Source organism: Haliotis asinina, chromosome 9 (assembly GCF_037392515.1).
Source record: "Haliotis asinina isolate JCU_RB_2024 chromosome 9, JCU_Hal_asi_v2, whole genome shotgun sequence".
NCBI classification, from domain to species: Eukaryota; Metazoa; Mollusca; class Gastropoda; order Lepetellida; family Haliotidae; genus Haliotis; species Haliotis asinina.
Genome location: NC_090288.1, coordinates 14,942,854 through 15,087,032, shown reverse-complemented (window position 1 = coordinate 15,087,032; position 144,179 = coordinate 14,942,854). Strand labels below are relative to the sequence as shown.

The window sequence follows — 144,179 nt, the reverse complement described above, 5'->3', positions numbered from 1 at the left end:
TATTCTCGTATCTGCTGAAAACTGGTATCGATTGATGTATCAATGGTCTCTGTATGTGTGACGACCTCTTGTTGACCTCGGAAGTAAGGCTGAACATATTCAGTGGTACTCCCAACCTGCTTATCGAGCGACATTTTCACTGTGATCTGAAACTTGATACTTCCTAGGTTATTTAGTTCCTGGTTGACCTTATCAGCTACCAGAGGCTTGATATCTGTAATGTCTATGTTTCTATCAACGTGCATGCGCCAACCTCTCAAATAGTTGCCTACAGCGCGCTCAGTGCGCACGAACTGCAGGTCAATAGCTCTATTCTGTCGTAATAATTCTAAAAGTTGTGGTTTTCTCATACGGGAATACCCGCCTAAACCCAAATCGTGTGCCTCGGCTTTCAGTTGTTTTACAGTGGGACGTGCTACGGGGGCATGTGATAACAATGCTGTTAACCCAGCTCTCCCCAGGTTTGAATAACCCGTGTATCCAAGCTGTTTTGCTTGAGCTTTTAATTGTTTTACTGAAGGAGGGGCTTCTAAACCTAGTAATCTCAACAATGCTGACTTCCGCATTCGAGAATACCCGATCACACCTCTCTGTTTTGCGACCCTCTTCAGCTCGCGTACAGTAGCCATAGTGTTTACACCTAAGAGAACCAATGTCTAATTGGTTCACAGTAAAGGGAGGTAACCCTTAAGTGGCTGTTTCACTCACTGGAGTCTATCTTGAGCAGTCGCTTACGTTCTTTTATGTAGCCCTTTTTATTCTCGTAGATGAGTTGATGTCTGACTACGTTCGCTCCGTGAGCTTTACATAGACAGTAGTGTCCTTTAACCCCGATACCACACACAGAACACGTGTAGTTAGGACTTCCCATATGGAAACAACAGAACCCCTGATTCCTGCATTTCCTACCACAGGCCTCGGTCTTCCCCATAAGTATGTATTCGCATCGGTATGGAGCGGGTCTCATGTTTACTTATATAGGTATTTTAATTTAATTGCTTCGCAACCAACGCAGTAGCTGCTATACCCAACACTATGAAGCCCAGTTCACGATTCATTTGTCCCTTGGATGGTGTGTAGTACTGAGCGAGTGTGGGTTTATTGAGCGGTTCCAATTGTTTACCAGTTAGTAGGTAGTATTCTTTCATTGCTTCATCGACATCGTTGAATGTTTGAACGGCATGGTTTTCACGCTGGAGTTGTTCATTAATGAAATCGATCCTCTGGAGGTGTTTTTTAGCGTACTCAGCCTGTGCTCTTTGTAATTTCTCAGTAGCGAGATCGTGCCGCTTCCTTTCTTCCTGTATTTCAGCCGCGTGATCATCTCGTAGTTTCGAGAAGAGGAAATTACTCCCGGAAAATGCCAGGGCATTCACTAACGCCCCACCGACCATCATAGCTATCGTGGCCATCCCTATATTTATTTCATTATATTATCAGGTATTATTCCTTGTTTTACTAGGATGTCTTTTGTGGCCATCGCCATACCAAGGTTCATTATGAGCATACCCATATCCTGCAGGTTGAAATCTAGCTTGATAGTTGGTTGTTTAAGCACCATTTTAGTCAACCGAGCGTACCCTACGGCTAGACTGGCGACCACTGTGGCGTGGTATGCGTCGTTGACGAACGTTTTCCCCTCAGACATTATGTATATGATATAAAATATTTAAATTATAACATGATATGCGGGTCTACCGTGGGGGTGGGGGGCTCACTGTTGGGTGGGGGCTCACTGTGGGAGGGTACCCCCACGTATAACCACGAGATAGCCAAGGCAGCAGTTACACCTACAGCCAACAACAGTCGGGGGTTGGTCACTTTATGTTGGTTACACCACCGTTTTTTACCGGCAGCTACTCTCTTAGGATTCTTCTGTCTGGTTACTGTTTGTGAAGGGGTCACTTCCCTCACTGTTGGGGGTGTGGGGGGTATCACCTCGGGAGGGGTTTCCCTCACTGGTTCCTGTGTCACTTCCGTCACCTCGGGAGCAGCATCCATCTATACTATTATTATTATTCTTTCTCTCAAATTGACAATGTTTTGCTGTGATAATCGCCGCCGTCACTGGAGCCAACAACATACCATATTTGTGGTACAGCCCGCAGCTGATAGAGCTCATGGCGTGTTCGATAAAAGGGTCTTTCTCGAGGTCCTCCCACAGGTAAAGTCGGCGGTCTGGTGGAATGGGAAGGAAGTGTGATACAATACCGGTGTATATCTGGGTCATAGCCGATCCTATTGTCTTTGTCATTTCTGCTCCGAGCCGGGACTCGTATCTAGCGTACAGCTTATCGATTTCTTCGGCTGACATTTTGTGAATTTTATCCGGAGTGTAGTCTCCAAAGTAATGTTTGGCTTTGCCGCCAACAGCCAACGCCACCAGTTTCTCTCGCTTGGGGGAATCCCCCACACCCCCAGTGGGGGTACCCCCAGACAATTGTTCGAGCAATTCCTCACACTCCATCTTATAATATAACAAGTAAGATTTACTTTTAACTATATAATACCCGATGCAGACAAAACACAGAGAAATGAAGGTTAAGTTGCACACGCCAAACACTTCAAATATCATAGCTATATGCTTAGCTTTGCTTAGCTTTAGCTTAGCTTTGCTTAGCATACTATATATGCTACTGGTTGGTCGGTCTTGAGCACGAGCTTAGCGTGTTTAGTTTCAGCGAGCTGTTTCTTCACCCGTTCCCGTTCTAATTTGCTCATCACATCGTTCTCTCTCAAACACTCCTCGAACGAATCCCTGTCCTTGCAGTGAAATAAGGCCAACCATCGCGTCTGCTCCCTGAGGTCTTTCAACACCGAGTTGAACTTCTGCGTTAGCACCCAGACGCTGTGATTTGCATGCCGGCCGGAGAAGGCCAGGTACGATAGCATGTCTCTCTTTTTTGTTATCTCGCGATTAGCGCTGCAGTCGTCCAGTATGAACAGCGTCGGTTCCCCTTTAAATTTCTCGTGAAGAGCTTTCAACCAGTCCTGCAGGCGTGTTCCAGGGTCGATTTTGTGTACGTCCGGGTCCGTCATCACCCAAGGTCGCGCGTACGTTTTATTCATGCTCAGAGTAGGGCACATGATAACGATGTTATCGAACACATCCTTGTAGTAACCCTCCAACATATCCAAGACGAAAACGGTCTTCCCACAGCCAGTCTGCCCGCACACTATGGCGCAGTGTGGGTCAGTGGGGAGTTGGGGGTACCCCCGGGGGGTGTGAGGGTCTCCCCCACTAGTAGATGGCTTGCACGAATCTCCCATTGTCTATATTAAGTTGCGCGTCCATAATAACGTACAGATATAATTTCAACTTACCAGCGGGTTGAGCTTTCTTAGTAATCTGGATGGTTATCCCTTCGCTGCCGTTATCTATACGGCGCCCGCTACCGTGCAGTTTATCATCATCCGTGGATCGCATGTCCAACCATAGGGCGTACTTGGTGGTCAGGTATTCACCGATCTGCACGGAGCCGAGGTCCAGGTCCTTTGTTATATAATCCCCCACTGGTAGCTTTTTTATCTCATCCCACTGCTGGTGTGGCCTCATACCATGACTGAACAGCTGGTTGGGCACGCCCTCGATGGTCACTTCCACCTTTTCAATCTCGGGGTTGAAAAACTTCTCGCTGTCCCTCCGGAATGGATCGTAATACTCCACGGGGACGACCAGGATACCTTTCATCGATCGCGCCGGCACGTTCAGGTTGATATTCCACACAGTGTCGCTCTTATCTCGCACGACTGATCTATGCCTCAGTACGTGATCGTACAGGATAGCCATCTTCCCAGAGTACTGGCTTCGAACCTGCCTGGCCAGCTCCGGGCTAGTGACCATGTCGAACTCCAGAGAGATGTTGTCTATGGTATAACTGGCCTCATCACCGTTCGGCGTACGCACTACTTTGCTATAGTCGTTAAACGTGAGCTCGTATTCAAGCCTATCACCCAGCGCGGCCTGGTAAAACGGCGCGTGTCCCGTGAGCAACTCGAAGTCGAGCGGCACGCAGAATCGATTCCCGTATGCTCGAGCGATGGCCTTTTCACCGTCCGATAGCTTGTCTTGCTGGTCTTGCGTGAAGACATACCCTATGAGCGCCCGGGTTGATTTGCTGATACCCTGGTACACATCATTGACTCGTTCTCCCTCGCTTTTCCAGAGATCCCTGTAGCAGTGAAACACGTCGCTGTCGTCGATGCTCAGCACCTCGTTACCGCTGATCTTGACGGTCGTTTTCTTGATGATAGCTCGACCCACGTTACGCACTAGCTCGCGTTTGTCGTTGTCGGAGGTCAACGTGATATTGAACGCCAGGCGAACAGTGCCTGGTACAATGAGGTCATTCTCACCAAGGTTTGGAAATCTAACCAGCAGAGTTTGATTCTGGTCTATCTTGCTGGGATTGTTGGTGATGGTCACCGACTGGCGCACGGCTCTGGCGCCTAATGGCTCTCTCAATCTTCTGAAAGGATCTAATTTTCTGCCGTACATTGTTATATAAATGAAATATATTTTTAATACTAATGGATGAAGACATAGATATGACGGAGATGTCGGGCGATAGTGCCCAGGCATTCGATGATGACCAGGAGACCTCATTCAGTACGGGCCTACAACCGGCTGTCGACGCAGTTGAGACCTCATTATCGAAGCAAAGGGCCGAACTCATTAAGGGTGCCGTCGACGATTATTACAACAAAGTTGAAAAGAAAGACAACATCAAGGCGCCGGGAAGGTACTATTCCGATTTTACCATCATCGATGGCGCGCTGCGTTTGAAGGCTCACCCGGGGAGCGAGCTCATGCAAAAAAACTCGAGAGAACCGCTTGCCTTATCAACACTGAAAAATCGATATGGGATTGACTTTATCCGCGATAAACTAGGCTTCAGAGATTACGGTGGCGCGCGACCTAAGATTCCTCCGAAGTTAGTTCAAGGTCTGGAAGGTATCAGGGACGCCATATCAGATCAAAACATGACTTATGATATTAAAAAAGTGTTGGCCGACTACGAGAACAAACCCTTCCCGGGGCTCGAATTTACCGTTCGGGAACTGCGGGGGTTGGATCTGACGATGCAAACCATTCGCGGACATCTCGCGAAAAGCACGGCCAAAATGAGTGAGATAGACGACACCATCGCCTATGAAAAGAAAAAACTCGGTGAAACTGATGACGAGGCTCTGAAAGCCCACATCGAGAAACAAATACGTAATTTGGAAGAGGAAAGGCAGACCTGGCTGGAGACAGCATCCTCCTTCAAAGAAAAGCTTCGATCCCAGGTCAACCGTATACGGGAAACCATCAATCAAGTCCTCTACCGAGACACCACGTTAGCAGACAGGATTCGGATATTGTTCCGGGAGCAAGGGATCACCATCGCCAGCATTCTGACTGCATTGGGTTTCATCATATCAACCCTGGTGGTGTCACTGGTGGGAGGAACCCCCACACCCCCCACACCTGGCGGCGGGGGAACTCCCACAGGCGGTGGTGTTAAAGACTGGATAAAAAAACTCGGGGAAGGCCTAGCTAAACTGGCTGGTAAAGCCGCCGAAGCCCTTCCCGGCATCCTGGGTAGCATCGTCTCGTGGTTGTTGGGCGCTCTGGCTAAAACTGCCATGTGGCTCAGTCAAAACATGTGGGCAGCCATCGTCGCCGTGGCGGGTCTGGTGTACATAGCGGCTAAGAAATCTTTAACCAAATAAGCCCCAAAGTTACCCCACCAACCACCAGGGCCGTTTTATTATCAATATGCTGCTGATAGGGGGGTACCCCCACATGCATATGGGGGTGTGTGGGGGGCACATGAACTTTAGGCTCCGGGGGTGGCGCCACTATACCCATTTCACGTGGTGGGATGTGTGGGATATAGGGGGTGTTAATATCGGGGTTGATACCCAACTTTTGATCTGCCGTGGCTATGACTATTTTGTTGTTATAACCCACCACTTTTTTTACTCTCAGTTGCATATCACTCGGAGCCATGTACAGCCCCACGCCAAACACGTAATTGACTTTCGATCTGGCGTATTCTAACACGTTTTGGTAACGGTCGATGGCCCGCGGGAGATCAACTGGAGAATTGATAGCATCCTCAACGTTGGAAACGAACTGTTTCTGAGCGTCGTAAGCAGTTCCCTTACCGAGGATGTTGGAACGCGTCATCGACTGCGCACCGAACAGCGCCCACACGTACGTTCGAATCGAGTCGTTCAAGCGTATTGTACCAGCACGAGTGAATTCTTTCGATGTTTTTGAGATCATTTTAGTCCAGGCTGTGGCTGCATCAGGATTGGTTTGCTTTATACAGCTGACATGGATCTTTTCATTCGTTGTGGGGCCTGTAAATGTATGACGGTTTGGGTTGTATGAACCATCTTTAGAACCGGCATAATATGTTCCGGACCTGTAGAAGTACACGAGAACTATACCGAGACCATGGTTCACACCAGGAAGGCGAAAGTCTTTATTCGTTGGAATCTCAAACTCCCCACAAACACGTTCATAAGCGCGTTTATCATAGGGGTTATTCGTCATACTCCACGCTTTATCTTGGGGAAGAGGAGCACTTATTTCCTTCAATATTCGTCTCGTTTGATAATAAATATGAAACAAAATGACTGCCTTACTCAGTTCGTCTATACCTAGTCTGGTGTCACACCCGACCCTGTCGTCGCACACCACACAGCAAAGTTGAGTTGGTTCTGCCAAAACTGCATTGGGGTTTGATTCCAGTTTACCACCGCCTGCGCGTTATTAACGGACACGATATAGTTTTCAAAAATATTAATAAAGGTTGTTTTAAACCCCGTACTACCTTCCACCACGATTTTCAAGTGTGCTAAATCCATATTATAATATATAATTTATATATTATAATATGTACATAACACTTCCAGGAATAACGAGCGGTGAGGCCGTTCAGCTGACGCACGCTATCGATAACACGTCAGGCCAACTCGAAGTCGCACTCTGCGATATCACCTACCTACCGCAATGGACTAACATTAACGCCAGCAACAATAAGCTGTTCGTCAGTGGGGCTCGCAGTCAGATAACTGACGGCTACTACAGTGTGTGCTCTCTAAACGACGAGGTCTTCAAACCCCTGGGAGCCGAACTCAAGATGAACGACTCAAACGGCACAGTGGTGTTAATCAACAACGGAAGAACCTCCTTGAGGCTCGGCCGACCATTAGCGAGGATACTCGGTATGTCTCCTGACGAGATAAAACCAACAACAACCGTCACAGGCACGAAGTTACCCGACCTAGTACCGTACCGAGAGCTGTACATTCATCTCGGTCAGGTGAGCACAACGTACAACATTCAAGGAGGTCACCCTTCCACTATACTGAGAGCAGTGCCGGTGAAAACTGAGAAATACAACGACGGTAGAACCGAGTCGTTTTCACCACGGCAGTATAAGAGATTAATCCAGGGCAACATACCTGAGCTGACAATATCGGTGTTAGATATAAATCATAATCCTGTAAATATAGGATACCTCAGCTTAACACTTCATGTAAAATGACCAGCGCACAAGGCCCCGGAGTGAAAAAATGCGTCAATATCGGGATCTCCGACCTTGGAGACACACGCGGTTTCGACGCTCCCGGAGTAGATGGTAAATCGTATGCCTTGCAACTGAAAAACAACATTTACAAACGCGTTGAAATCCCCTCCGGTGGAACCCTAAGTGATATAGTAGATACCACAAGAGCAACAGTCAACACTAAGTACGCCCTTGTCAACACCAGTGATAATAATTGGGTAATATACCCATCGTTCGGGGGTAAACTGTTCGACTTAGACGATGTTGAGAGCACTACCGTCGCCCGAAACAAGCCATATATGCTCGTCTTCACCGAAGATGACAAGTGGGTGTTGTTACCCGATAACGACTGGTTCATCAATATTAGACTCGTCTCTCCCTACGTGTTCACGGATAACAAAGACAACCACCTAAACAAAGTCGTGAACAATGGAACCATGCTCGTGGCTTACGTCCCAACTCAGAGACGTAGCGTAGTCGTCAGCCCAGTCAACACTGTGGCAGCCCACATGCTATCGAGTAAACCGGCCATACAAAACGTGAAATTGCAGTTGGTGTCTGAATTCGAAGGCATGGCCACTCTACTAGAGAGTCTACCGGCAAACTCAACACTGATCATCAAAGTCTACCTAGGGGAACCATCGGGGAATGATGTCGAGATCGTGAAGGGGATCAAACTCGGGTGGGGCAAACAACATCAGTATCAAGTTTGCAATGTTTACGTGCGGGTGGGTGTCGACTCCAAGACCAGTCTGCAGGGGGTCAACGTGATCGTGGAAAACAAGATATCACTAATCAATATCTTCCTGCCTAACAACATACACTTCATGGGTATGAAGTTAACCTCTGAATTATTATCAGAAAACCAGTTGGAAATTATATCATAATAGTATAATAATGACCAGTCATCGTCCCAACACTACGCTTAACGACCTAGGAGATACGGAGGGATTCGATCAGCCTGGTGAGGAAGATGAATTATATATCCTGCACTTCAAAGACAACGTGTACAGACGGGTGTCGTTATCAGATTTTAAAGAGCCCAAATGGCTGATCAACTTAACACTCACCTCACCTTATATCACAATAGACGAAAATGAGTGGATCTCTAAGATTAGGAACAACGGTATCTGGCCCGGGGATTTCATTCCGGAGAGGGGATTAGTACCCATGATATCTCCTGATATCGAAAAAAATGGGTTAAGGACTATAGTAAAAAATAAATTAACATTTAGCAATAATCCTTATATCAAAGATCTTGTTAATAGAAGATTCTCCCCTTTCACACTCATCATAGAAGTCTTCTTTTGGGTTTTAGGTAATGAAAACCCCCCAAGAGTATGCCAAATTTTACCCGGGGTGTCAATCCACTGGTATGACGAACACATAAACCAATATTGTCGTATTGTTATACAACAGGATACCCCCACGGGTCCTATAACCAGCTTAATAAGCCTCCGTGGGGTTTTTATTACAACAGGAAAGTCTATTAGATTCTCACCTATTACCCTGACTAGTTGTCTAGAACTTGTAGACTTCAAATTCATTGATAGAATATTAACTGAACCCCAATTAAAATATCTTCCAAAATATATATTATAGGATGGGTCTGTACCCAGTCGTAGAGGAAGTAGCGAAGACGCTGGAAACCGTAGATGGGTTCCGCTTGAGGCAGTTATGTGATGTGAAACGCCAACTAGAACAAGACCGTGACACGCGGAAAGCTCTATGTAAAAAGTACAATAGAGCTTTCAATATCGTGGACGGGGCTGACACTACCCTTATGGCAACCAGCATGGGACTAGGGGCGGCAGGCGTTGGGTTGTTGGCTACCATCGTGGCTGCACCTATAGTGCTAGGTTTTGAAATAACAGCTGGGGTGGCAGGGGTGTTAGGGTTGGCGCTTAAGTTAGTATCACGCAGACTTCATCGTAAGGCATTGAAACACGACGAGATCAAGGTTCTGGCCGAAGCAAAGCTGAACACAGTGAGTGAGCGTATTTCCACGGCACTCTCTGATAGTAAGATCTCAGAAGAGGAGTTTCGTTCAATCCTCTCTGAACTCAAAAAATATAACGGAATGAAACAAGATATTCGATCCAAGTCTCGTAAGTCTGCTATCAGCGAGGACGAGAAAAAAAAGTACATAGAACAGGGGATACAAAAAGCCCACCAAGCCTTTATTATGAACACCAAAGAGATCGTAGGCGGTTCACGTTAAACTGTTTCATCGATATAAACGTGACATAGGCACAGACGTTAAGTAGTAGGGGTAATGTATCTATACCAGCCGGGGGAACACGAGGGTGATAGCCGTAAGCGGGCCACCGATCCTATATGGTCAGTCAAAACTTACAACATAGATAAAGTGGATATGAAAGCCGACGAACCTAACTTATACTACTTGAGGGATGGGCCGGGTAGGGGGTTTGTAAGAGAAGAATTATTGATCGTACCGTACGGCACAGTGTTACCTCCAACACACGTTAAGTAGTAGGGGTAATAGTAGCAAGAGCTAATAGCCCAACCAAAGCCTTATTTAGTAAATAAGGCTTTGTAGAGACTTTTCTTGAAAGTGGTCCAGAACTGTCATTGTATATACTACTCAAATTTTACCGTCCATTCTCGGACGAAGTAAGGACATATACCTGGAAGTAAACAAGTCTTAGGCTACAAACCAGCAGCAAATAGTAGAGCGAGTCTCTGATTGGATTGCGTTTTCTATTCCACCTCTTTCAACGTGCATCTATAATATCTAATCAGACTCGCTCTACTATTTGGTGCGGGTCTCTGGAGATCTCTACGCGAGTATAACTTCTAGCCTGGACATCTGGATGGAGAAAGGTTTTCCAGCAGGTGTCCGTTGGAGCAATCCGCATAGTCAATAAAATGGCAACCGATGTGTTCTCGTACTTCTTCAGCTTCGAAATTGGAAACCACCTTGTTGTGGACTTTTATTTCGTATGGTAAAGCCATTCCAGGTTCCAACCAAAGTACAGACTTGGTTGCCTACACTCCTTGCATTGTCCAGGATGGTGGGTCCCTCACAATCTAGGGAGATATCCCTCGTGTAGCCGATGGAATGCAATCCAATAGAAATCGTTCGACTTTGGGAAAATATTGTCTTGCATTTGCTCCATGGGTATTTCCGAGACATCCACTTTTGCTACGAATATTTCGAATGTCGGGTCATCTACATGTAGAGATTTCCATTGTGTCTTTGCCGCAGAATTGGTTTCTTTTTCGATTCTTGGTACAGTGCTCCGTATTGCAGATGGGGCATGTAGGCACATATACTGAGTCAAAAAAGAAACTTCAAATGAATTTTTTAAAAATAATAAATATGTTTTTATTTGAATGCCACGATTGACAAATGTGCAACGTGAACGTGTCGTTGGCATGTTGCAAGCGGGAAGATCAGTCATTGTACGGCACATATTTCGAGTAGTCCTCCTCTTGCTTGAAAGATTCGAGTGCTGCACTCGCTTTGTTGGAAACAACAACGGATGCCATTCCTCTCTCTACGATGCTGCAATACATGGTTTCTTTTCTATAGACACAGCCTTTTCGTCAAAGATAGCCGAATGCGCAGATATTGTCGACGAATGTAGGTAGACCTTCCAGGGGTTGGAGATTCGTTTAGCCGAGACTGTCATCGAGATAGTCAACACGGGCAATGTCTGGTAGGAGATTGCTTCCCACGGTATTTGCCAGCAGGAGGTGGTATGCAATTGATGGATTTAATTATTATATGTCCACAAGTGATTGGAGCAATAGGAATGACAAGTACTTATGAATGATCAACTTCCTCAATGTACCATGGCAACGTTTCGGTATAAATGTTTATACCGATTTCAAGCATTTGGATCGAGCATGAATATTCTGAACAATGAGGCATGTCCTACTATACTGACAGCCATATATAACATTTCCGTCCATTGCAGCTTACAGTTTATATCTCTGAAGTTTGAAAATACGGTAATTTTAGAATTTGAATGGATAGCCTCTTGTGGTGTGCATGATCTCACTGCAGGCGAAAACACACGGGTCTATAACAGATCAAAGGATCAGAAAAAGAACACGTGTCGTCATGTAGAACATCGTGTTCAGTCTCAGAATGTGTAGAAGCGTCTCTTGGTCAACATCAGGATATACAAATTTAAAATGAGGCTCTCAAGAATTGACGTCCTGTTTAAATTCTGGCAGTTTACTTTTGTCCGTCACGGTACTCTAATTGTTATCCACAAATGTAGTATCCATCCGTAGCGGTATCAAGTAATCAAGGCTTTGTTTCATGTCATGTCCATGAAGTTTGATTATTGCACCAGTAGAGAAGCTTTTGTTGTTATCTGTGGTATTACAGCAAGTTCTGGTGTGCCTCAGTTTACAACACACAGTTGATCTCGTTGTGTGTACGTCTTCCCAGACATAAAGATACGTGTAAACAGTGTGTACTTTAGGAGGGGAGTGTAACAGAAAACAGGAATTTGAAATACATGATGGGTGGATTTAATGAACGTCTTGAGACATTAATACGAAAAGGACATTGAATAAAACACTGTATTTTAATATTGTTCACTCACAGTGGTGAGTATCTACAGGTACACATGTAGGGCATTCCTTTCACCCAGCCTTTCAGACTTCCTTTCTGGTACTAGTGCATTTAAAGAACAGGTATAAGTCTGGACATTGTTCTCTGTCTACACCACGCCGTCACACATCTCTCTTGCTATACACATGAAAAGAGAATGAAGATTTTTATGGATATCATCTTCTTTATTATAAGAACACAATGTTTCGGAGTTAATGCTTACTCCTTCATCAGGTGAATGAGAATGGGGTACAGAGCTATATTTTATATTTACAGGTAAACAATAACAAAGTAACAAGTGGAATGAGTTAACAAAAGCTATTTGTTCAGTGTCCTTTTCGTATTACTGTCTCCACTAATTCTAAATGGAGCTCTGTTTCCTTATGATTCGCTCTGTAAAACTTTGAGTTGCGTTATGTATAGTTGCGTTATAAACAGTATAGACTTTCAGAAGATATAAAACATGAGAGAAGTGCAAGGTGCAACAACAGACGTTTCCTTGTAGTCCCCTGAAGAGATTCACAGATTATCACTTCAATGAGTGTTTATGACGCTACTAGCTGTGACTGTTGACCACTATCGTCCGCTTGGACACTTCGCTTGGTAACGTCGTGGCCGACTGAGGTTGCCTCCCGCAGACTGGTAACGTTGTTTGGCGGCTCGGGTGGTGCATCCAATACAGCAGGGAGGGGCAGGTCATATTCCCTCACTCCTTTCTGTACGCTGTATCGGCAGAGCACGGGATGCCATCTGTAATTGGCAGACAGACACACATTTTATATACGGCTTGCCGCAGTCAACATTAAAAGTCTAATTAATTTAGGCAAACCCTCTGATCTCTGTTCATCTGCGGTGCTAATCTTTTGATGCTGAGAGACTCTGAAATATTGCGTCGTCGCCAATCATGGATGTTCGATCCTATGATGGTTGGTATTGGAGTATGATGGATTGTTAGCAACGTGTTCAGAATCTCGGTGACAAGCTGTGAAGAGGCAGTCCTGGATACATCCCCTGTCCTAACACTCTAGATCTGTTGGTACAGGAAGGTGGAAGACACCTTCACCATACCAGATCCTGACCATGAGCCTGCCATCTGCTCGATCATCTCAACAGGCAGCACATGCGCATCCAGTTCATGATGGAAATAGAAGGCCAACAGAAACTGCCGTTCCTTCATATGTCCGTGCAGAACTCCCGGAACAACATTCTGTATTTCCGTCTACAGAAAACCCACCCACTGACCAGTATATCAATTACCTCTCCAACCACCAACCCCAGATCAGACACGCCATTGTATCAACCCCAACCAGAAAAGCTAAAGTCATTTGCGACCCTCACCATATCCATGCCGAAACAGACCACGTAAGAACCACATTCATCAGCCTCAACGGCGGGATGTCTCTCATCCTATATATAATCTGCACCTGTTTATTGTATATACATGCTTAAAATCATTACTCTGGCTTCATGTACACTACTAGTTACCCGTCCTTGGATGATCAAGACGTGGTTTGTTTACGCAGAGATGTCAGTGTTTTAAATCAAGAAAAATAGCAACCATCCGCTTTCTAGGGTATATATTTCTGGCTCAAGAACGTTATATAAAGTGTGACTAACTGGTTTTGAAACTTATTTCTGTCAAAAATAAGAATTCTGAGAGACAAGCGGTCAAACACTTCGACTTTGAAAATGTGTGAATCTCTCATGGACTCATCAAGTTGTGTCGATGTTGTTATGTCTCCTCAGCGTTTAGGAGCTAAAAAAGTGCCGCTAAAAAAGCAAGATTAAAAGAAAATGACGTTGTGACTCGTGAATGCGTGTCAGCTAATAATGACGAATTACTAGCTGCAATAAAGGACATGCACTCGACTTTCACACAGTTACTCCACGATATGGAATCGAAGAAAAGTGCAGTGAAAACGTGAAAAAGTACGAAGATATCACGACTACAGTCCAGCGGCGACTACAGAAAATGGGGAAATCGGCGAAGGTTGCAGTGAACCGTGAGTCAGACTGTCAAATTGCTGTGAGAAATTTGCCTATCACCAAACGAGAGTCTGAGGACAGTAGTGTACTGTGTAACAGTTGTTAATCAAATTATACGTGATGGCCCGAAAATGTCTGATGTCCGGGCAGCGAAAGCTGAACGTAAGAAGAGGAGTGATGACAAACCAGGACTGGTGATGGTCAAAGAGTGAGCAGCAGGAAACCAAGCTCCTACAGAACAAGAAACACCTGTGGAACAGCAAGAACTAGAGCAAGATCTACATCGACAGTGCCCTTACACAGGATGAACTCATTGCCAGGTCTAATCTACAGGCCCTTATTAAGGAAGTTGGTAAAAATAACATGTTCAGATTCCATGGAAAGCGATTAGTTGTGCCAAAGAAAAAGGATTAGGACTCGTTGCAGTTAGGGTTTTGGTACGTTGGGGGATGGGCACAAAAAGATTCAGCAAATAGGCAATTCAGGGGAAATACTGTGAGTGATATGAATAGAGATGTGTTTGGTGTATGTGAAACCTTTCTAATGACGGATTCTACCTTGAAACTGGAGGGATATTCGTAGTTTGGAAATAACAGTGCAGCATAAGCGGGGTAAACGTGGATCTGGAGGAGTGGGAATTTTCATCAAAAACACTATGTACAGTAAGTATTCTGTTGCCATTTTAGACAGCGAGGATGAGGATATAATTTGGATTAAATTAACATCTTTGAATGACAGTAATTGTAGCATTGTAATATGTGTTTGCTACTTGCCTCCATCCTGTTCCTCACGACCTAATGATGCTGAACGATTTTTTGAAAATTTACTCGAGAAACTATATTGCTATCAGAATGAGGGGCTTGTCTGTGTTTGCGGGGATTTCAATTCAAGGGTTGGTCATTGTAATGATTTCATTCAGGGTGTTGATCATGTTCCTGAAGGAGACGTTATTGATCATAAAGAAAATAATCATGGAAACCTCTTAACATGTGCTTGCTCATATCTCAAGATCGACAGAGCAAAATCTTAAACAAGATGGAGCTGTTATAGTCTGGTTCATAATTATTGAGAATTTTTCTTCTTACTTTGAGCTATCCTAACACCTCAACTGATTCACTGATACTTAAAACTAAGTAATGGTATAAGGGAGGTAACTCATCTTGGCCTACTGAGTATAGTACAATTAGAGTTACCTCCCCTGAATTTGTAGCAGACGTCATTTTCCTCAGCACTGTCAACAATGTCTGCTGAAGATAAAACAAGGTTCATTTTTGAGTTGTGTAATCAAGGAATTGATGATGTAAATACATTGGCAGAGAGAACAGGAACTCCTCTTTCTACTGTGTATAGGATTAGGAAGAATTTTAAAGAGGGAAAGGATTTTGGGCACCAGAAAGGAGCAGGGAGACCCAGAAAATTGGACTTCTCAGATTGCGTCCGGCTGGGAATTGTAGCGTCTAAAAAGCAAAGGGCAAGCATCTCCAACATCAGGTATGAAATGATAGAAAGGGGATCAACAGTTGTATCAAAATCTACAGTTAGAAGAAATTTGATTGATCTTGGATGGGAGGAAAAGACTGGAATTCCTTCTCCTCTCATGAAACAAGAACATAAAGACAGGCGTGTTGAGTGGTGTTTGGCACATGAAAACTTTGACTGGGAAAATGTGATTTTTACTGATGAAAGCTCAATATGGGTATATCCCAATAATGTGAAAATATGGACAAAGTCTGCGTCAGCACCGTTGTATCGTCGACCTAAATACAGCCCAAAGTTCCATGTATCGGGAGGGATATCCTTATTAGGAACGACCCCGCTGTGTGTGTTTGAGGGAAATCTGACAAGTCAACGCTACACTAACATATTAGATAATTTTCTGCTTCCAAGTGCACATGTGTTTTATGGAAATGACTGGATTTTGCAGCAAGATAATGATCCTAAACACACCGCAAAACATGCCAAGCAGTGGTTTCAGGAGAAAAATGTGACTGCATTACCATTTCCTGCATATAGTCCTGACTTAAATCCCATTGAGAACATTTTGGGGATGATGAAGGAATGTGTGAATCAAAAGGGGTTGACAAAAATTGAAGACATGAAGAGAGAAGTGGTCCGATACTGGGACAGCATAACTCACGAGACACTAATCTCTCTGATAGGAAGTATGCCTACCCGTCTTAGACTGTGCCGTGAAGCTCAAGGAGACTTGATAAAATATTAAATTGTTACCTACACAACATGAAAAGGTCAGTTCACTTTTACAATACATTCAATTTTATCTGATTTGTTCTCGTTTAATAATATGAAATGCTTTAGCTATTCTCAATAATTTTGAACCATACTGTATAACTGATCACAACACTGTCCTATCCGTTAGCAACAGGATTAATCTTCACTCTTCGACGACAGTGTATCACCTTGTTTCGATGCAGGTCACCTTGACTGGGTCACAGATCAACTAAACAATACTACTGACCCAGATTCACCCACCACGCTCAAAGAGGTCGAGTGTGCTATTGCACGTGCAAAATGCGGGAATGCAAAATGTGTTTTTGTCACCCACTCTCTTCTCTGTTTATATTAAGGACTTAGTAGTGGAAATCAATGACTTGAACTGTGGTATAGAAATAGATAACTCTCAGCTCAGCATTTTACTATATGCTACTGTCATCGGACTAATTGCTCCAAATGAGTCTAGCCTGCAACAAATGTTAAACTGTGTTAATAAGTGATGTTCAAGGTGGAGACTTACGGTAAATCAGAAGAAAACTCAAGTGGTACATTTCCGACTTGGAGGACATAATAGGTCAGAGGCCACACCTAAATTTTGCAAAGGCGGAACTGTAACTCCGGGCCATAAAAGTCCCCACATAATTTTCACCACAAGTAAAATCTTTCAAAGACTTTTTAGTGCGGGAATTACCATTATATTATACTATGTTTTATTACTAGTATTATACTATTAATTTCATTGTCTTTCCATAACCGTCCTTGGATTTTTTTACCATTCTTGTTCATTACGGAATCCTGCATATCTCTACAGATATATTTAGTATAGCACTATAAAGCACTATTGTGGATCAAAGGAGGGATCCACCCTGTGTCCCCATTAACAGCAATATTCGGTGCTTGTTTACCCACCCCGAAGAAAATGATAAGAGCTCTGTGCTGAGCTGCCTTAATTGTAGATACATCACGATTACACCATACAGATGCTCCGTAGCTGATCACAGACCATACCATAGTACAGTGGAAGCTGTCACAACCGGCACTCATAGGGACTGAAGAAATAATCCAGTTTAGACAACGTGCCGGATTGTAGAGCTGATTATAAATGTTCAAGCCACAGGCGGGACTGAGATTTTATGCTGTTGTTGACACCTTGCCGAATTGGACCGATGCCGGTTTTGACAGCTTCCACTGTATAAGAATAAGCGTTAACATACCGCGCACCTCATATTGTCTTAAACTTACATATAACGAGTTCAAAAACCCTGATAGCACGTATCAGGTCATTAAGCTTCATGAATCCTTATCACAAAACGGTTTGATAAAATATGACACATTATCCACAAGAGCTAGTCGTAAAAGACACCAACAATTGACACTGATGCTGGAACTGCAACACAATTAGACGATATCAGTGCTTATTATCAGGATGTTTAATCAAATCTGAATATTATGGTATAGACAAAACCCTTGTTGTTTTATATGTCGGGTAATCTGTCTCTCCACAAGCCCACTTAAATTCGGTGTCTACACAAGCACATGCACACGACAGTCCATCCTTCCATCTATACTTTCAACCCTCCGTCAGTTTAACAGAATGCTTGTATACCACATCTGTAGTTTAATAAAAGGTTTGTCAAATTACCTAAAATCCTTGGCTAACATTCTGTTATGTAATTTAACAGTATACAGAAACAAAGTATGCAAATAGAATTACCTTAAACCGATGGAAGTTTCTTCAAATACATATATATGCAGAAATCTCATAGCATCAGTTAAGAGCGATGATTTATCCCGGAACACTTGTCTCCCTGACGGCAATGACGTCCTTGTTCTAACCATGAGCCACTGTCTAATGCACCTGTGCTAACGTTCCGACATGGCGGCATCCACCGCAGGGATACGCGCCACACATTTGCTATAGAAATATCCGAGGACGGTGGGGTAGGAGTTTTTCATAGTATTTTCATCGATACTGTGGCAAAGTGTACGTCACCACAAGAACTGCCGCCATGCGACAGTGGTTGCCTGGGTCAGTGTCGGAGCGTTAGCGCAGGCGTATCAGACCCAGGGAACCAGGCTGTGGGGGCATGTTAAAAACGTGTACACTACCCTAGTACCGCAAAAAAGATAAGGGTTGTAACCACCCCCGCCTCAGTCAAAGTTAGATTTCACTACTACAATATTTTAAGCCTGCAGATCGAAAGCTGGATGATTTTCCTACACAATGGGCTATAAATGGTCACAATCGGACCATTATTTCAAAAGTTATAAACGCCACGACTCACCGAAAACAGCTAGCTCCGAAATTCTACGCCAAATTCATGAGATATCGCCCAAGACCGCGAAAACTCACTTTTTAAATTCGTTTATTAATTACTCGTACAGCAACGTTGACAGCACCCAAGCTTTGTCACAAACTTTAGGAGAGAAAAGGTGGACACGGCACAGTGGCGGTGATCGAGATACAAGAGCTCCGCTCATCTTTTGATGTTTTTTATTAGAAACTCCCTGTGCAGCCCTGACAACGTAGGTATTCAATGGCCTGATAATATGCACTCTCCAAACCATGCAGTTGTCCGTAGGTTTTGGCCAAATCTTAAACATTTACGGCGACGCCATATTTGTTACTCTATCTATGGACCTATGCAAAGACGAACGTTTTTCTTACCTACAAGACGTGTTTGTGTACTTATTTAGATTGTTTTGTATTTGTTTTGTTTTTTTATAACAGAAACCTGAGCTATCACAGGATTGAAAATAATGCTTGTAATCACACTGAAAAAGAAATTTTATTTAATTCCAGAGAAGTGATCTCCTTTTACATGCTCTCAGAAGATGTGAAAAAATCTGAATGAAAATATTGATAGGCATATATTGAAATGTAAAAGTTACTGAACAAACCGTGTTCATTTTGTTTTGGTTTTCCGTGTGAAGTTCCACGAGTGTAAAGTTACGTTGAAATAAATGTGTGATAAAGATTTGGAGTTGGATTTACCCAAACAGATATCGATTGTAGTTGGTGTGGGTGGCTGAAAAGTGGGTTATATGCTCTACTATAAATACATTTCAAAGAACACTGTCATAGTGTTTGAATGGAAAGGCGGTCACGAAAAAACGAGAGCAGGTTTATATCTATCTCAAAGTCCAATAATTTGCAGATGAAGCTCTCTCTTCTGTCTCAGTTGTCTCAGTTCTCTTTTTCTATCTCAAACGTCTTGAAAAAAGCTAAGCGTTAATATCAATTTTTAGCTGACAGACGTCTCGCTTGCGGTCTGGTTATAGACTCAAAGTGCGCTGCGACAACTTCAGACAAGCAAAGGCAGAACCAAGTTGAACTGTAACTGTAACTAGTACTAATAATGTCAAAGTTCACGTATTAGTCAATCAAATCATTCGAAGGTTACTTTGTTATGAAATCCCTTTACAAAGTACTACATGGGTAATAAACACATGTATGTCTTTCTAACATTAACACTGTTCCTAAGCGAGACACGCAGTTGTGCCCCTAGCCTCATTTGGTTTTGTATGTTGTTCAATGCCGCACTCAGCAGTATTCCAGCTATATCGCGGCGGTCTGTAAATAGTCGAGTCTGGACCAGACAGTCCAGTGATCAGCAACATGAGTATCAATATACGCCAATGGGATACGGTGTCATGTGTCAACCAAATCAGCGAGCCTGCGCAGCCGATCGCGTTCGTTGCCTCTTACAAGCATGAGTTGGCGAAGACACGGATCTATACAGATCCATACCTTCTGCGTGAGTGAGTGAGTGAGTGAGTTTGGTTTTAAGCTGCTTTTATCAACATTCCAGTAATATTCCGACAATGTGTGGGCTTCATACATTGTACCCATGTGGGGAATCAAAGCCAGATCTTCAGAGTGACGAGCGAACACCTTAACCACCAGGCTACCCCACTGCCATTCTTAGTTCGGACCCAGGGAACGACGTGATCTTCTAAATTAACATGAGCAGAAAATGTGCGACAAGAGGAACAACCACATTACGTTTCATTCACCCATCTCGCAAAGATTCTTTGACCTCTCTGACAACTCAGATTGTTTGGGTCACCCCATACTCAATGAAAAAACATGGTCTCCTCTGAAACAAAACATTAAAAAAGAAAGCTGATGTCTAATCAAAATCATCGAGATATATATAAACCCATAGGCACCTGTATGTCACCTGGAAGCAAATCTGAGGATTTACTTTCATTCAAAACCTGAATTCTTTACATTTGGGTCCGCTTTTCATAGAGGCTACACACTCCGCCAAGCACAGCAGTAAATGTCGTCTGCTTGAATGGGTGAGTTTAGTTTTACGCTGCTTTAAGCAATATTTCAGCAATATCACGACGGGGAACACCAGAAATGAACTCCACACATGTGGGTAATCGAACCCTCGTCTTTGGCTTGAGTAGCGAACGCCTTAACCACTTAACCGACCTTTGCAGTAAACTGTTGTGTAGTTTTATGCGGACAATCCTCTACCCGAGACAGTAGGAATCATGCATTTGTGGTGGTGTGTGATCTTGTGCAGGAAGCAACTGGACGGATGACCGTCTTTGACAACTTGACTCTTGTGAGTTTCTAGGACTTCTGTCCTTCCTATGCACAGCAAAGCATGGATGAGACATTGTTCGCCCAGCAGTAAAGGGGTACCCGGAAGAAGCAGCGTCCGAAATACCAGCCTGTCCGGCCGCCGGGACGGGTTGTTTTCAGCCAGATTCTCAAATTCACCTGTCCCCGACGGTTAAAATCTAGACATGTTGTATGTGAAGGTATTTTATGGGCAGGTAAATTAGGGATGGCAGGTTTTACACCTAACCTGCCTTGCTGTCTTCCTGAATTTATGTGAGTTTCATACCATGGTAAAAGTACATATAAATATATTAACCCCTCACAGGCAACTTGGGTTAACTGGGTATCTGTGTCCGTGACGTGTGCGTTTGGAGCATGAACGGCCTTATTCGTGACCTTATTATTTGCTTGTGAAGACAGAGAACTTATGCTGGTGTTACCAGAAATGGGATTTATTATTAACACCTATGCAGAGAATTAAACCCGATTTGTTAACATAATGGGCGAATGCTGCTGAATCAGTGGGTCGTCCCACCAACAATCTTCTTCAAACACAATTCTTGAAATATTTCTATACAAGCAAGCAATCGTATCATTGTTTGATTGTTGCCAATATTACACCGAATATAAACAATACCCTCACCAATAAAAATATTTTATTTCAATATGGAATATAGATTATATTTACAACACAAAGTGTTCAATTGCAGTCGAACAAATACCCCATTGTGGAGCACAGACTTACCGATATAAAGCGCGAGTTTCCAAATTCCAACTACCGGTGTATATTTCCACGGTGTTATGACAGGTGCGTTTACACTAGTACCACAGGCTATGTGGTATGACAAGACATCATTGAACATACCACATGTGACATAAGCATCAATGACCTACAGACCTACTTGTTACCGTATTTCTTCTAATTATTCTTACCACGAAGTTCCATATAGCAGAACTATGTAAATATTGTCTTGACCAGACGATCCAGTGATCAACAACATGAGCATTGATCAGTGCAATTGTGTTATGATACATGTGTCAACCAAGTCAGTGAGCCTGACCATCCGATCCTGTTAGTTGACTGTTAAGACAACCACGGGTTGCTGAAGATCAGTTGTAACACAAGTCCTTACTACCGTATAACCCAGACAAAGCGTGGGTACGGGTGTCAGTGTTAGGGTGTGAAATCAATGAGTGAGTGAGCGATTATGATTTTATGCCGCTTTCAGAAGTATTCCAGCAATACTAGGACGGGTGGAGCCAGAAATGGGTTTCATACATTATGTCCATGCATGGAAAGGAACTCCAGTCGTTGACATGAAAAACAAATACTTTAACCACTAATCTACCCCATGTTCGTGAAGTCAGATATAGACAATGATCACAATAACACATTTCAATAACAATACAAACAATTTTGCATAAATTGTTAAAATATATAACAGTTTGTTTTTTTATTGAGCATAAGCATACATTAAGCTAAATAAACTAAAAAGGTCTTGTTAATGTACACCTTATGTTAATGTTTATGTTGTTTATAAGAAAAATGAAAACTTTAGATCATCTTCCGGAAATACAAAATGGACAAATGTGCTAGAACATAAAACAACAAAACATTATGAAATATATTATGTTTGAGCAAATTTTTCTGAACAATAAAACAATATCTTAAAAATCACATTCAGCATTTCAAAACATGTTGATAGTGGATCAAAATACGTATACATATATAGATGATGATGAACTTTGTTGTCAGACACCACACTTAGCAATATTCCAGCTATACTGCAGCAGTCTGTAGACAATGAAGTCTGAACAAGACAATCCAGTGATCAATAACATGAGCACCAAATGGGGTACAAGTCAGCCAAGTCAGTGAGCCTGACCACCGGATCCAGTCAGTCGCCTCTTACTACAAGCATAGATTAACAAAGGCCAAGTCTAACCCAGATTTTCACAATATAAGGCAAAACCATACATAAAGCCACAGGGTTAAAAAAATACGAAATAATTCACATTCAAGTGTTTAATTCTCAACTGACAAGGTCACAAGAATCAATACACAGCCTGACAACTTTAAAAGAATCTGTATTGTTGCATTCAAGAGTAATAGAAGTTGTCATCCCATAAGTTTGTTCTATATTGTAATGAACCATACTGTTTTCTCTGATACCCAACACTATTATAATAACTCTACTCTTTTCACACAGATGACATGTACAGTGAGTGAGTGAGTTTAGTTTTATGATGCTTCTAGCAATATTTCAGCAAATATCATGGCAAGGGACACCAAAAATGGGCTTCACACATTGTACTTATGTGGGGAATCAAACTTATAACGCATGATGATATACTTAAACCACTAGGCTAGACCATCCCCACTCACATGGACAGAATTTAGATCATACAGTAAACAGTGAAACAAATGAAAACCATGGCAATATCATGCAGAGAGTAGAGGCATCATACTAAGTGTTTTCTTTCTGTATACAGCAAGTACCCGATACTAAGCTCACTTTTGTACACTTTCTAAAAAAAAAAGTTTTAGAGCTGTCACAGCACTTACTAATGACTGGAAATCAGCAAAAACTCTGTGGCAGTATGGGTTGGCTGTTCCCCAGGAAGTTGAGATTTTTAATAAGATGTGCCACTGAGATTGACATCCAATGATTGAGAGAAAACATATCAGTGCCTTGAGCATGTACTAGTGCATGGATATGTGGTGCTATATAAATTTCAAATAATGTTAAAAATAAATAATAATTCAGCCATCACATTACTTTAGTTAGATGGTCCATCAGACTTTATAAACCATGGATCAATGCACTCATTAAGATCGGACGTACGACCATATGTCTCTCTCTGAAAAGGGAATATTCACATTTTTTTTCAAAACATAGCATTCAGTTTTAAAAATAATACATTGCTTCATTGCTAAATTATTTCATTTAGGTCTGTGCATGTATACATAGATAGGTCTACAGTCATGTTAAGGTAAATGTGAGCTAATTATACTCCATTAGATACTTGTATGTAATGTGTTGATCTTCACCCATTGCTTATCTGTATAGCATTTTTTCAATAGCATGGGTTCGGGGCCACAGACTCCAATGATAGTGGTGGTATATAGAGGACTCACTGTATAACGGTATTGTCATGAATGGCACCCAATTTTTTAGATTCAGCCCTGACCGCAGAAAGTCAGTGATTCAAACCTCAGGTGTAGTATACCATAATGTGCTGGCACTTGTTGTCACCTAGCCTGGTACTCAGACTGAGTGAGTTTAGTTTTATGTCGCTTTTGGGAAGTTTCATTGCAGCGCACTAGAAAAATGTTTCACACACTGTACTCATGTTTAGAATCCAACCCAGATATTCCGCATGACAAGCGAACACTTTAACCACTAGGCTACCCCACCATCCAATGGTATTCAGGATTACGAAGAAAATACAAGGTTTGGTCAAGTAGGAATATACATACTGTGGCTGTGTTTGGTATTCATGCTAAACAGACATATGATATTTCAGCCAGCTAGTGCCAAGAAAACTTTCAGTGCAGACTAATATAAGCTCCCAAACACAAATGTACATGCTTTGTTTGTTGTTTAACGACACATTCAACAATATTCCAGCTATATGGTCAACAGAATGAGCATTGTTATAAGTACAGTGATCTTGAACATTTAATTACAATATCAATATTAATTTTTACATTATAAATTAAAACAGTAAATATCCTGTAGCACCCAAAGCTTTAACAGATCAAAGCAAATGAACACAAATTTTAATGACCAGTATGTTAATCTGTTTTAGAGAGTATGCATTGGACGCTTAACAAAATCATCATTGTACACCAACACTTATGGTCAGGGATAAGACATTCTAAAGGCCAACATTTAAAATGATTATCTTAAGTGTCATTTTTGAACAGAGTTTAACCTTAGGATATCAACTATTCCTCTTTCGCTGAAGCAGTAAAGGTTTCATCCGTCGACTTCCTCCCCATCATCCGGTTTTACCCACGCAAGTATGTTCTTTTTGACATTTCTCTATACATATAGTTCTTGATTCTATATCCGCATCCTTCTCAGCTTGTCATCACTTAAAGTGACCAGCTTCTGTATCTGTATCATCACAATGAAAGACTGACAAAACTTCAGTTCTGCTTTTATTAAAAGTATCATTCCAAACCCATTCATTTTCACAAAAATAAACAAACAATGGTTCAGTTTATCTACAGGTAAATTCAGCTGTTTTGCAGTTAACTATTCACAATTAATCAGTATTAGCAGGGATCATCTGTGGAGTACCTCGGCAGCTGACTTACAAATATCGATCATGATAGATAGACATTTCATTACACTCTCAGAAAAATTTCAACTTTCTGGAAAGAAATCAATTTGTCATTTTATTAACTCCACCTTGATAACAGTGTAAAAATCAACATCAACCTGAGAAAAGCCAGATTTGTGGATGTTACTTTTTTATTCACCTGATGAAGGAGCAAGCATATGCTCCAAAACATTTATCCACAATAAAGAAGTTGTCCTCCATCAATCTGGCTTTTGTTATGCCATCCACTTCTAAATGGCCTTCAAAGATTTACATCAAACTGGCCAAAAATACAGAACCTGTTCTTCACAGAGTTGCATGTAATCATGACTACTCACCAACTTCTTGAATGCTAATCCAAGATATAATCATGTAGATTGCCAGGTAGATCAGTTATTAATGTTTCATACACTTCCATTGTATCCATGAAAAGCTAAGACTGAGTGAGGGAGTGTGGTATTTGCAATACTCCAGCAATAACTGGAGTAACCAAGAGAGGAACTGAACCAGAGTCTTCAGGTTGACGAGAAGACGCTTTAAAAGTACACATTCTAGTACTGTTTTACATCCATGACTGTGATGAATTGAACCCACACTCTCAGAGAACCGTATTTCCTCTAATAAGTGCCCAGGCACTGAGCATCTGTTTGTTCAACACCAAACATCACCCTCCACTGTACAGTGTCTTTGATAATCACGTTGCTTTGGTCATGCCTATAGCAACGATGTGAAAACATGAACCTATATCAGTGTATACTGTCTATGACGTCCGACCTTCATTAATCAGAAAGGCTCCAAATTTCATGTAGTTTCTCCAGCCGAGCAGATCCTGTAGTTGCGCCTGTGGAGAGCAGACATTGATTTAGTGGGTGAGTGGGTGAGTGAGTGAGTGAGTGAGTGAGTGACACAAGAAATGGGCTTCACACATTGTACCCATGTGGGGAATCAAACCCAGGTCTTCGGAATGACAAGCGGATGCTATATCCACTGGGCTACACTGCCGCCATAAGTGGTTTAGATCTTTAAAAGTAACTTGTAGAGGATGTCATGAGAAATGAGTTGTTGTTATGAATGATTAATGCAAAGGCCTTTGTGGCTGTTTAATCTGTTTAATGGAAGAAGTCAGCAAATCTTTAGATATATCAACATGGAATTCATCTAAGAAGAGCACATAGCGCAGGAGTAGAAATTAGAAATCTGAAGATAGAAAATGTGAAAAAAACAACAACATGAAGTTACAAGCGTTTGAGGAGCAATATTCTTATACATGTATTTAAACATGACATGATGAGTTACTATGGCAACCACTCCATCTTACCTGGAGCAGACGTTCATCCTTCACTATTTCCACCAGCTGCTGGGCCCGTTTAAACATGTCGTCACCAAGGTCTGACTTGCACAATCTGAAACATTAATACACAGAATACTGAGCTGAAATATACTCAACAACAAAAGAAACACAACTGGGTTATGTATAGAATTACCATTAATATGAAAAACATGTTATCAAAAATGAGCAGGCCGCTGTAACTTGATAATGCCGTTTTACTTAACAACGAGCTATTATCATGCCTGTTATAGGCGACGTCATAAGGACTTCAGCTCTTGATTTTCGATCACCAACGACTCACTTAAAGTATGGTTCAACATTAACGATATGTCTAAATTTCCTTCCAGTACCAACCTTAACCAGCTGTAACACAAATTACAAAATGCAGCAATGAAAACATTGACTGGAATTCCAATGTTGTTGAGCACTGAAAAATATGGTGGCTGGTTGTATGGGCAAATGTTAGTGTTGGCACTCTCAACAGTGACATCACCTGTTTTGTTCAATGAAAGACCTTGTGCTTCTGCAAATGAAAATGTCCTGAAAACTAGCTTTACCCTTATAGCAACCATCATATACCTAAAATATTACTGAAATAATACAGTTAAAGAACAAACCACTAAATATGATAACATAGACAATGTTACATGAATTACCTCCCTTGGACTGTATGGTCAACAGTTTGTGAGTTCTGTCGACTGACACTCAGTATCCGTGTCCCCACCCAGACTCTTAGACAGCTCTATCTCCAAGGGGTAACTCACCTCCCGATATTCACCATATCCGTGTCCCCACCCAGACTCTTAGACAACTCTATCTCCAAGGGGTAACTCACCTCCCGATATTCACCATATCCGTGTCCCCACTCAGACTCTTAGACAGCTTTATCACCAAGAGGTAACTCACCTCTCGATATTCACCATATCCGTGTCCCCACCCAGACTCTTAGACAGCTCTATCACCAAGAGGTAACTCACCTCCCGATATTCACCATATCCGTGTCCCCACCCAGACTCTTAGACAACTCTATCTCCAAGGGGTAACTCACCTCCCAATATTCACCATATCCGTGTCCCCACCCAGACTCTTAGACAGCTCTATCACCAAGGGGTAACTCACCTCCCGATGTTCACCATATCCGTGTCCCCACCCAGACTCTTAGACAGCTTTATCACCAAGAGGTAACTCACCTCCCGATATTCACCATATCCGTGTCCCCACTCAGACTCTTAGACAGCTCTATCACCAAGAGGTAACTCACCTCCCGATATTCACCATATCCGTGTCCCCACCCAGACTCTTAGACAACTCTATCTCCAAGGGGTAACTCACCTCCCGATATTCACCATATCTGTGTCCCCACCCAGACTCTTAGACAGCTTTATCACCAAGAGGTAACTCACCTCTCGATATTCACCATATCCGTGTCCCCACCCAGACTCTTAGACAGCTCTATCACCAAGAGGTAACTCACCTCCCGATATTCACCATATCCGTGTCCCCACCCAGACTCTTAGACAGCTCTATCTCCAAGGGGTAACTCACCTCCCGATATTCACCATATCCATGTCCCCACCCAGACTCTTAGACAGCTCTCTCTCCATGGGATCAGCATCCCCTGCCAGGAACTCTTCCTTCCTGAAGACCACTTTCTGACTCCGAGTGAAGAGAGTGACAGTCTTTGAACTGTCAGTGGGCAATGTCTTCAGTGTTGACTTCTTCAACAAAATGTTCAATGGGTGACAGTGGACAGTTGATGAGGAAGAGTTTATGAAGGACATAGAATGATGATGTTCAGAGGATGAAGAACAAGGCGGGCCATTAATAGGGATGTACAAGATAGAATATACAGAGAAGCAATTCTAGCACTACAAATATAACAAAACAGATTGTGAAGGTCAGGGCAGTTTTGTGTATGTTACCAATGGCCCTACATGGAAGCATGTCATCTAACAGCAACAGTTTGAAGACACCAAGCTCTTATAGACCCTAAAAATGCATTACATGGACTAAGACTCCGTTACAATTAGTAACATCGGTCCTGATTTGTAAATTCACCATGACATTCATGTTCTGAAAACACATACTAAATTTGGCTTCCCTATCTATAACAGTTACTGAGAATATCTGTTCCCATTGGTGATAGCGTGCACTAAGTCAAGAAACACATGACAAGGGCCATAACTCTGTAAAGAATCATAAGATGGTTTCTGTTTTCAAACTCTATCAAAGCATTCATGTCCTGAAAACACATGTGAAAATTGGACTTCTGAGTATATTCATAACACAATATTTCTGAAAATATATATTCATCAGATGTATGAATCAGGGAGAAATGAGAATATTCTCCAAAATGTTGTGTTCCCCATCATGCAGACTCTGATGTCCTTAAATGTTCCCTGTTTATGTTTATCTGTCAAGTGCCATTCAAAGATTTGAGTTGAGTAGATGTATTCACCTGACTCTGGGCAGACTGGTCCTTGTCTGGACTTGATGTTTTCTTTTTCTCAGAGGCAGCTGAAATAACAGGAGATATATGTGACATGTTCCAAGGAATACAGTTTAGTTAGTTTATTTGTTTGTTGTTTAACACCACACTAAGCAATATTCAAGCTACATGGCAGCCGTTCGTAAATTATCGAGTCAGAACCACACTCCTGTGATTAACATCATGACCACAGATCTGCGCAAATGGGATACGACAGATGTCTGACCAAGTCTGCAAGCCTAACCACCCGACCCTGACAGTTACTTTTAACAACAAGCTTGGGGTGCTGATGACAAATTCTAACACAAATCTTCATGAGTTCGAGCTCCAAGCAGTATAGTCTCTTGTCACAAGGAAAATTCACAGACATGCCCTCATATGAGTGGAATGGCCTCATACAACTGAAATACTGCACGAATATATAGTTCAAATACGGCCGCACTGAACTTATTTCACTCACTCACTGTGCAATCTCACATCATCTGATATTGTTCATTCATACGATCGTTCTAAAGAGGTGAGATGAGACGAGTGGGTTTATTGCACCACTTTTTGGTAGTGGGAGAAGTGTGTTTGTGGGTTTTTTTCACATAAATCAAATAAAAAGAATAATGGGCCCAAGTGAATTCCTAATCAGCACATCTCAGTAAATAACACAGACAAACCTTTCAAGAAATTTTTCTTCTTCCTTGTCTTCAGTTTTGCATCTGGTGGTTGTCTTGACTTGGCCTAAAGGAAAGAACAAGAGTCAGATTATTGCATAAATATCACTAAGATCTTCCTGTATTGCAATCATCCCTGACATCTACTGGTTCTACTGGTTCTACTGGTTTGCAGAATCTTATGAGATGTTTTCTGGAAATGTACAAAATCTCAAATAAGACGATCTATTATTTTTTACCAGTTAATGCACATTTTTAGTCTCATTTTTTTACAGCTTTGTTTCTCCACCAATTATTTTAGAAATTTAAGAAACACAAGAAACTCACACAAAACACATATATTCACACTGTGCTCAGTGAATGTCTCAGGTGCTCAAGTTTGGAAACCTCTCTGGTTGACATGTTTTTTATATCAATAATCTTTTACCTTTTGAACTTATTCAACGACAAGTCATTGATTTTTTTAGTCAGACAAAATTTGGGCCCGTTTGATTATTGGTTTTGGTTTCTGAAACTGGTTTCTCCTGTTATAAACAAGTGTCTAGGTTTGGATACATGATTTCAAAGTGATACAAGTTTCCAGTTTTATAAACGAGTGGATTCACCATCCAGTTTTAAAATGGACCCTCAGAAAATGTATCTAAGCTACTACATATGTGGAATGAACGGGACAGAACTTTTTGTCATTTTTATCAGAAAATTAAGAAATATTAAAGAGACAAGATGCTTCCTCAGAACAATGAATGTTTGCTTACATGTCCTTTCCTTTCATTTCCACCATGTTTCTTTGAGAGGATGCAAAACCAAAGCTGTGAAACCTGCCACAGAGCTGATTCCAAAGTTTCAGAACTTCATTTTAGGTTTCAACATAGTCATGTGCATGCTTTACCAGAAAACACACCTGGTTTAGGATAATCAAGCAGGCCCTTTTCAGTTTTACGTACTCGTAAGTTTGTGCTTCTATTTACCTCAGCTGCGGATTCTTTGGAAGGAAGTTCCGCTGATGCTTTACAAGATGCCAGATTCTGTCTCGCCCACTGAATGACCTCATCAGGGTCAGGCTGAATGTCATTAAAATTATCATCATACATTTCAATAGCTTCGTAATAGTCTCTGAGCATTGAACTCTGTGATGCTGTCTTATCACATTTCCTAGGGCTCTTTTTCACAGTGTGATGAATGCCAGACGTCTCTCCGTACCCAATATTGTCTACAATATCATCACTGTAGGTGTCATCCCCATTCTGCAACCCTGTCCCGAATTTTCTCACAAACTGAGTTGTCTCCTCCTGACTAGGATTGCGTGTCCATATTGTTTTAACTGTCCTAGACAGCGCAGATTTTGTGGATGACAGAACACCGATCTCGAAACCATTCCCTAAGCCTGTTGCCGTGTTCTGCCTGAAGAACGTCATGAGAGAGTCGACAATGGCATGTCGATCAGACCGTAGTGACGGTGTAAGATCAGGCATGTCTACCCGACTGTCACTACGAGATGCTGACAGGCGGCGTCTGCTCCGGGGTGAGATCTTCATGTCTCCTGAGCTGGGTCTCTCTTGGTTTGACTGGGGACAGATCATTGAATACATTCTAAAATAAAATAAGATTTCAAAATACAAAACGATTTTGTCAGAGTAAGATCCTAAATGGTCAAATGGTCAAATCACATCTCCTCTGTGACATCAATGTAAAATTTCCCTCTCTTTCTTTGTATCTATAGTTTCTGAAAGTAAATGTGGAAGAACATAAAAGCATGTTGTGTTTGACACAATAATTAAAACTTTATGGAAGTATTTGGGAACATTCAATGCCATATAAGTATAACGCCTAACAAAACTCCAGTCTGTAATTTATGGCTCAGGAATTGATGATGAATTTTACAGAGAATCACATACAATGTGGCTGACCCCTTAAAATGTATGTACAAAGTAATTATAAGTGAATATTTTTATGCACAAAATTGATGACACCCTAGCAGTACATGTGTACAAAACTGACGACCGACTCTCCCTACATTCCCTGAACAAAATAGGTGACCTTAAAATCATCATTACAGCCCACAGCCAAAAATTATGAATGATTCCTAAAACTCAAAGGTCACCAGAAATGGTTTTATCTATCAGAATTAACAATAAAGTGGTAGTCTTATGGGGAACAGTGTATTAATTCCCACCTGTAGTTCTTTGACGATGTCTGCGGCATGAGGTCTGAGCTGTGGGTCCTTGTTCAACATGTCATTAGCCAGCCTCCCTAGGTTCTCGCTGTACATGGCCGGAACACTCGGGGCCTGCACAAGATGGATGAGATGTGTCCAATACACCAGAACCATTCAGCATTCACTCATTAAAGGAGACGTTGTTTTGTCTTGTAAAACTGTTACAAAAAGACTAAATGATACAGATGTAAACCCATTTGCCATCACCATGCCCTGACTCAGTCACCTTTTCAGCAGTATTCCACTTCTATCATGAGCTATCACCTTTGTGTAGGAGGAAAGATCAAAATGACAACCATCATTGTCATCATCATTATCATCATCATCATCATCATCATCATCATCATCATCATCATCATCATCAAGCATGATATAAATGTGATTAAAACTGATCCAGTCGGAGAGTGTGATACATTTACAAAATGAACTCATGAAATTCACTATTCAGTCAGGCCAGTGACTGTTGAGATTCACTGCCCCAACTGGATTTTTACTAGTCATGGGTTAGTGGGCCAGTAGCTATTTCACACACTCATCATCATCATCATCAAAGACAACTCCAAAGTTCACCAACAGATTTCCATAACAAATGATTTTGTTTGAATGAAACAGGAAATGGAAAGCTGACCACTGGATGGAAGATTGCAGATAAGCAAGATGTCTGACCTTGCCCTTGATGATCCTCTGTACCATCTTCTGCTGTGATGGTGACTCAAAGGCGAAGCGTAATGTCATCATCTCGTAGACACAGCAGCCCATGCTCCAGATGTCTGCCTACAAACACAACAACTTTCTAGCACTTCTTGCACAGAATCCTGATTTTGTTTACTCATCATAGGTGTACTTTCATTACAGGCTCAGAATAAAGGAATTTCTGGTGATTTCAGTATAACCTTACTTTCCAGGGCCGTAGTGAGCTGTTTTAAGTAAGGGAGGCACCATCCACGTGAAAACATGGGTATACCAATAGTTTGATGCCCAAACTTAATCAGCAAAAAATCAGCTGCACCCCCTGCTCCCCTGTTCTCCCTACGGCCTTGCTTTCTATTTTTGATTACATTTCATTATCTCAATGTATTTGGGAAAAATCCTGAGTGAGTGAGTGAGTGAGTTTAGCATAATGCCACATTCAGTAATATTCCAGCTATATCGCGGTGATTTGTAAATGAAAACCAGAAAGGACAAGGATGATACATACCACTTTCATAAAACCAACAAGAACTTGTTCAGTTCTGAGAAGCTTAGTTCATGATTTATGGCTTGGGGGTGATGATGATTTTTTTGGAGAAGCATGTACCAAAGGAAAGACCTCTCCCTCTCCAACCTTCTCCACCAAAAAAAAAATACATTTACGTACAAAGTCATTGACACCCCCTCCCACTCACACACATCCCATACCCATGTAATTTACAAAATCAATGACACACATACACACTCCTCCCACCCTCCCCTACATGTCTGCAAAATTGATGACCCTCCTTTTGAACAAAATCATCATCACCTCCAAGCCATAAATTAACAAACCTCACCTTATAACTGTAGGGCTGGAACTGGAATATCTCAGGACTCATGTATAGAGGTGTTCCCAGGAATGTATCGGCCTGGGCCAGTGTAAAGTCCAGCTGTCTGCAAACAAACATTAGTTCGATACTGTGTAAAGGTGTGGTAGTTGAAGTGGCTGAGTGGGTTAGATTGCTGAGTTTGTGTGCCGATAATTAGGTAAAGGGGTGGATACAGTTTTCTGACAATAGCAGGAGGGGAGGTGCAGAACTCAGTTCCACCTTTTCATGAGAGTTTCAATGTTCGTATAATATACTTTTAGGATAGATGAATCGGGTGCACACACGCTTGTACACATACACATTCAGGGAGTACCTAATAAATAGTGTTTGTTCAAATCCCGGATGGAACCAAACAAAAGTACTAGAATCAATATTTAACTGTGTACAGTTCAATCCCTAAGATAACATGTTAAATCACATCAAAGGTATTGTGCATTTACATACACCAGTAATGGTATTAATGGTAACCGGCAGAAATCCTGCAAACATATCAAGTAGGATATATTCACTTTAATCCAATTCAATGTATATAAGACTCTAAACAAGTGACTGTTTCTAGGACATGAGTGGGTTTAGCTTTACGCTGACTCAGCAATATTCCCACTACATGGCAGCAGTCTATAAATAATCAAGTCCGGACAGACAATCCAGTGATTAACAGCATTAGCTAAAATATGCACAGTTGAATAAAAATAACTTCTTCAAAGAAATTTGATGCAGTTAAAATTCAACCAGCTAGCTAATCAAAATAAAATATGTCACATAAATATTTGTTGTTCATTCCATAATCATGCAAATGGAACAGTTCCTTGGATGACTTAATATGTTTCAATCTCATTTTTTTACATATGTCCGCTTGCTTCCTCACTTTGCTATTCCAAGGTCTCCTATTTTCACAGTCAAGTCTTCCATCAGAAAGATGTTTTTTGTCTTCAAGTCTCGATGCAGAATTTTCCTCTCATGCAGATACTACAACAAAACATATTCTTCATGAAATGCGGGAATTTTAGTTTCATTGTCTCTCTAATGCACCACTAAAATTTTCCGGCTATTTGGAGGTGTTCTGTAAATCATCTGGTGTGGACCAGATAATCCAGTGACTGACACTGGGATGTAATGACCTGTATCAACCAGCAGGATGTTTACCGTGTCAGCACAACAACTACTCAATGAAGGAAGCTCAAACCACAGCCAGACCAGGCAATTCAAAGAAAATAAACTTGATTTTAGTTACAATGAATAATTTAATGAACCTTACAGATGTTTTTACTGTGTAACAGTCATTTTGAGAGAACACATTTCCATTTATGATGAATTTTCTCAGATGTATGTAACATGTTATCTAAAACTTTTACCAGGCCATCAGGCTGATGCCCTGTAAATTTAGACAGCCCGACAGAAATGTAACCTGTCTTGGGCGGTTGGACACACTATATTTCATACACCACTTGAGCACTATGCAGCCTTGGATGTGCCGTCTGTTGACCTGGGGAGGTAGCAGGGTGTGGAGTCAACACATTGATGACATCCTTAGCACGTCACATTTCTCCCTCTTTGGTAATGTGGACAAGGCCTAAGACTTGAGATCACAAGGTTTGTAGTCTGAAGCCCAGCCTGATACTCAGAAATGTTGTGACCACTACACACAAGTTAATTGAGACCTTATGCCATTCATTAGTGGCTGGTCATGACCAGAATGGACTGATGAGAACCAGTTCTAATCCAGATCTTCATGGCAGTCAGCATGAGAGAGTAAAGCATTCAGACGCTCATATCTAGAAACAGGCAGTTCCAAATGCTAAGTAAGTAACTTTAATCTTGTTGTGAGAGAAAGTCTCACCTTTAGCTCAGCTAGGGTTAGGCAAGGTGCTTCAAGACAATAAGCACTATCAGTGCTATCACTATGAGTGAACCAAGCACATTGTGCTTCTTGTAAATCTGTACAGCAAAAGCCTGAATATACTACAAGGTATCAACTTGCCAGGTGTTACTTCTTATAAGAATCATACACTAATGCCTTACATACAGGGCCTATATTTTCAAAGCTCTCTTAGCGCTAAGATAGTCGTAAGTTAATGTTAATGTATGGCACTTACGACTATCGTAGCGCTAAGAGAGCTTTGAAAATATAGGCCCTGGTACATGGAGCTATTCATTACAACAGTGGCAGTATGTTTAACACATTAACGTCCTTATTGGAGGTGCCAAATGTTTTTGAGCCAAAGTTTTAATGCTATGTGCAAATATCAACTTTCATGATTTGGTAAGTTATGTTCTGATTGGTCAGTTGAAAAGGCTAGCTGACGTGACTTCCTACTATGGTTTGTTAGTATACGCAGTGTAATGAATAATACTGAGACTAAGTTCACTTAGTCTGAACACGTCACCAAACAGAAAGAGCATCATAATATCTGTTTGGTTAGAAAAATTTGGCTTTGATATTATTAGCATTTGATATTCTTGTCAGGTGCAAAATCCCTTGTGATATTGGTCCCTTTTCAGGATTCAATTCCCAAATAAACAATGCTTACTCGCTCAGTAAGATAACTCACCTGCAAAGCCTTAGCAATCTGCAGTACCCACATAGAAATCCTGTTCTCAGACACAGGTTGTTGAGGTTTGGCATCTCTGCAGTCACCAAGGTAACAGTACATGTCGCCCCGTGGACAGTATTCTGTCACTAGGACCAAGTGGTTCTCATACTCAAAGGCATCAAAACAGGCGACAACATTCTCATGTCTCATCTTCCTCATCAGCTTGGCTTCCTGCACACACTTGTCTCGTTCATCATGGGAGAAGCGATCTTTGTCGATCACTTTCAGGGCATACTGTAAAACAATGGATGGTACATATGAGTCAGATTGGATTTCACCATCAATCATTGGTCATATAACTGATCTTCAGCAGCCCATGCTTGTTGTATGAGGAGACAAACAGGACAGGGTAATCAGGCTTGCTGACTTGGTTGACTCTTGTCAATGCATCCAAATTGCATAGGTTGATGCTCATGCTGTTAATCGCTGGCTTGATTATTTACTGACAGCAGCCATATAGTGTGAATATTGCAGGGTGCAGCGTAAAGCTAAAGTCACACACTGTCCCAACAGCATAGATTGATGCTCATTAAGTTGATCACTGGATTATTACAGACTGATGCCTTATAGCAATCATATTGCCGAGTGTGGTGTTCCCCAATAATAAGTAATTGCTCAGAGAAGTCCTGATTTCTGTTGAATGTTGCACCCACCAATATAACACATGTAAGTTGGTGGGGCCTGGTTCTGGTGGTGAAGAGTGTGGGGGGTTGTGGACATATTCATGGAGAGGCAGGTGCAATGTGGATGACACACTTAAAATTTAAGTACAAAGTAAGTGACCCTGATCTTCCTCAGTAAACAAGGTTAGTTGTGTTGGGATTTGGGATAAATATTTGTCGACAGATTTTATATACTATAGTGGCTCCAAATGGTCACTTACATCTTGACCTTCATCTTGGTCCATTGAACTCAGTTGGAACACTTTAGCAAAACTCCCCTCTCCGAGTTTGCAAGTGACACTGTACGAAGCCATCACTATTGAAAGCACTGTTGCTCATTGGCCACAGAAAAAGCTCTCAAAACTCAATCATCAATGAACTACATCAGCTGACAGTTTGGTTTAGCAGGTGACAGTTTGGTCTAACAAACAAATCCAAACGGTGTTCATTAAATGTGTTCATCGGGCGTCCATGACATATCACATAGGTGATTTGTTTTCCTCAGATACCGAGTTGTTTTTCACTGAGTATGGTCCTGACAGATATATTCTTAAAGCCATGGTTCTTGCAGATGCACTGGGAATATCGTGGCACTAGTATCATGTCAGCTGGACGTTGCTCCTTACAGTGGTCATTGACGAGTCCATAATCGACGTGATCGAACGTGTTTTCTCAACAGCATTTTAAGACGCAAAAACACTGCCAGCAAAATTCCCCATGTTATGAAAATAGAGGAATGTTCGTATTCCGGATGTAGTACAAGAGTTATTTCCCATTTCAACTTCCGCGTCCTGGTTGCCAGGTGATCGGGCTACCTGCTGATGATTTTACGTACGTTTCTATACCTTAGGTGAGAAAGAATCAAGCTAAAATTGTAACATACATGAAATAATAAAGCTTTAATTTGTTCTATGTTTGTCGTATTGTGAATGTTGAAAGCGCCAGAACTCCAAGCGATGTTTTTTTTCCATTTCCACTGCTTCAGGATTTCTAATGACATTTTTGATTATATTGCCATCAACCATTCTTAAATTAGTATAAATTGAGTTGTGCTGGGCAATCAGTTATCTGATCACCGAACAAAATCTGGTTTGATACTTTCTCTCAAGATCAATTTTGCGAAATATCCAAGCTAGGTAAACTTTTAACATTACGAGGTCAGTGAACAAAAGTAATTTTGTTTCAAGATAAAATAGACAAGGGTCATCCTATATATATATATATATGGCTATTGTATAAATATCCTATAATAATAAAAAAAGAAAAGAAATGATATATCTAATTTCTGTATTTTGAACTCGAACTGAAACAGGTGATACAAAAGGGAATTAGAAGTAATAAATATGTTTGTTGATATTTAGTACGCCCACTCATTTCTGAGCCCCATGGCGTCTACAAGCAAAGGGTAATACTGTCGAAGAAAATCTGCTATCCGCGTTGGCTTTCTTTTCTTTGAAAGCGAAATTGCACATATGAAAAGTAAGCTGTATGAAGGATTGTTGACTTGTTGAATAACGCCAATATTCACTCAGCAATATTCCAACTATAAAGTGGCGATCTACAAATATTCGAGTCTTGACCAAACAATCCCGTGATCAAAAGCATGAACATCAATCTGTGTGGCATGTGTCAGCGCATCTGATTATCCGATCCCGTTGGTCGCCACTTACAACAAACATGGGTTACTGAATACCAATACTGACCCGAATCTTCAAGGATTCTGTACAAAGAGAGCATCATATCGGATTAAAAGATCTGATTCAAAATATATTTGAGTGAAGCTAGAATTGAAACAACGACCCGTTCTAACGTGTTATGTGTTCCTGGTCAGTGAACAAACATGATATTTTCGAATCCTCCATCTGAAAACGGTTTTATCTGATTTTAACCTTCTCGACTGCGACTTTTGTCACGAATTTTAATTATGAACTGTGAGGTATTTCTTGAGATCGGGTACCAATCTGAAAACTATAAAAGGAGATAGTGAATACATTCGAGAAGAATAAGGTTTACCTGAGTCTGTTACATCACACTGAATCAAAGCAAGAAAACTGAAATACAATATTTTACATATCGAATAACAGAAACATAAGGCAATCGCTTACAAAATCACGTTACCGCGACTCACGTTTATGCATTATCGATTACTTCAGGAGATAAAAAAGTGAAAATCAGTAATAAAGGAGGACTGTTCTTTAGGAGTCATCTTGTTAACTTTATATTTTAGCAGCATTATGCTCACGGATGTTACGAAACGGATGTTGAAGCTGTATATTTTCACAGCGAGGTAAATATCACAGTTCTATTTACGTTTCCAGCCATAGATACCGTTTGTTTGTTTGTTTGTTGTATGACACAGCACAATATGTCAGTTATATGGCACCGTCTCTTAATAATCGAATCTGGATCAGTGATCAAAATCACAATGATCGATCGGCGCTGTTGGAGTATAAAGCCTTGTGTCAACCAAGTACTCAGTGAACCTGACCACCCGATTCCGTAAGTCTTGGTTTACAACAGTATAGCCCGGATCTTACCCACTCTAAGGCCACACTTCTTTCATTACTTGGTTTAAGGAACCGTCGGCCACACTTCTTGGTGAAATGGAAGTTTGTTTTAATTTTTCTATTTTTAAATACCGCTGATGAATAGGAGTGAAATCCAAATAAATAATTATTAAATAATGAAACAATGAATTAGATAAAAACGCCGAGCTAACGCTACAGAGTAAAATGCCTGTCGTTTTTTGTTGGTTTTCTTTTCTCTTTTTAATATTATAGTAGTATTTTTGGCACCTGAATGTCTAATGTTATGTTCTATTATTTTAAACATCCCACCTGTGGTGAAAGACTCTTAGCATGAACAAAATGTGTAATAGCAGTTTTTTTCTCGCTCTCTATTTTAACGCCTGACAACAGAAATACTACTGTAGAAAAATCCGTGAACAAAGTACTATGGAAAGGTGTGGCGTACCGCTGGTTTGTCTCGTCCACACTCCATCAGATTTAGGCGGTCAAGAGAAATATACCGGAGTGCTGATTATGTTAACTGGCGTAATATTAGCCGGCAAATGTATGCTGCAGATTACACGAAACTGAACTTTGTATGCACTGCAACGTACTCTATATCGGTTTACATATCATGAACATATTATGAAATATCATTATCTCGATTTGTTGCTTGGGAAAATCGAACCCAGCACTAGTGTTTCATTTGACAAGTCGGGTGCTTTAACCACTAGGCTACATATCGCCATCATCTCTTCGTCGTTGTCCATTTTAACCTGAACAAATGTCAAATCTAATCCTGAAAGTCGAAGATTTCTCCTAGGTGTTGCCGACCTCGCCACTTGATGTCACGGTTACAAATTTGGTCAACTGAGACTCACCTCTTGCTGGTGCACGAGGTTTAAATGCGCGCGAGTTCCAGACGACAGGAATGGACGAAGAGGCGCTTGTTCAAAAATTCAACTAGAGTGTGTCATATTCTTCTGAATAATGGGTAAGATTTGTTGTTTCTTTGTCAATGAACCACTGATCATAATCAGAACATCATACCAACTGTGAGATTTTTGCAGAATCTTTACCAAAGTTGCCATATACTCTATCATTTACGTGATGAATAAAGCGAGCCGGTAAAGTGCTGTAAAAGAGGACCTTGGCATTTTCCGCTGACATGCGCAAGCGTCTTGATATCTGAGGATATTCACAGTCCATCGTTAATACTACTGTAGTGTATAAAGCCAGTGATCAACCGACTATGTGATAGATTTCAGAATGAGTTTTGTTGAAGGTTACTTGCCGTAACGCCGCACTTAGCATTATCCCTCGTATGTGACACAAGCTCAAGAGTTGAGTTGAGTTCAGTCTCACGTCGCATCGACACTGTTTCAACCAAATACCGACGAGACCAAGTCCGCATACATGGACTTAGAGAAATTTAAGAACAGTATCACTTCGGACATCTGTCCACCATCAGACTGAAAAACCGCCATATACATTGTATACATATGGTCTTTCAAATTACTTGATTTTGTGGTTCGGGTGGGGTGGGGTGGGGTGGTGTGTGTGTGTGTGTGTGTGTGTGCGCGGGGGGTAACGTTCGCTCGTCACGCAAAAGATCTGGATTCGAATCTCTTATGGGTATATATGAGAAGCCCATTTTTGGTTTCCCAAGCCATATTGCTGAAATACTACTAAAAGCAGCGTAAAACCATACTTACTCACTCGTGCTAATTTAGGTTCAGGACGGTGTCAACCCAGTTCACTCTCTCCACCATCCAGTAATTGCGCATCCAGGGGTTCAAACATATGTTGAAAAGCCACTTGCCACAGGGCAAGTTTCTACTTGCCCTGATTTTATGACACAATGTTTGATGCATTCTCTTCCCACAGTGTTTGCTTGTCATATCTTCCTCCGTTCGTAGGAAGACATGACAAGTAACCTCGGTGGGAAGAGAATGTGTTTGATGTGAATGTTTACTGGACTATTTATCGAAGAGTGATAATTTCACTCTCTACTAGCTCTACTTTACTATTAATGCGAACTTAAATAGCTTCATTGTGAGCAGATATGAAATTAAATCCAAGGTTATTTGCAGTTTGAAACCGTAAGTGGAAATACTCCAGTACTCCACGGACAAGTAAGATACCTTTATTTGATTGCCCGAAATGAAAACTGACTTATCCCCGGCGTCGGGCGATGGGATTTTTTTAACCTGAGGCATCATAAGAAAAACTTATCTTTCATGTGACAAGTCGTCCCCATGAGGCAAAGACAGTCTACTGTAAACTAAACTAGAACAGATTGTGCGATACTTCATACAGAAATTATTTTATCATATCGAAAAAGAATATCATACACATGAAGCATAAGATAGGACAGGAACTCGCATCCAGTATATACTGGAAACCAATAATATAATAATGATAACAGTATTGTATATTACTTATTATATCGACACCATTCTATACATCGACAAAGAAGAACAGGCATCTGAACAATTGGGATCAAGATATCAGAGCACGCATTCAACATGTACATGTGTCCAACAATAATTTGATGATATATAGTGCTGTTCTTTATCCCACATTTTCACTGGTAATGCACACTTGTTCAAATTATATACATGTTCCATACCTCGGACCTTTCTACTAAGTAACTAAAGTGTCTTTACGTATAACAAATGTACAACTTCTGAAAATCTTATTCATCATTTGGATACTGCTGCGCTGAAGAGAATTACATTCTGGGACTTAATCGGCAGATTTATGGTTAAATATACGTTACTTGTATCATAGAACATTGCCTCCTAAACTTCGATGTGAACAAAGATCAAATGAAGTAATCAATGATGTACAATAGAAGCAACCTAAATCGATAGAGACTGATATCCATGGTCCCGATTCACGAAGCTTTCGTAGCACTGCGACATTCGTAAGATAGAGTGTAGAGTTACAACAAGTCGTAAAGTTACGAATGCTTTGTGAATCTGGGACCAGGGTGACAATAATGCTATGTAACAAGCATGCTGCAGGTACATAACCGTAGGGTAATTCAATATAAGCGACAATAACAATATCCGATATGTTCTGGATATGGCCAAATTTTTTTCAAGCACTTTTCCAGTTTTCAGTATTTACCTTTTAATTTAATATTGATGAAAAGTTAAATTTTCTGCTTTTCTAGATGGTAGTAAGGAAATCAAACAGCATTCAGCTAAAGCAATTACCTTAAATAACAAATTAGTGTATGCCACAACGTAAAGCGTGGTTATCGATCCTTTTCGTTGGACATAGTAGTATAATAATATTTTCTCTACAGAAACAGTTCTTTATAACGTTGGACTTGTATTTACTTCACACTAAAATACATGACAATATGGTATTTGTTGTTGTCTCAACTTGCGCCGGTATTAAATAGTTTAAACAAAGACAGCTCAGAATAATTATTCGGTATGCTGTCTTTGTCGAACTGCAGAATGTTGTCTCTCCTGGGGTTTCTTTCACGAAGAAGCTATAAGGTTTAAAAATGTCCTATTTTAACATTGCACAAAGGATACCTTAGTGACTTACGATCACCCTTATTGCTTTGTGAAAGAAGGACCTGGCATCCGGCCGTGAGCACTGTAAGGCTGGAACCTGCTTTCATCCGAAAACAGCGCTCTGTTCCACTGTCGTCTTTGCCAACGTTGCACAGGTCGAGCCCACTTCAGTCTGTTGCGTTTATGTTGCCGGGTGAGGGTCATTCCCCTAAAGGACCGGTAAGCTATCAAACCAAAATAGCGGACACGTCGAGGTACAGTCCTCCTGCTGACGGGGTGTTGTAAAGCATGTCGTGCTGATGACGTCATGGTGAGGAACCTGTTACGAAGGACGAAGATGGTGGTTTTCATTGGCCATGGCCACCGTGGCCTTCCACCACATGGTCTGTCCGATGTCCCACCAATCTCTCCAAGACGTTTCACCAGCCTCTCATTTGTGGTTTCATGTCAACCCATGATTTGTACAAATCTGGCCTGAGTTTCCCCACCTGCAACATCCCTCTCGCTCAATCTCGCTGCTCAGACGTAAAACGTGGCATTTTTGTTGGTGAAATCTAAACGATTCAATGCTAAGGAAGTTTTTTATAATCTCTCTAGCCATGGTTTTAGGGGTGGAGTACAATTGTTTATAAAACAAGCGTATATATTTTTTTTCTTTTTGCTTATATGTCACACTAACCTCGCATGAACGCGTAGCAAAAATACTTTTACTCATGTGTATATTTACTTGTATAAACAAATTTGCATAGGTGCAAAACTTCGACATACGCATATAAAGGCTTTCTACAAGCAGCCATACACACGATACAACTGTCTTGAAAACGACGTTTACTCCATATTAACCCCGACACTGAACTTAATTTGGAACGCCTCAACAAATCACTGTACTTTGTCAGATTAATAATGGCATAAAATGTCAGTATTTTTACAATAGCTGAGGACGAATTCCGTTTGCATCGTGACTTCTGAAAATCGATATAAGAGTATTCCAAACGTTCCAGTCGCCCGTGTCAGTGCCATGAATCTCAGGATGGCCACAGTAGTCACTTGCACCGCTTGCTGCTTTCCGTCTGGAGGGATTGCTTACAGATGATCTGCTGGCTGAGTTCGTAAGTTCCCCGTATATGTCGCCAGCTTGAAAGTATATAAGTTCTGAGCTACTATTCCATCTGAGAGCGGACTTTATCTAAGCCGACTTCGAACAGACGCAAGTACATAATCTTCTCGCCATATTTCCGGAACATATCCTCCCCCATCAGCGACACGAGGCGAGCCTGCAATAAAAAGAAGACTTATTTTCTCCCACAGTACTTAATAGAAGCGAAATTTTAAATGGGTTTACCTAACATTAGGGCGGAAGGAAGGGTGGAGATCGAGCACACTGACCTTCAGCTGCCCGGCGTCCGATACCGACTCCAGGACTGAGTAAGCGTCCTGTAGGGTGTCCTGCCCCAGTCCATCGGCACAGTGTCTGAAGAACAGAACGAACCACTTAAAAACACATGTCCGGGTAATAATATAATGAGCGATTGTATTTTTATAGCATTAAATACTCCAGATACAGTGTCTACTCCAAGCGCTTGCATTGCACATTATTACATCGGATAACTGAAGCTGCCAGTGAGGCGCTAGGTTATAGTCACGTGACATCCCGCCGGGTACCCATTTTCTGCTTGGCGAACAGAGGCAAGTTTGAAGAAAGCACATGAATGGTTGAGACCACGTGAATCACACGTGTTTCGTACAGCTATCACAGCCGACGCAACAGTAGCAAATAAACGCAAAAACGGACATAAAGGTACAGACTAGTGCCAGTTATATTCGAATGCTTCCGGGTGTCACGGGGTGGCGCGTATATACTGTCATTGAATAGGTCTTAGCACTATATATAAGGTCACTGAAGCGGTCTTATCACTGTAGAAATGGATCCTGTTTTTTTGTCCACTCCAGGGATGGTTTGTTAAATCACAGCGTCCATACTGAGCATGTGCTAACATTTAAGCCAATTCTGAAAGCCATCTGTAATCCATTTTCTATGGTCGTGGTGGGTTTACTACATTAAGTACGGGATGTAGTTGTTTTCTAACTTTGGTTTTTAGTCCGATTGTACTAAATCTGACATAACGACAAAATGGATGAATTGAACTGTACACAACATCTCCATTTGAACCTTATCTATGTTTATCTGTAAATATTATTTTGAACAGGTGCATGGTCTAAGCTAATCAAAAGTTATAATGATCACCTAACATACAGCTGTCACAGATAATATTTTTTAAGTTGTGAGTGAGTGAGTGAGTTTAGTATTGCGGCGCTTTAAGCAATTATCCAGCAATATCACGGCACCAGATATTGCCTTAACACATTGAACCCATGTAGGGAAACCGAACTCGGATCTCCGTCGTGACGAGCGAACGCTTTAACCACTAGACTACCCCACTGGTCCCCCATGGTTTGAGAAACCATCTCATTCATGTGGTGCATTTTGTCACTGGAAGGATGGCGTTTATGTAATTATTTGATTTGTGACTTTAATGAATTTTCCGGGCCACCATCCACAAAACGACGTTAGCACCACTCTGGGTGTAACTACATCAACAAATACGTACGACAGAGTTAAGATTTCTTCGTGCATCCTGGCCCCGTACTCAAATAGCACTTCCAAGGCTCACAACGCATACACTTATTTAATTTCATTCACTCACTTTTGCAACACCTGGATCTGTCTCAGGAGGAACTGAGCCTCTACCGCTGAAACAATGAATGAAAACAAGGAATATATAATAAATACCTTCAATTAAAAGGCAATCAATGACAAAGATTTACCAGATATTTCAAGTTCAACCTCTGTTGAGAATCCGTGGCAGAAAATGAGAAAAGATTTTTAAATTGTTTCGATATATGACCTGCCCGATCACGTGGCGTCGAGGGACGGATGGGTGTGTCCTTTCCGTGCCTCACTCTGCTAACTGCTGATTCACTTGGATCAGATAATTAAAGAATACCCAAACTGCGGATGACGCAAGTTACATGTGGTAACTTAAAACATTCAAGCCCGCTGATATGGCCAGTGTGAGAAAATATTTCCAAAACGGAGTTTTTAAAAGTATAATCTTGTGTAAAATGATAGAATTTGAAACGAACAACTAACCAAAATATTTGCCATCAAACACCTGTCATATTTCGTCAACTAAATCTTATGTTATGATTGTATATAAAGTAAGACCTTTCTTGGTGGTGGTTCCGTGACTGGCTCCCAGTGTAGAATCGAAGTCAGAGCCAGAAGAGGAAGAAGTGCTCGAGTACGAGTCTCGTGTAAGTGTTTTCTGGAACAAGAATTAGAATTATCAAAACTCTGAACAGACCAGACCGTGGCTTACACAATGTCCGTAGGCATAGTTCCCCTTTAAGATTTTATTTTAATTATATTATTTTTTATGTTTTACAAATTAGGAAAGAATGCAGCAGAGAGGGTTCGGGTGATCATGACACAGTCAGACGGGTAAAGCTTATCATCAGCTCAGGGCTCCCGCCCCCACACGCAGCCCAGACAGCAAATGGGACTTCTTCCAGGAAACACAGCCTAGTCAAACCCACCAAGAACTTACAGTGTATTAATATATGTGTGTGTCCGTGTGTGTGTTCTCTTATCCTGTCTCAGATGCATGAACTAGAACAGGCTTTAAACTTAGACATGGACACCAGTTGAAATATGATATTTTAGGATTTGCAAAACATTGATCTTTGGCCAGATGATTATGACGATGATGACTTACTATGTGCCATGCACATTGGTGCATATTCGTGTTTGATACCTTTAAGTTGAGCTAAGGCAGGGCTTAACAATAATTCATTCAAAATCCCCCTTTGCATTTAAACACGTTACCGTCATGGTTTTCCAAGAAATACACAGAAAACACCAATTTCTATAAGCATGGTGGCTTTTGAATTCATTCATATTTATATTGTTTCCTTTCTGATCAAGTACAAAATGGACAGAGGAATCTTCAACCAATCGAGGAACTTTTATCAGACGATAATGATGATGTTCCATTATCAAATTTGGAAAGCAACGTATCTGGAAACAATAATGAACGTGTCCTTCATAGCACAACCAGGCAATGTGCATAGTCAGAAACAGATGATGAAGAGGATGTTCCATTAGCACAGTTACTCACTGTGCAGAACGTGTCAGAATTCATTGACACAGATAGCTCTGGGATTGATGAAACATATCAGCTCCAGATTCTGATTCCAGTGAGTCTACTTTACAGCTAAGGGATTCTAGGAAAAGCTTGCGAAGCAGCCTTGCAACGCACAGAAAACGACAGAAGAGAAGAACCAATCGTACGCTTGCGTCAACTCAACCAGTTGTAACGTACAGGCAAATATGTCCTCCACATGCTGCCAAAAAGATATGCAAAGAGTTCAGGAAGCAAGTGCTGAATTACAAGATCTGCTTATTCTCGCCAGACGATTTCACAACAAGCGACTTTAACATTCTTCTCAATAATAATGGATTACAAGTGTTAACAGTACCACAAGACGGAATGTTTTTGTCTGCAGTAATCGCAAGTTTACAAGAAACTATTGATCCAAAGTCTTAGCGAGAAAGAACGTGTGAACATCTCCTTGACAATTTTGAAAATTAGATGGGTTTCCTTGTCAAAGGGCAGTTTGAAAAAGAAGACAAACTCACTTTCTTTAGACACGAGGTGAACAAAATATCTGAAAATGTAAGTTGGAAATGTCCAGTCACAGATTGTCTGCCATTGGCTATTGCCAGTACGTTTCAGCGGCCTGTGAGGATTTGTCCAACCGAGGAACCGGACACAGCACAGAATAAAGATAGCTCAATCATGGTTATATTGCTGTGCACGGTGAGGAATATTACGAGGCCATAATTCTTAAAGCATTACCTGCAACACTAGAGAAACGCAAGGGGACACATGTACCGTCTCAACATCTACGTCAGTGCCATTCCCAGCTGTAACTCCTCGCAAAAGGGTTGACTACAAAAGCCCCTGGAAAAAGACTTCCAGTAGGAAAAAGCTCAAAGCTCCAGAACTATGGAAAAGAAATATCAGAAAGGCAACGCGCTGCAGAGGGGAAGCCTATGTATCCCGTAGAGGGAAACTGGTAGAAGAAAAGCAAGTGGATGCTCCAAAAGATTAAGAAACAAGGGAGGCAATCTTTGAAAAATATTACCAGCTACCATCCTATGAAAGGCAAAGGGGCTCTGTGAGTCAGATGGTGGATTCTGTGTCAACGGTAAGATCAATCGGGAAAGAAGGAAAACAACTCTCGACCGTATCATTTTGTCTGTGAAGAGAAGACAATCCGTGTGTGCCGGGACGTTTTTTCTTGCAACACTCAATATTGGGAGGAAGGTTGGGGATCATGCAATGAAAATAAAAGAACATGGTGTTTACAGTCAAAGACAGAAGACGCGACAACAATGCATCTGGGAACAAAACTGACCTTGTAACAATAAACAACATAAGAGAGCACGTAAACTCCTTTCCACAAATGGAATCACACTACGCGAAGAAGGACACTGAAAAAATACCTCCAATATGAAAAACTGTACATGCTTTACAAGCAAAAATATCAAGAATCAGGTTCCACTTATGTCAAAGAGAGCAAGGACAGAGACATCTGTACAGAAAATAATATTTCATTCCTTAAATCGAAAAAGGATCGATGTTCAATATGCAGAGACATTGACTGGTAACCTTGACAACGAAATTATCAGTGAGCATGAGGAACATCAGAAAAGGAACGAGACAAATTAAATGAAGCTCACTATGTGGCAACGTTTGATTTACAAGCTGTCCTAAATACTCCCATGCAGTCTCGTTCGGAGCTGTATCATGCAAGAAAATTGTCTATCTATAGCCTTTCCTTATACGTTTTTGAGGACCAGCAATGCACATGTCACCTGTGGGATGAATCAAATGGAAAAAGAGGGGCATACAAGATTGCCACCTGCTGATTCATGAACACCTCATCCGTAAGTCAAATACACAAAAATGTTAGGGAAGTGACATATTTCTCGGACTCGTGTGGTGGGCAAAATCGAAACCAATTTGTTGCAGGCTCCTTGCTCTATTGCCTCTTGAAAAATTCAAATTTATACAAAATAAATCACAAATATCCGGTTTCCGGGACCTGCCAGGGACGAGGAGTGGATGATTAGGACTATCAGTGGCAAGTATGTAGCAAGAGAGACTAATTGTGAGGCCATTTCAGTCATTGCCGAATACAGTGTATTCAATCCATCGCGAATTTATGTAACATTGTCACTTTATTATTTCTGTAATAATATATTCATTTGAAGTTCTGTATTCTAGGAAATTCAAAAATATGTATCAAATCGAACTGAATGGACAACATGCCATTTCAATTGCTGAAAGTAAAAATAATTCAGTTCGGAATATAAACAATCATCTTTTATTGTTATGGTTCTGGCATATAGATTTTTCTTTATAAAACTTGAAGGTCTGTTTTGTAACATTGTGCCCAATATTTTACTTTTCAATGAATAAATACATATGACACCAACTGAGATTTGTAACAGACAAAGCAACAAATCACACATTTTCAGCAAACAGATGACAGACTGACAACTTAAGGTTGACAATAGAACACGATTTTCTAGACAAACATATCTCATTAACATCACCTGCAGCGGTTTGCTAAGTGTCAAATGTTCATATTAAACAGACATACAGTCAATTGCTTACGTGACACGAATCCTGTGTCATTACGTACTCCCAAAAGCAAATTTTATGGTATAAATGCTACGTACAACATTGCACGAAGTGCCACTTGTCTCGTTGCAACACTATCTTTACGGTAAAAGAGTTTGAGCAACAAAGAACCAAGTGCCACTTTGTACACTGCAATCCTATATAAATGTTGAAATGTTTGAGGCAGCAAGGTACCAAGTGCCACTTGGTCCACTGCAGCTCACTCATTTATTTTGAACAATTGGTGAAATGTTGGGGTAACAAGGCACCAAGTACCATAGCTTGCTGACCATTCTCTTCATTCTACAATAACTGATGTAATTTAGAAATTCACACTTCATTCGGAACGACAGCAAAGCATTTAATACATATTCTCCACGTATTCGTTAAGCGAGGCTTAAGATAAACAGTGCAAAAGATATAAGCACTGAAAACTTCAAATGCTACTTTCTCGAAATGATGGCACAGGGACTTGGTACCCTGCTGCTATTATGGTCATTGTACAGCTATACTGACAGTTGCTTATGTTGGTACTCACGTCCTGAGTCTCGACCATCTTCCCCATCAAACCCCGCATCACTGCTTCCATGATGGCCGCTCTTCCTTCGGACATCTCGGTCCTCGACCTTTCAGGTTTCAGGGCTACCTCTATCTTCTTATCAACAACTTTCTGCTTGGTCTTGTGTTTCGGAGCCATGATTGAATCATATATTCCAGGTCCCTCGCTTCCGAGGGCCGGTGCTGCCGCGGCAGCGCACTTGAGACCCAGTCTTTCTCTGTGCAGTTGCAGAGAATCTACGGGAATACGAATATCGCCATCTTTGAAGGGTGGGGCAGGGTTCAACTCCGTCTCTTTGAACATCTTCCCAATGTCAACTGTTGACTCAGATGTCCCCCATTTAGTCCGAAATCCTCTGGTTTCCATAATTTTCTTGGGCTGAAAAGATTATGAATGGTTTGTTAGACGACAAAGTACCAAGTTCCTACTCATTCTAGATCCATGTTTCCAGATCCACACAGTTTAGACAAAGATACTGGTATGGCTACATCTACATCGTGAGCATGCATGCATGCATGAATGTATGTACTGATGGCTGTATCACACATTGAATGATGCAGGGTGTATATAACATACCCTTTGAGGCTTTTGTCTGAATTCTTTGACCGGGCTACGTTCTAGCAGATCAGCAGCACTGGGACGATGATCTGGGTCTTTGGCCATCATCGACTTCACTAATTGCCGCAAAGCTTCACTGTAGTAGCTGTGGATCGGCGGGACCTACAAAGAAAAAGTCGGCATGGTGACAAATTGAGAATCTCACAACACCATTTCTTCAAAACACGAGGTATGTTTAGCGCAAAGTGTTTTTATAATCAAATTATATACTTAGTCGAGAATAGCTGCACGAACAACTACGCCGCGTTTAGCAATTTTCCATCAATATCACGGCGGGCATACATCGTACCCATTAACACGGGAAATTGGACAAGGTGTTACCAATATTTTAGAACGGTGTGTGTTATTAAAAACTGGAAATTTACAGACCAACTGACCACGTTTAATGTTAAACCTGTCAAGGGTCATAGAGATAACGAGCATCGGACATAATCTGCGACCAGTATATCTAAAGCTAACAAAACCGAGGTGCATGCATTTATCTGTCGTTGCGGCTGTTCACTCTGGTCAAATCATGTGCCTGCCACGTATACCTTCGTGGCATACTCACGACTGGCCATCGATGCCTCGGTCCACCTGAGTGACATAATCTCAAGTTCACAATAACAACGTTATGGTTGACGTCATCTGTAAAAGCGGGTAACGCGACTATCTGATACCTGGAATAGGTAAATAATACGGATGAGTCACAACTCAAGGGGTGGCTGTCTAGTAAATTCACTCAGGTATGCCACTTTACCTTCTAGTTCGACAAATCGTTACCATGGCAATTCTATACAAACCATAATCTACAGTAGACATCAACCGCTAGGTATGTGTGGAACATGGCGTGCGTCGTTAAATGTGTTAGTCAGGTGTGGATATTGCAGATTGCATACAGTGTGTCGGGTATGCTATCTACTGTATTACGTTGTGAATACTCTCCTGTTTCGCAACTGTGTACTATGTAGATTGTGTAAACTCCCTCTGGCTTGATGTGTAGAGCATTTGACAATGACATTACGTTGTATACTTTTGCATCGTTTAGGCTCTTTGAAAGATGATTGAAAACGATAATTGTACATTATCATAATGATTAGTGATAATGATAATGTGAAATGTAAAAGGATCATCCTGTGACTGTCGTTTAATAACCTCCTTGTTTATTTCACTCATGTGTTGTGTTGTGTGGGGGTTGGTATGGTCATAGCTCTTGCCAAGCGAGCTAATTCCCCGAACTCGCGATTAATTAATATGTGTGGCATAGAGCCCGGGTCTTTGGCGTGACGAGCGAAAGCTTTAATCACTGTGCTACCCCACCGCCCCGAGAACAGATGGTCGTTTCCTTTTCATTAACAGGTACTTTGAACTTACCACCCCAGCAACCACTTTGAAGATGAGGAATTGTACCATAGGGGCGTCAAACGCCCTCTCTCCGGCCGCCATCTCGTACACCACACAGCCGAAACTCCAAATGTCAGTCTGAAATGCATGAGGTGGTACACGGTGGTGGGTATAACATAACTGTACTGTATGTTGTTAGATTAGTCTAAGTAAACATATCCTCAGTACTTTTCGTCACACTCCACTACTGAGTCTAAAAAAACCTTATGGGAGGTCGCGTCAGGTCACCTTTGAGATTGACCAATCAGAACACAGCTTACCAAATCGCGAAAGTGCACATTCGTACATACCTTCTGAACTTTTTCCCTCGAAAAGGTTCGTACCCGAACGATTCCGAATGCTATTTAGCGTACCCTCGCTTCCGGGTGATGCACATTGCGTACGTACAACCATGACAACGGAGAGTAAACAGTCGTTAAAAAAAGTGTTTTTGGCAATATTCAAGGATGTTATCTTGCGGAAATATCAGCTAATGATAACCATGTCAACAACAAAAAAACAACGCGTATATACTGCAGGTCAAATAACTGTGTTATATGCGGTTTTTTGTTTGTGGAGAGATCTGTGTCAGAGGCTTGAACAGTTTGAAAGTCCCTCTGATCCCCAAATAGTAGCCGTTGTCTGATTGCTTAAGAGTATTTAACCGTCTCGCGTTTGATTGGCCGGCCATTTGTCGCTCAAAGGTTACCTGACGCGACCCTCTGCTATGTTTTGTTAGACTCAGTGGTTAGACTCTTCATTATAACTTATATTTTTTCACTCTGTAATCTGTAACCTGGGCCTAACGCCTATATTACTTGTGTGAATAAACCACCACCGGTGGTCCATACTATGATGGGAAAGTTGTGGAAGTGATTGTACCTTGTGGTTGTAGCCCTTCATCTGAAATATCTCAGGACTCATGTAGCATGGAGTTCCGGCCATTGTGGACGCCATGTCAGCGCCTTTGTCCAGAACCCTGCAAGAAAACAGTCACCTCCACTGATTCCTGTTTTGGAACTTTAATATAAAACTGCGTCATAGTGAGGATTTCCTAGAAGAGTAGACGTTGTCTCAATTACCAGTTTATATTCACCTTGCAATGCCGAGGTCCCCCAGTTTGATGTCCCCCTCCCCACTCAGGTAGATGTTCTGGGGTTTCAGGTCTCTGTGCAGGATCTTCATCTCGTGCAGGTACTGCAGCATTGACATATATATCACTCTTAATGTTGGGCACGTCTAATGGTCTGTTTACAACTGTTGTACACATCAATCTATATGCTATAATATGACAAGTTGTTTCATTGTACATGTCTAGTGTGTTGTATTGCTGTATTGTATAAAGAACATAATGAAAAAAATATAAGAAATACTTTGGTAACCAGTTATAAGAAACATAATTCACACAGACGTATATTTCCTTGTCAGGTATCTTACCTGTAGGTCCTGTGCACATGCAAACCATTTACTGCTCTAAAGTGAGAAAGTGAGTGAGTTTGGTTTTATGCCGTACTCAGCAATATTCCAGCTATACGGCAGCGGTCAGTAAATAATCGAGTCTGGACCAGACAATTCAGTGATCAAGAACATGAGCACCGCTTGCCCAACTGGGAACCAATGACATGTGTCAACCATGTCAGCGAGCCTGACCATCCGAGCCCTTTAGTCGCCTCTTGTTCAAAGCATGGGTTGCTGAAAGTTTGTTCTACCCCGGACCTTCACGGGTCGAGTAAATCAGGAAAGCGTTGTAAATATTGTATTTTGGCCATGTGCTATAACTAACACGGAGTATAACACTCAACAGTATGATTACAAAGCAGAGCTCTCAGTTTTTCCCAGGGAGAAATATTGATTTTAGGCTGTGAGCTTAATTACACATTACGCACTTGCACACACACACACGCACGCACGCACACACACACATGAATGGTGGAGCAGTACCCTCATTGTCTGTCTTGATATACATAAATTTTCCTAAACCTGATACAGATGGGCTGTCAGAATGTGCATCATAAGACATCCGTGTGTTTGTGTATTAATCAGTATCAATGACAAAATGTGTAGAATATCTTCTGTAAACTGGTTCAAATGAGTTATTAAAATTTGTTGTCTTTGCCGTTACATTATTTCACCTTCAAACCTTCCGCAGTCGATCATGCCGAAAGCTTGGGTTCCATTGCACGCACGGGTATTTCATGTGTGTAATGTAATTTCAGAAATATAGCTAAAGCCACACTGATCCCCTCACCGCTAATGCTGAAGCCGTCTGATACAACCAACACACGATCAAGTCTTCAGGCAGTTTCCCACTGGAGTCTTCCAAGAAGTGTGACAGATCCCCGCCCTCGCAGTACTCTGTGAAGATGAACAGGGTGGTCCCACTGATGGTGGAGGCCACGTACCGCACCACGTGATCATGGTTCAGGTCTCGCATCAGATTGGCCTCCTTCTCGGCACTGGCCCTCTCTTTGGCGTCGGCCCTTGACAAATCCACAGTTTTCAAGGCAAACTGGTACATGGAATGCAATAAAATTAACAATTAATTGATGAGTGAGTTAATATTTCAGCAATAAGCAATGTTACAGAATGACCAAACAATTCAGTGGCCAACAGCATGAGCATCGATCTACAGAAATGAGATGGCATGTGTCATCCAAGTCCACGACCCTCACCACCTGATGCTATAGTCGTCCCATGTATGGGTTAGTGAAGATCAATTTCTCTTTTCTTGCTCTAACAACTTATTGTACACTTGCTCTGCTTTCAATAAAATTGCAGGACACCAGCATTCAACATGTTGACAGCTAGAAACGTGGTCGTGTTTTAAAGGTAGAAATCTCTATGCCAAATGACGAACGTGTTAAAACGCATGTGTTCATACCCAACCTTGTCATATCGTACTGCACACGGTGCTGACATAGAAAGAGATGCGTGAGAACTGCTTAAACGTACTAAACACGAGTAGAACGGAATGAGAACTCATTGCAAACTTTTCGAAGCGGGTAGAAATGTGGGACGAACTCGTTCAGAACAATTCCTGTTGTTATGAACATATTTGCAAAGAACTATGGACGTAATGCGGTAGAGTGAGGTCTGTCTGCGAACGGGATGAATGTAGTGGAAACTGTGTACAAACGTGCTGCAATAATTACCCTGCACCAAGTCTCCATGGGTACCCGATAAGACTGAAGTACAAGGATTCCATCTGTAGTACGACAGTCCCGTTTGATTGTCACGCCGTCCCATTCTAGAACGGGTACAACGTTGGATATGTTCAGTCTGAACCGATCGTCCCTAGTCCGACCGAACATAAAGTTCTTAAACAAACTGTAAACTGGTGCCACTACGCCCAGTCCGTTTGCAGACAGTTCGAGCCCAATCCGAACATTTTCCAAGAACGTACTGAGAACGAGTTTGGTGTGAAACAAACTTTTCTCGAAACATACTTAACTTTTTACTGAATTTTCAACTCAACTGCATATTTCAAATAAAAAAGACCAAACAACTTAATTGATCTATCCACCAAACTAGTAGTAGTAGTATCAGTAGCATCAGTAGTAGTTACGATAGTAGTAGCATCAGTAGTAGTAGTAGCAGTAGTAGTATTTACAGTAGTAGTAGCAGCAACAGCTGTAGTAGTAGTAGTAGAGTCAACAGCAGCAGTAGAAGTAGCTACAGCAGCAGCAGCGTTAGAGAGTAAGTCAATGAGAGCAAGTTTAGTGTTACGACGCACGCAACAATATTCCAGCTACATGTCGGCGGTCTGTAAATGATCGTGTCTGGACCCAGCTATTAGTGATCAACAGCATGAACATCCGCCTACGTAATTGGGATACGATGACCGCAGCAGCAAAGGCAGAAGTAGTAGTGGTAGTAGTTTGTAGTAACTACTACCTGCGCTGCATACCTTCACTAGAATGTCTCTTGCTTAATACAGTTTGGTGGGCACAAAGAGAGACTGTACGTTTAAGTAACGTTTTGAAACTGTAAGAGTTACAGCAAGGCGGTAACACGTGAATCTTTACCAAGCAGGGTAACATAACACATTTGGAGGGTCTAGATTTCAGTGCTGCACAACACAACAAGCACGCTGGTTTCCATGCCCCAGTTAATCCCAAAACAGCTACAGGTACGTCTCTCATACACGGACAAAAGAACGTTTTTGGAGGCGTCAGTGTCTTTATAGAGGCAACAGGCCACTAATATCACATATAACTGTTTTGCATAGATATCAGACTTAATAGGTTATAAAGATAGATAACCGCCTATCCAATAGTCCATTAGTATTTACACCTGTCTTCACCATGCAATAGCCAATCCCGGCGCTACAAAGGTGAATCGTAAAGGTGAACGTTAGTCAATGGTCTACAACTGTACATTACCCATTCCGCTTCTGTCTTATGTTTGATGAGGTAAACTGTCCCAAACGCCCCCTTTCCTAGCTCCCTGACGATCTTGTAGTCGGACTCCATGACAGTTTTGCGTCGCAGCGATATTACTGAACGGGAAACCCCAAGCTCCTCTCGGTTGTTGCTACTTTCGTTTTGTGACTTCCGGGTTGGAGTTGAATTATTGACTTGACACTGATGTCACATGGTGGCACACATTTAGCTGATAGTGAAACTGACTGATCTGTTGGATTGCGGTGCAGTAAATACCAAAACTCCCACGATGTTAACACTTATAGGTTCATATTGAAACTGCATGTTCTTTGGCTTGCGTGTCGTAGAGCCAATCGCTATTTTATGCACATAACAGGTTGTGTGTAACTTTTGCCACATTTTGTAGCTATATGTCAAGGATGTAGACGTAAATATATTAATAATTATATGTATGAGGCTTCAGATGACTTTTCATCCTCCTTCATCATTGGCAAGTCTCATTACAACATCAATAACTTATTACTATAAAGACCGGGAACTAGTAAACCCGTTCTTCTCAAACGCTGTTGATCGTTGTGCCTAGTTGCGCTCCTATGGCGTTTCAGCTTTTCCTAACGAGGATGAGTTCGAATCCCAGTTTTCGCACATAGTATCATACTCCATATTCTTGCTGGTTGGTGTCCAGACATGTGTCAGAGATTCGTCACCGATCGGGCCTCTTCCCGTGCGAATCTGACACCCTCAGACATACCTGAACTGCTATTCAAAGCAAATCCGCCGTTCGATAACAAAGGTCAGGTGATAAGACTGTGGAGTTTAAATTCCAGTTTGGTATTATTGTAGTTATGTACCGAAGTGAACGCATTCAACTCGTTTGAGTGCTGTGGGCTAGCCGAGTGGTTAAAGCGTTCGCTCGTGACGCCGAAGACCCGTGTTCGATTCCCACATGGGTGCAATATGTGAAGTTCATTTCGGGGTCCCACCGCCGCAATATTGCTGGAATATTGTAACAAGCGACGTAAAACAATACTCACTCACGAGTAGTGTACAATGAATTTTTACAAAGATGAAAGCTTATCATGACCATTGAAACTCTCGTAAAAACAGTTGAAAATGAACTGCCTGACCACCCGATCCTGGTAGACGCCTCTAACGACAAGTATGGGTCGATGAAAATCATTTTGAATCAGGATCTTCACGGGTATATTGTCATCACCTACTGACAAGAAGAAAACAGTACGGAGAAATCAATTAAATGTAAGTACTTTATTATTTTGTTTTTGTAAAGTTAATATCATGTACAGTATGTACTCCTTGGGACGGAATGACAAACAGAAAGATAATAATAAAAGACATTACCCTAACCTGTACAATAACCGTTTAACCCACAGTCATTCAATAACATTTCGATGCACTTCAGTGGTTTGGTAACTACTTCTTTTGTAGATAACTTCTCCCATCTGAATAAATTCACTATATACTAGTACTAAAATCTGTTTTCCAAACTGAGCGTTACATTTAGACTTGACAATACGTTGAACTATCTTATCGCCAGCTCAAAGCATCCCTCAATAAAACGAGCTCTTAGTATCGCTACAGATACACAAAGACCAGTACATCCATTGTTTTAAGCTTCCGTCATTCAGTGTTTTTTTTGTTTTTGTTTTTTTTTTTACATATCTCGATTTCCGCCACAGTTGGGCTCGGTAAAGTTGCGTGATGCTGATTGTTAGGCACAGTAACAACAAATTCCATCCTTTCAAGCTGTTTGGGCCGTCATTCACAGGGAATGTTACAATTGATCTAGACACAGTTACATGAGTGAAAATGCCACGCACTTGAATGAACCGTAGATAAGATGAATCTGTGACCTACTGTTATTCGTATTATATTGATTCAAAACCCCGACTTACAGTGCATTCATTGGTTAACAATTGGTAACGTGGAAGGAAGTTTGTAAAATTACCTTCCATAATTTTATGTGTTACATAGTTCATGTATTATACCATTAATGTCTGAAACTAGGAATTGGGTTTGAATGGCCCAGATTATCACCCTCGAGTAGTCAGCAGCAAACCCGTACGCTAGGATTCACCACAGTGTACTGTCCATGCAGGATCCGCGTTACTTGCTATGCTAATATGTTTATTCCGCAGATGCATGTTGTAACAAGTTCTGAATCATTTCTGTGGAATTATTGTCCTTTCTTTGATCCGACGTTTTGTAATCCGTTTTCGAACATACGCAAACACATTATCTTTTCGCTATATTTCCGGAACATATCCTCTCCGATCAGGTCAACGAGGCGGACCTGCAAGTACAGAGAGAAAGAATCAGTGATGTGAAACAAGCTTTGCATAATTGTGCTATATTACGGATTGAGTATGTCATGTTTAAAGATTATAAATCAAGGGGAAAGTCTGTCCACATTGCAACAAACTGTCGTAATCATTTTATATCATTTTATATTTCACCCTGTTACATTTGAACGCGAAAATATAAATTTATATTTACAGAATGAACAGGACATTCTTTAGTGGATATAACGCTACTCATTATCATATTATTATTCTCAATTCTGAAGTAAAGATCCGGGTCAGAATTGGTCTTCAACAACGTAGGAGGCGTTTGAAGGGATCAGGCTCCCTGATATGGTTGACAGATGTCTCCATGCTCAAAATAGGTCGATGCTCATGTTGTTTGTCACTGGACTGTCTGGTTCACACTCCCTTGTTTTTTTCCATATGATCGCCAAATAGCTGGAGTACTGCTGAGTGCGGCGTTAAATGACAATCAACTAAATTCGAAAAATATAATTATGTTTATGCTAATATTCCGTTTTGTCACTATGTTGTTCAGACATTATGTTGTTTTGACACTATGTTGTTTTGAACGTAGGGTAGTGTGAGGGAAAATTCAGATCACTATTTGATCGTAACAAGGATCCGTATAGACTTCTGGTTAAGCAAATACTATTTCTATACATACTTGTGTAGTCTTGATTTTCATTTGTAGTGTTAGCATTGTAGTCAATGAAAAGATTGAGCTGCTTAGTAAAGGAATTACAGTTTTTGGACACAATTTATAGTGTGGTTTGTTGTTGTTATCTCTACCTTTAGTTTCGATGCATCTTGAACGAAATCCAGGATGGAGTATGCCCGCCTGAATTTGTCCTCCCCCAATCCTTTGGCACAGTCTCTGTTCAAATACAAGGCATTAGAGATCATATTCACTATCAGCAACGGATCATAACATTTCTCTGATTTTCAGTGAGTGAGTGAGTGAGTATGTTTTACGCCGCTTTTAGTAATATTTTAGCAATATCACGGCGCTCGACACTAGAAATTGGCTTCACAGTTTTTATGCATATAGGAGTATGGTTTCGAGACCCGTCTTCGGCATGACAAGCACACGCTACCATACCCGTCGCGATGTTTGGTGTTTAAGCAGAGTATGGAGCAGTAGCTAGAGAAGGCTATCTCAGTATAGTGCCGAACCCCAGCTAACTTACCAACACTACCCCCACCTAGCAACACGAAACTGCACGCACGTACGCACACAACAAAATGTAACTAAGTAGAAGAGGATATCTGAATAGGATCGGCCAAGTGTTTATCCCAGATATTTACAACTTACCTACCCTAGCAGATCCAACAACACGAACCTACACGCACGCATGCACGCACGCACGCACGCACGCACACAACAAATCATAACTACAAACCTAGTCACCATTATATCCTGTCTGGTTGCCAATTAATTTATTTGAAATCAACAAGTATGTTCTTCCAAAGGAAACGGTATTACGAGACAGGTGCCAGAACGTACTGCTTCCATTGTGTCCACGCGCTACATGGATACAACTTGCACGTCCATTTACTGTTCAAATGGCGTTTGTGACATGCATTTTCATGGACGACGGATAATCTCTAAAGAATCGCAAATTAAGTGGGTTCTCAACAGTGACATGTTTAGATACAGTACCGAAATGGTAAAACTCACGTCTGTAAAACTTGTATCTGGTTCAAGATAACTTCGGCATCTGTTGCTGAAATTGAAAACAATATAGGATGAATTCTCCATCACATATGATTTCTTGTTTCTGCAGTTATTTTGAATGATAGTTCTGTATCACTTACAAGTAATAAAAATGAAAATATCACATATCATATTTATCAATAGTGAACGGGTGCATAATGTCTGATACAGGGAAAATGAGAATTGAAAAGTAGCATCCGCTGACAAATGATGAATGAAAGACAGCAGGAGGCCATATTATAACCCTTGATGCGACAAAGTTCCAGATATGAGTGAGTGAGTTTAGTTTAACGCCGCACTCAGCAGTATTTCAACTACATGGCGGCGGTCTGTAAATCAACGACCAGACAGTGATCAACAGCATGATCATCCATCTACGCAAACGAGAACTGATGACCTGTCAACAAGCCTGACTACCCGATCACGTTAGTCGCCTCTTACAACAAACATGGGCTACTACTGAAGATTCGTTCTAACCCGGATCTTCACGGTTGCCTTCCCGGTACGAATATCATGAACTTAAAATACGAGGTATCGGTGGTTCCACAGGCTATAATATGTGTGAAACATGTATATTTCTTTTCGATACCAAATCTTCGTAATATACAATTTTGTCTTATAAACTAGGAAAAAAATTATTTTAGGCCAACGAAATTTAATTTCTGTACAAATGGGTCACTTTTTCACCAGTATCATTTGTATTTTTCAAAATTCCAGACGACAGAACGTTAATCATTTTTTTTACTCTGGAAACGCAAGTAGACGAGATTTCCATCCGCCGCGTCTCATGCGTTTATTTGATAGGCATGTAAATGTGCTACGCTGCAAACCTGTTTCAGCAGATAACCCCTGGCTTCCTGTAAGAGTAATATCCACAGACGGCAAGATGGCTGAAGCTGTGAGCGTGCGCTGAAATATAGTAACAGTAACTAAGGATAATAGCCTACACGGCAGTCACTAGATTCTAATAATCAAACGAATTAATGCTGTTTAACACTGTAGTTAGAAATACTCCAGCTACATAAACGTACAAAAAAACTCCTTAGACACCAATCCGCGGTATTGAATCCCGATGACGCGCAATCAGCAAGTCACCGTGCCTGACCACTCGATCAAAATATGGTTCTTCTTTCGACCAGCAGTTGAGTGCAGGGGTCCATTCCACAAAGCGATCGTATTGATGAGGTGATCGTAACTGCCATATCTTAACACAGACACACCATGGAGAACAGCGATCGTATCATTAGTATGATCATAACTGACATATTTTAAAATAGACAAGCAATGTAGAACAGGTGCCTGTTCCATGAAGCGATCGCGTTGCTAATGTGATCGTAACTGTCACACTTTAAACACTGACAACGCTATGGAAAGTGATACTGGAGAAACAAACAGGAATGGGGCACCATGAGTTCATCGAAGCACTTAAATCACTAAAATCTAACTTTCCGTTGCAAACAATTATATCAACATTTTCTCATGTACATTTAACTGTTGAACCGCACCTCTGACACAATACCTAATGCGTAATTTGCCTTTAGTACGAGGGCTGGTCAAAACGCTCTAGCGTAGCCTATCACAGACAACAAACGATTTGGTCAGATTTTAATATTTTATTTTTCCACATATTCACCCTTGATTGCAATGCACTTCTAATATCGGTGTTTCAGTTGCTCAATTCCATGTGCATAGAACTCTTCTGGAAGTCCTGTCAAATACCTCGTGTACAGCAGATGTGAGCTCGTCATTACCGGCATAGCGTTTTCCATGGAGATGTTCCTTCAATTCTGGAAACAGGTGAAAGTCGCTTGGGGCCAGGTAAGGTGAATATGGAGGATGAGGAAGTTCTTAGAAGCCACATTGATGTACTGCAGACTTTGTCCATCGAGAGTTGTGAGGCGAGTCATTGTGCCTCATATACTGTAACACAGGAGCTACGGATGCTACGAGAAAAGTTACGAGATCTTAGGCTTACGAGAGCTTTGTGAAACGGGGCCCAGAACTCTAGCCCTCAACAAACCACGGCGCTTTTCTTTGATAGATGCTCTCAGTCTGTGGAGTAGATCAGCGTAGTAGGCAGTAGTGATAATCTTTTGACTCTCCGAGTAGTCAACATGGATGATCCCCCTTGCATCCCAGAACACTGTGGCCATAACTTTCGTAACTGACCTTGAAGACTTGAACTTCTTGGGTGGAGGAAAAGTGTCGTGGTGCCACTCCATGGATTGACGTCTTGACTCCGGATCGTAGTGATAAATCCATGTTTCATCCCCAGTTACTAATATACTTTTAAAAATTTGAAAATCATGCTCCATCAATTGAAAATTTTTCTTTGAAATATCACTCCTCTTTTTCTTCAAATCATCATTGAATAATCTTTGGGACCCATCGCGCAGATACTTTGGTCATGCCCAAATGATCATGGATAATAGATTGAATGGATCCATGGCTTAGACCCGTATCTCGTTCAACTTCAGCAATAGTCATACGTCTGTCTGCATGAACACATTTCTCCATAGCTTCTACTGTTTCTTCATTAATGGCTGTAGACAGCCGTCCACACCGTGGGTCATCATCCAGACTTGTAAAGCCAGACTTGAATAAAACAGCACATCTCTATGGAGTATGAAGGACAATCATCCCCATACACTTTCAACATAGGTGCAAGAACTTCTGATGACTGAATGCCTTCCAGTGTCAAAACCTTATAACAGCACGTTGTTCCATCTCTCACGTTGAAGCAGATAGGTATATCCTAGTATGCTTCAAGGATCTGTTGCTTGCGAACTAGGTGATCTATTTGAGTGAAATGAGTGGAAATGCTAATGAGGAACACTGTCCAACAACACCCCTAAGATTAGTTGGTGTCACCAGTTTAGAAGTCATGTAGACTTAGAACTTTTTGACCAGCCCTCGTACTTTACTCCCCAAATGTGTTCATGTTTTCTTGAGCGCCCCAAGCATTCCACAGACCGTTTGTTGTACTATGCCATTCGTAAACCTATGAAAAAGCAGAGTTACGAAGCGTCGTGACCTTACGAACTCTGTGTGGATCGGGGTCCTGACCACCAGTTTTGAGTTAGGCCAGTCTACATTAATAATCGTCTCTACTATAAACACGAGGAAACCGCATTAACTCGACCCGCTTTGTGGCAGCAAGAATTGTATGATCATCGCTTCAAAACTGCCTATAACACAAGAGGCATTGTGTATATACTGTGTACATACTGTGGATATGTCACCGCGCCGGAGAACAGTAAACCTGGAACCTTTCAGGGCTATACAAAAAGGTTTAAATTAGATTAGATTAGATAATGCTTGATTGGGATTGATAACGAGATTGAGACTGACATCCATTGATCGAGGGGAAAATACCAGCACCTTCAGCATGTACTAGTTCAGTGGATATGTGCGTTATATAAATATCCAATCATTAAAAAATATAAAGTCTGATCACTCACATCCTGAGAATCAACCATCACGCCCATCAGCCCCCGCATCACGGAATGCATGACGGCTGTATGGCTTGGATCCTCCTCCAGCTTCAGCTCAATCGCCTCCTCCTTAAACCTGATCACGGAAAGGTTTGTGTTAGTTTTGACTTTTTCGCTGAGACCCAAAGGTGAAGGTCGCCCCAGCCTCTTTCTGTGCAGCAGGAGAGAGTCTTTAGGGATGCGTATATCATGTTCTCCAAAGCATGGGGGAGGGTTTAGCTCCTCCGACGTGAACATTCTGGAGATGTCTACGCTTGAGTCATGTGTTCCCCACTTGGTCCTGAACTTGAATTTCTTTATAATTGTCATGGGCTGAAAATAGGAGAGTGAGCAGTAGGGTAGCACCGAGGATAAAGTGTTCGCGCGTCAAGAGGGGAGGTCCAGGACTTAAACGTTTTTTTTCTCGCGCTGACAAAGCCAAACGATTGCTAAGGGAGAAACTGTGATTAGAACCCTTGAGCATAGGTTTATGGCAACTCTGCACAGCTAGTGGGGCACCCCAAACACTTCGCGAATGCATAGCAAGTTTCATACATAACATACATGACATTCTAGTCAGGGCTAATTCTTGCTCCTTCCTCAGGTGAATGCCGAGTCTGTGCATAGAGCGAATATATACATATATAGGTAATGCATGAGTACACAATGCAACGTTGGAGAAAGATAACAATATATTGTAATTAAACGGCCAAGAGATGGGGTGGGGAGTATTAATATACAAATATAACAACATTACAGATACTCCGGTAAAAACTTAAAACGTAAAAAACTTTGAATCTGCCTACTTCACCTACAGTTGCATAGTAATGCCTACAATCGTGTGTCTACAGACCCTTTGTGTGTTATTCCCGAACTCCTTGACTGGACTGCAGTTTAGCAGCTGTTCAGCACTTGGTCGTTCATCCGGGTCCCTGTCCATCATCGACTTCACCAGCTCACGCAGCCCATCACTGTAAGATGTGTGTATCAGGGGAACCTATAACAGAGGAACGATGGCGTCTATTCTTCCCGGTGTTCTGGAAACGGTTAACAATGTTGGTCATTTTGGTTTACTGTTAATATAGTTTACCTACTTTACCAGAGACGATTGCAAAGATGAGACATGACATATTTGGGGCGTCGAAAGCATGCTCTCCCGCCGCTATCTCGTACACCACACACCCGAAACTCCAGATGTCAGTCTGAAATAAACGTGTGAAGATAAGTCACTGGTCAGTTAGAATGGAACATCAGAACACTTTAAACAGGACCTGCAGCGTGTCGTCTAATATGCATATTTCTTTACATGTTAATGTTCGGGCTTTAACCTGAGACGAAATCGGAGACCGACAAACATTCTGATGAACGTTGCTGCAGCAAACTGATGCTCAAATGAAATATCCTGAACTGAGGTACATTCTGCTGAAAGACCCGTAGGACAGAGGACTTTTCTGCTGAAAGACACATGGGACAGAGGTATGTTCTGCTGAAAGACCCGCAGGACAGAGGAATATTGTTCTGAAATACCATGCAACAGAAGTATTTTCTCCTGAACTATCCATGGGACAGAGGTATATTCTGCTTAAAGATCCTGGGACAGAGGTATGGTCAGTTGAAAGTCCCTTCTACCCCACCTTCTTCGAGGCTACCCCACGAAACCAAAGGCCTCCATAAGATGTATACAAAGTTACACTACCTTGTGGTCGTATCCTTTCATCTGGAATATCTCGGGACTCATGTAGAATGGGGTTCCCGCCATTGTTAACGCCAGTGCCACACCTTTATCCAGTACCCTACAATGAAAATATTCTCTACATTGTAAACAGTGCTGAATCCACTTCCCTTACCAAAACATGCAGGACATACATGCAGGACATACGTGCCATGTAATCCCAAATGTTTCGTTTCCAGACATCAAGAGTGTCCCAAGTATTCATACCTTGCAATGCCGAGGTCTCCTAGTTTGATGTCCCCTTCTCCAGTCAGGTAGATGTTCTGGGGTTTTAGGTCTCTGTGTAAGATCGTCCTCTCATGCAAGTACTGCAAGATAAGGGTGAGTCATGATTGTGCAGTCTCATTGTTTCTCGAGACTCGATAAGTACTTGTACATTCGGAGAACTCATGAATGTGACGGATCAGTTACAGGCGTGCTGGTACGTTTTCACAAAACCCAACCCATTCCTCTCCCTTGAACACAAGAATTATTAGAGATCACATAAACGTGAAAATTACTCTCGATACTATAGGCCAGAATGGTGGGTGTGGCCTTCGGTCGATCATGCCGAAAGCTTGGATTCCATTGCACACACGGGTATTTCATGTGTGTAATGTAATTGCAGAAGTGTAGCTAAAACCACACTGATTCCCTCACCGCTAATGCTGAAGCAGTCTGATACAACCAACACACGATCAAATCTTCAGGCAGTTTCCCACTGGAGTCTTCCAAGAAGTGTGACAGATCCCCGCCCTCGCAGTACTCTGTGAAGATGAACAGGGTGGTCCCATTGATGGTGGAGGCCACGTACCGCACCACGTGATCATGGTTCAGGTCTCGCATCAGATTGGCCTCCTTCTCGGCACTGGCCCTCTCTTTGGCGTCGGCTCTTGACAAATTCACAGTTTTCAAGGCGAACTGGTATATGAAAAACAATAACACACAATTTTAGTCTGTTAGCAGTGACAACATACCGATGAATTTCAATTTTAACAAAAACAGTAAATCGAATAAAGTGAAATTAAGATTGCGAATCCTCCTAATTTCCCCTTGCCAATTGTATTATCTAAATTGATTTGTATAGAATCCGTTCTAAAATAAAATGCTACATGCTAATGGGTGGATAAGGGCAATTTCAGTTTTTTCTGTTAAGAAAGTTTTATTTGTATTTGTTTTTGTTTTATTTGTTTTTTCATCTGTCTTCATGTAAACCACTTTGGTTTGTATGTTTTGTATATTGCAACAGCAGAGACGTTTGAGAATTTTACACAGACATTGTTGTGACATTTCAACTTCAAATAAAAAACCCAAAATAACTGAAGCAACAATAGCTCTTATCTTAAACAGTTATTAGAAAAGGGCAAAACGTTGAATTGCTCTCACTCTTCATAACTTAAAATCTTTCAGAGAAGCACTTAGTTGCATAATTATAAATCATTCGTGAAAGGTCTTTGAGTACCACGTGAGGCTGCTAGTTTGATACCAAAAGTACAAAGGTACTAGACTCGGTATTTTATTGTGAGAGTGTATCCTCAAATATAGTATATGTTAATTTTGATATGCATTATCTATATAGCCCGGGTCCCTTAGGTGAGTCACAAACCTATGATTGTGGGTTCGAATCCCACGTTCGCCATGACGTATCTCTGTCTCAGTATCGCAGAGAGTGGGGGCAAGATTGTTTTAGATACTCGTAGCGAAGAAAAAGCATATGTAGTTACGTAGGTTTGAGCATTAACATTGAGTGAAATCCGACACGGGTGCATATTTTTGTCCGAGAGTGTAATCTAGCACGACTGCCTGGCATGGAGTACAACGGTGTACGACTGTAACCCACAACTATAAGAAACTGTCGTTGTATCTTTTCTCTTAAATACACGTGAAACGACATGAATTCAACGTCACAGGGTGTTTCGAAACCATAAAAATTTATTTATGACATGTTTTATTGCCACATAACATTTCTGTCAACAATGAGATGTTCAAATTATCTGACATGTATCAGAATGTGTACGCATTTACACTATCAGTACCTACGTGAGTTTACATATATTGTTATGTGTATAATATTAATAACAAGTTTTCATTCCCAACCAAAGCGCCTGAATTACATTATAAATTCAGTTAAAGGCTAAAATCAAGTGAACTAAATTTTCATAAGATAAGTTGCACGTTTAGGCTGGACATGAAAAACTCACCTAAATACTAAAGACCGTCTTTTGGTTTAAATCTAGCTCAACGGTTCACTATGCAAGGTCATCCGGGACTCCGGTATCTAACGTGAGCAGAGATTGTATGGATAAACATTCATTTATGTCTGGACAATATGTCGACATAACTGAGAATAACTACTTGTACCTGCTGGGTGGACACACGCTGCACCAGCATGAAACACTTACTCCGGCCCCGGGAGATAAGGGTGAGTATTGAAGGGGAAACAACCATTGCAATAGCGATAGTTTATTGCCACCAACAATTTTCTCATTGAATTGTCTCATGCCATGTACCAAATGAATGTATAGTTTATGTGAAATAAAAATAGGTTGAAGTAGTTTCGGTATCTTTTAATGGCTGACAAGAAACTTGGAACTCCGACCAAGTAAACAGTTAAAACATGAACTTATTGTTGTTCACAATTTTGAACCCCGACTCGCATGCTATGTTTGACGCTGTGTGTGTTTAAGAGGTAACGGGTAACTCTAAACTCTAAATCAAAGTGAACATCCTGTATTATGTGCTGCGCATATACCAACGGAAGTCAATTACTAGACTAACGATAGTTTCAGAACGAGGGGGGCGAGGAGGAATTACATAAATAGGACAAACGAGTTCACTTGAAACTTGAATTATTAGCAAGGGCATTACATTCTCCAGGCAACACGTGTGTTTGTGTTAACTAGGTCGATTATATAGGCTAGTGCATCTCGCGAAATGATCAGCTTTTATGAGACAAAATTGCGAAGTAGTTCCGTCTTCTGTCCGTTCATTGCAAAGTAACAAACTCACTACATCCACAAGAGGTTGTTCATCAGCAACGGATTTGTGGACACGCAGCAACAGGACGTTGTCATTGCACATCTGACGTATGGCTTCAGGCGTCCCAACGTGGAGAAGGGGCCTTCGGAAATTTGGGCCGTATATGGTGAAAATTTCAAAAGCTTTCGGCAGTAGAGAATCGAAACCCCTAAAAGGCACAATGCCACAATAAGAGCAAGTTCCGTGGCAAATTTGAAGTTTGTAAGTGGTATAGTTTTTTAATTATGCTCAGGGACAATTAATTTTACGGGCACACGGACGCACGGGCGGAGCGGTATATACAACTGGACTACCTCGTAGCTGGGGACCCGTGAAGGTCCCGGGGTAGAATAGGCCTTCAGCAATCCGTGCTTGCCGAAAAGGGCGACTATGCTTGTCGTAAGAATCGACTAACGGGATCGGGTGGTCAGGCTTGCTGACTCGGTTGACACATGTCGTCGGTTCCCAATTGCGCAGATCGACGCTTATGTTGTTGGTCACTGGATTTTCTGGTCCAGACTCGATTATTTACAGACCGCCGCCATATAGCTGGAACATTGCTGAGTGCGGCGTAAAACTAACCTCACTCACTCACTCATAATAGTTAAAAACTGTGTACTGAAGAAATACCTAAACTCATTCACTCGTAGCTGGGTATAATAATGCAGCCATTCTTATTTCAATTTCATACATGAATTCGGCTTTCAGATAAAACCAGCTCCATCACTGCCTATGTATGGGTTTGAAATCGTGTCTTATTCATATTGTTTAGATTTTCAATAGATAAATGGAACAGCACCTATTATACTCAAAATATGGTTATTACTGTAAACTAAATGTTACTGTATTGACTATACTGTAATATCGATGGATGTTGTCAACTTATCTCTGCTTCGAATCCATCGAAGCCAAGTTGACTGTTAATAACAGCGTCAACCTGACTGCCTCTACTTTGATTTTGTGTTTTATTCTCTATTTTTGGGTCACAAAAGAAATTTTCAGCTGGTAAAAATATGGGGTCTCCCTTAGACCGATGTCAAATGTATTTTTCAACACCTGGTATTCTACGATGACTTTATGGGGACTTTGTCTTGTTTGGAACGTACGAGTATGTTGCTATTTCTGTTTAAAGTGTGTACACATTCCATGGTATTGAGCTTCATTTGCAGGTTCTCTCTTGACACAAATGCATGTTTGGCCCAAACGGTAAGAGTGAGAGAGTATTGTTGCACAACAAATCCAGCAATATCACGGCAGGGGACAGCAGAAATGGGAAGGCGGAGTGGTAGCAGAAAATAAAAATTGACAAGGGCATATATTCGAATATATATTCTAATAGATTTTAAAGCATTACCAGCATTGTCATACGTTTTGGCACATAGATGTAGTCAGGGATGAGTGATATAATTGGTAATACAATGACTTGCGTTTTAATTAATCGTTCTAAGGAAAACGAGTCTAGAACACCGGGATGTACATTTTCCAGTCAGTTATTGACATGTCAGAGAAACTGAGCTCTTTTAACACAATTTAATACACAAAGATACAAATCAGGATATACCACGCGGGAGTTGTAGATTTTATGAGAAACGCAGTCTAGGTAACCTTAGGCTCAGTAATAGTCGATACACTGTAAGCTGTGTACCAAATAATGCTGGGCATACGTTTACTTAGACTGACACTTCGCTACACAAAAAATATACATAGCAGGATAGAAGTTAAACACATGGGAGTTACATATTTTATGAGAAAAAGGGTTTTCTGTTCCAGTGGCAAAACAAACACAATCGAAGTCGTACTGAAGGTCGATACAAACCACGGTCGTGTATCGGATCCTTTATTATTCAAGATTATATCACAAGGCGGTGTTAAAGATCGGCACTGTGCCAACAAACATAATCACAGAACACAGGACAACAGTAGGGCATACCGGACCGCTTGTCTTCTCTTAGTCAAGTATAAATCACAAGGCGTTGTTTTGAAGACCGACACGACGTCAACAGACGTGACGTGATCACGAAACATTATCAACAGTAGTACATACCCATTCCGGTTCTGTGTTGTGTTTGATGAGGTACACTCTTCCAAACGCCCCCGTCCCCAGCTCCCTGACGATCTTGTAGTCGGACTCCATGGTGTCGAGGGTACTGACACTACTCAACCCCAACCCGACAAACAGCACTCACGTAACTAGTTATACGGCACTTCCGGGTACGAGCTCACTGAACAGCACAGATATTATTCGTCACTTGGTTTATCAGTCGTTGCAGATCTATGAGCAAGGCGGGTAAATAACGCCCCTCTTTAACTTCGTCTTTATGTGTGAAAGAATACCATTGGTTTTTACCGGATTTCACCATATACATACTACCATGTTTGTATTTTGCTTGGATACAAATTTATGGGGGGGGGGGGGGGGGGGGATTTGTTGCAGATATTGTCTTACTTGACCCAAACCTCTGCTTCAGTGACAGTGAACGACGAGTGGGTGAATGAGCTGAGTTTTAGAAAGTTACGGTTAGAAAGATTGGTTGTTTACTCGGACGTGTGCATGAGAAGTGACTGAGTATTTCTTTACGGCACTTCAGGCAGTGTGTCTGCAATACCAGGGCAGGGGGCACCAGAAATGGGTTTCACGCATTGTACCCATGTGGGAAATAGAATCCGGACTTTCGGTGAGACGAGCGAGCGCTTTAACCACTAAGCTACCCCTTGAACGACGGCCACTTCGATGGTGATAATATTTTTAGGAGGACACGTGATTAGTATGATGAAGAGTGTTAGTTATCTGACAGTTCGCGGACACCACCCTCCCCCGATTAGGCATCATTACACTTTAAAATACAACATGATGTTAGCGTGGCCAAATTACTCTTACACAGACACGCTCACGTCCATACCATATTTATACTGCCATGCACATAGCTACTTACATAAACATACCCGTGAAACCCGGGTTAGAATTGGCCCTCAGTAACCCATACTTGTCGTAAGAGGCAACTAACGGGATCGGGTAGCCAGGCTCGCCGACTTGGTTGACACGTCATCGCGCAGCTCGATGCCCATGCTGTTGATCACCGGATTGTCTGGTCCCGACTCGATTATTCACAGACCGCCACCATATAGGTGGAATATTGTCGAGTGCGACGTAAAGCTAAACTCACTCATTCACATACATAAACGCCTTAAATACATTAAATATACAGATACTCAGTAAACGACACAGCCTCTAACATGGTATATGCATGCAGGCGAGACTCGGCCACCATTCCCGATTTTGACAACCCCTATATTAGAGGAAGTACGGTTTTTACTTGGCTACATGGGTGTTCAAGTTCAGTTGTTTTATGAAGTTGAGGATCTTACGTTGACGAATACGAGACATATTGTAGTTTACAGGTTTACCGTGAACAAAAATCTTTTGTGCAAACAGTTGATAGTCGCCTGTATACTTGAAATTGTGGGTCATCCGTTACTTAACACAAGGGGTACATATACTTTTATTTGTTTTAAAAAGCCACTTGCCTTACTGCAAATGACTTTAAGAAAGTAACTTTTACTGACTATTTTTCCACTTGCCGTGATTTTTTATGGCATAATCATGATGGTGTAATTAAGAAAGAATAAATGAACATGGTATTTGAGTGAGCGGGTAAATGAGTGAGTGCGTTTGGTTCTAAGCCGCTTTTAGCAATATTCCAGCAATATCACGGCGGGGGACTCCAGAAATGGGCTTGTACCCGTGTCCGGAATCGAACCCAGGTCTTCGGCGTGAACGCTTTAACCACTAGGCTGGTTTTACTGCAACTGAACAATGATATCATGTTTGAATCAGTAACATGCACTCACTAAATAAACTCGAAATCAGCATATCAAGTTTCAAGTATATAGTCATGAAAATGTAGTTATAATGGTTTGTAGTGACACTGGCGTTAATGAAAATACTGAATTCCAAATATATTATTTATTTTTCCTCAGTCTGAACAGGACATGTATAAGATATATAGAGAGTGGTAGCAGTCAAAATCGGTATTTGTCAAATCCTTCAAGTTGCAACACCAGCATAAAATCCCAGTCCCGTCCGTGACTTGGACCTTCATCGTCAGCTCTACAATCCGGCGTGTTGTCTTAACAGGATTATTTCTTCAGTCCCGTCGAATGCCGGTAAGAAAATATATATGAAAACATGAGATATACAAACGATATCAAATGTGAGAAAGTGTATGATTCATCGGTATTTTTATGAAACGGGTGATGTTGATCGTAGACAGAATATTATCAACATTGTCTTTACTTACCTACTTGTAGCAAAATTATTATATAATTTATTCAACTGGTGGTGTCGGATTTACATCTCACTGAAGCTAACATCTCTGTTCATAGTTGTGCGTGTTTGGCATGTCAATATATTTTCTATGGCGTTTAGTTTGGATAGATCTTAACATGAGCTTTTGGCCTGTTTGCCAAACAAATTCATTAAAAATATTATAAACAGAACGTTTGCTATTTGATATGTGGATGTGCATACAATTGTCAACATGTTTGTTTTGTTTCTATTCCCTTAACGATCCTTATTCCTTCTTCATCATGATCTTCATCAAGAAACATCATGAACTCGTTGTCGTGATATTATAACCGTTTAACCGTTCGTGGCATTAATACGTCCCTGCACTAGATACCATGCCCTCCGTTTGTGGTAATCTCCCCTTACGATCACATGATCACCCCCGATCAAATCGTACTGCACGTGCAGAATCTCACGAGGTGACATGTACATTTCACTGGAAACTATTGACGTGGTCGAACGGTGACATGGTCGCCATCCACAATACACAGCCATTGACAGCGACTACGCTTAAAATTCTTTCTCCATTTATGATATTTAAAACACGTTTTAACAAGCGATGGAAAATAATTTATAAAAAATATGACAATTTTATGATTAAAGTTGTCAAATTCCACAGTGATAGACGGATAAAAATATTTTGCAAAAATATTCAAGTGTATTTGATGTTAGTTTGTCGAGTAACGTATCGAAAAAGACCTGTACATTCGCTATCGACAATGCTAACTTTCTGTTAATCCTATCAATCATACTGCTATTCATACAAAAACACCTCGGCTGACAAGATCAACTCACAAAAGCGTATACAGTGTTTTTGAGATGATGGTAAACAATACACTAATCACTGACATGGCGGTAAGAACAACACGCGCAATGTAATCCTCAAAACTCCAATCAATTACAAACAAGACTCTAATCATCTCATTTACGCATTTTACTCATCTGCTGAGTGGCATGTGTGAGAAGACTCCAAAATGCCAATGCAGTCCTCCTGCGTATAAATATCTGAGAAGAGTTCACTACAAGCATTCAATTTGTGATTTCTCATATTTCGAAAACAACTCACTTGCACGAGCTGAAATTTTCTGACCAACGAAATGGAAGAGTACTGCGAGGTAAGTTGTCTCTTCGTTTTTCATTGGTTAATTGAAATGTGGGTTACAGCGCATGATGTAAATAGTATTGACCTTCTTGGGGACTGACTTGGATTTTCGTCGGACTGAGGAGTACATTATTACATCATACCTTTGCTGGATATTTAGGGTATTTCTGTAATATGTTGACTTTTATCGTCAATTTCACAAGGTAAGTCAATAATCATTCTTTATTGTGATATAATAGAATATATGTGGTGTTCATAACAGCAACTGAATTTACCAGAGTTGTCTCCCTTTAGGATTGAAAATGGATGTCAATAATTTGTATCGGAACTTGCCTGAAAATAGTTTTCGGTGACTGTTTATGTAATGTGTGTACTGACAGAACGAAAACAGTTTCAACATAAATTCGGATATTTTTGTAGTAAAGATATGACTAACCACTGGTTTTGACCAATGGTAAATGTTATCAGATAAACATTAGTGTGGTGCCTGTGTCAACAACAGCGAGGTAAGGTGGGTTGAATAATGGTGTTGTTCTAAATTAGTCCGTCAGTTGTGTCATTTTAACGCCCAGTGTTTTCTAGTGGCATGATGAATGAATGAACACAATAGCTGAGATTTTCGAGTGAGCATTTAAACATAAAGCAAAGTGGCATTGTCAGCGATATCAAACGAGTCACAATTATCACTTTCTGCTTTTGATACCACCCCTACACCCGGGATGCATGCTGTCTCCATGCGGCCGTGGACAGATCGAAAACTGAATCTCCAAGTTGGCCTTTGTCAGAGATCAGCTCAAAATGACCAGTACTCGTAATATTTTAGAGAACCAATCATGAATTTCATAATAAGATAGGAATGTCATAATTAGATAAAACAGAATTATACGTTAATTCTTTCTTACTATAGAAATAAAAAATGTAAGTTTTGTGTAAAACCTTTTTTTCAAATATGTAATTGCTGCTTGATATTTGTTTTCCTTCAGTTTACATTGATATGCGAAAAGGATCATCAACATGCCTGAAAATGCACAAGGCTAATTGTATACCGCTTTACCACTTGAGATACATTACGTGTCTTGTACCTTATAACGATGACACAACGCAACACCCATATATTCATGCTCTGCCTCACATATTTACCAATACACAAGACCTTTCATATTACGATACGGTAGTTAACGAATGAGACCGGTTTGGTAGCATAGTGGTTACAGCATTCAGTCGTCACTCCGAAGACTTGGGTTCGATTCCCTACATGGTACAATGTGCAAAGCCAATTTGTGGCGTTCCCTGCCGTGATCTTACTTAAATATTAATTAAAGCAGTGTAAAATTAAACTCACTTACCATTAAGCGGACAATCAGGGCCCTTATTCTCCAAGCGTTCGTAGCCCTAAGAATTCGTAACTTTGATCGTAGCCAATATCTTAAGAATGGGCTTACGAAGTTCGTAAGGTTAGGAACGTTTCGAGAATAGCCTGGCAGGTCTATTTATCTCAATCGTGAACTCTAATGTTTCAGCCTCCGACCATCGCTGCATCGTCACTAACCCCTCACCTCGGCTACACCAACAGCTCCGACCTCCTGCCATGGCTAGCGCTTCTGGGCGACAAAGCAGACGACACTGAACCTCATCACCAGGAAGCAGAGCAGACGATTTGGACCCAGAACACCGACCATCTTACTCTGGACGAAAAGACCATAGACGACATCACCACGATGTCTGACATCAGTAAAGACGCCGTTCCCACAACTCTCTACAGCGATTATCTGTCAGCGACGTCTGGCACGCCTTATGTTCCTCCCACCAGTATGTCATACACGCCTGTGACGTTGCCTCCTCACGCAGATACTCAGAGGAATGTGCAGAATACGTTGTTTGGCAACCCAGGACAGTCCTTTTCGTTCAGTGTTGCAGATTACGCCAACTTCAGACATCATTTACCCCACTTTCAGTCAAGCGGACAGGTCGTGACTCACCAACCTCAGTCGTCTGAACATCCCCGGGATCAAGATGTGATAGAACCTGAGCAACAGTGTCAGAGCCCTGAGGCCCAATCTCAGCCAAGTCCTCTCCCACAATCAAACAACCAGCCACAAATAAAACCATTTCCCAGTCAGACACAGATTCACCATTCCATCCAGGCCTGGAATACGTTCCAGCTTACATCTCAGTCCGTCATACACGATCAACCAAAGTCTGATAACCAGAGCCAAGTCAAGTCTGAACCCGAGTCCCAAGTCCAATCTGCTTACCCGTCTCAGACCCAGTCGGTTCAGTTGTCCCAAGTTCAAAGTTCATTGTCACAACACAAGGCACCACAGCCGACTCGAGTTCCTCAGCCCAGTCACCTCATCAGTCCCCTCCTGGCTCAAAACCACCCACAGCTGCCAGCAGGGCTCCGTAACTCCAACTATCTGGTACAGCCAATCATAGCCCGACCGTCAACACAGCGCGTGACAGAACCGAAAGACAACAGAGAGACGCAGCACTTCCAAGAAAAGACCTCCGAGTCAAGCCCCTCTCCGACCGACGAGGACAATGCTAGCCAAACCAGCCTCCAGATGCAGCTGAACAATCTGATCAACAGTACTCTATCTGGGATGCCACAGAAGACAGAACATGACGGACAGGTGCCCGACTTAACCCCGGCTGACCACAGCTCAACCATCGCCTACGGTCAAGCAGCACCACAGCCTCCGATTCACCAGACAGTTCAACAGACTCACTCCACGCGTCTCTTGCTGCACGAGGGGGAGTCCACGGACTCACACTCTGAGCCCAACACCCCTCCACCCAGCATCCAGACCTCTGAGTCAGACTCTAGCGACGACGACCGACAATCTGTGTCCGATAACATTCCATCTGATTCAAGTTCGGGACATCATCCCTTCAGTTCCCTGCCCAACCAAGACCCTCCTTCACATCCAGTAAACTTCTGGGAACAGCATGTATCTTCTGCCAAGATCGCTTCCAGTGGTTTGGCTCACCCCAAGCCAGTGAGACTCTCCAACGGATACCCGCCTATGTTTCCACCTGGTTCCCTACCCTGGGTCAACAGTACACCCTACAACCAACCCTTCCAGCATCCCTTTAACTCAAGTCTCATGTCGGGATTCGCATCAGACCCCAAACCACAAATACCACAAACCTCTACGGAAGAAAAGGCCTTGTCAGAATCCAACGATAAGCAGCCCCCACAAGAGGAATCGCTCGTACCGACAGTAAAAGCGGAACCTCATCTCCAAAGCCAGTCTGATGCTCTGAGTTACTTTCTGAGCGAGTTCCCAAAGTCCATGGACGGTCAACCGAACCTCCAGCACCAGAACATGGTATCCAGAATCAACGACCAATCAAAACAATCAGATTCCTTCACCCCCAGCCTACCTTCCAACGTTCCAGCTCAACCAACACCAGAGAAACGGGATCCCGTTAACCCATCCATTTTCTCCAACAACATCTTCATGTCGCCCAGTTTCTTCACCCAGCAGATGCCAATTGGCAACACGCAGTTACCTACCTTTTCATCATCTCCGGATTCAAACCCGAGCCCAACATGTACCGGGAAAGGTATGTTCAACAGAATATATTTCAAGAAACAGTTACATAAGTAAAACCTTGATGGTACTTGTCACCTGTTGTGTACCGTTGTTTCGTGTGATCGTCAACAAAGTATGGCATATATCACAGAGACCTACAGATAACAGAAACTGGGCATTGCAAACAAGCAACGACAAATGCTGTATTGGTGCGAAGTCGCATGTGGCGGTTCACGTATTGTAGCGTAACTATGAACATTAGTTTCAGTTACAAAGACCACCGGGGGTCGCTGGGCACCCTTTCCAGCACATGTATTTGTACTTGAAATGGGGGCGCTAGGGGAGGTTAAAACGTTCTCTCGTCAGCTTCGATTCCCCGTGTGTGTGCAATCTGTGAAACACATTTCCGGTGTCCCCCGCGTGATATTGCTGGGATATTGCTAAAAGCGGCTTAAAACCACTCGCTCACTGTACTTGACATGTTAACGATATAGGTTAATCTCATGAATACTGTGTCAATTCAATTATTCATTGTCCTTTCAGATGACTCTGCTATCGACGTCAACTCCAGTACTGACTCCCCATCTTCATCCATTGAATCCAGAAGTAGTCCCGAGCTCACCACATCGCACCTACCCTGTATGGAGGACTCTAACTCCAGTCTGAGCGACACCTCCTTGATGAGATCCAGATGTTCCTCTACCAGCTCCATCTGTGACACCTCCATCTCCTCCACGGCGTCATCCTCGTCATCTGCTGGCGCCCCCAGGAACAAGAGGCCCAACCCTGACCCAGACATGGGTTCCTACAAGAAGAAGTCCCGCACCAGCTACACCCCTGGGCAGCTACGGGCGCTGGAGAGGGTGTACATGGAGAACCCCTACCCGGAGTGTGATACCATAGACAGACTGGCCAGAGAACTGGACATCCCCGACCAGAGGCTGAGGGTAAGTAATGTCACTGAAACCTTCTGAGATACGTATTCGTGGGTGAATCTGTATGTGTGAGGGATCACGGTCACCTAAGCTTTACTTTCTATGAACCCGTGAAGTTAACCCAGGATAGTTGTAAAAGACGATTAACGGATCGGGTGGTCAGGTGCGCTGACGTCGTTGACTCATATCGTCATGTCCCAATTGTGTAGTACGATGCTCATACTGTTGATTTTCTGGTATGCGCAGACCGCAGCCATATAGCTGCAATATCGCTTAGTACGGCGTTAAAAAACAGTCAACCAATAGTTCTTTTCAATCGTTAGCTTCATTAGGTTGCTAAGCAGCTTCTTAGTTTATTTCGTTTGTAATGGGGTAGCCTAAGCATTCGTGCTGAAGACCATTACGATTCCTCGCATGAGCCCAGTGTGTAACGAATGCTTTTGGTGCACCTCCATGATATTGCTGGAATATTGCTAAAGGAGGAGCAAAACCATACTAATAAAAATATAACGTAACAAAAATATCATTTTTGCAGAAACATTTGCATGGTATCACGTCCCCTGCTCATTGTATCCTCTTCATTCGGTCTTGCTGCAGGTATGGTTCCAGAACAAACGTGCCCGGATGAGACGCCAGGCCAAACAGAACAAGCAGTCAACCCCTTTACCTCAAGTGAATCCCTACAGCGCCCAGCCAATGTCCGCACTCATGTCGGCAGCATCGCCTTACTCCTTCCTCCCACCCAACGCCATGATGGCCCCCGGACAGGCTTCCCAGATGATGCCACGCCCAATCTTCCCCTACCCCCAAGGTGCACCTGGCTCCATAATGCATCCAGGGGGATCTCTACACGGCGCCCCAAACCAGCACCCGACCCTTCCCCAACAACTCACCCCCCAACAGAGTCAGGTCCAGAGGCTGTATTCATTCATAGCGCACAAGCAGCAGTAATTCCTGCGACCTCATTACAACATCGTCTACGACGCGTGTGACGTACTTACCGATGAATGAAGACCCACAAGTGCTAAACATCGTATAGTGACTAAAGATTGAAGTATATTTCAACCCATCCTTGTCAACAATGTGTACATTTTTGTGCTAATGTGTTTGTAGTTTTAGAGCAACTATCTGCTATGTGACTAACATTTACATTATTTCTTAGCTAATTTGTACAACTGTCGTATTAGGCTTCTATTATTGTAGTGTTTATTAGCAACCAAGTGCAATCCCCCCAATATAACATGTGCATGCGTATTTGTACATGTGTTTTAATTTATTCAACATATTTATTTTTGCTACGGATTTTTATTCATACAGTTCGATCAGTATGTATGTTTAAGTAATAAAAAAATAACAAAATCTGTTGCTTTTGTATTGTAGACTGGAGTCGGATTTATTCTACATAATGATGATTAAATCACAGGATTTTAGTGTGTCGAGTTGCACTATGAGTGAGTGAGTGAGTTTAGTTTTACGCCGCTTTGAGCAATATTCCCGTAATATCACGGAGGGAGACACAAGAATTGGGCTTCACACATTATACCCATGTGGGGAATCGAACCCGGGTCTTCGGTGTGACGGGCGAACGCCTTAACAACTAGGCTATCCCACCGCCCCGCTGCATTTTGAACAGACGACGACGATGGTAGGGTCAGCGTTAACTTCTAGCGCTTAGAAGGGATTGAGAATGACTTCAGGATAAATGTGTTTAAACATATGCGAGTCCATCGGGATCCTTTTGTGATTACTAAGAAAAAAATATTTGATAAGTGTCACGACCGGTCAAGGTGGATGAGCGGTGGAGCAGCCTAGTGGTTCAAGCGTTCGCTCATCACGCTGAAGAACCGGGTTCAGTTCCATATATGTACCATGTGTGAAGCTCATTCCTGCTGTCCCCCGCCGTGAGTTTGTTTAAACAATACTCCAAGTGGAACAGAACTAAATTCAGTCACTCGTTTGTCTTGGACTCCATACACGGTGACTATACATGGGAGTATTTGTACACGGTGCACTGCTGCATGGTATCTCAGTGGAACAATATAGCAGCACAACTTAGGATACACAGGAGCATCTACATGCACAAACCCAGAATCCGTGAAGATTCGGGCTAGAATTCATCTTGGGAAACCCATATTTGTCGTTAAGGACGACTGACGGGATCTGGAAGCCTCACTCGCTGACTTGGTTGACACATGCCTCCATATCCCAACTTCAAAGATTGATGCTCATAATGTCAGTCACTGGGTCATCAGGTCCAGACTCGATTATTTAGCTGGACCATTGCTAAGTGTGCAAATGCACGCGCCCTCACTTATACGTCATGTATCTACTTCACGTATCTACGTCACTGATTCAGATTTGTTGAAATATTCTTGAACACGGCGATGATTTCCCAGCATCTTTCCTTTTTGAAAGTTGTGATGGAATATCATGAAACATTTCTGATTAATGTCCGAAAGATCGAAAGATGAACCCTGAGTTGTGACGTTCATCCGTGTGTAAACTATCCAGATAGTTGTGCTCACACCCGAAATACTAGTATTTGTTCTACCTGATGTTCAAATATCGTATTTAAAAATAACCGGTATGTACATTTTGTTCGTTTAGAACTCTGTGAGACATTGTAGATCGTTTTTACCCGAGTGTGTGAGTGAGTGAGTTTAGTTTTACGCTGCACTCATCAATGTTCGAACTATATGGCGGCTGTCTGTATATATTCACGTCTGGACCAGACATTCCAGTGATCAACAGCATGAGCATAGGTCTACACAACTTGGATACGATGAGATGTGGCAACCAAGCCAGGGAGCCTGATCACCCGATCCCGTCAGTCCCTCTTACGGTGTGCATGGATTGCTGAAGACCAATTCTATGGTCTATGATTCTAGTCTATGATCTTCAATAGCAGTTGTTCCTTATTCGCTGTTCATCTAAAATATATAGCAAGTGACCAGGAAAAAAGTTATATCCATACTTTTGTTATAAATGATATTCCAAACAGAGTTTACCGAACACACCGTGCCATTTAGAAAGTGGCCTAATTTAACATATGTTTATCTTATCTGAATTTTAACGTAATGAAAAGGAGAATGTTACACAGTCTATATGACAAACCACCGGCGTGACGACAGCTTAAATGGTTTGAAAAAAATCAAGAAAGTTATTTATTTAAAGAATATGCTTACCTGGGTCATTTGTGCTACCTCACTAACCCTGTGTGTTACTTGTTTGTTTCTTATAACTTGAATGCAAAATTAGCCATGAAATGGACAAGAGAGTTTCTTGTAGTCAGGGAGCGATGGGGCAGTCTAGTGGTTCAAGCGTTCGCTCGTCACGCCGAATATCCGAATATGGGTACAAAGTGTGAAGCTCCATTTCTGATGTACCCGATTTTTCACATGGGGAACCCGTGGCTCCGGCGTGACGAGTAAACTTTTAAACCAGTTACTCGTTCATTACTATTCTCTTAAATCTAGCCCTAGATGTCTAGTTTTCATGCTTTGAGGACCCGAAAGGTCCGGGGTAGAATAGGCCTTCAGCAACCAATGTTTGCCATAAAGGCGATTATGCTTGTCGTAAGAGGCGACTAACAGGGTTGAGTGGTCAGGCTAGATGACTTGGTTGACACATATCATCGGTTCCCAGTTCAGCAGCTTATGATGTTGGTCACTGGATTGCCTGGTCCAGACTCGATTATTTACAGACCGCCGCCATATAGCTGGAATATTGCTCACTCAATAACTCACTCACTCACTCATGTTTTGAGGTGCAACTATGTACATGGACGTTCTTTCTCCGACTGGGCGGTGGGGTAGTCTTGTGGTTAAATCGTTCGCTCGTCACGCCGACGATCCGGGTTCGATTCCTCCACCTGGGTGAAGTGTGTGAAGCTCATTTCTGATGTACCTGATCTTTGACATGGGAAGTCGAACCTGAGGGTTCGGCGTGACGAGTAAACGTTTAAATTAAGTTACTCTATCTCGCTGAAATCTTAAGACAGGGTACGCATTAAAACAGTCCCTTTGAGTGCACTGTTAACACTAAAAACCCAGTAGTACAAATACATCATTCGACAAGACTCCTAATTACCAACAGGAGACAATCCAAAATGCATAGACAACTATGCACTTGCCTCAGGACACCAGAACTGTTGAACAGTCGGAACAAAACACATATGATTTGGACATCTCAAATGATGGCAGACATCGCCAACGGCGTTTTGCTTGGGTAGCAGTTCAGAAATAATAATCTAATAAACTTTGTAATTATTCTTTGACAGATCTTTATTTTTACATGAAAATAGATTTAAGCTATATTCCTTCTTACACATCTTCCCGAATGTACACTTGAGGGCGGGAACGTGGACTCATTCCATTTTGGTCTTCACGTCAATGTTTTTGCGACGTCGTATGTTTTGGGGTTTGCATGTAGAAACATACGATCTTTAATGCAAGCATTAGGAATATATAGTTATTACTAATAGTACACATGAGATGTGGTGGTTGTGGTGTAGGAGGGTGGTGAGGGTGGGTAAGCTGGGTCGTTGGCGGTGTAGGGCTGTTGAGGTGGGGGGTATGCTGGGGTGGTGGATGGGGGTTGTTGGGGTGCAGGGTATGCGGGCGGTGGATATGCTGGGTAGGGATTCTGTGGGACGGGCGGTCCCACCTGGACGGTACTAACAGGCTTTGTTGCCGTGGAGGAGCTGCTCACTGAAACAGAAAGAATTAACAGGTAAGGTGATTATTTGACTGTTCAGTTGATCTGCACATTGTTCTGTGTCTTTTGATTGCGTGCCAAATGATAGGTTACGTGCCAAATGATAGGTTACGTGCCAAATGTGTAGGCACATAGTCAGTGGGATTTGAGAACGAATTCTCATGCAGTCAGTGATGGTATTATGAACTGACTCTCAGCTTTATCACGACCTGATGCGAATAGTTGAAAACTTTGGAACTGGGACGAATACGAGATTCAGACTAGGAATAATGTATAATGTCTGATAACCACCCATGGTTAGAAATAATGTATAACGCCGGATAGATCATGGTTAGGAATGATGTACAATTTAGGATAACTCATGGTGAGAAATACTGTGTAATGTAGGATAACTCATGGTTAGGATTGATGTATAATTTAGGATAACTCATGGTTAGAAATGATGTATGATTCAGGATAAGTCATGATTAGGAATGAAGTATTTTGTGTAACTCATGATTAGGCATAATGTATGAAGGAAGATAATGTGTAGTAGTGTACAGTCGAAGTGTGTAATGTATGCCTGTGGTTAATGCATTGCTCGGAGTAATGTATGCCTGTTGATAATGCACCGTGTGGAGTAATGTATGCCTGGGGATAATACTTGGTTCGGAGTATTGTATGTCAGTGTGTAATGGGAAACTTGGATTAATGTATGCCTTTGGATAATGCATGTGCTGGAGTAATGTGTGCTGTGAGTAATGCATGGTTTCGAGTATTGTATGCCTGTGGATAATGGGTGACTTGGAGTAATGTAAGCCTGTTGATAATGCGTGTTACAGAGTGATGTATGCTTGAGGATAGGGGTAATGCATGACAGATGTTATTGAGTGACACGACAGTAGGCGTGACTGACGTTAATCTGATGATGTATGACATTGTATGAATTGGTTACAATCTAATAATTGATGATTTGTTCATTACAATCGATCAATCATCGAAACAAATTGGCTTGCGTCATTTTTCAGATGTTCCTATTCAAGGTGTTTTTGCAGATACATTTAACATGATGAATTTGCTACTTTAAAGTGATGACTAATATATCATGAACCTTAACTTCAAAGGATATTCAAACAGAAATATTCTCTTATTCAGTTAGTGAAGTGAGATTTCTTACAATAAAACACGTTTTCTTCACGTGAAAAGATATGTTCCATCGTTAAGTGTTTCAAAGAGTAAAACAGTTGTTCCACAATCGTTCTATTATGAGAAACCGTGATCGATTGCTTGGTCGTTTCGTCACTGCGACCAATCTTCGATTATTTAATTTTATCGGAACACCACTATGTATGACTCGGAGAATGACGGCGCCGATGACGCTCACCTACGACGTTGCCGTGGCCGACAACTCTCCTGCCTCTCCAGTGTTTCTTTTTCATCAAGACGATGAGGATAATGAAGATGACAACAGCCATAGTAACAACTCCAATCACAATGCCTGTGATGGCTGCACCGGACAACACGATCCTGAAATTACAAATCAACACTTAATACGTTGATTTAACCATGCATTTGTCTCCATTACTATACGTAGATCCAGCATCCACTCACTCACTCACTCACTCATTTGACACGCCATCGAACGTCATGGGGAAAACCCCAGTGCCTGTGGGCGTGTATATTTCACCCCTACGGATTTCAACTAACTTTATCATCAGGGAGAGATTACATTTACAGTTTGTACTGTATTGCTTGCACTGACATTGTTTACGGAGACAAGAAAGATAAGGATAATGAAAAGGTAATGATATGGATTATGGTTTCTTTCTTGTTAAGGACCCATGAAGGTCAGGTGTCGAATAGGCCTTCAGCAACCCATGCTTGCCATAAAAGGCGACTATGCTTGTCGTAAAAGGCAACTAACGGGATTGGGTGGTCAGGTTCCCATTTGCACAGATCGATGCGCATGCTGTTGATCACTGGATTGTCTGGTCAAGACTCGATTATTTACACCTTACAGCTGGAATAGTGCTGAGTGCAGCGTAAACCTGAACTCACGTTCTTGTAAAGAGGGCGGCGGTAGGGTGGCCCAAAAGTTAAAGCGTCAAACTGAAGACATGGGTTCGATTCCATCATGGGTACAATGTGTGAAGCCCAATCGTGATATTGCTGGAACATTGTTAACAGCGGCGTAAAAACATACTCACTCACTTTTGCAAAGAATACTCACTTACCTCGTGGTACTAGAGCAGCACACGTAGGCATAGGTGGTGCCGCAGCAGCCGTAACTGCAGTAGCGGTAGGTGTAGTACCCGTAGGAGCTGTAGTAGCCGCATCGGGAAGCAGCACTGACATCTGCAACTGAAATATCTGAGCTCAGGCATTCAGTTAAACCAAACCAAGCTACTTCTGTTTTTACCGTACGCGGTAAACGACCAGTCCTGACTTTCTTTTTTGGTCTTTACAGTTGATAAAGTCAGCGGTATCAATACATAAATTGTTTGTATTTGGGTTTTTTTGTTTTTTTATTTCTATATGTTACTTTGTTGTTTAACGTTGCACTCTGATGTCTCGATAGCTTAACCCTTCATGAAACCATAGAGTCTGTGTGCAGTCTTGAATGAGAACGTGTGTGAATGAGTTTAGTTTTACGCCGCACTCAGCAATACTCCATCTATTGGCGGCGCTCTATATATAATCGAGCCTGGACCAGACGATCGAGTGATCAGCAGCATGATCATTGATCATTTAGGATACGATGACATGTGTCAGCCAGGTCAGCAAGCCTGACCACCCCACCCCTTTGTCGCCTCTTACGAAAAGCGTGGGTTGCTCTGACCTGTTCGAATTCGAATCTTGACGGCCCCCTTTAACGATCTGGGTATTCTGTATGGTATTCTAATTGAGGGATAAGGATGTATCTATAACATTAAATTCAGGGTAAAGGAGACCACAAACAAGAAAAATGAATTTGACAATTACAAACGTTGTTGAAACATTACTTAACTTCATCACCATCATATTTATTTCCTCCTTGGATAGGACATTAGATGCTGATTACATCAGGTGACAGTAGGAGTATGTACAAGGAAGGTAAGAGGTGTTAATTTACTGAAAGTTAGATAGTGGTAAGCAAGCATGTATGCTGATTTGGAGTGGCGTGAGTGTCAGATGCTGGTTACTCTTTGTATGGTGATAAGTCGCTGGTACGCGGACATTGCAGACATGAGGAAAATAGCGGACAGCTTGTGGACGATCCGTGAGCAACAGCAGGAACGTCTCGTCGTCACAGTTGTGGAGATGTACATGTAGCTTGAGGGGGAAAACATCCAGCATGTTGCTCCAGAATTGGTCATAGATGGCATATAGTGCTGGGCATCCGCTGGAGACATGATGGAGTAGGTCCGTGTACAGGAGCTTGCACAGGATACTGGGCTGAGGGATTGCCATCCACATCTGAGCTAGAAAGTGGAAGGCCTTGACGTGTTGATTACTCGTTCTGTGATGAGCTTTTTCCACGACTGCTTGCTTGGTATAGGTAGGCCTTGAATGAAAGCAATAAAGTAGTGACTGATATTGTAGAGTTGAAGAAGGGAGACAATTGTGGGACAGAGTCCATATGCAATGTCGGAGTCGGCTTTCTGGAGGTATAGAAGAAGTCTGGAAGAGAACAATGGAGGTAGAGTGATCAGTCTGTAAAACAATGTGAGCTGGCAACGAGTTATTTCCTCTTTGACCGGAAGCCATCCGATCATGCTGAGACACATGTCTGTTCGGGTACGCTTGGGAAACTCTGGTTGCGCTTTGCCATGTAACGCCATGTCGTTTCTAATAAAACTTCATCTTGTTGACATCTGTTCGTCCAAAGTTCACATCCATAAAGAAGGATTGGTAGTACAATTTTCTTCACTGTTGACGCTGCAATCAGAGGATTGAGTCCATCAGGTCGTATACCAATACCAGTAAGGGAATGGCAAGAGGCTCTTGCTTTACGACAAGCGGCTTTTATGGACTGTGGATGCTTTAGGTTGTTGCAGACTTTAGTTCCCAAGTGGGAGACGCAGTCACTGCTGGGACAGTAGTTTGCCAGCAAGAAAGAAGTCACGATGCTTAGTTTCAGTGCCTTGCTGACTGAAGACAGTAACTTGGCACTTAGTAGGATTTACCTCGTATCTCCAGTTGGAGCTATATGTAGTGATTATGTCAAGAAGTGATCCCAGTCCAGTGGGATTAAGGGAGCGTACTGTGAGGTCATCTGCTAATGTCGGGTTCCCAAGGTTCAGATTTCCAACACATATGCCATGTCCTGAATCTTGAAGTTGATTCAGTAGATCGTTGATAAATACCAGGTACATGAAGGTCGAGAGTACTCCTCCTTGTCTCACTCCTTGCTTGATGGAGAAGAGTTCTGACTGACAGACTACAAGAAGACTTTTAAGGTCAGAGTAGCAGTTCACAAACAATTGACATGTCCTACCAGTGATTCCGAGGTTGGCTAATTTGACCAAGAGTCCACTATGCCATACAGTGTCGAATGCCTGTTTGTTATCGACAAAAGCTCCGTACACTTTACTCCCTAATTCTAGGTTATGGTGAATGGATTCTGATAAGTTAAACGAGGCCGTTGTGCATCCAAGTCCTTGTTGGTAACCTTGTTGTTATCCATTCGGGAGTAAGGTACCAGTGCTGGTAATCCATTTGGTGTGTCTGTTGTTCAAGAGTTTTTCAAACAGTTTATAAAGAACTGGCAGTAAAGTAATGAGTCTGTAGCCGTTTGCTAAGTGTTTTGGCTTGTCGTTTCCTTTGTGAATTGGTATGATGACGCCTATTTTGCAGTTTTGAGGAACATGCGCCGACTGTATCAAGGCTTTGAAAAGGCGCGTGAGATGGAAAATAAGCTGAGGTCCACCATATATGATGTTTTCATTTTGTATGCTGTCTTGTCCAGCAGCTTTATTCCGTTTAAGTGTTTGTACTATACTTCGAGTTTCGTCGCAGGTTACGGGTGAGGAAAATGCTTGGATGTGATCATGATTGGGGAGGAGGATAACTCATTTAGTTTGCGTTCTGTTTCCTGCAGAAAGTGCTGGTTAAAGTCCGGATTTGCCTGAGGAGTATGAACTGAGTGATAGAAATTGACAAAGGGGGTGCATACATCCATATGATCCCAGACATCGTGTTTATCGACAGTGAAATGTGCACAGTAATTGCCATTCCTTCTTTTCCTAGCTTTCAACATTTTCCAGAAACGCTTGGAATCACACTCTGCATACTGTTCAAAGTCTTTGAGGTGTTGTTCAATAAGGTCTTGATGGCTGTTCTTTGGGCACGTCTAAAATCTCTCTTAAGACGTTTGTAGTTAGCGTATGATTGATGCTGGAAGCCACGAGGGCGACCCTGGTTGATCCATAGTTTCCGGGCATGTCGTTGTAGGGAGTGGATATGTTGAAGGTGTTTAGTCTAGTATGATTTTGTGTGAGGGCTGTACTTAGATCTGGGTAACGCAGATAAAGCCGCATGAGATATGACGTCCGTAATGTTGTCATAGTAGGCATCAGTGACATCTGCGGTGGAAAGGTCTGGTTCACCAAGTGTTCATCACAACGTTTCCATGTAATACTTGAAGGTCTCGTTTCTTCGAGGGGTGGGATTTCAAGTAACACAATGTGAGCAACGATTGGGGGGGGGGGGGGGGGGTCTGAAACACAGTTTAAATCATCTTCTTCATGTATGGTGGATGTGACATTTATTCTCACTGGAGATGAAAATAAGGCCAATCTGTGACATGGCAGGAGTGAACGTGTAGCTGCTGTTTGTGTTATCGTTCGATATAACTAAGATTAAATTGTCAGCTACAAACTCTGAGAGAAGAGTTCCATTCGGATGAGATGATGGAGGGGAGTTTAGTCTCGCATTACAATCTCCCAAGAATACAACCACACAGTGGCTGCTGTAGTAGTCGTGAACATCCTGTAGTTCTCTGAAGACTGTTTGATATTCAGCAGTTCCATAACTCGGAGTTGGTGTATACACTGAGAACATGAACAGCGGGGACGTGTCCTTAAGCACAAGCTGGATGCCAATTATCCGTTCACTGTCTATGTGATCTAAGAGAGTTACGTAAGGACACAGAGTTGTTTTGCACATGATGGCAACGCCTCCTTTTCCACATCGTAAGTTTGTTCCACATCGTAAGTTTGTAAGTCTTTTAGCAAAGGATATGTAATCAAGATGGATGGAGTTGATTGGTGTAAAGGTTTGTGTTCGGTTACAAAGGTGATGTCAGTTTGGTTTGTTGTCAGGATTTCACCAAGTGGGAGTGCAGACGACAAGACACCCCTGACGTTCCATGTTAAAATATTGAGAGAACCGATTTGAGAATTTGTGATAGAAATGTATCTATAACATTAACTTCAGGGTAAAGGAGACCACAAACAAGAAAAATGAATTTGACAATTACAAACGTTGTTGAAACATTACTTAGTTTTGGCAATGCAAATTTGAGATCGCAAACATCACGACCCCGTAAGTGAGCGAGTGTAGGTTTACGCCGCGCTCAGCAATATTCCACCTATATGACGACGGTCTATAAATAATCAAGTCTCTACCAGACAATCCAGTGATCAACAACGTGAGCATCAACCTGCGCAACTGGGAACCGATGACATGCGTCAACCACTGACCATCCTATCCTGTTATTCGCCTCTTACGTCAAGCATGGGTTACTAAAGGTCAGTATTCTACTACGATCAAAGTTAAGAATTCTCCGGACTACGAAAGTTTCAAGAGAAGAAGGGTCCAGGAAATTAAACCTGTCGACAGGACGGTACTTACCAAGAAAACAAAACGTCCATAGCGTGACAAGAAAACAGCACAAACTTGGGGCCGCCATAACGCTGCACTTTAACACCCACCAAGTAGCATAGAGTGAGCGAGGAGCTGAAATGTCGTCTTGAAAGAGCCCTGGATTACTACATGCCAACTTACACCGTCCAGGGGACTGACGACGAAGACGTTGCCCCAACGCGGCGTTAAACTTCATATGGTTACCGACAAAGGGTTACACCTTATGTATTGCAATGACAAAAGAATTAATCACAAAGAGAGCCCAAAGCCATTGGACCGGAAAATCCTGTTCACGTATCGTTTAATTAAGCGGCCTATTGGATCATTCTGCTTGGCAACGTTGCCAGATACTTCCAGTATGTAATTCGATTAATTATTGCATGTAAGACATAATGGATCACAACAAAAGAACTGGTTACGAAAAGGGTTTGTCATTATTGTTTCTGAGTTAGCCTAGTGGTTAAAGCGACCGCTGGCTGTTAGAATTGAGCTTCCATAACCCGTGCTTGTCGTAAGAGGCGACTAACGGGTTCGGGTGGCCAGGCTCTCTGACTTGGTTCACACATGTCATTGTGTCTCAGTTGCGTAGATCGATTACTCATGTTGATCACTGGGTTGTTTGGTCCAGATTTGAATATTTATATAGACCGCTGTTGGAATATTGCGGAGTGCGGCGATGAACAACATTAAACCAATCAACTCGTGACGCCAAATGCCAGGGTTCCAATCCCCACATGGATACAAATATGTAAAGGTCATTCCCTACTTTGATGTTGCTGAAATATTTCTGGGAGAATTGTAAAACAATAATCATTCACTCAAAATGGTTATGACCCGTGAAGGTCCGGAGTAGAATAGCCCTTCAGCAACCCATGCTTGCCATAAAAGGCGACTATGCTTGTCGTGAGAGGCGACTAACGGGTCAGACTCGATGACTTGGCTGACATATGTCATCGGTTCCCAAGCGCACAGATCGATGCTCATGTTGTTGATCACTGGATTGTCTGGTCCAAACTCGATTGTTTACAGACCGCTGCTATATGGCTGGAATATTGCTGAATGCGGTGTAAAACTAACCTCACTCACTCATGATGGTTAAAAACTGTGTACTGAAGAAAAGCAGATACGCTGTCTCAGATTTATGTTTTGATTCATACATTTCAGATTGTTGGGTTAATGTAGACAAATGTATGCCTCTGGATACATGTATATATAAGTTTGATAGAAACAAGCAATTCCTTTTACAGGGAACAGGAACCCCAGTGAGGAGAATTCCCAACCTAAGAAAATCTAGACTTGCATCATTTGGGCGTTGGTGTTGCAGAGAGGGCTAAGTTGATGAGAAAATAATGCGGTTCAGTGACTTTGAGACAGACTGGGGGTGATGTGAAACGACGCGCTGTAAAACATATTACGGCGAGTCACTGTACGTGGGAGGAATACCCGAAGTAATGATGATCTCAGTGATTGCCTCTTTGGTGAAGCAGCGGTGGGGTAGCCTAGTGGTTAAAGCGATCGCTCGTCACGCCGAAGAACCGGATTCGATTTCCTACATAAGGGTAATGTGTGAAGCCCATTTCTGGTGTCCTCCTGTCGTGATATTGGTGGAGTATTGCTAAAAGCGGCGTTAAACGATACTCACTCATTCATCCATTCATTTTTGGTGAATCCCACAAGCTACTTCTCAATACCCTTTTCGGGCTAGCTAAAGGACATGTTTTTGTTTAATCTTATTGTTTAATCTTATTGTGGATTTTGAGAGAGAGAGAGAGAGAGAGAGAGAGAGAGAGAGAGTGTGTGTGTGTGTGTGTGTGTGTGTGAGAGAGAGAGAGAGAGAGATTTTACTTGCTTCACGGGTTGTTGACATTTTATCTCATTACTAAAGTTTCTGTTTTAAACAAAACTCAGAATCTATGATTACATGCTACTTTTCATATCATTGCTCTTGACCACACTGTACCCTTGATATCGGACCGGGTCTTCGGCATGAACAGCGAACGTACGTGCCACTTAGGCTACCCTGCCTTCCAAAAGACTTGCACCTTTACAGTAGCGCCCAGGTTCACCACTGTAATATTGAGGTCAACGTCAGGATAATGCACCTGAACACTAGTGTGTAATGGGCATTACAGCATGCAGTGGTGTCAGTTAGCCTAGTGGTTAAAGCGTTCGCTCGTCACGCCGAACACCCGGGTTCGATTCTCTAAATGGATAGGTGTGGAGCCTTTGCCTGGAGTCCAGTGCCGTAACATTATTCAGTCAGTGTGTTAGTAAATCTTTATAGGTGTAGTGGGAAGACGTAGGTTTTTACTTTTGTTTTGTTTGTTATAAGAAAATGGTCCGTAATACAATCAAGACTAGACAACATTCTTAGCATAAATATATAATTGTATCACAATTCCCAACAAAAAGACGACAATGAACACGATGCAAGACAATCAAAGAATGATTTTTGTTAACTTGCGAGATGTAAAATGAATGAAGCGTCCCTAAAATATAATACATTAAACGTATTCCTGGTGCCAAGTCACCGATACCACAACCAATTTAGCATGTACTCACCCGAACTTTCCGCAGTACTTAATTCTACATAATCAGTGAGTGAGTATGGTTTTACGCCGCTTTTAGCAATATTCCAGCAATATGGCGGTTACACCGGAAATGGGCTTCACACAATGGACCCATGTGGACAGTCGAACCCGGGTTTTCAGCGTGACGAGAGATTGCTTGCACTACTTTGTTATGAGGCACTGACTAGAAGGATTTCCAACATCGCCGGATTGTGACTCGTTGAATGGTGGTGTAAATATATGTGATGACAATCTATTCGGAGTATGTGACGCTTTAATGAGGTTTTAAGAGCTCATTTACTTTTGCCAACATAAACAATACTTAATTGATTTAAAACATTCATTTATGTATCAATTTAATCTGTTTAAGAAGTGTGCACGTCATAGGTTGTCTGAACATTCTATTCTTACTCGCTGCGGCTTCAGTAAGTGAGTGAGTCAGTTATTACTTTTCTTCACATCGGCAATATTTCAGCCATATCGTGACGGGAACAATTTATAAATTACACTTAAATGCATTTTACTAGAGTACCACCGACAGTAATGTATAACAAGCATGTTATTATGAAAACGATATAATTACAGAGTACAAAATAGCTCGCCCAAAACTGAAAGAAGATCGCCTCTCTTGGGACCATCGGGACTTTAGCTACCTGCGTGGAACCCAGCTGGATAGTTACAGCTTGGGCTGCATGGCTATGGAAGGGGGAACTTCTACGTAGTGTGCAGTTAACTGTGTTTCAATAAGCAGTAGGTGACGTTAAACAAGTGCCTATATATCATGGGCGGATATAGCTTTTTTAAGAAAGGTGGGATGTGCCCTACTGAGAAAAGAAGGGCACACACACACACACACACACACACACACACACACAATTTACGATAATCTGCTAAATCCCTTGCAGTTTTACGCAACCTTGGTTGATGATCGCACTATCAATAGCACGTTTGACTGGGCCAGGTCAAGTTGTCTTAAACCTCCACGCTCTAAAATGGTTGAAATACTGCTTCAGTTTTGCATACAGAAATATGCTGATAAATTGGTTAATTTTGCTAAAAGGCATGGTAGCTACTTTCTGAAGTTTATCGAAAAGTACAATTGCTCTTTACTATATTAATAGGTAATTGTATTTTTCCAACTAACAATATGGTCTTTCGAGAGAGGTGACGGAGATCTTTGTAACAGCTACAACTATTATCATACGTGAAAAAACACCTGTTCGTAAGCGAATATTGTCTGTGCGAGACTGACTTTAAACAGTCCACGATCATTCCTGGATAAATAATCTCTGCACGCGAATACCTGAATGCACGGAATTTGCGAGCGCACGTGTATCCACGAAAAGGTCAGATGATGGATGACCCGCGTTCACAAATGTAATATGAATCGCATTCCCATTGCAGAACATTACATAAGGTTGCTTCGGAAAGTGGTCATCTGTCGAAAATATTAAGATCTACCATGTCGGACCGGAGTTGTACGTTGCTTTGTACGGCAGTTCAATTATATCACTTTGCTTCAGTTTGTTGAAGAAAGAAAAATCCTAACAGCGAAATGGACGTAATGCTGGTCACGTTAATCACTTTAATGTGAGCTCCGAGCACTGTTATGTGGACAAACCTTGATGCATATCCAGGGCGAGCCCGATTACGTCTCACAGTCCCCGAACAACATTATTGCCCCTGCTGCTTAGCCCTCCCTGCAATGTCGAAGCTCTGAATGAAACAAGACTATACTTCCCCATTTCATCTCTGTACCTGCCAGTCTTCTTGGAGTTTCAGTTTTAATATATTCTTTTTTTCTTTTCAGGTCAAACCAAAATTTGATAGATTTTCCAAGCGTTGGTCTGGGTTTCGAACCACCACGCCGATTAGGGTTGCAAGCCTACCTAAGGGATGCAACTCTGCACAGCCAAATGCGGCAGCCGAGACGAATGGGATATCGGTGACCAATCTCCTTTTATTCAGATTTTGCTTATCGATACAGCAAAGCGGTAATTTTTACACCAATCTGTGACCGAAGAGTAGAAGATGGAAACTGGTTAGTTATGAAGCGTGCATATAACTCACACATAATCAAGTGTGAATGTTTTCCACGTGTGCAATAATGTACTGCCGATATGGGACATGGTAAATTGTGCTAAGATAACGATGCAACAATACTACTAGTTTAACTACTACTAAGATTAACAAATACTAGTGCTACAAATATGCAATTACTGTTTTATCATCAGTAACCATCTTGACGAGATTCAACATTTAAAGAACAATTAAACTAAAACATTCGTTTATTCGATATCTTTCAGTTTTAGAACTTCAAATCACACGTAACAGACCATCGTATAAGGTACTATCAGGCATTCGGGTGAGGGCTATGAGTGAAAAACAAAAATGGTTTTCGGGATTGACAGAGATTGACAATAAATTTTATCCAATTATACGTTTTCGATTTTTGTTTTTGTCGTTTTCGTATATGTGCGTTCTGTAATAACAATTTCAAAGAAAGGTCATCTGAAGATTAAATGACGGATTCTGATCATAGAATAATGGTCCTAGAAGTCTCGGGTGAGACCAAGTAGTACCTTATCAGCGAACCCCTTTTTCATCATGTCTCTGGCAATGGCATGGAAGTGGTTTGATCGAAAAGGTTCGTTTGCTAGGACGTTCATGACCCAGAAACATACCGTCCGTTTAGTTGGACAGGGCTGTAAAGCGTGAGACACGATAAATTGTGTGAAACTTGTAACCAAACCAAAACTCGCTAACGAAAGGGCGTCCATTACACAATGAAACGGGCGCCAAACTCACGTGAAAAATACTCCATATAAAATGAAGCCACATAGTTAAAAGACTGGATCAGTACGTAGTTAAACTCATCTAGCATCAGGCACAACGAACTGGACATGCAGCTCAAGCCGTGCGTGACGCCATAGTCTATCCGTTCAAAACATCATCTCCAGTATATTTGGGTGGCTTCATTGCGCAGAGCGCTAGCCAGCATTTCATATCATTTCAACCCGTAAAGGTTGATCAAATAAGATCAAAGTAGTGTAGGGTTTAACAGAAATGAGTGGATAGCAGAGGAGAGAAAAAGAAGAGAGCGTGTGACAGACACCATGCATGTGAGTGTAGAGAAAGAGGAAGAGGAAGTGCTTGGGAATGGCCGCAAGTGCTTGCTGGGACAATGTCCAAATATAGAAAGAGTCGGCCATATAAATGTGACGTCATAAGCTGCGGAAGCTTCCGACATCCATCAAACAGCAAGGCGTAAGTAAACTCAACGATTGTTTTAAAATTTTCGCAAAACACGTGTATATAGATTAGTAATGTTTCGGTTTTAGTGAATAGCGATGTCTGAAGTGTTTATCTGTCTGTATGTGCAAGCGATTGGCCCATATGTCGACGACTGTGTCGAGCAACACACATCGATGGCGACCAAGGCGTTGAATCTGACAGACTAAACACACACAGCTCGGCATGGATTCTAACCTTCCAGAATTCACTCAACCAAAATTAAACTACACACCCTTAAACTTTTTATTTGTGAACTTAGTTGTCAATGAAGGCTTTAGACCTTTGTATCACTTGAGAAAATAGAAAAGAATCCAAGTGAAGAAGATCAAACATGTTAAATACACAATGTTTGAAACATGAAAATCTCATGAAAACATTGTCAAAAGCATGTAATCGTACATATTTAGATTCATTTGATAATGTAGGTTATCACGTGAAACGCAGTAGCTCATATTGATCATCGTGATATCTTATCACACTGTTTATATCAAATCTTTGGTCAAACTTCTACTAGAATTAAAGCTAGTAAATGTTCTCTTTACATGTTACTCATTTCGACTATTATAATTGATTAGTAATGAGTATGTTCTTAGTATGCCGTTGCAGGGATAGGCTATGTTCCATCCCTGTGGGGGAATTGATTGATGCTGAGTATGACTGATCTATATCTTTGTTTGCTAGTGGGCGGGGCAGTATTGGAGCTGTCTTGGTCACCATGATAGATGCATGGAAATGTGCACTTTTGTATATAGTGTGTGTATGTTATTTGGTATAATTAATATATCATTTGTTTATTATCATGTATGATAATCGTTATCGGGAAATATATAAACACAGTTACGAAAAAATGAATGATAAGGATAAATGTTCCAAAATTCTACAGCCAGATTTTCTAAAATGCTACTGCATCTACAGTATGTTACATTGTATATTGTGCCCAGATTGAGAGCTGACAGTAACTTCCTCAATCTACTTTACATCAAACACTCAGATGTTTCAGCAAGCTAACAGCCTTTGCCAAATCATGTTAAATCCAAAAATGTTTCACAACATCATCTGCAGGATACTGGAACCACTATGTCAGCTATTATTAGCTGAGTGTTGTAAACGTTCTTGATCAAGCTCATGCTTTGGATTAGTGGGTAAGGTTGAAGATTTGCGAGCAAGTGTAGAAAGTGTTTATTTAGTGGATAACAAGTTACTGAATTTAATCTACTATTATCAGCGTGTGGAAACCTTTGATGTAGATATAGACATAATGTGTCTCATTTTCACCAAAGCATTATTCTGCAACCGTGAGAAAATGGTTACCTTTGTCTGAAATATTGTGGGTGGATTAAAAGCATTCTTAACATGGTTGGTAACACTGATATTATGATATACCCATGGTAATAAGAAACACTTAGTGACTTCCTGGTGTAAAACAAGAAAACCACCAAACCATTGAAATGGGTATATTTTCATTTTGATAATTCTGTTAACGAGGCATCGTAAATTCCGTTCTGCAACAGACTCTCACTTGTGCGAGATTTGTGTATCAAAAAGGTCTGACAATGTTCCTGTCCTGAGTCCGGACCCCAACTTTCTGTAGCAATTACTGACAAGAGTGGCAAGACAATGTTGCCTATCCCATGTCTAAAGCTCAACTGACGTCAACTGCTAAGTATGCTCATCACTTTGTGAATTAGCATATTTTAAAAAAGTTTTAAAACTATCCACAGCACAATGTGTGTTTTTGCAAACCATTCAGTGAGAAAAAAAAACTGTTAAGAAACATAGCATACATAAACAGAAATACGTTAATCTATATATGTTAATAACATGATTATAATGGACTGACAAATACAGCATACAGCATTTTTTGTCCCATTGCTTCTGAATTAGCATGATTACTGATTCCATGGAGTTGAAATTCACAGAAGATTATGATCGCTGACATTTCTAAATTATTATGATTTGATGTGGAATTTTTTTGCCCAAAGTGGATATGGTTATATGCAATATTCGAGCTACATCATGGCATCAGTCACCAATTACTGACTGCATATTGTAGTTGTGAAGGGAGTAGGGCCCTGGCCTTCATTGTGATGAGCAAAAACTTGAATTACTAGGCTTTCCCTCTTTCCTGAAAGACCACAGACATATCATATAGGCACTCAAGTGATGAAAGGCCATATTCCAACTTGTTGAGTTTATGATATGTTACAGATGACCAATATGTGTGTTTAAAAACTTATTCTTTTATATTTGCAAATTTTTACGAAGATTGCTGACTGGTGTGTTCATGCACATTTATCTTTTCTGGAGCAGAACTGTTTCTTCACCAAATTTGTCACACAGATACTGAGATAATTCTGGTGGTGTACTTGTGCCTTTTGGTTTTTGCGTTCCCATGGCATCAGATTTGACTTAGACTGAATTTGGTGGCAGTGTTCTTTTCCAGAGCAGAATTTTAAGTAACTTTCACTGTTTCAGCACCAAATTTGGCATATAGGGCTAGTGGCTTGCTGGTACCTTTTAGTAGTTATGGAATTCCAAGTGAAATATTTCTTGTGTTTCCATGGCAACAAGTGTGACTTTGACTGAATTTGGGGGTTGTGCTCTTTTCTGGAGCAGAACTGAAAACCATTCACTATTTCTTCACCAAACATAGCACATAGATAGGTCAAGTGGTGCCTGTTAGTAGTTTTGGTATTCTGAATAAAGACAATCCAGTGATCAACGACAGGAGCCTCGATCTACTCAATTGGGATGTGATGACATGTTGACCAAATCATTAAGTCAGAACACCCGATCCTGTTAGTCGTCTCGTAAGAAAAGCATGGGTTGCTGAAGACCAGTTCTAACCAGGATCTTTTTAGATCCTGTTTATCATGAGCTAGATATATGTGTTAATGTCCACATAGCATGGGATGCAGACTGAGTCATATGTCAGGTAGGGAACAGATGATAATATGAATGCATAATTGTGCCTGTTGCCATAAACATACATGACATACTATGCATATAGGACATGCTAGATATATTTGGTGATATCATTTTTCAGTGTACGGTGTTGATGTGTATATCGTAATGGATTTAATAAGGTTAGAACTAGGGCCGTTACGATACACTCGCATAATCAGTGATTCAAACCATCATGACCATAGCCCTTCATGAATACAATTCATTATTCATGGTCAGCATAACCAAATATGAATGAACATTTACAGTTTTTTATCTGAGCATGTTTTTAAGTGAGATATGCAAGAATGGAATATGTACTGACACTGCAGTAATGCAAGTCATGTTAGTTTACGATGGCTGCACATAGTACTATGGACTATAACTATTAGTTTATTACATACCAAACTTGGGTGTCATGTCAGATCACTAGTTATTACTATGACAAATAAACAGTCAACTTTGGGGTTCTGTTGAGCAATTGTATTTGAACTACAATATTATATTGGTGAATAATTATTTATATTTGTTACCCAATATTTGTGATACATATTATATTTGCCTCGTGTATTCGTTGCAGACCTAGTTAAAACCAGTGCAATCATTGATTGGGAAAGGCAGGGGCCATAGGCCATTTTGCACATCAGAATGAAAAATGGCCCATTGAAATTTTAAAGTTTACAATTGATACAAGGGCAGAAGCCCATTCTAAATTCAGAAAATGGCCCATTGTCAAAGTTCCCTGTCCCAATTCCTGTGCAGTATTTGTGTCTCTTGTAAGTTTCAGGGTTTTTTTCAAACATTCTAACTAAAATTCATGCTTGTAGTACCTAAGACCATGACTAAGACCAAGGGTACACAGCTTTCTCTATTATTGGTCATCAAAGCAGAAAATTGAATTTGGTATTGTCCTCAATCTCACCAAAGTCAGAATTCTGAGGTTAGTAAGGTACCACGCACCTGTTGTCTATAACCTGCAGGATATTATTCAGTGTAAACATTCTCTCTTTGAAACAATTAACAATTAGGCAGGTGTGTTGAGGTGACCATCAGGTGAGAGTCCTGGCCCATCACCCAGGTTTGATACGCATTGTCACAGAGTCTGAAGCCTGTTTCTTGTATCATCTGCTGACATATTGTCGGAATATTACTGACAGTGATGTGACATCTTACTCATTCACTCCCTAATTAAAAAAAGTTGTTAAAATCAAGCGATCTTTGTTGTTACCTGACTGTTAAAGATTTTTGTGTGCCAGCATTCAAGTACCAGTACGGTAAGCATGATAAGAGAACTTCTGGAAGAACCCAAGACCACCCAAAATTTTGAACACTGTGATAATGTTTCATGGTCTTTGATCCTGCAGGCAAATATATCTAAACATGCCCACAATCTTCCACAAATCTCACCAATCATTTCACAACTGGCACTGAAAAATTCTAGTTCTGCATGTTCAGGACATACAATAGATATCATTGCTGTGTAAATGTGACTTCTATTTTGCTGATAACTTGACCCACAAAGATGAAAGGCTTCTAGACATAGTTGAATGTTGCCACATTCAGTGCGACTGTGTTAGAGAATTTTCAGAATATCTGTAATTTTATGCTGTCACTTCAGGGCTGATGTTTGGGGAAGAAGTGATGAGTTTAATTTTATGCCACACTCAGCAATATTCCAGCTGTATGGCACCCGTCTGTAAATAATCGAGTGTGGACCAGACAGTCCATTGGTCAAGAGCATGAGCATCAATCAGTGCAGTTGGGAACTGGTGACATGTCAACCAAGTTCACAAGCATGACCACCCAATCCTGTTAATTGCCTCTTACTATAAGCATGGACTACTGAAGACCAAAATCCTGACCCAGATATTCACGGGTAGTTGGGGAAGGATGGCTCAAGCAACGTCACCTGGTGTAAACCAACAGTCTGTAATAATACAACATCACACCACACAATAATAGTTTGTACCAAAAGCTTGTGTTAAATAAGGCTTTTCACATCATTTTCAGCAAATTTTATTGTCACTGTGTAGACTACTTTCAGCTGAACGTTTTAAAACAAACACAAATTCATTAGACCCAGGCCTCCTGTTTATGATTGTTTTACATTGTGAATGTGGTTATTAAATTGAAAATTAATTCTAGGCACATTGATAATAATGTATTATTGCTTCATATTTTCTAATGAGATGATCATATTGGTTTCAGGATTAATTATGGCATACTCAAATGGTTTGGCATTAAATAATGGAACTATCATGTCTTTGTTCAAGGTCTTTTAGGTTCTGGCTAGTTAATCATATATCAGTGCAGGAATTGGTTTAAACTTTTCATCAGCATGTTTATGGCTGTATATGACAGAAGATATGAGTAAGCATTCAAGTGTGTTTCTATTTAATTAGTGAGCCAGTAGATCCATATGAGAGATAGACAAATTGAGTTGTTTGCCATTAGCATCACGACTACCACAAATCTTTCTGCTTAATAAAGCAAGCACACTTATAGGAGTGTATTGATCATACATGATATTTATTTCCATGGAGTAATACTGTAATTGATAATCCATAATAAGTGTCAAATGTCAGCACTGAACAGTCAGTAGACTCCACAAAAGGAAGACAGCAGTGCTAGAATACTGGCACAGTTCAGGGAATACTGGCACAGTTCAGGGTGGAGCAAATCCAGCAAGTATACCTTTCATCCAGATCTCTTTTTGAGAACTGGTGCTGGTTTTCGGCAGATGTTGGTGAGTTACTGTTTGGAGATGCATTTGTGATAGATAGTTTGTATAGGATCTCGTTTATTATGTCTTCGCTTGGAAGGAATATGGGTCGATGTCCTTTTAACTCATGGAATGTGCGTAGACCCTTGGTGGGCCTATTGTGGGAATTGATATTTTGGATCCTCTGTGATTCATTGTGGCTTGGTTTATTAGACTGGTGCCACAAATGCTTACTTAGTCTCAGAAATGTTGACTAGATCACCATTCCACAATAAGATCTTGGGTGATTGTTACTCCCACTCTTTATCATAGGCTGCCAATAGTTTCAGCTCTAAGATCGCTTTGTCCAGTGGTGCCAAGAAGTCCTGATTTGATTGATTTAATTAGATTAATTGTGTCATAAATCTGATAAATATGCACATGTTGCTTTTCAGATATTTTGAAATAGATGTCATGAGGCATAAGATGTTTATCTGATGGAAAAGAGAATGTTAGTCATTACCATTCTCAATGTGTGACTTTAGACACGTGTCTCGAGATGAGTTCAGTGAGAGCCTGTATCTGTCTAGACAGCTCAGCTCATAAGAGTCTACATGACAAAGCTAAAACCTATTGATGAAGCTGGCAGTCCACTTCGGATTTGTACTGTGAGTTCGGTAACACTGTGAAGTCAATCATTATGGCACTGACAGACAACAGAAAATTATGCCATCTGACAAACCCGGTCTGCCAGTAATTAGTGCTGAGGTTTTTAAAATGTTTTGGCCCAGATCATCAACATGATCAGTGATTATTGATTTATATGATCCTAGATTTTTAGCATGATCATGAAGAATTTCTGCTGAGTAATCAGTTCTTGTTGCTAACATCACATGTTAGACAGTTTTCTATTTTTTTTTTAACATTTTATGTAGTCTATCGCACTGAAATGGGATTTATGATCTGGGAAAGTTTGAAATATAAACATCATTTGATTGAGCTGTATGAAATTGCAGTGTCCTGTTACATGTTATGGTTACATAACACAGATTTGCTGAAGATGAACAGTAATGACCTGATGATAGCTTGTTTATGGAGCTAAATTTTTTAGTTTCACACGTCAACTTTGATAGCCCTCTCAAATATTTAGTTCAGATTTAAGGATAGGTTGCCTAGCAACAAGTTAAAAACGTATGTGTGAAGTATTGAGAATGAGACAGGGGCATGACCTGATTTGAAGGAATCTGTTGACAGACTGGTATTGGATGGGAATAGAAGGGAGGCTCTTTGACTGGTTCATTTACGGTGAGGAATGTCAAGCTATTTGCCATGTTTACCATTCTGAACCATCTAGTAGAAATTCCAGAAACAGACAACTAAGAATGAGATAGAATGCACAAGTGGTTATTTCTGCTGAACCTGGGCTTGAGGGCAGTTGGTTGTGAGAGTCCAATGGCCCAATGGCTTGAAAATCTGAAGTGGCTTGAAGTGGTTATGTGAATTCTAAAGAGTCATGGTTTGCTTCAAATGTGTGAGAGTATTTATGTATTACATATGTCTTTTTCCTATTCATAGCTGAAAGAAATTATTTTCATTTTTTAATAGTGGTGGAATTGTTGAAAATGTTTGAGGGTCGATATTCTTCCAATGTATGGTGTAAATTGTTGAAATATTTATGCAAATCTGGTTTTGTTAATTATGATAATATTGTTGAAGTGCTAAGTTTAACATTAAATCAGAATGTATCTACTTTTGTTATGCTGAGTTAAATTACATTATTACAGTCTTTTTCAAATCATGGAGCTTTGAGGCTTTGAATTCTTGTGTGTTTAATTTTTCAAACACATCAATCAATTATGTATGTGACCTTGTCAGAATGAGTCGTATAAGCATGAAAGATAGGCAGCTAACATTGTGGTGCATCAGGTCAATATATCAATACAAACATTTTCAGTCATGACACCTCTAATGATTAATACCTTTCTGATGTTTTGAGTGGTTTATAATTGATCATGCTTGCACAACATAAATCATGCAAACAGTAAAATGCTCTCCCTCCTGCCAGTTTTAAATCCTAAATCAGAAACATCAGTGGTTGAATTCCACCATATTGGTGGAGTTGTCCATTTAAAAGCCCCCAAAAGATGGTTGTCTTAACTCATAGACAAGAAAACAAAGAAATCTCCAAATACTGAAAACTATCTGGAAACTGTGTCTCTAATCTGTTTGACAGTTTTCTTCCCTTCCATCCAGCACTTTCTGCATTGCTGTAGCCTTAAATGATGCAAGTCAAGATTTCCTGAGAGGTTCTGAATCTCCCATTTTCTCTGGGCCTCATTTTCAATCAGTTGAATTCTTTGTTTGTATCAAAATTATCTATTTACAGAGATTAAGTCAATATGTGACAGTCAACCATGGCTCATTTAGCATGTAAACATGGTCAGGATCAAGGGCCAAAGTTCTGTAACAAATGTGATTTATGTGCGTGGGCTGTCTCGTCACAGCCACAACATGGAAATACATGTTTAAGTGACTGGACATGCCATGTAGCCAGGATATGGGAGGGACAGATACAGAATGCAGTGTCGGAATGCAGCATCAGCGTCACTGCAGCCATTGCTGACCAGCATGTTGGTGATCATAGTGATCACATGTCATGCTACATGTATTAACAGGCTCTACTGTTTCCATGGAGGTGTATATGACAGTGGGGTAGCCCTAATGGTTAAACTTAAAGCCTTCACCTGTAATGCTGAAGATTCCTGACTTGGATTCTCCACATGGGTGCAATGAGTAAGCCTCTTTCTTCCACACTGTGATATTGCGAAAGGCAGTGAAATTGTAAAACTAAACTAGACCCTCACTTACTGAAAGCTATACAAACAAAGTCATTGTCTTCTTACAAGTTGTATAATGTTTTTGAAATAGGAAAAAAATATACTCAACTGAATATTTTTTTCACAGCAACCAATATTTCGGTTAAGAAGTAGAGTTTGAAATCAGTAATCGAGTAGAAGTGCATTTGCCATCTGATGACTATTTTCAACCAACAGTAAACCAGACTCCTTGGTGACAAAGCACCTAATTAAGAATTTAACTTTAAGGCACACAAGAAGACAGTGTTTGAATCTAGTGACATGTTGCATGAAACCTACATTTTTCTGTTCATAGTTATAATCCATAATCTGTCCATGGTTTTCAGAACAGTTTTATTCCTAGTCAGTGATCATTATGATGAACACTCTGGTGTGTTTGCATCCATTCTGAAGTAGATTTTATTCATATTCAATGGACCATTATGACTGATTTTGCTGTCCTAAAGGTAATTTTGCGGTAATTGCTATATAGGACCTAAGGCAAGTAGTTTTGAGAGCTTGCTCGTGTAATCAATAGTGTTTCATATTGGTAATATTTCAAGATTGATTGGTGTGAATGAGCACCTGATTGATTTATACTCAGTCTGTTATGAAAAGGAAAGGGAATCCTTTCAAATTACTTTTCATGTTTTTGTCAGTGTGTTTGCAAATATTGATATATAGCACAACACAACTTTTTTTAAGTCATGATCATTGCTTTAGCAATGATGCAGAGACAGTTTATATTAATAAAAAGCATCATTATTACCATAATGTGAAAATGAAGGTTTATGGGTTGTGTTTGTGCTACATGAATAAATGTCCAGTCTCTTAAGGCCCACAGGGCTCCATAACACTACAGTTGTATCAAGTATATTTGCAGATAAATATAACATTGGTCATCATCAGTGATGAGAATTACATAGGTCATCAGGGATGAGAATTACATAGGTCATCAGGGATGAGAATGATAGTGGTCATTAGTGATCAGAATTTCTCTGGTCATCAGGGATTAGAAGAACACTGGTCAAAAGTGATTAGAATTACACTGTCATCAGGTATTAGAAGAACATTGATAATAGGTGATTAGAATTAAACTTGTCATCAGGGATTAGAGGAAGATTGGTCATCAATGGTTGTATAGTAAATCATTGGAATGTGTGGGGCTGTATGAGATCTGTGGTCACTGTGCTATCTCTGTCTTGTTGGAGTACACAAGGAAGGAAACAGTGTTCCTGTTTGGCGTTCTTGTGTGTGCCCACTTGACGCGTTAAAGCTGTCTCATCAGCTGAGGATTCAGAATCTGAAATGTCGACTCGATCATTATGCTGGCTTAAGAGTTATACAATGTCTGGCCAGGGCAAGGAAGTAGGATGAATATCACATGCTCAGGATTGCTAACACTTATTACAGGTTTTAAGATGGTTTAACTTTAATGCAGGGACTGGGGAAGAGAACTTTGACAATGGGCCATTTTCAGAATTATTAGCCATTTAGCCCTTGCATCAATAGTAAACTTTAAAATTTTAATGGGCCATTTTTCATTCTAATGAGCAAAATGGCAAATGGCCCCTGCCTTTCCCAATCCCTGTTAATGTACTGTTGTACACAATACAAGGAAATTAGTTAATTGGACAAGGAACAGAATGAATTTCAACTTTTGTTATTGTGATGATGATATCCTTATACATATTTATGAAATTCTATGAAAGTTCCTGGGTCAGGAAATTCTCATTGTCATATTATTGTAGTTTGAAAATCCAGATTTGTTTCGTTTTATCATCATTGGTAAAACCAGATGGGTTGTATCATTTTCGGTTGTTAACAGTACACATTTCTTTGAACAGCTGTAAGTATAGGGATAAATAGCATGTATATTTTAAGATAATGATCATTGAGGTTATTAAATTTGATTGATATGATGATCGTGTTACTGCTATCATGATCTGACAATTGCTGACGAAGTCAAACATCAAACAATATCATCAAGTATTACCTACCAAATTGACATTCACCTGAATAACCTAATTTGAAATTGGTTCAGCATTTGAAATGTGTGTAAATAAGTCTTTAAAACAGTCAAGTTGTTAGTGGCTTTTCAGTTCAGCTCCGGCCACTGATTATCATGCTACTTGTGCTATAGTGAATTCTCATCCCCAGAGCATGTTGAGAGGCTAAAATGACCAGTCAGACTGATCTTTGACCCTGTTGCACCCTGCAGTCTCAATGAGATCTTCTTGTTTCTTGTATGTTCGTGTGAGACTTCAGATGGCCATTGAACCAGAGAAAGCTTTGAGAAAGATGACCTTGACCTTTACGGCTTTTGTGTAACCACAGCAATTGAAGACCGTTCAGATGACTTCATCTCAATGGTTGTGATTGTTTGATGACATAAATGGTATCCTAATTCCAACGACTTAGGTTTCTTTGATAATTATTTGGACCTGTAGGATTGATTTTGTCTGGCTGCTTCGGTTGCATTGACCTGGTAGATAATCAGTTCATGTTGCATTGGTTTCATTAATGTGTCAATCATCAATCATTATATGCAACCATGGCATCCAGTATTGTGTAATTTATCTTAAAACATGAGGCTGTCATCGTGGCCATATGGGTTATTTTTATTCTGTGGTTATGATCAGTGAAAATGGTTATTAATTTGGAAATCAATTATCAGAGGTCGACAAGCACACCATGTGTTTGAATGGCGGCACTCAGCTGACGTGTGAAGTACTTTCTAACTGACTGAACAGGATGAATATGGAAGTTGGCTGTATGAAATCAATCTTGGCAGTCTTGTTTTGTTTTCAGTGTGACAAGCTCATCATGTCAGCATACCATGAAAACAATTATCTAAGGACTGACTCTTATTTTGTATTCCATGTAAGTGTGAAAGGTTTGACCATGAATACTTCATTTATTCAAGCTTAACCAGAGTTGTGTTGACTTTGCAGTAAATGTGTATGTCTCTCAAATTTCAGTGTGGGTGTCTTTATATTTTGTCGATTCCAAAAATACCACCTATGAAATGGTCAGTGAAACATGTTATGTTTGGGACTACCATCGATGTCAATTTTCTGCTAATCTGAAGATTTTTGCCAATTTTGTTGCAAATTTACCAGTTCTGGGAATCGCCCAAATCCATTGAGAAACCCTGAAGCCTCCAACAATATAGTGTTTCCAGCTGACAACAAATTTTGATGTTGCCATCCTTGGACTAAAGCTTGATAAAGTACAGATTCTAGTGCTTTTTGATGGTTGTCTCCGATCCAGGATTCAAATCCACAATCCTAGAGTCAGGCACCTAAGGTCAGCAGTCTAAACGTCTCTGCCATAAGAGCTTCAACAAAATAGTCTAGATCATGTACTTCTTTACGCCTCAGACAAGTGTAAACTGACATGGCTCCCATGGCCAAAGCTGTGAATATATTACTGTTACTCTCTCATGAACTCAGTGTTGGTATCTCAATAGCTATTGTCTTTCCCTTCCCTCTGTCACAAAATTGTTAACTCGCTGTCTCCCATCATTTTGCATCTCCAACATTTATTTTGTAATAAAACTGGCCTCTCTCTCTCTCTTTCTTTCTCTTTCTTTTTCTCATTCTCTCTCTGTGCATTCATGCTTATTTGTTGAGGTCCACAGCTCTGTGAGTGCAGTTAAAGTGATGTCAGTATTACAGTGTCTTAGCAGTAAAACCTGGTGGCAATTGAATCCACAAGGGCATAACATGGTGTTTATGACAAGAGTGGGATTACAAGTCAGTGTGTACTCCAGGAAGGAGAGCCGACCTAATTATCTGTGTTGGTGTAAGCCAGGGTAAGCCAGGCAGTGTAATCTGCGAGTCTGTGAGTCATGACTAACCATTGAGACCCAGCTGGTCGATAGGTAGTATGGCCGTATACAGCGGTTGACCTACTGAGTTTATGATAGCAAGGATAAACCAGCACTTGTAAATCTGGCTGAGTCAACTAAGATCTTTCTGGGTTTTTTCTTGTGCTACGGGACCTTACCCATATTGCAGTATTGATCTATCTTTATACCTGATCTAGTAGTGATTGAGTAAGGGAGTGAGAATTTTACATGAATAACGGCCATTAGACTGGTTTAGTTTGCATTCAAATTTCTAACAGTGCATTAGTAGCCTTCAAACATTATCATTTGGGACATTTTAGATTTTCTTGGTCTTGAAATTTAAACTTGCCTGAAAAAATGTATGGCAATAAATACGGGGTAGCATTTTGTCGTTCGGTCATGGTTATTAAATAGCATAACTGGAAATGTAGCTTGTGATTTTCAAATAATAATAGCTATGCTTCTTAATAATAGCAATGGGTTTTTTTGCCTTTGTTGTGGATTTTCTCCATTTTGTTTTTGAAAGATGTTTCTTGCTGATAGAGACTTTGTTTTTAGATTCGGAAGGCTTAATTTATTTATCACTTTTTTGGATATTTATCACCAGTTTCCAAATGCTTCTTCCGCTTACGATGGCATAATAAGGAGACCAAATGAATATCAAAATGCTACAAATATTTTCTTAAAAAGTCTTGCTACTTAGTGTTCAAGTATCTAGATCAACACTCAGTATGAGATAATGCGCTACTTGAAACAGGCTAATCCGAAGATATGAATTGTTATTACACTTGTAATCTATAACATCCAACAGGCACTTAATGGCCGATCAGCTAATCTCTTTCTTGCTGTGAGATTGTTGTGAAACCGTCTAATATCACTGTTTGGACAGACGTGATTGTTGTGTATCAGCTAGCTGTAGATAACAGGCTGTCATCCACAGGTGAGTTGTGGATGGTAGGTTTTCAACAGGGTGTTATGTAACCTTGATATAGTTTTCAGATAAACAGAGGGACAGGTCACAGTTGGAAGCATTACTGTGGAACTTGATGGACAGTTGACAGGTACAGACAATTTCGGGTCAAGGCATGTCAGATGACACAACCATTCCATGTAGTGTTCTGAACTTTGTGCGACTCGTGAATAGGTTCAGCTAATGGTACAGATACAGGGAACAAAATTCACTGAAGGTCACACGTAGTAAACTTGTAAGGTAAATGGAGAACAAGTGGTTCTTCCTTGTGCTCTTTAACTTTTTCCCTTAGCAGACGACAACTCTTAACAATATTATCAAAGGAGTAAATGAAATGAGATTAATCACAAGAATGTTACCAAAAGACGAAAATGAGACATTTGATTTTGTTTACATTAAGTCTCATGGTTATATGTAAAAGAATAAGTGTATCTCGTAAATATGTTTATAAAGGTTTATAAATGAGTTAGTTCTGATAATTAAACAAGAGATTGTTGCTAAAAGACAAAAATGAGCCGTAGGATTTATTTGGTTTTCATTAATTGTCATTGTTATATGCAATGTTGCAAATAACAGAGTATGCCAATATAGTTGTGGTTGTAAAACGATTGATGAATGAGTTAAATCTGATGAGATTTATTATTACATCACATTATTGCAGAATGACAAAACTTGCCATTGGATTTGTTTCATCGATTGTCATGGTTATAAGCAGTATTGTTAAGAACATGGCTACCTCTCAATGTACATGCATTCGCATATATACAAAGGCTTATAAATGGGTGTATTTGAGAAGTTTTAATTAAATCATTAAGCATCATTATGTGAGACCAGTTTATTATCTTTTACATTTAAATGTCCACATGTTGGTGAAGTGAAAAATGAGTGAGCATGGTGGGTTTCGAATGAAGTTGTATTTTTAATGTTTCAGTGTTTTGTTTTTTTTTCCTTGTGATGCCTGTAACAGACTGACATGGACACAATAATTGAATTTGTCTGGTTTTATGATCAACTGACACCAGTGCTGCTTTATTGCTATATTAACCACTCATGTTCAATATTCAGAATCAAGCTTGACAGATTAGAGGTCCTTGTTGTAACCGTAGTGTCAAAACTTTAGAATAAAATCTGTGGGCGAGAATTTAGATATTACAGACTGGGCATGTTATTTTTTGACAGAAAAAATGGTCCAGGGATTGTTTGCAGTGTTGTCTTCACAGCTGGTTTGGACAGGTTTTAAACAGATTCGTGGGGCTTGGACCCAACCTAAAACAACATGGGTAATTAATGATCACAGTGCCGTTCAATAATATCTAATCCTAATGGACTGTGGCTCCAAGGTGAATATGATGCACAGTGAATACAGGTTATTGAATACAACAAGGCAGCAGTTGATGTAGCTTTTATTATGTTCAGTGAAACAATATGGCAAAAGAATTTAGCCCAGCCAATTTCTTCTTTACAGATTTTAGTTGTCAGGAGACCTACAGGCAGGAAGGGGGAAAAATCACTTGTCAAAGAAATGTTCCTTTTAAATACCGAATGGTTTTAAATTTTGTCAGTTTTTGAAGTGTATATGGAGCTAAAAGCAATGTAAAAAGAACTTTCTTGTATGTTGGTTTCTTGAGGGGGGTTTGGGGGTGATGATTTATCATGACAATCACTAGTGACCAACCACATGACAGTCAAATGTTATATATCAGTGCATTTACTATAATCATGCCTGGCTTATATATTGTCCACATTATTGTAATTGATAAATAAGAATTTCCAGAGGAACTGCCTTTTTTTGATTAAAAAAACCATGTGAATATCAGATTTGACGACTGCGATATAACAAACTGCAATTAACAAATTATGGAATATAGATCAGTTGACCGTTTGAGGGATTCGTATCAGCCCTGCTGTATACATAGCTACGTATACATATAGATGTGTTCAGCAGTATGATGGTGTGGTCTAATGGTCAAATTGCTTGCTTGTCACACTAAAGGTTCGCGTTCCATTCTCCACAAGAGTATGATTGTGAAACCCATTTCTGGTGTCCCCGGCCATGATTTCTGCAGAATACTGCTAAAGGCGACGTAAAACCCATCTCACTCACTCGGCAGTGTGATATCACTATGTACGTGGTAGCTATTGAAGGAGGATGTAATGTGAATATGATGTGTTTATCATGTTAATGTTGACTGTTTTGTTGTGAATCTGAGGCTTATCCATGCCAGTGTCAACAAAGTGCACAGTATGGGATGATATGACCCTTGTACATGTTGTAAGCTGTGTGAACACCTCCACTAGACCCACCAAATAGCTGTGATCCTATTAGTTTTGTTGACATTCTTTGTATTGAGTGGTGAAATGGTTGAACTCTTAAGTCTACAGTTTGACTTGGGGAGTTATGTCCTATGATGGTAACAGTACCCAGCGAATACAGTGTCAGTTTGAGATTTTCAGTATTATATACCTGAGAGATTAACAAGGAGTACACGATATTTCAGAGCATAAATGATCATCATGGTAGGAAATATGCCCCAGTCTGGATGTATGTGATTCATAAATTTGTTAACAGGGATAAAAGAATGCAAGTTGACTTAACTTGTTTGTTTCCTCACAGTTACCACGGCTACATAGAAACTGTTTGAATTCATCTTCTAAAGATAACTCAGTGTTAGTGCAAATGTTGAATTGTGATCTGAGACTCATTGTATTTAACACTTTCAATAATAAATTTATTCATGAGCTTATAAGTACATAAAGATCATAAAATTTTAGAAAAGGAGAGTTCATACACCTTAATGTCACACCTGATATAAAAATGGATTTCCCAAGACATCCATGGCTGAAGAGTGTCCTTGTTACATAAGGACTTACAGCTGTATCTCCCTGTATTGTCCAGACAAGGTGTCTTGTACTCATGTTTTACACCGACTTAAGACAAGGAGCTATAAAACCATTTAGTTCTTACAAAATGTATTGCATATGTTAATGATATTTTCATGCTTTTGCAGGTGAGATCATTTCTAGGATAGACAGACAAAATGAGGGAATACAAGATCGTGGTTCTTGGCAGTGGAGGTGTGGGCAAGAGTGCCTTGGTATGTTCCTGAACATTTTGTTCATTTTGATTTCATCATAACGTTATTGTCTTTGAATGTGCATCTCAATGTTCAGCTGTCTGTGCATATCTTTTTTAGTCTTCTAGCCTTGACATGTCTCATGACATCATTATTAGAAGAGTGAGTGAGGCTTTACGATGCTTCTAGCTATATTATGACCGTGACACCCGAAATAGGTTTCACACATTGTACCTACTGAACTTTTTGGCATGAATGCTTTATTCACTGTGAGGACAGAGTAACATATATGGGCAATTAATACCTAAATCTACAAGCCAAATAATTTTTTTCTTTGACTAGCATTGGTTCAGTGTCTAATATGGCAGTCTGTCATTTGATTTTATCTGCAGATGTATATGCGGTAGGGCAGTCTAGTGGTTAAACATTCACTCGTCATGCTGAGAACCCAGGTTCAGTTACCCTCATGTACAGTGTGTGAAATCCATTTTAGGTGTCCCTTGCCTTGATATTGCAGGAATATTGCTAAATCAGCGTAAAACAATATCCATTCACTCATTCTACATATACATGACTCCAGCTTGTATTGCCAGGAAATCAGTAGATCAATATTTTTTTCTTGTGACACTGTATCAATACAGACATCAAGAGTAATAAGAGCAGATATTTTCCACTTAACCATGTTTGACACTGATTGTCCTTGAGCCAAATGTCATGTGAATTTGTCCAACTTGAACTCTGATTATAGATGTGTTTAAAGACATGATGTGACAAGCACTTTTGTTTATCTTATAATCTTGACAGTAATTTTGGTTGTTTTGATCCTTGAACTTCTCTGATTTGTTAAAGTAGGAATTTCAAAATTCAGACATTTAGTTTAATTAAGCGGCTTATTAACAATCCTGTGAGCTCTTTGACTCATAGAAAACAACTTGGTCACACTTCGTCAGAGAAGAAAGCATGGGTTCGTTATCTGTTTTGTAATGTCTTCTGTGCTGAGTTGTTTCCTTTTGGTAGTGCTAGGATCTGCTCGATTTTCAAGACTGAACACTGGCATTTTGGTTTTTAAGGTACAGAGACATCAGTCATTGGAGATTCTTCATATATTTAGCAGATTAGATTTACTATAGCTGGGCTAATTATGATTCACTTGCTTATTTGGCAAATTGAACCATATTATTCATGAATTCAATTCATTATTTGTGATCACTTGTATCAAATACTCATGAATGCTTTTTGTGATTACCAGTTATTTAGGAAAATGAGATATGCAAAATGGAATGTGTCCAAGGGGAGCAGGATAACAGTCGGCATTCTTACACATTATTGTAATGTGATCACTGGTCCTTGTAGTGATAAAATAACTTGTTGGTTATTGGTTTGTTGTTTAATGCCATACTCAGCAATATTCCAGTTATATATATAGGCAGCAGTCTTTTAATAGATATGTCTAGACCAGACAATCCACTGATCAACAATATGAGCATAGTTTTAGACAACTGGGATATGATGCCGTGTCAACCAAGTCAGAGAATCTGACCATCCGATCCTGTTAGTTGTATAAAACATTGTATAAATATGTCATACAGATTATTTGACTGAATATAATGAATATGGCTGCAACAAATACAATATTTACCAAATATGATATGTATCACAAATATTGGATAACCAGTGCGAATAACTATTTACAATGCAATATTGTAGTTAAGTGATAGATACACAATATGGAACGCCCATGTTGACAGTGTTAATTTGTATCAGCAATAACCAGTGATGTTGAGACACTCGAATATGGTATGTAATAATTATAGTCGATAGTACCAAACTAACCTAACTTGCACTACTGCAAGGCTACGACATATTCCATTAGATTCTTTCCATCACTTTTCAAATTGACATATGGGTTCAAGCATCAAACGCTTCCTTACTAATTCCTTAATATTCAGTTCTGATGACCACGAATAATGAATTGAATTCATTCAGGGGAATGGTTTGATGCTCCAATTATGTGATTGAATCGTGGCAGCCTTAATAATGATGTTAACAGTTGACTTTATACTATGTTCATAACCAATATTTGTATATGTAACTCAGTATTCATGATATGTATCATGATGACATGATCATGAATCACCCCATAGTGAATTCATTATACCCCAGTTATGTCATGAAATACTGTTTAATTAATTTTTTCTAGGACAGTGTATTGGCAATCAACTTATTTTACAATATGTTTAGATAAATGTTGCAAATTATAGCGAGGGAGCTAGTGTCTCTCCGTGAATGACGATTGTCACAGTGTTCAAAATAATCGCTGGCAAGGAGGCCCAACGCCAGTTGATATTGTATTGGGCCGGCAGTTCAAATAGTCTTTTTTTTCAAATGGAATTTCTTTACGTTTTTAACGTCCAGGAATCATCCATGATCCTTCATGTTACGATAATTTTCAGTTTCACTTCCTGGTATTTCAGTGCTTTGTGCATAGGAATATCAACACCATTCTTTAACAAATAAAAACCTTTCTGTGCTAATTTATTTTGTAGGAACAGCTTGAAACTGTATACATGCAGTCTATTTTAATTTTTATTGGTTTGACATAACAAAATGGGTCCGCAGATTTCATTCAGGTCATGTAGATTTTAAAGCCTGCAAGTGACAGCAGGCCCGGATGGTCAACTGACAAATGAAAGCACTGCAAGCACTGATTGTACATGCACATCTTTTTTCTACATGGAGACCCTGAAAAACATTAATGTTCTGGTAATAGCAATTAATAAAAAAATAGGTTGCATATTTATTGCTGTTTTCGTTTTGTAAAATTTTTAGCATGTAAACTATACCGATTCATCAATTAATTACAGTGTTAAACAACAGTTGTGAATGTCTGGGTAGATTTTTATGGAAATCCTTGCATGACTTTATATAGATATTTACCCATTATGTTGAATCCCATGGATCCACTTAATGGCCTCTTCAATAATCACAAATTCAGAATCGCTACAAATAACATTTGAATCAGCAACATGCCTAACATGCTGTGATCATCCGTTTCAGTAGGTATTAGTGTAAATCTAGAGACTTTAGCTGAGCTTAGCTGACGGAATGAAATTATATTTAAACAAGTGGTTCATGTCACAGATTGCAAGCAAAGGTTTCTGGGTGACCTAACCCAAAATCCATGATATGGATTAACACCTTTCTATTTTGCCATAAACAGCCTTATTTGAAAATCTGAATCTTGCCAGTGAATTATGTTGAGGGACAAAAATAAGGGATCTCATGAAAGCACAATTGTTCCCCTATTTTTTACCAGTTCTTTTTTCACAAGCTGTGCGATACAATGCTTGTGAAGAAACCTGAAAAAAAAAAATTAAAAAATTCCCTCAGTATATATTCTTCATTTGGCTGTGGTCAACCAGTTCATGATTGATATGGATTTCATACCATGTAAGAATGAATAACTATTGCTGATTCAGTGATAGAATGGTATGTAACAGTGTAGTGCAAACATTAGGTACAAGATCCTCCTGTCTGTGTCCTTTCTTATTGTACTCTCATGGGCTTCATTATCACATGCCAGTATGTTTTTTCACAATATAGTAACTATGCAGTGGTTAAAATAAGCACTGCAGTAACAGAATGTTCTGAATGTCATTAAGCAATTAGTCATTAAGTAATGACAATTGAACCTGAATATTCCACATTCACCCTATGTCTATGCATAGTAACAAATTATTGTTGCATAAATAATGCTTTCTTGGTTGAACTGGCTTTTTGTTGGAAATGATCTGAAAAATGTCAGTAGATAATAGATAATAGCAATACTGGCAAAACTACCTCCTTGGTGTAGTGGTTAGAGCATCCACCCAACGAGTGGAAGGTCACAGGTCGATCCCTGGCTTCATCCTACCAAAAGATGTTTGAACATGTACTCATTGGCAATCAGCGTTAATGAGTATAATGGGGACTGATTGTCTCAGTGTCAGTATAATGTTTGTGTGTAGTATTCATGCTTAACTGACCCGTGAAGGTCCCGGGGTAGAATAGGCCTTCAGCAACCCATGCTTGCCATAAAAGGTGACTATGCTTGTCGTAAGAGGCGACTAACGGGATCGGGTGGTCAGACTATGACTTGGTTGACACATGTCATCGGTTCCCCATTGCGCAGATCGATGCTCATGTTGTTGATCACTGGATTGTCTGGTCCAGACTCGATTATTTACAGACCGTCGCCATATAGCTGGAATATTGCTAAGTGCGACGTAAAACTAAACTCACCCATCATGCTTAACTGTGGCAAGGTATCTCACTATAAAGCCAGGGCTAGTACAAGCAGCCACACAATTACATGCTCGCACCTTGTAACATGAACCATTTGACTTCACTTGACCTAATCCAGGAAGACAATTACTCAGTAATGTCATTACATTCCTTAAGTCATTGTAGTGAGGATTATAACTTTTCAATTCTTGTTTCCAGAGTAGCTCTTTTGATGATAAACATGATGAACATGATAAACATGATGAACATAAAGGAATTTTCATGTCTTGATTAAGCGACATGAATTATACAAGTTTAGGTTATGCCTTCGTGCAGAAAATGCATGAAACAATATTTTTTTTTGTATCTAACTATACTTTGCTTAAGTAATAAGACAAAATGTTATGGATGTCAACTTTTTCTTTATTGTATGCACATTTCTGGGCTATTCTTTTCCCCTTTGTTCCATCTGAAGGAATAGCCCAGTAACGTTTCTACTATGTTACAGTGTTAACGAATGGTGTTTCACAGTAAAAGGACATTGGGTCCTGTAAGTTTCAGATGTCTGTCTGACCCACTGAAAATTCACAGGACCCACAGAATAAAATTAAACACACATTTCAGATTTAACATTTCTCATTATTGGCTTTGAAATTATTAACATTATATAATTACCAACATTATAAACATAAATTTAGAAACAGTGAACATGTGTCACATGCCACAAATAATAACTTCAGACAAAGTTATTGTGACATACTCAGTCAGACACTGGGGCCAGCAGGTTGGGGACTTCTGTCTGACCGTTGGCAAATCTGCCGGATTTGTCAGAGGGTCAGACACTATTTGTTAACACTGATGTTAGTAGTGTGAATCACATTGAAGTGTTAAGCTAGCAGTAGCAGAAGAAAACCTGTATGTTTCAATTTTTCCAAATTGTCAGACTCATGTGCAATCTATTTTTATTTGGTGCAACTTGGTTTTGATTGGTGCAACTTTGTATTCACATCAACGCCACTAAGCACCAGTTAAATCATACTCCTAAACTCAAAGCCTGCTTTTTGTTATTGATTTTATCATAAGAGACAATTCTAAACGGGTCATTAGAAAAAAAAACAAATCATACAAAGTACATGCACAATCACGACAGTGAAGGCCTTGGCATTTCAAATTCACTTCCTTTCTCAAATACAGTGTTAAGTTTTACTAACACACAACCTGTGACATTCATGTGTAACCCTTTTCTATGTTATTTGATGACATTTCAGATACCATGCAAGCATGTTTGCTGGCAGTTTCTTTGAAATATTGGTATAGGTAGAATATCTGTAATATGTAGGTCCATGAATCATTTTGCAGTACATGCAGTATTTTTTTGGCTTTTCAAGTTTTTGCATGGTTAACTCCTTAAACGTTAATGTAATAGTGTATGGTTTTGATTTGGAATCAGTGATTGTAACAAATAGGTAATGGTTTAAAAAGTATCATGGTTTCAATATGTTCAATGCTCTCTGCTATAATATTCCACATTTAGAATTGTTGGGTTGTCTTAGGTTTATCATGTCCTGGTAGAATTGAAAGAAATGAATATCTTCCATGTTAGTGCTGGAAGTTATTAATGAGTCATGGAAGTGCAATTGCAGGGATTATTACAAAATGATAATTGATTACAAAAGAATTTGTATATAGTGTTTCTTTCACTATTTCTTACAGCTGTTTTGATGTCTTGGTTTCGTATTGAATTCCAAATTTTAAAATAACACCATATAAAAATTATCTGGAAATTTTTAAGGAAATATTTCTTTCCCACACCTGACTCATCAAACACTGCTAACTGCTATTGGTTGGAAGCCGGAGTCAGGGACTTTCTTCTTGAAGCAACCTTAAATTACTACCATTAACCTTAACTCCCATTCTTCAACATTGCACAAATATTACTTTAGTGACTTTTGATTGCCTGAGAGCCTTGTCAGAGGTGGGATAGCTTAATAAATGCAATATAGTAACACAGGAATGTACTGAAGGAGTCAAAATTCAGCAAAGAGTTGATGCTGATGGGTCCAAACTTTTTTGTTACCTGCGCAAATTGAAAATGCCATTAGTGAGTGAGTTTGGTTTTACGCCGCTTTTAGTAATATTCCAGCGATATCACGGCGGGGGACACCAGAAAATGGGCCTCACACATTGTACCCATGTGGGGAATTGAACCCAGGTCTTCGGCTTGACGAGCGAACGCCACTAGGCTACCCCACCGCCCCGAAAATGCCATTAGACCCAATCGGCTTGGATTGTTCCTTATGATATTACAGGCTTTCTTCACACACTTAAACATTCCTGAGTGAGTCAGAGTGTACATCTATGTATATATCTTACTGTCATGTATCTATTTAGGTCAATAATGAATGACCCCCCTATCATGCCACACTACTCTAAAAATCAATATTGCTTTTCTCTCATTAATACTATCCACCCTCAGTGAAGCTACCCAATATTATTATATTTTTTTAAAAATTATTATGTATTAAGATAAAAATATGAAATTCAAAACAAAGATTAATTCTAAGCAGACCCCAGAGAGTTATGTCCCTTGGAATGCTCTTTGTGAAAATCCAATAATACAACCTTTCATTGAGGCCAGTTCGTCAAAAACAAACAGTACCATGACATCACAACATATGATAGTTTTTGATGTAGGAAGCAGTTGTTTACATTTCATATGTGGCAAGTGTTCTCTGTTTGGAAACTGTTTGACTTGAAGTTTCATGCAAGCTGGTTAATACAGTCATCCCTCGCAATAACTCGCTTCGTGATACCGTGACTTCAGTTTAACCGCAGTGTAATCCGTGGCTCCCATAAAAAAGTTGAACTGTTATCACATCCCTTCATGAGATTGAAAATAGCTCAACAACAAATCTGTTGTTGCGCTCTTGTAAATTACGTAAACTAGTGAAATTCAGTGCGGATGGCAACTGACAGTGTTTATCGTGCATATCCATTGTGTTTCAGATGCTTTAAACATGCAGGGGTTTCTCAATAATGATCTTACCAACATCGTAGTAGTAACTTGTGAAAGACCAGACATGCTACCAGTCGAGTTACGAGTGCTTACAGTGTTTGCTGTGATGCAACACACCAAAATCTAGCACGGTAAAACAGTCATCACAGAATGTATGGTGTCAGAAACCACATTTTATTTGATTAAATTCAATTCCAATTTTATTTTATTTTAACTGTTGATAGAAACAACGGGAACACTGTGAGAGAATGGCATTACCTCATTCCATACGCATACATCTTCCGCACACCACATTCGTGAGGGTCCAGTTTTTGCGCCTTCCATCGATAGCACCAATTTCACATTATTCTTAGCAATCACGAACAGATTACAGTCTCGTAGTCCATGGACCCCAGACCAGCGTTACTAACTCATTTAAGTCATTTTTAACAATTAAATGAACAACATTTTTTTTTTTTTTTTTTTTTTTAATGATCAAAGTTGCAAGTACTGCAGGAAGTCAGCGATGACTTGTCATACTGTCGCCTACATAAAATGAATCCAGACAGGTAACGGCCTGTATTCATTGTTATGTTAAGTATGTTTGCAGAAAACATGCATAATATACTAGCCAGATGGCAGTGTGTACTAATCTGTTACAATAACTGCTTAATATGTAAAATGTTCCGATAATGGAATAGAGGTTCTTTGATGTACTAATACTGGATCGGTTTTACCTGAATCACCGGTACATTGGACCAAAACATCTGTGCACAGCTGATTGCTATTTCCGTGGACCCCAAGACCTACGTTATGGTGAGGGATGACTGTATGTCTTTCATTGCATCAGTAGGAAGCCTAAGTGAGTGCATATGCCCCAGTGTATATATCTTGTAGACCAAATTGTTGTCCTGAAAGCGTGACAGTGTGCCTTTAAGAAATTAGCAATGCTAGGTAGTAACAGTGGTAGAATTCAGTGGACTGGGAGTGTTTTGTGATCTGTGTTATACCCTTGTACAGCTGGTTCTACGTGACAGAGAAATGGGAATCCAGTACCCACGAATGAACAGAAATTACTTGGGAAATATCTGTATTGCATCCCAACGGATTTATTGATGTGAATCTGGACAATATAAAGTTCATGTTGACATGTTAACAGACTACACCACGTCGTGCCACACCACACCAAACACTAACGCTACACTAACCCTGCACTGCACTGCATTGCACTACACTGCGCTAGGGACCCTTGGAATTAGTACTAAGGGACCATCTGTAACATAGTTTGCAGGTCAAGGTGAAACCCCACCACAATACATATAAGAACCATCTAGGCTGCTACCTCAACCAGAATGCAGTAATGTCATGACTTGATTGATTCAATTACAAGCTGTTGGGATTCTTGGGCGATGTAGGTCCTCATAACGCTTTGATGTTCAACAGACCAACAGAATTTGAGACTGGATGCTTACAAATCAAGATTGGCTGATAGTGTGTCACGTTGACTTCTCTGTGTTCTGTGTGTGGTTACTGAAATAGACAACAATTACTTTGTAAGAATAACTTCACTATGTCTGCAAAACTTGCACCTCCTGACAATAGAGACACCATGTAGAACCTCACAGAGCCAGGCAGATCTGCTGTTCACCATGTCCTACCTCTCTGGGGAACTTTCTCATTTTCTAGATGAACATTGTTAATGACTCTTATGAATGAGCTCACTCAAAAGTGCAGAAAAATACCAGATTGTAAATGTTGATACCATTGATACCCACTCCCCATCCCCCCGACCTCCAACTCATTTCTAAGCCCCAACCTTCCATTTGTTGTTCCTTACTTTGAAGATTGGGATGAGAGGCCATAAGATCTTGTTTAATTCTTTCTTGAGGCATATACCTTGCACGGCCATTCTTTCCTCAGACCCTGAATGTTAATCTCCCACAATGCTGCCTGCAGATGTGGTGAACATTATAAACATATCACTGATGGTGGGAAAACACTCTGTAGCAATTGTCAGGCTGCAGGTAACATAGCATGCCAGACTGGAGGCTTATGTGGTTTTTGCATCATCATCATCAGTGTGTGATCTGTGTAGAATTTGCACTGCTCATTTCCCTCAAGCCGTCTGCTTCATGTGTTAATTTGATTCAAACTTTGATCGTTTCCCTGTCTAACGTTTGGTCAAGGAGATTATTATCCACTATGAGAGTGATCAAATCCTGTGTTAACAAATGTGTACGGGCTCTGAACATCAGCATATATTGGCCTGATCCCATGCATTGTGTATACGATGGAAACATACAGTATTGTTGTTCGAGGTGTATTGCACAAATACAGAACATGCGGAAAATACTCACAAAGTGAGTTCTTGTTTTGTGTTTGAACTAGTGTAGTTGTCACCCATTTTTGACCTGCCTTTCCAGTGTTTTTGTAGCCTGAAGCTAACAAGCTAGCATTGATTTCTTGAGTTAGAGTTATGTTTTCCTGTGAATGTCATAGGTTGTTGAATATGTTGTTGATGGTTTATGTCAGTGGAGGGCTTGAGGGGTAGTGTGGCCTTGGATGGAGGTTCTCACGTACATGCTTCTACTGTGGTTAAAAAGTACTTGTCTCTACAACCTGTGGCAAGGTTACAGTCATGTTGGCACATTTAAGAGTTCCCTGTGCCTTAGGCTTGTTTAGGTACACCCTGAAGTGGCATAAAGTAAAAAAAAATTCTTGATTTATGTTATGTGTAGTCAATGAGAAATGTCCCGTTTTTTTAGTTAATCAGGCCAAACACATGGAAAATTATTAATATGTTTGGGTTTTTTAATCATGAACACCATATGTTTTGTCAGTAATTTACCAGTACCGTACATTTTGCCAAGATCCCTTACAGTACTGTGAAACAACTGTAAGACGAATTGTCATGATGTATAATAAAATTTGCTTTTTAAGTATGTATAACGTGAAGCTTTGTATGTACAATGTACAGAGAAAATATTCAGCGAATTTCTTTCAGTATGCCCAGATATAGTGTACCTGCTAAATACTTTCAAGGCACATTGTTATATTATTGGATAACTTCCTTTTCATGACTTGGATTTTTGGTCTGAGTGCTTGGCCTGTGCCCCATAATATAGAGTAGGCCAGCCATAATGGATAGAGCTGAGCCCAGCAGGACTGAGTAATTCGTTTTTCTGCACACTGTCAAATGTCACAAACAACATTCTCATGGGATTCACCAGATTGTTTGCCAGTAGACAGAAATAGCTGAGCAAAGGGGATACTAGATCAACAGCCAGTATGCATCATTGACAGTTGTAGAAAGGCAGACATTGTTGTGGGTCTGGTGTCAGGTGTCTTTTAATTAGTGTCTGTGCGGTACAGTCTAGACATGTTACTGTATGTCATGGAAGTATGAACCTTTCCCTGTTGCCAATCCTTTCACCAATATATCACTGATAAGAGTGAGTATGCCTTCCCTCCTCTCATTCACACACCACATCCTATGGTTGAGGATTATCCTTGCCCTCCCCATTGCCCTCTACCTCATGCATGCCCCTCCCAACTCTTTACACTCCATTCACTGCCTGCACTTTGTGCACCCCCACTCAGGGGCTCCACTCCCACTCTCACGATGGGGGTAATCTAGTGGTTAAAGCGTTCAGTCATCATAGTAAACCCGGGTTCGATTCTCCACACGGGTACAGTGTGTGAAGCCCACTTCTGATGTCCCGTGCTGTGATATGGCTAGACTATTGCTAACAGCGATGTGAGCCTACTCACTCACTCACTCCACACTAACCCACCTTGCTCCACCCTACTCACCACTGATGGCCCATTTACCTTCAGCCCTGCCCCCATAGTCAACCAAGTGTCCCTCATTCTTCAAACCAGACTTTTGTCACAGTTACATCATGGTAAGCAATATATAGCTCTGTCAAACAAAATATGCTGTAAATGTTTTGTCATATTAACATGACCAGACAAAGTTTGAATTTGTCTCCTTGTTCCCATTGATAATGTTACCAGTATTGTAAAATATTGGATCAGATATAGACTAATACTTACTCCCTCTATATAAAAGGAGCCGAAGTGAGTTGTGAGATTCCAGGGGAAATGTAGGCTTGCTTCTTTTGGGGCTTCAGCTTTGCCAGGAAGACTAGGCAGTGGGGTTAATGATATGGTTCAGGGACTGTGAGACAGACTATACTTGATACAGTTGTATTTCGATAATGAGCTGGAGAACAATTGCTCCCCGCTATGGAATGGACTCTAGGGATGTTTATTCCTTCTGATAAACTCTCCTGCAATCCTAGATAGTATCCAGTTATCCTTGCACCCTTTGGCCTCAGGTATTGTTCAGTGCTTGGGGCACTAATTACTGGCATTTAAGTTGATTTTCTACTTACAGACATGCTATTTGAATGGCTGACAGTTAGCCAATTATATGCATATGCTAATGGTTGTCGCAGTTTGTTGCATTTATAGACTGAGCTTGGGGCGTGCCATGTGTTAACTTATTGTATTCTGTATGTATCTATATTTCTTAGTAAATTCCATTTGCATTAGATGTGTTTTGAATAATGCCAGCATCAGCTTATGCACCAAGGAAAACTCAGCTGTTCTCAAATGTTTTACATTTCACAGTATTTTCCCTAAACCTCAGGAATATGGTGTGTGGCATGAGTATCAAGATTGAGGGAATATAAACAGTCTATGTGAGGTGATAGTGCTAGCAAGCTTCTCAGTTACTGGCAAGCTAACATCAAGGGTGTGTCTCACATAACACAGCTCACTCTTGCTGTGGTACTTCAGAAGACATCTGTAGTATGTTGGCTGACATTTGATACGGGGAAGACCTGCTGCACCTCACATTATGCAAGGAATGATTGAGATGGATGGATGGCACAGCAAGTTCTTAGTTAGGACAAAGGGTTGACTTTGGGTTTGTGACATCAGGTTCTGTGATGGATAGGGGGTTGGCTTTGGCTTTGTGACATCAGGTTCTGTGATGGGTAGTGGGGGTGGCTTTTGCTTTGTCAAATCAAGTTCTGTGATGGATAGTGGGGGTTGGCTTTGGCTTTGTCATATCAAGTTCCGTGATGGAAAGGGGTTGGCTTTGGCTTTGTCACATCAGGTTCTGTGATGGATAGACGGTTGGCTTTGGTTTGTCACATCAGGTTCTGTGATGGATAGGGGTTGGCTTTGGTTTGTTGCATCAAGCTCTATGCTGGGTAGAAGGTTGACTCTGAGTTCGTCACATCAAGTTCTGTGCTGGTGTACAGGGTTAGCTTTGGGTTTATCACAAGTTCTTTTCTGGTACAGATGGTTGACTTTGGCAAACTGTGTTGTAAGGGTTAGAGGTTAGGGTTGCGACAGTAGGTTGATTCCCAAGATATTGACATAATTCTGCCTTGTAGATCCAATGGTCAGACTGCCATAATTTCACAAGACCCACAATATCACTCACTGGATTCCAATATATATATATATATATATGCTGCTGTCATACGACTGGAATATTGCTTAGTTGGGTGTTACACAAGAAGCTATCCCTTAGTCATCTTCAGCCTCCGTTGTGTAGATCATTCAGATACTGGAAGAAGACCCTATACACTGAAGCTGGCATCCATTAAACATGACTTGTACATTGTGACTGTGATTAAATCATTGCAGTGCAGTTGTGTATGCATGCCGTCAAAACATGACCTACACACTGAAGACTTTTGTTTTGTAATCTATCCTATCAACATATTTTACGTGAATCCATGGTAACAGAATTATGTCATACTGTTTTCAGTGTTCAAAGAGGAAGTGTTTGCCATTCATTGATTAAAGTGCAAATGGAAAAAGTTCTGTGTCTTCAAATGTATTTGACTAAAAGAATGACGCAGAACAACAGAGAAAATACTCAATAAAACCCACGCTTGAAGCTGTCTTCCCTATATCGTGTTACCCAGAAAGGACAGGATACATCTTGTTTAATCAGTAGAGGACGTAACGTGTACGCGAGACGGTCTCCCGTTACGCGTACAAGTGACTACCTGAGAGGGGGTCACTCATACGCGTGACTCCCTGATCACAGAGAGAGAAATTCTGCATGTCACACAAAAACATGTCTAAAATTGTTATTTGTGAAAATAATTAAACAAAATTTGCTACAGTCATTGACAGATGGTCAAGTTATTGGATGACGTGAATGAAAACATAAAAAGAGGAAATTAAATTGTCAAAAAATGACAAAAATGTGCAAAATTTGAGCAAAAATTGGCGATATTCAACTGCGAATTTCACCTATGTGCATAATTTTCAGAAACTTACATTTAGTATTTTCTGAAAGCTCATTTATCGTAGATTCATAATATATATGCAGCTTTCGATGCACACCAACGCACACCTGTTTGTTATTGTGTTGAAACATGTTTACTTTCTTCGAAACCGCGCGAATCGTCTCGCGTAGAAGTGACCGGGTTAGCGTGTCATTAATGGGAGGTAACTGATGCCTGACTAAATTGCCCAGTCAAAACATCCGTCTTGAGTCTGAGACTGTGTGAAGCGTGCGTAATGTACATGGCGATATTTCTTGCGTTACATCAAAGGGGTATAATAAATTTAAACAAAATCACGAATAACATTTTTTCATACGGACTACTCTTTTGTTGGAAGTATAATCGTTGGAAAACACGATTAAGAGTGGGGGGTCACTTCTACCGATGTAAAAACAGTTTTACGTTTTATGTTAGCTGCCATACCAGTAGATATTAGACTTCAGACGACAATTTTCACCTATGTGTACACTTCACATAAACATGATTTTCATATTTTCTGAAAGCTTATTCAACGCAGATTTACCTCGTACATGTACTTGTTCGTGTACATTAACGCACATAGGTGTATCATCGTGTTGAAACAAACCTACCTTCCTCCCACCGCTCGTCACAGACACACACAGCGTCCTCACAATATAGTTACGCGTACGAGAGACGCTTCCCAGAAGCACGAACAAAAGTAGTCAGTTTTTAACGGCAATTTTCACCTATGTGCACATTTCACACAAACATGATCTTTATATTTTCTGAAAGCTTGTTCCATGCAGATTTACCTCGTATAAGTACTTGTTCGTGTACACGAATGCACATAGGTGTACACTCGCGATGAAACACATCTACTTTCCACCCACCGCTCGTCACAGACACACACAGCGTCCTCACAATTTCGTTACGCGTACGAGAGACGCTTCCCAGAAGCACGAACAAAAGTAGTCAGCCTTTGACGACAATTTTCACCTATGTGCACATTTCACACAAACATGATGTTTATATTTTCTGAAAGCTTATTCCATGCAGATTTACCTCGTATAAGTACTTGTTCGTGTACACGAATGCACATAGGTGTACACTCGCGATGAAACACATCTACTTTCCACCCACCGCTCGTCACAGACACACAAACGGCCTCACAATTTCGTTACGCGTACGAGAAACGCTACCCAGAAGCACGAACAAAAGTAGTCAGCCTTTGACGACAATTTTCACCTATGTGCACATTTCACACAAACATGATGTTTATATTTTCTGAAAGCTTATTCCATGCAGATTTACCTCGTATAAGTACTTGTTCGTGTAAACGAATGCACATAGGTGTACACTCGCGATGAAACACATCTACTTTCCACCCACCGCTCGTCACAGACACACAAACGGCCTCACAATTTCGTTACGCGTACGAGAGACGCTACCCAGAAGCACGAACAAAAGTAGTCAGTTTTTGACGGCAATTTTCACCTATGTGCACATTTCACACAAACATGATCTTTATATTTTCTGAAAGCTTATTCCATGCAGATTTACCTCGTATAAGTACTTGTTCGTGTACACGAATGCACATAGGTGTACAATCGCGATGAAACACATCTACTTTCCACCCACCGCTCGTCACAGACACACAAACGGCCTCACAATTTCGTTACGCGTACGAGAGACGCTACCCAGAAGCACGAACAAAAGTAGTCAGCCTTTGACGACAATTTTCACCTATGTGCACATTTCACACAAACATGATCTTTATATTTTCTGAAAGCTTATTCCATGCAGATTTACCTCGTATAAGTACTTGTTCGTGTACACGAATGCACATAGGTGTACACTCGCGATGAAACACATCTACTTTCCACCCACCGCTCGTCACAGACACACACAGCGTCCTCACAATTTCGTTACGCGTACGAGAGACGCTTCCCAGAAGCACGAACAAAAGTAGTCAGCCTTTGGCGACAATTTTCACCTATGTGCACATTTCACACAAACATGATCTTTATATATTCTGAAAGCTTATTCCATGCAGATTTACCTCGTATAAGTACTTGTTCGTGTACACGAATGCAGATAGGTGTACACTCGCGATGAAACACATCTACTTTCCACCCACCGCTCGTCACAGACACACAAACGGCCTCACAATTTCGTTACGCGTACGAGAGACGCTACCCAGAAGCACGAACAAAAGTGGTCAGTTTTTGACGGCAATTTTCACCTATGTGCACATTTCACACAAACATGATCTTTATATTTTCTGAAAGCTTATTCCATGCAGATTTACCTCGTATAAGTACTTGTTCGTGTACACGAATGCACATAGGTGTACACTCGCGATGAAACACATCTACTTTCCTCCCACTGCTCGTCAGACACTCAAACCTTACCCACAAGATCGTTACGACTACGAGAGACGCCTTTTGCCACGGGAGCAGACCCGGTGCTCAATATGCTCACTCGCATCAAGTGGTAAGTAACTTCGGAGGACTGCATGATCTTTAATAGTTTAAAGGTCACATGCAACGTAAAACACAACTTTGCAGATTCTTGTACCTTTCGGTATGCATTTACCGAAACAAATCATAAAAAATGCCAAGTCAACCTATAAAGTTGAAAAAAACGCGATGAAAAAAAAGCCCGCGAAATCGGAGTTCAAACGTTTCACTAAATTCCCCCCAGCGCTGGGGGGAAAACTGGTTCCAACAGATGTGCTGCGCTGCGCCCGTGACGCATGCGCAGTGAATAGGTTCGCGGAGCTTGAAACAGTATGCATGCCCAGCGTCTTAGGTTGTGAGCAGTAGTCTAATCTTGGTTGTGTACACAAACAAGTAAATAATCTACTCGTTACGTAAAAAGACTTGTTGATTGTAGTAAGCAGTCTCTGTCACAGAGAAAGCTCAGTGTCTGGTTTATTCACACCTATATGTCTGCCTGCCTGTCTGCTAAAGACAACATGCAATACACAGCTTCGATCATTGACCACGTGCAATTTGAACTTAACACCTATCAGACTATACGACATAAAGAAAATAAGTTGATTTATGACTCGTGCACCCGAGTCCCCTGTCTGCCACATTATGTAATTAGGCACGTGTGATACACATGACATACTACATTCGTTTTTTTCGGATGACTGGATCTGACGGAAACTGGTGCAAACTCTTGTCAGTTTCAAGTCCTGCTTTGTACTTGGACGAATGACAGATTCCAGTAGTTTATCATCTCTGCTGAAATGATTTTTGATTGGATCGAGCGCAAATTCAGAGAACATGTATTTTCCAAACCCAACATCTCTACATTCTTCATGGATAACGGCTTCTTTTAGTGTATATGATTTTGTTTGACAACAGTATATGAATCCATACTGAAACGACGCATCAAGTACACAAAAAGAAGTTGTTATCCATACAGAATCTTACTTTCTTGTGACTGGCTATACTTCTAAAATGCCCATCAAACAGATCATCTTTCTGTACACACAATGAACCGTTAGCATATCAGCAAATGAAACAGCCAATCGGAAGCCGTCGTTACACTTGAGTGCATATCCACCAGCTATGACTGGGTTCGGTCTCCCGAGGGCTTCGTGTCGGGGGAAGTAAGCCCAAGTACAAAATATTGCACTTTTGAATCGCGATTGTACGCTTATAATTTTGTTTATTTGTTTTTTTAAAAGCAGCAATGTATATTGTATGTCATGAATAAGTGATAAATGTGTTTTAATTATGTTTGATTTTTTGGTTGCATGTGACCTTTAAGCAAAATGGATTCTTGAACACACTGCATGCAGGAATTACCACTCATTTCCTTAAGTTTTATGTCATTGTCATCAACACGTAATGTTATAGAAATGCGATTTCTCCACTTTTAAACAGATGACGTGAATGTGATAAAAAAAGAGTTATTTAGACGGAGATTTATGTATTCATATATATTGTTTCCAGTCTAAGTAAACTTAGCCTCAGTACTTTTCCTTACGCTCCATTACTGAGTCTAACAAAACCTTATGGGAGGTCGCGTCAGGTAACCTTTGGGACTGACCAATCAGAACACAGCTTTCCAAATCGCGAAAGTGGACATTCGCACACACCTTTTGAACTTTTTATCTCGAAAAGGTTCGTACCCGAACGATTCCGAATGTTATTTAGCGTATGATCGCTTCTGGGTGATTCACACGGCGCACATTACAACCATGACAACAGAGTTAACTGTCTCCGAAAACAGTGTTTTGGCAATATTCAAGGGATCTCGTCTTGCAGAAATATTAGCCAATGGTCACCATGTCAACAGAAACCCCAAAGCGTATATATCGCAGGTCAAATATCTGTATTTTCTGCGGATTGTTGTTTGTGGAGAGAGCTGTGCCCCTAAGTAGTAGCCGTTGTCTGATTGGTTAAATCTATATAACCGTCTCGCTATTGATTGGACGGTCATAGGTCGCTCAAAGGTTGCCTGATGCGACCTTCTGCTAGGTTTTGTTAAACTCAGTGGTGGAGTTTAAGGAATAACATTGAGACTGAGTTTACTTAGACTGACATTGTTTCAAAGCTGTATTATTAGTCAACTACAGCAATAAAATCAGTCGAGCCATCCCTGTTACACACGGAAGATGCCACTTCCCTGAGCAGATTTTGCTCACCTACATGTCAACTGAATTTTTGTCACAACTGAATAAACATGATTCTGTCTTTTACCAGCTTAACAACACCAAACAAAATAGTTAGCATTTAATTGTGCGTTTTTAAGTTTACCACGGACGATAAAAGCATCGTAAGCAGGAAACTGCACAGTGGCTGGCAGTGTCCACAAGACAGCCGTGTCAACTGTCTGCAAATATGCTGTCTCCAAACCCAATAAATGGGTATCCAGTCTCCTACCTGTATATTCAGGGCTAATCAACTGCAGTCATAAACTATGCCTGACTGCATCCTCTTCATTCCGGCTTAATCATTGCTGGAAAACAGTGTCGTGTGTGATATTGCATAATCTGTGTGAAATTTATTTGTGTTTCATTCTGTCAGGGGACAAATACAATTCGCCGTAATGAAGAATTTTGAACATGCACCTGTGTCCGAGAATATATAACTATTTCCATAGTTATACTAAATACATATAAAACAGTCAGTGAAAGGTTACGTAATTATGACAAATAATGCAAAACTCCCTGGTATACACATATTTCTTCATTCTGCAGATGATGGCTGAAAAGGCTGTCCAAACCAACATGCTGGACTGTAGCTGGGTCTGGTTGTCTTCTCCTGTCCATGCTGTCGTCCAGGAAGGAAAACCCTTCCTATTTCACGCATATACATAAAATATATATTTCTGTGTTGGCTTTGAATGTATTGTTTTTATCTATGAATACTGTTTAAATCATCTACCAAAGTAAAAGATAGAAAAGCCGATGATAGTGTTGACAACGACGCACAGCACTTTCAAGTACTCTTCGAAGATAATCAGTACAAGAATAACTCCTTCATACCAAAACAGAACACTTTGAAAAGCATTATAACATTAAGCAATAAAAATCTGTTTATAAGTCGTCGATCAGTAATGCTATGGACAATATTTTGAGTTTGTAATCATCTGGAACAATTTTATTCCTTTCTTCCTCATAAATATGTCATATCATTATCACGTGAGAGATCGTTATCACGTGATCAGTTCAATCGGAATGAAGTAAGAAAACGCTATTTTGCCCACCTCCATGCGACTTGAATATTTGTCACCACAAAATAAACATTTCTATGGCCTTTCACAGATTATCAAACACAAACAGGAAACGGAATACATATAATTAGCATTTAATTATGTGTTTTCAAGCTATCATAAAATATACCTCGAACGACAAAGGCACCGTAAACAGGAAATTGCACAATCGCCCCCCGTGTCCACCAGATAGCCGTGTAAACTGTCTGCAAACTCATTAGATGTACACACCCTGAAGTAACGTGCTGTACTGCATCACACCTGTTGCCTGTCTCCACCTGTATATTCAGTGATACCCAACTACAGTCATTAACTATGCCTGGCCGCGTTCGGCCCAGTCTTCACTCCAGTGTCACGTGTGTGATACATTAAATTGCGTAATCCAAATGAAAGTTAATTGTGTTGCATTCGGCCAAAAAGATGAACCAAGACAAGCACAATTCGCCGCACTGATGTATTTGAAATATGTACCTGTGTTTCATAACCATAGCTGTACTACATACTGTGATACATCTAAAACATTCAGTGAAAGCTTCATACATTTTCGTTTTTATAACAAATAATGCAATGTTCTCAGGAATGTGCGTGTTCCCTCATTTTGCTGACTCCTGGCGGAAACGGGCATTTGGCCGTTCCCAGTCCAACGCAGCATGCAGGATTATACACGGGGCTGGTTGTCTTCCACTGGCCATGCTGTCTTCCAGGAACGAAAACCTTTTTCTGTTTCAAGCATATACATAGAATATGTGTAAACAAGAAAGTCCCAGTTTTTACCTGAAGTAGATCTGGTAGTGTGTGTTGTTAGTTTTGTTGTAGAAAAGGTATGTATGCAAATACGTATGTATTCGATCTAACTGAAGTTGCCTGTATGTGTACAGGGTAAGTGAAACAACACATTCTTACCTGAATATACTGTGCACACTGAAGGGGATGGAGGAATGATGTCTTCCAGGATGAGGGATGTTACGCAAATCGCCGACATGATGCACAATTCTTCAGAAAACGATGATTTGTAGACTTAACATGATCTTACCGAATGCGTAATGTATCCGCCAGGTCATATGGAGTTTGATCGAAAGAGGGGGCGAAAGATATTACAACCTGCAGGGGGCGTTATGTTTCCTTATTTAAATTTGTATTTTCGTACTTTTTTCATTTCGAAATTATGTCACAAAGTGTGATTTCTTTTTTTAAATGCCTTTATCAAATCATGTCAATTTCCGAAAGCATAAATAAGGTTCAAGTTACTTATATGCATTTTCATGATCAACAAGTCATCATTCGCAAGCTGGACCGTACAGAGGAACACCATCCTCAACTTGCAATAACACGAGATCAGTGAGCCGCTTGAGCGGCTCACAAGAAACCTTATAAAAGTTACCGTCTAATTAGTTTGTTTTCTTCCCAACTTCTGTCATTTTATACAATGCACATCTATTTACGGTGGTCTTAAAAGAAATATCATTTCTCTTTCAAGAGGTTCAGAAACGCTAATGCGGGCATAAACTGATATGTACTCTGGAAGATACGATATCCACATGTCAACACCATGAGCTGTAATGAAATATCGAAGCAGGTATTTTAGTATAACACTAATTTTGATCAGTACGAGATGTCAGCTTTGGCTGGCACCGCGAGTCCCTTTTTTCAGTGTGCTGTGTGGAGTTACACAATGGACGTACGTCACTTCCGAAAAATATGCAAATGATTTAATAGTTTTCGCAGGATTACTTTTGACGAAATTGGCAAAGTTTTGATTCATGCAAGATGCGGTAGGGGTCGTATTAGTTTCAAAATATTCTGTAACTTTCTGCAAGATGAATACGTTGACATTTCCACCAGTAATACATTCAAATGAAATAAATCACCTTTTCATGAGCGATGAGTTGATTTTTGTGTAATTGGCATGTGTAAACAGCCGACCTTGGGCGTGGTATTCTGCTTTCCCGATGTTTTCACGTGCCGAAAAAATCGAAAATACAGAGGCCAAGTTTGCATCAACCTAGGATGATTGTAAATATTTTGTCGGACAAACAACTTGTATTCTGCAGGTTGTAATCTGTTCAGTGCAAATGACGAAAGCGTGGCATCCGAGATCCCGAAACCTGTTCATTCACGACTGTCAAGTACCCCACCACCCTTGGGGATTTTACGGGACGCTTTAATTACCCTGCATCGTGTTCGCACCCAATCGAGTTGGTTCCACGGTGATTGAATTAATTAGGGGGAAGCGCTTCAGTTAGTACCGCGGAGCGCACCGTCTCGCGGACAAGAGACGATAGCCCGTCTCGCGTACACGTTACGTCTCGGACTGTTAATTGTGGGCATTTAGATTGGATGTTAACATTGTTTGGCAAGTGCTCATCTATTTTACCGCTGCATTAGCAATGATTAACATGGTGAGCCCTCATGGAAATGTCAGTGATTTTCTGATGATTGATAAGAAAAATGATTGGTTTATTCCACATGTCCTGCACTTATGGCAGTGATTGATTGTGCCAAAAGTTCAGGCAATGATCGATTGTGCCAAAAGCTCATTCATTAAATTTATAGTTTTTACCTCAGCTAACAAACATGGGGTCCCCTTTACTTATTAAAGGGTCCTTGCAGGCCCTGAGCAGTGTTCTCAAATAGCATCTGACCCTCTGACAAATCTGGCAGATTCGCCAGTGGTCAGATAGAAATCACCAACCCGCCAGTCCCAGTGTCTGACTGAATACTTCACAATGTCTTTGTGTGAAGTTGTTATTTGTGGCATGTGACACTTGTTTGCTGATTAGAAATCCAATGTATGTTATCACATAATGTTAATAATTTCAATGCCAATTATAAAAAATGTGAAATCTGAAATGTTTAACTATACTCTGTGGGTCCTGTGAATATTCAGTGGGTCAGACAGAGATGTGAAACTTACAGGACCCAATGTCTTGTTACTTTGAAACACCATCGTGAACACTGCCTGAGGGTCATGTGAAGTAACAATGTGGAGAACTGTATGTTTTGATCATTTGTTATGAACCTGGAATGAATCATGATATGATCAGGTGGATGAAATGATCCATGTAACTACTCTGAAGGAAACAAACAATCACACAGCAAAGTCATAGATGTGTTGTGGCTACTAGTAATAAGATTGTGCACCTCTGCATGCATTCTCTACATTTGTGCATGCTTATGCACATTTGCTTGTTGCAAAGTGTATCTGAATTCTCATAGTAACCAATGAAACTAATACACTATTTTTCTGCAACACATTAGATGCAAGAATGTCCAGAAAATTTATTAAATTATTAAGTGACAAGAATTAATGACTGATCAGTTGACTGCCAGATATGGTATCAGCAACTTTTTAAGCGCCTGAATCTAATGTTGTTTTTTTTAGTACACTCAGTAAATAGTACCAAAATGTTCTGAAATTGATGCCATGAAATAATTATGGTCTGAAGGATGACAATGCAAGCTCTGAAGATAAGTCAAAAGTGATGACATGTTGGCTATTTCCCAACACATCCCATGTGGTTAAAGTCTTGAAGTCCTGTAGGTTCTCTGCTTCTGGATATTTTCAAATGCATTGTAGATAGTGTGATAACTCCTGGAGGTAGAACTTGCAGATTTGTTTGGTTGTCAGAGACTTACTTTACACTTTTGTTTTCAGACTGTGCAGTTTGTCCAGGGTATTTTCGTGGAGAAGTATGACCCAACAATAGAAGACAGTTACAGAAAGGTGAGCAGACGTCCTCTAGATACATCTGGACCGCGTTTTTCAAAGCGATCATACTGCTCCGACAGTCGTAATCCCATTGACATAGACTTACAACTGTCATAGTGCTATGCTTGCCTTGAGGAACGGGGCCCAGGGCTGGAGCAGGATTGCTGTTGAAGTCTTACCAAAGCCATGACCCAGAATTTTGGTGACACGATACATCAATGCCTGTTCTGTTTCTGAGTTAGAACGTGAATCCTTTTGGATTTAGTTTGTAACGTTGAAGATGTTTATTTGTCATTTTCAGCTTCTTTATGGTTTGACTGTTTATTAAGATAGAATCTCCTGTTCTGAAATGTTAAAATGTATATGTCTGCCTAGTCTTGATACTACAGCTTTCACTCACTCACTCATACATATTAGACTAGTTGAGGGTATTGATCTCGATGGAGTTAGATAATGTCTGTGTAATGACATTTTTACTATCCTGCTTTATATAGGTCATTTGCTGAACAAAACAAGTAATACATATGCTGTAATATCTCTGTGCAATCAACACTGAGTCATGCAAACTTTGAGCATGATGAGCCAATGTGAACAGATTGTGTATTCCAACTGGATGGTATGTGTTTCAGCAAGTGGAGGTGGATGGCCAACAGTGCATGCTGGAGATCCTGGACACAGCTGGCACAGTGAGTAGCAGTGTTAGCCATTGACTGATGTCTCTTGTGGCAACCAGTTGATAACAGTTCAAAATCACATCTTGCCCTATATGCTGTGTTAAATTCTAGCCCTACTTTAGCTAGAAACATCTAGCCCTATTAGAGGCTAGACATATGTGCTCCTATTATTGGTCAGGCACATCAAGCCCTACATTATTCAGACAAATCTAGATAGTAGTGAGACACATCTATAAGTAGTAGTCATTAAGTCTAGTTTGGATATGATAATTCATTTTTTGTTTGTTTGTTTGTTTGGGGGGCTGTGGGGTAGCCGAGTGGTTAAAGCGTTCGCTTATCACACCGAAGACCCGGGTTCGATTCCCAAGATGGGTACAGTTTGTGAAGCCCATTTTCTGGTGTCCCCTGCCGTGATATATGCTGGAGTATTGCTGAAAGCGGTGTAAAACTAAACTCACTCACTCATTTTGTTTTGTGTTCATAATGAGAGGGGAAGATGGCTGTGACTGTTGTCATTGTTGTGTTTCTCTCTTACCAGGAACAATTCACAGCAATGAGAGACCTGTACATGAAGAACGGCCAGGGCTTCCTCCTTGTCTACTCTATAACCGCTCAGTCCACCTTTAACGACCTTGAGGAGTTGCGAGAACAGATTCTACGTGTAAAAGACACAGAACATGTAAGTAGTTGATGTCAAGTTCTACAGACACTCGTGAGTGATGTTGGAGTAGTTGGTGGGGTGGTTTTGTAGCACCATTTTGGGAATTCAGTGTGCTAGATAAGTCAGAGTGTATGGAACATTTGGATTTACTTTAGTGCAGGCTCAAGATATTCTGGCTTTTGTTTTTGAGGATGGTATGTAACATGATGATGATGATGATGATGATGATGTGCTGGTTCTCATTGATTCTGGCTTGTTGCTACTAAAGATGCATGTAACTATCATGATGTGCCTCCGCCAGTTAACCTGCGAAGATCATATGTAACATGATGATGTGGATGATGATTTGCAGGTTCCTATGATCCTGGTGGGCAACAAGTGTGATCTGGAGGATGAGCGTGTGGTTGGTAAGGACCAGGGCATCAATCTGGCCAGACACAACAACTGTTCCTACCTCGAGACTTCAGCTAAAGCCAAGATCAATGTCAATGAGGTGCGTCATTATTAGTATCTTAGTAAACGTTTGAAAGACTGACACAGTACATGGTTTGAATTTTACCTTGAAGTCATGAGGTCGCTAGATTCAAATACTTCATCAGTGCCTTCATCCAGGAAGTCAGAAAAGAAAAAGCTCTGAACCAAAATCCACAAGTACCTTCTCATTGGTATTTATCAGAAATACTTCTGTTCCAGATTTTCTGTGATTTAGTTCGAATGATCAACAAGAAGAACCCAGAACACTCTACCAAGAAGAAGAAGAAATCTGGATGCACTCTACTCTAAGTTTTGTGGTGCGTACATGCCATGGTCTGTTGTCTTTTATCTGAGGGTACTCTTATATGTATGAATGAATATTTCTACTGCTGACTTTTCATTGTATTTAAGACCAAATATGTGAAACAATGTTTAATACATTTAGTATTTGTATCATATTGGATTCATGTCAGCTGGAGTATCCAATGTAAACTGTGTCCTGATGTCTCAGTGGCCAACCACTTTGAAACGGCAGCCACTTATAGATGATTAAGCTACTTGAATGAGGTGTGGTGGGGTTAATCATTGGCTTGTCACGTCGAAGGCCAGGATTCTATTCCACTCATAGGTACAATGTGTGAAGCCCTTTCCTGATGTTCCCCACCATGATATTGCTGGAATGTTACTATAAGCGGTGTGAAACCGTACTTGTTTACTCGCTGTTTGAAATAATCTTGAAGATAATGTAAACACTCAAAATCCTTTAATGCACAGTGAGGACCCATGAAGGTCCTGGGGTAGAATGGGCCTTCAGCAACCCATGCTTGCCATGAAAGGCAACTATTCTTGTCATAAAAGGCGCCTAATGGGACCGGGTGGTCAGACTCGCTGACTTGGTTGCCACGTCATGGGTTTCCATTTGTGGAAATTGATGCTCTTGTTGTTTAGCACTGGATTTTCTGGTCCAGACACGAATAGTCACAGACTGCCATCGTATAGCTGGAACCGTATAGCCGAGTGGGGCGTAAAACAACTCACTCACTAATGCACAGTTGGCATTGGAGTAACCTAGTGGTTAATGTGTGTGTTTGTCACACCAAAGGCCCAGGTTTGATCCACCTCATTCAAACAATAAGTGAAGTACATATCTGGTGAATATTGCAGGAATATTGTTAAAAGCATCATAAAATCATACACACTCACCATAATCCATACGAAATTATGTTGCAGGGTCCATTGTTTGAGATAGGACTACTGTAAGAAACAGAGTGTAAGAGATGAAGGATTGGACAGCCAGGGAAACTAGCAGTGGGAATATCGAAGAACAGAGTGACCACTCAACCACAGGGCATTCAAGAACAAGAGATATTTTCACCACTAGTCTTTGCTACTTTTTTTGGACAACTTTTCCCAATGACCTAGGATCTGATAATTTAAGGGAAACTGAACGCTGTCCTTCACAGGTTTTGGATCAGTCCGTACTGATCCAGTTGATTGGCAAACTGACAAAGCATCATTGCACAGTGAAAGGATGTGTTTTAAGCCAGGTGATAGTGCTTTTTGTTGCTTTCATCATCTACTTGTTGGTTTATGGAACTTTTACTATATGCTTAAGCATGTATTGTTAAAGGTTGATGTAATAATGTCTTGATCAAACATCAAGTATTCCACAAAACTTTCAGTTTGTTTCCACTGCACCAACCTGCCTCTGTATATAATTCTTTTCAAACTATGGGCCATTCATTAATGTCAGTTATTTGTAGAACACAAGATATGTGATAACCTCTTGTTTCTCATAGTGTAGCTTCAACATTTCATAAGCCCGCTTCTCCTAATTCTGTATTTATTCCTTGTACAGTGTGGATGTTTACACAGTATTTTTTACAGAAACACCTCGATTTAATTCTTTAGTCTCCGTTCCAAGTCTCTCATCTTGTATTGCCATGAGATCAATTGAAAATGTGGAATGAAGATGATAAAAGTTGATTAGGACTTCAGCAGCCAGCTGAAAGCATGTAATTCAATAAAACATTAACACCTCTAACATTATTTTAATTTTCTATGTTGTAAATTGAGTATTCTTGTGAGGTGAAGCTGGCATCCCCAAGCCCCAGTCCATATACAGTGTCGACCCACCCAGCCCTGCCTTGGCCTGCCCTGCCCTTTTTTGTATATATTGAGTGTTTCTTATCAAGCACTGTTAGCTAGTGGATTTAACAAGAGTCTTTTGCACAAAGACTGCTACATTTGTGGAGGTTCTTGCCGTGAGTTTACATGAGTACTGCAGTACTTGGTCCAGTTACAAGAATACTGCACAAGTTTGTACAAGTGAAAGCACCTGCCAAAATATGGTAAGGGGTGGAGGTATTGTGGCACTTTCAGGTGAAAACATTTCAAAACATAGTTCACTTGAAAGAGAAACCCATGATGCAAGTACAGGCACTGTGACATGGGTCAGGTGCAAGCACTAAGCTGATTCAGTTGCTGTGTGTTAAGTTAGTGTGATTATATGTAAGTTTGCTAGTACGCTAGGGCCTGTTTGAAATTTGACATTGGTTAAAGGCCACAGTCAAGCTGCTTCCAAGAATTGGGAATCTTTTCAACATGGTGCTGGTTGAAGCTTAAATGGTTTACTTGTCTGATTGAAAGTCCATGTAAAATTTCAAAGCCAAATCAGGCTGCAAATTTCTTTCTTACAAATCAATACTGAAATAGGAAGGTAGCTTACATCATAGAAAAGGGTGACACGTCACATTTAGAGTTACCTGCCCTTGAACCACCAGTGGACATGACATTTCAACTCAAGTGGAACATTTTATTGACTAGTTAGTATCAGTGGCTCTGAAATATTTGTCTTTATATGATATCAACTAACCATATGATATAAAAACAAATTTCATTCCTATGCTTAGGTTCATTCATCAAAGTGATTATGAATCTTGGAGATATTCCAGATATTGAGCATTTTTCAAGTGAGATAAAGATATATTTGTGCAAGAACTTATCTTTGAAGAAAAGGAGAAAATGGAAGCACAAGTCCCCCGGTGGTGGTCTATAAGGGGAAAGAACTCTTTATACATCTAATCAGGTTTTAGTGTAATCACACTCTTTACTTTTTTGTACAGTGCTAAAGTTTTCATGGTAAACTAGTTGGCCAAATGCCCAAGTTTCAAATACAATTTTACTTGTTTCCAGCGAGCATTGTTTTCAGTCAAAATACCACGTTTGATTGTATTTTACTGCATGTACTCAGACAATTATGTTACCTTAGCATGATGGGTAAAGTCCCTTACAATGTATAATTTTCCTTTTGATGTATAGTAAATGGGTTGCTTAGAGTCAAAGAGCCTGAATTTTGTTGGAGACACTGGAACGGAATGGTGCACCCTGCCTATCCCCAACAACTCGTGGTCCTATGTTTAGTGTAGAGCATGCCCCTCAGAGCTTGTGCTTTACATTTTATCATTGACTTTATCACTCATTTAGGACCATTATTTTTCTTAATAAAAAAACATTAATTGCTCTTTTAGTTTGACTTTGTGTTGTGTTTGTTGATGCAGTGTGGTTTGTGCACAGTTGGATGGACAACAGTAGTTTGAATGCAAGCATCATTGCATGGATGTTGTTTGTTTGATACATGCAGCTATTCCAATGGAAATCAGGAAAATTGCTTATGGTTTAGGATCTATCACTTTGAACAAATGTTTTGCAGAAATATGAATAGTAAATTGTGTTTTCATCGAGGAAAGAAAGATAAGCATACATTTAGACCGTAACTTTGGCCACCGGACCAAAGCCTGAGTCAAGTAAATTCCTGTTTGGACTCGTAAGTTATACTAATAGTAGTTACGAAATAACTGAATTTACATGCCATTTTACTTAGATAACTTTGGGTCACTTGTCAAAAATAGTTTGCACAGATTGCACTAATTAAATTTTCTGAAAAGGAGTTGCATTTAGTTGTGAGGAAGTAGGTTGAGATGATGTAAAAATAAAGATTCATTACTATAATAGAAACTTCCTGATGTAGTTGCCTGGTAGGTGGCTGAATGAGTCGATACCACAACCATCTTTTATAATGTAAAGGCAGCTAGTTTCATCCATGAATCATACTAACTGCCAAATGATACCTCTTCAGATTTCTCAGTATTACAAGCATTTGAATACTTAAACTGAACTTGCCTGTTGGAAGATATCTGGCTTTAAACATTTTATATAAGATACAAATTCCAGTGATAGTCGGTGAAACATCTTACATGTGTTCACACTCGCACAATGCAATAAAGTATTGACGTGAAGAAGTAGAAGCAATTATGATGTTATGCCTGCTTTCTTGAAACATTAAGATGCACATTGCAGTTTTGATGATATCTCAAGGCTAATTTTATGTAAGGTGTGATCATGTTGTTTAATGCCACATTCAGCATTATTCCAACTGGGAGCAAAGATTTGAGTCTGGACCAGGATATTGACATATTCAGTCAACCCTGTCAGTGTATGCATGTGGTGTCCTGATTAATTGAAATAATGAAAGATTGGTGGCAGTGACCAAATGAGGCAGTTGATCATATTTTCTCATAATTGAACTCAAATGATTTTGGAACTTCTGTTTTAGTGTTTGAAACATTTGATGATGGAAAATATCTCTCAAGTTGCCAGGGACTGAAAAAATGTTTCTTAGAAAATTCACTTCACAAACTGAAAAGCCTGGCTGGATATTTCTTGAAGGCTCCAGGAAGTGTATGTTCATGAGATATTTGTTAATGAAGTAGCAAGTTGCATCATGTCTTCTGCAATAACAACCTGGGTAGGAAAAATGACACTTACCAATACTTTTCGATCATTTATGTTGGTAATGAAGCAATCATCAGTTGTGAGGTTTCAACTCATTACCATAACAGTGTATGCTGGTTAGCTGTGAGAGGTGTTGGGTAGCCTAGTGGCTAAAGCGTTCAGTGATGATGCTGAAGACCTGGGTTTGATCACCAACATGGGTGCAAGGTGTGAGCACCATTTGTGGTGTCATCCACTTTGATATTGCTTGAATTGTGCTATCAGCTTTGAACAAGGTCACATTACTTGATTGGTGTCCCTTGCCTTGATTCTGCTGGAATATTGCAAAAAGTGGCATAAAACACGCTCAGTCAGTCAGTCGTCGGCACTAGGTTCATTCAAATCACATTGAACAAGGACCTTGAGTTACAAGTGCAATTCATTTGTTCAAAAGGACTCTTGACTGTACACTTAACATACGAACACTGGAGAAATTTGAATTATTATTTTTCTCATTAATGGAAGACAACATTAAAAAACTTTATTTTTCTGTCCAGCCCAGTTTTGAGGAAACATCTTTAAGCTGACTTATTTAAAAGATTATCTGTCCTAACATGTGATTGCGTTAGATGCACACACAGATGGCCCAGTTCTGGCAGACTAACTTGAAGTGCAGAGTTGTGTCCCTTAGGTGTCCAGAACGGTTCAATCACAGTAGCTCTGCTCATTGAATTCAGAAGATAAGTGAATAGCAAAGACCAACATCACTTCTGGTGACAAGGAGACATACAAAATGCTGTCTAGCCAACATTAAACAAAACTCATTCTCCCTCAGCCACTCCTTCAATACAACTTGGATAATGAATAATGTGGACATCACTTTGTATCACTCAACAGCTCCTGAGAATATCACCCACTGAGGTATGCAGTCAGAAGTCTGTCATCAGAGGTTGTTTCAGTTCAATCCTTGCTGTATGCATGTTTGGAGAGTGTTTTACAGTAATATTGGTGCTCCATGCAACGGATACGCCCTGGTTGGTTGGTTTGTTGTTGTAATGCCGCATTCAGCAATATTGAAGCAATATCATGGTTTATTTACAATCAAGTCCGACAACACAGTGATCAATATCATGAGTAATGTTCAGCACAACTAGGATACCAGGATGTGTCAACTAAGTCAGTGAGACTGACCACCTCATCCCATTCACCACCTTTTGCAATAAGCATTGGTTGCTGACGATCAATTCTAACCCGATCATCATGAGTAGACCCAATCTTTCCTAGGATAACCAGTTTGGGCATTGTTCACCACATCTGGGGCAGGTCAATCACTGAAGCCACCAGAATATAAGGAACCATTCCGAGGTGACACAGCCTTGATGTCATCTTTACCATTTACAACCCATTTACAGTTTCAGAACTTCCTCCGTCACAGTTTGCGAAGACAAAATACAACACATGGTTCTTGGTGATATAACAATATTTATTTAGAGTATGAAAATGGCACATTTAAACACAACAATATTTATACATACTGTACATTCTCAGACCACTGATTTGACATGATGACAACACTTCATAGCCATGTATATTTGATTATCTAATCAACTAAAGTAACTTTGCATGATAGCGCAAACTAAGACGTGACCAATTTTATAACCCGATATTTTAAAGAATTATGCATCTAAGTTTGCAGTAGTTACCCAAAGTTTTATCCCAGAAACAGTCATGTCAAGTAAACAATTACACTTGCAGCTAAGCTTTTTACATTTCAGTTTGGTGTATAGAATGAGTGTGACATCAAGTAATATTGCACTGTATCAGGACATGGTTATCTATGAGATAACAGTCCTGTCTTGCTAATGGAAAGCAACCAGATAAGGCTCAACCTCCTGTCAATTATTTCCGCATGATGTGCCAATCCCTATACTTCAGCTAGTGTGTCTACCTACATTCTAGATGCCAGAAACCGAATCCGAAAACTTTCTCTTCACAATCAACAGACTCTTCCGTAAAGATTTCAGTGTGCAAACACTGCAAAAGACCACAAGTTACATATTTCCAACAGGTCCACTACCAAGTACCCCTGTAATTCTTTAAGCTCAGAAGAAATATATATTCAGTTAATCAGAAATCAGTGACA

The 144,179-nt window shown here is 40.6% G+C and overlaps 6 protein-coding genes across 9 annotated transcripts; 2 read left to right on the top strand and 4 right to left on the bottom strand.

Moving 5' to 3' along the window:
* Window positions 1-25,108: 25,108 nt before the first annotated feature.
* LOC137296911 (uncharacterized) lies at window positions 25,109-37,545 on the bottom strand. Of its 2 annotated transcripts, none has more exons than XM_067828804.1 (12): window positions 37,020-37,545; window positions 36,095-36,370; window positions 34,411-34,511; window positions 33,510-33,606; window positions 32,647-32,754; window positions 31,939-32,052; window positions 30,734-31,330; window positions 29,769-29,832; window positions 29,074-29,132; window positions 28,161-28,333; window positions 26,604-26,688; window positions 25,109-26,126 (listed from the first exon to the last, which is right to left on the bottom strand). In XM_067828804.1, the coding sequence occupies exons 1-12, from the start codon at window positions 37,110-37,112 to the stop codon at window positions 26,046-26,048; spliced, it is 1,848 nt and encodes a 615-aa protein (XP_067684905.1). In that variant the 5' UTR covers window positions 37,113-37,545; the 3' UTR covers window positions 25,109-26,045. The 2 variants fall into 2 exon arrangements, with proteins under 2 accessions (XP_067684905.1, XP_067684906.1); XM_067828805.1 differs by having other exon boundaries at window positions 28,161-28,330; window positions 37,020-37,539.
* A 4,070-nt stretch (window positions 37,546-41,615) lies between these two features.
* LOC137295865 (uncharacterized) lies at window positions 41,616-57,023 on the bottom strand. The gene is made up of 11 exons (XM_067827422.1): window positions 56,515-57,023; window positions 54,381-54,641; window positions 53,229-53,329; window positions 53,015-53,111; window positions 52,124-52,231; window positions 50,729-50,872; window positions 50,132-50,530; window positions 46,068-46,167; window positions 45,547-45,592; window positions 44,228-44,312; window positions 41,616-44,115 (listed from the first exon to the last, which is right to left on the bottom strand). The coding sequence occupies exons 1-11, from the start codon at window positions 56,602-56,604 to the stop codon at window positions 44,002-44,004; spliced, it is 1,545 nt and encodes a 514-aa protein (XP_067683523.1). The 5' UTR covers window positions 56,605-57,023; the 3' UTR covers window positions 41,616-44,001.
* A 742-nt stretch (window positions 57,024-57,765) lies between these two features.
* LOC137295866 (uncharacterized) lies at window positions 57,766-71,004 on the bottom strand. The gene is made up of 11 exons (XM_067827423.1): window positions 70,799-71,004; window positions 66,397-66,657; window positions 65,965-66,065; window positions 65,722-65,818; window positions 65,120-65,227; window positions 64,879-65,022; window positions 64,014-64,358; window positions 61,383-61,461; window positions 60,517-60,562; window positions 59,628-59,712; window positions 57,766-58,825 (listed from the first exon to the last, which is right to left on the bottom strand). Exons 1-11 carry the CDS (start codon window positions 70,886-70,888, stop codon window positions 58,709-58,711), a joined length of 1,473 nt encoding a protein of 490 aa, XP_067683524.1. The 5' UTR covers window positions 70,889-71,004; the 3' UTR covers window positions 57,766-58,708.
* A 3,239-nt stretch (window positions 71,005-74,243) lies between these two features.
* Window positions 74,244-80,034, top strand: LOC137296307 (uncharacterized). 3 transcript variants are annotated; one of them, XM_067828076.1, is made up of 4 exons: window positions 74,244-74,404; window positions 75,722-77,771; window positions 78,284-78,687; window positions 79,273-80,034. In XM_067828076.1, the coding sequence occupies exons 2-4, from the start codon at window positions 75,920-75,922 to the stop codon at window positions 79,624-79,626; spliced, it is 2,610 nt and encodes an 869-aa protein (XP_067684177.1). In that variant the 5' UTR covers window positions 74,244-74,404; window positions 75,722-75,919; the 3' UTR covers window positions 79,627-80,034. The 3 variants fall into 3 exon arrangements, with proteins under 3 accessions (XP_067684177.1, XP_067684179.1, XP_067684178.1); XM_067828078.1 differs by lacking the exon at window positions 74,244-74,404 and adding an exon at window positions 74,478-74,707; XM_067828077.1 differs by lacking the exon at window positions 74,244-74,404 and adding an exon at window positions 74,648-74,712.
* A 2,906-nt stretch (window positions 80,035-82,940) lies between these two features.
* LOC137295925 (uncharacterized) lies at window positions 82,941-90,519 on the bottom strand. Its single transcript, XM_067827504.1, has 4 exons — window positions 90,205-90,519; window positions 85,605-85,731; window positions 84,755-84,897; window positions 82,941-83,384 (listed from the first exon to the last, which is right to left on the bottom strand). The coding sequence occupies exons 1-4, from the start codon at window positions 90,410-90,412 to the stop codon at window positions 83,152-83,154; spliced, it is 711 nt and encodes a 236-aa protein (XP_067683605.1). The 5' UTR covers window positions 90,413-90,519; the 3' UTR covers window positions 82,941-83,151.
* A 5,042-nt stretch (window positions 90,520-95,561) lies between these two features.
* Window positions 95,562-140,790, top strand: LOC137296944 (ras-related protein Rap1-like). Its single transcript, XM_067828858.1, has 8 exons — window positions 95,562-96,053; window positions 112,411-112,497; window positions 135,401-135,469; window positions 136,084-136,140; window positions 136,667-136,807; window positions 137,142-137,282; window positions 137,483-137,580; window positions 138,494-140,790. Exons 2-7 carry the CDS (start codon window positions 112,441-112,443, stop codon window positions 137,570-137,572), a joined length of 555 nt encoding a protein of 184 aa, XP_067684959.1. The 5' UTR covers window positions 95,562-96,053; window positions 112,411-112,440; the 3' UTR covers window positions 137,573-137,580; window positions 138,494-140,790.
* The last annotated feature ends 3,389 nt before the right edge of the window (window positions 140,791-144,179 follow it).

What these genes read in the sequence shown, in the direction of transcription:
- LOC137295865 (XM_067827422.1), bottom strand. Translation starts at nt 56,604, where the DNA reads ATGGAGTCCGACTACAAGATCGTCAGGGAGCTAGGAAAGGGGGCGTTT. An exon ending in ATAAGACAGAAGCGGAATGG is followed by an intron (nt 54,642 to 56,514) that starts GTAATGTACAGT and finishes TCCATGTACCAG; the next exon opens with TTTGCCTTGAAAACTGTGGA. An exon ending in TCAAAGTGGTTGCTGGGGTG is followed by an intron (nt 50,873 to 52,123) that starts GTAAGTTCAAAG and finishes TTTTCTTTGTAG; the next exon opens with GTCCCGCCGATCCACAGCTA.
- LOC137296911 (XM_067828804.1), bottom strand. Translation starts at nt 37,112, where the DNA reads ATGGCTTCGTACAGTGTCACTTGCAAACTCGGAGAGGGGAGTTTTGCT. An exon ending in AGAGGATCATCAAGGGCAAG is followed by an intron (nt 32,053 to 32,646) that starts GTCAGACATCTT and finishes CATCTTGTGCAG; the next exon opens with GCCCCGAGTGTTCCGGCCAT. An exon ending in GAAGAAAAATTTCTTGAAAG is followed by an intron (nt 29,133 to 29,768) that starts GTTTGTCTGTGT and finishes CTGTTATTTCAG; the next exon opens with CTGCCTCTGAGAAAAAGAAA.
- LOC137295866 (XM_067827423.1), bottom strand. Translation starts at nt 70,888, where the DNA reads ATGGAGTCCGACTACAAGATCGTCAGGGAGCTGGGGACGGGGGCGTTT. An exon ending in GGGGTTATCTGCTGAAACAG is followed by an intron (nt 60,563 to 61,382) that starts GTTTGCAGCGTA and finishes TTTCAATTTCAG; the next exon opens with CAACAGATGCCGAAGTTATC. An exon ending in AAGATGCATCGAAACTAAAG is followed by an intron (nt 58,826 to 59,627) that starts GTAGAGATAACA and finishes CTGTACTTGCAG; the next exon opens with GTCCGCCTCGTTGACCTGAT.
- LOC137296944 (XM_067828858.1), top strand. Translation starts at nt 112,441, where the DNA reads ATGAGGGAATACAAGATCGTGGTTCTTGGCAGTGGAGGTGTGGGCAAG. An exon ending in GTGTGGGCAAGAGTGCCTTG is followed by an intron (nt 112,498 to 135,400) that starts GTATGTTCCTGA and finishes TTTTGTTTTCAG; the next exon opens with ACTGTGCAGTTTGTCCAGGG. An exon ending in CCAAGATCAATGTCAATGAG is followed by an intron (nt 137,283 to 137,482) that starts GTGCGTCATTAT and finishes CTTCTGTTCCAG; the next exon opens with ATTTTCTGTGATTTAGTTCG.
- LOC137296307 (XM_067828076.1), top strand. Translation starts at nt 75,920, where the DNA reads ATGTCTGACATCAGTAAAGACGCCGTTCCCACAACTCTCTACAGCGAT. An exon ending in CCCAACATGTACCGGGAAAG is followed by an intron (nt 77,772 to 78,283) that starts GTATGTTCAACA and finishes TTGTCCTTTCAG; the next exon opens with ATGACTCTGCTATCGACGTC. An exon ending in TCCCCGACCAGAGGCTGAGG is followed by an intron (nt 78,688 to 79,272) that starts GTAAGTAATGTC and finishes GTCTTGCTGCAG; the next exon opens with GTATGGTTCCAGAACAAACG.
- LOC137295925 (XM_067827504.1), bottom strand. Translation starts at nt 90,412, where the DNA reads ATGAAGTTTAACGCCGCGTTGGGGCAACGTCTTCGTCGTCAGTCCCCT. An exon ending in TGCTGCTCTAGTACCACGAG is followed by an intron (nt 84,898 to 85,604) that starts GTAAGTGAGTAT and finishes TTGTAATTTCAG; the next exon opens with GATCGTGTTGTCCGGTGCAG. An exon ending in CGGCCACGGCAACGTCGTAG is followed by an intron (nt 83,385 to 84,754) that starts GTGAGCGTCATC and finishes TTTCTGTTTCAG; the next exon opens with TGAGCAGCTCCTCCACGGCA.